This window comes from Bombus vancouverensis, chromosome 8 (genome assembly GCF_051014615.1).
Source record: "Bombus vancouverensis nearcticus chromosome 8, iyBomVanc1_principal, whole genome shotgun sequence".
NCBI lineage: Eukaryota > Metazoa > Arthropoda > Insecta > Hymenoptera > Apidae > Bombus > Bombus vancouverensis.
This window is the reverse complement of record NC_134918.1, coordinates 2,393,401-2,530,314: the sequence shown is the minus strand read 5'-3', so window position 1 is coordinate 2,530,314 and position 136,914 is coordinate 2,393,401. Positions and strand designations below refer to the sequence as shown.

The window sequence follows — 136,914 nt, the reverse complement described above, 5'->3', positions numbered from 1 at the left end:
GTGTGTACGAAGGATGAGGCCGTCGGCACACATGATGATGGGGATGTGGTATTTAACTCAAAGGTAGGAGACAACGTGTACTACCTAGAGACAATACCACCTGAGAGGCATGTAGCAAACGTTTCCATGGAGAACGATCAAGAAGAACCTGGAAATGATGACGACCACGCCGAGGTTATTGAAGCTAAGGCGTACAAAGGTATCGTGTCATGGCATGAGAGGTTAGGTCATCTACATGGGGACGCGATGAGAAAGATCCCTGTGAAGAACGTGAAGGAGGGCTCTAGGATACATGAGGAACCATGCGGGGTCTGCGTGAAAGGGAAAATGACAAAAGTACCATTTCCGAAGACAGCCCACCACATGTGTCAACGTCCTTTAGAAATAGTTCACAGCGATATTAGTGGCAGAACGCAATGCAAGTCGCTGGGCGGAGGTAATTATTTCGTAACGTTCATAGATGATTTTTCTCGTTTCATGCACGTCAGAATCATCAGTAGGAAGAATGAAGTACTCAAGTGCTTCAAGGAGTACCAGGCGGAGGTGGAGGCTTTACACCAATCCAAGATAAGTGCCCTTTAAACAGATAACGGGGGTGAGTACACAGGAGAAAACTTCGAGAACTACCTGAAGGAGAAAGGCATCTTACACAGGAAAACTGTTCCTAGAAACCCTGAACAAAATGGTGTCTCCGAACGAGCGAACAGAACCCTGGTCGAGATGTCCAGATGTTTACTCATCCAATCTGGACTCCCTGACTATCTGTGGGGGGAGGCTGTGAACACGACATGCCACATAAGAAACCTATGCCCATCCGCTGCCATCGGAGACAAGATCCCACTGGAATTATGGAAGGGTAAGGGATGTGACCTCCAAGGGGAGATAAACAGACTGAGAGTGTTTGGATGCAGAGTCTGGTATCTAAAGAGTCCAAGTGGAGGAAAATTCGAGAGCAGAGCGGATGAGGGGATATTTGTGGGATATGACAGACAGGTCAAAGATTATAGAATTTACCTACCGAAGATCCAAAAGGTGATAATATCCTGTCATGTCAGGTTCGAGGAGAACACGTTTCCCTACAAGAGCGCTAAGGCGGAAACGAACCATATAAAGGATAAGTCCTCGGAATGGATATGGGATGTAGAAACCTTTGAACATAGGGGAGAGAACATAGGGAGAAACTGACGTCGAGACACAGAGTGACGGAGAAAACGACGAAGGGGAAACCGACTACTTTATGGACAGTATAACGTGTGAGGACAATCCAGTGAACACTGTGAGTGTACCGTTTGTGCCGAGGAGGTCGTCAAGACTACACAAACCAAGAATATGTGATTGTTGTGCTCACACTGCGACTGTTTGTAAAGCTCAAAACGTGTGTGTACCTGTGAATGTGTATGAAGCCCTGAGGGGGCCAGACGCTCAAAAATGGACTGATGCAATAAGGAAGGAACTAGACAATCTAAAAAGTAAAGATGTGTGGGACATTGTGCAAAGACCCTTAAATAAAAACGTTATAGACTGTAAGTGGGTGCTTGTGATAAAGAGAGACCCTGATAGGTATAAGGCTAGGCTAGTAGCTCGGGGATTCTGGCAGAGGCCTGGAGTAGATTATTCAGAAACCTTTAGTCCAATAGTAAAACGCAGAACTCTAAGAATTCTGCTTGCTCTATGTGCGGAAAATGAGTGGGTTTACGAGCACATCGATGTGGAATGTGCGTATCTCAACAGCCGTCTGGATGAGGATATATACATGGAGCAACCAGAACTCTTTAGAGTTCCAAGTAAAGACCGAACTAAATTTGTGTGTAAGCTCAAAAAGAGCCTGTATGGACTGAAGCAAGCTGGAAGAATGTGGTTTAGACACATCAATAGCATTTTAAGAGGTATGAGTCTGAACCCATGCGTGAGTGGTCCATGTGTGTATGTGGATGCGTCTAAAAAATTTATTGTAGCTGTGTATGTGGACGACATCCTTGTGTTTGGGACGAATGAGTGGATTGAGATATTCAAAACTAGGATTAAGGACAAATTAGATGTTAGAATGCTAAGTGTAGACACTCAATTTCTGTCCATCCACCTGAGTAAGCCAAACAGCACCACTGTAGTATTCGATCAATCTGTACAGATAGGTCAAATGCTGGATCTGTTTGACATTACTCGTGAGGTTGGGGTGGTGGGAGTGTCGACACCGCTAGCTAGAGAATGTGAGGCTGGTTTTGATATTGAACGTGATGAGCCTTTCGACAGTAAATTATATGAACAAGCTGTGGGGCACATAATGTATGTAGCTACTGTAAGTCGTCCTGATGTTGCGTGTGCAATAGGGAAACTAAGCCAAAGATGCGCGAATCCGACTGTATCCGATTGGAAAGCAGTGAAGCGGGTATTCAGATATTTACTAAAGACCAAAGACTTGAAGTTAGTATACCAAAGGACCGGGCAACCTCTGAAGGTGTTTTGCGACCCGGATTTTGCGGGTTGTACGGTAGACAGGAAATCCAGGAGCGGGTATGTGTTCATACTCGCTGGTGGTGCGATATCCTGGCTATCCAAAAAACAACCGATTATAGCTCAATCGACGTGCGAAGCGGAATTTGTGGCAATGCAGGAAGCAGCAAGGGAAACAGTGTGGATTTCTTTACTGTTAAAGGAATTGGGTCGACTGTCATATTGCCCTCGCCCCTGCAAGATATTCTGCGATGATATCGGAGCTATTTCATGGTCAAAGGACGAAATAGTTGCTGAGAGTTCTAAGCACGTCCAAGTGCGTTACTTTTACGTTAAGAACTGCGTATCGAGGGGGATACTAGATTATACTTATGTACCTAGTCCTGAGAATGTGGCTGACATTCTCACCAAAGGCCTAAATAGGATTAAGACTCAGCAATTTACCAAAGCTATGGGGCTTGTAGAAACTAGCGATCAAAGGGGAGTGTTGAGAAATGTTAAGTTGGTACGATCGCTGCTTACTACAAGCTAAGTTGGTACGACTTCTAACGACGCTCTTTTGTCTTAGAAGTCGACCACGTTGTTCTATTGACTTGGAGATTACTGTGTGGTAAGACGTGTTATAAGACTGAAATATATTGGAGAAAACGAATCTAAGCGAATCGTTATTTTATAAACCCAAAACCTTATTAAATAACAATCAAAGCCATGTGTCCTGGGTTTTGGTTATGGTGTATGCAAATTCGTCGGGCGGTAAGTTTGCCTAGCTTAAAGCGTTCTCTATTAGTTTCTTCTGTGTGGTGTATCTTTGCGTCAGTGTATCATTGTATAATGTTTTCATTTCTCGAGTTTATCAGAAATAGGAATATCCTTTTATAGAAAAAGAAAATTTTATATTTATATATATTATATTTTTTTTCTTTCCTTTTTTTTCTTCTTTTTTTTCTTCTTCCCCTTTTTCTTTTTTTTTTTTGTTTTTTTTTATTGTTAAAACCTTTGTTTTATTTTAGGTTTTTCGTACTTGTTATCAGTGAAAATAAATATTATGAATACTACTTGGATTGGAATTATATACATATATGGGTACAAAATCCATTTCTACATGTTAGATATAATAATATAACAATACTACGTAGATTAATACATAATGAAATATCCTTTTACTCCGGTTATATTTATTACTAACTCTCAATTAATCTATCTTAATTATTTTCTAACCACTTTCTATATTTATCAGCTATTTTATTTCTTCTTGTTAATCTGCGAAATCCATGCATGTACACTTCCTTGTATGGTGATTGATTGTTCAAGAGGTAAGTTGCACTTTCACTGTTTTCGTTATTCGTTGAACTAACAAGTTTTACATTCAAACAGTAATTGGAACACTCGTAATAAACTTCTTTTCTTTTTCCAAGTTTCCGCTATTTGTGTCATTCGACGAACAGTGTCACGCCTCCACAGCACCGTTATAACATTTAGCGATGCTGCTCTTTGCATTAAGGCAATTGAAGTTAATTCGTTCGTTTATTTTCAGCTGGTACATGGTGTTCCGCGAGCAGGGAGCCATAACCTATTTTGCATGTAGACCTTCTTGTATGATGATTACTTGTTTACAAGGTAACTTTCACTTCCCCTCTTTTAATTATTTATTGAATCGACATGTTGTATATTCAAACAATAATTGGAGTACACATAATAATTTTCCCTTTTTCTTTTTAGGTTTTCGCTATCTGTATTATTCGACGAACAGTGTTACACCTCCTTTTGATTTATCCATAATATAGTTATAACATTTAGTAACCTTGTATTTTGCACCGAGACAATTGAAACTAATTTATTCACTTATTTTAGGTAGCTGTCATACATTGTGTTCCACGAACAACGATCCATAACCTATACTTGCACGTACACTTTCTTGTATGTTGATCACTTGTTCACAAGGTAACTTTCACTTTCACTAGTTAATTGTTCATTGAGTTAACACGTTTTATATTTAAGCAATAATTGAAACACGTATAATAATTTTCCTTTTTCCTTTTAGGTGTTCGATATCTGTATTATTCGACGAACAGCACTATAACATATACTACCGCACTACGTTGCCCACTGAAATCGCTTTATTCATTGCTTATTTCGATTATGCGCTAGTTTTAACTTGTTTAAATGCACCGTTCGCGGAATCCCTTTTACTTCGATCTTGACGTTTTGGTTCTGCAAGATTTCTAGCACTTTGTATGGTCCAGTATATTGATCGGAGAATTTTCCTTTACTGGGTTCTTTTAGTAAATATATCGAATCTCTTATTTTAAAATCTTGGGGGTTGATTCGTCGGTCGTAATATTCTTTTGATCTTAGTTTGGATTTTATCAAATTTTCTCTTGCCATTCGTTGTACGGTGTTAATTTTATCGAACAGATCTTCGAGATATTCTGCGTAAGTTGGTTCCATGTTCTCTTCGATTATTACTTCACCAGTAGGTTCTCTGGCTAGATGTCCAAAAACTAATTCGTGCGGGGAGAATTTCGTTCCTTCGTGTACAGAGGTATTATAGGAAAACATAGCTAATTCTACCCATTCGTCCCAATTTTTGGAATTTTCAATGTATAATTTGAGATATTCTATCAGCACGTGGTGAGATCTTTCGATTGAACCGTTACTTTGTGGATGATATGCCGTCGTGGTATATTGTTTGATGCGGAATCTCTTTGCTACTTTCTTCATTAGTGAGGATGTAAAGTTCGTTCCTTGATCAGTGAGAATAGCTCTCGGTGACCCGAAACGACAAATAAATCGCTTTACAAAAACGTCCGCTATCTCGGCTGAAGAGATTCCTCCTAGTGGAATCCCAATTGAGTATTTTGTTAATAAGTCTTGGATAGTTAATATATATTCGTTTCCCTTTTGGGTTTTTGGTAATGGACCTATAATATCCATACTAACCTTATCGAACGCTTTACCTGGTGTGTCTGTAAGTACCATTGGTTGCTTTGCTTTTATTCTTGTGAGTTTCTTCAATTGACATTCCTTACATGTTCTTACGTAATCTTGAATTTCCTTTTTCATATTTTCCCAATAGTAATGTTGTCGTATTCTTTGATAAGTTTTTGTTATTCCTTTGTGTCCTGCTACGCTTGATTCATGTTTTTCTCGTATTATGTTGTTCCGCGCTTCCACAGATGGGGTAATTACTTCCCCAGTGCAAATGGTGATGGTTAAGGTTTTTTCCATAAATATTTCCTTTAATTTTCTGATTGTATATCGCCAGGGTATTTCCTCCAAGTTTGCTTTGCTAATGCTGAACGAAGTTAACTGTTCTTCATTTACTGCGTCTAATAGAGATCTTAGCGAGTTTAATAAATTTTCTGGTGTTATTGGAATATTTCTATTTTCCTTTATCGGTAGGAATACAATGTATTTTCCAGAATCGTAATTCAATCTTGCTTTTTCTAACATTAAATCTTCATAACGAGGTAATTTTCCCGTTTCCTTCATTTCTAAGGCTCCTTTATCTATCGGATTGCCATGTATATCTATAAATACTACTTTATGGTCATTTACTCTCGCAATTGAGTCTCGGGTTTCTGAAATTCTTAGTTCCGCAATTATCGTAGGTCTCGTGTCCTTTTCTCGTTGTTGAATTAGTTCTGGAATTACAGTGGAGGTCTCTTTTTCGCTTGTTGTATCCGTGCCTTCTTTTTCTCGATTGGTTATTTCTCTATCTGTACTTACATCGATTTCTGCTAATGCTTGGTCTAAATATTTTATGGGGGTTTCTTCTATTGTAAAATGTTTTCGGGTAAAACCCTTTCCTTGATTTTTAGAATCACTGGATTGTGGCAAGACGTGTGGTTTAGCTTCGAATATGGGAGAGTCTTCGGTTGACGTATCTATTTCGAATCTTTTTGAGACAGGATAGCGAATCGGTGAGACTTCCTCTCTCTTTCTGATTGGTAAACAAACTTCCGGAGGGTTCCTAGATAATGCGTCTGCGTTTGCGTTCGCCCTGCCTTCTTTGTATACAATATCAAATTCGAAGTCCGATAACTTTAATTTCCATTTCCAAATTCTTGAAGTAGGATCTTTGATAGAATGCATCCACACTAAAGGTTTATGATCGGTTACGATGGTAAACTTTCTTCCGTAAAGATACGGTCGGAAGTGCATTGCGCTGTAAACAATTGCCGGACACTCCTTTTCTATGGCAGAGTAGTTTTGTTCGGCGGGATTTAATAGCCTCGAGGCATACGCAATCGGCAAATCCTTTCCGATTGGCCCTTGACTCAGTACACCGCTTATTGCATATCCTGATGTGTCTGTAGTAAGGTTAAAGGGTTTAGAAAAGTCTGGATATTGCAGGATGGGTTTCGTCACTAACGCTGTCTTTAAATTATTGAATGCGTTTTCTTGATTTTCTGTCCATTTAAAGGGAGTGTCTTTCTTTAATAGTTGTGTCAATGGTTTCGCGACCCTGGGGAAATCGGGGTATAAATCTTCTGTAATATCCTGCTAGTCCCAGAAATTGTTTGATATTTTTCGCCCTCTTTGGTCGTGGAAATTTTGATACGGCTTCGACTTTCTTTGGGTCGGGTTTCACGCCATCCTCACTAATTATATGTCCTAAATAATTCACCTCGTGTCGTAAAAATTCGCACTTATCAGGTTGCAGTCGTAATTTAGCTTTCCTCAGTCTTTCCATTAATTTATTAAATTTAATTTCGTGTTCTTGGAGAGACGTGGAATAAATCACTATGTCATCCAGATAGACGAATAGTTCTATTCCTTGCAGACCAGATAATATTGAATTCATCAAACGTTGAAATGTTGCTGGGGCATCTTTTAATCCAAAGGGCATTCTTTTGAATTGAAAATGCCCGTATGGTGTCGAAAATGCAGTTTTGTGGGCATCTTCCTGTGACATACGGATCTGGTGAAAGCCCGATGCCAAGTCAAACGTGGAAAAATATTTTGCACTTCCTAATTGATCCGATATTTCTGTAATGTTGGGTAGTGGGAAGGCATCGCCAATCGTTTTATCGTTCAATTTTCTATAATCGATGACTAATCTCCAGCGCTTATTTCCTTGCGAATCGGGTTTTTGGGCACAATCCATAACGGGGAGTTATATGGAGATATTGATGGTTCCACTACGTCGGTATCTAGTAGTTCTTGGACCTGTCGATTTATTTCTTCTCGATGTATTGGTGGATATCGATACTGTTTAGTATTGATGGGTATATTATCCGTTGTAATTATCCTATGTTCCAGAACTTCGGTTGCTTGCAATGTATCTCCTGGAATATGAAACCTATCTTGATTATTACGAATCAATTTTTTAGCATTTTCCTTTTCTTCTTCGTTCAAATGTTCGAGTCGTAGTAACTCATTTATTTTATCGTATCTACTTTCCTCCGATCTTAGAACTGTATTGCACGATGTCCTAGGAAGCGGGGGCGGGGGGGGGGGGGGGATTTTCAAATTCTTTAATTACCATCGTTGGCGTTGTAAATACGTAATCTCTCGAAGTAGTATTTATTGCTCTTATGTAACCTTTTACTTTATGATTCCTCACAACTGCATTACCAAAATAGATTCCCTTGTTCGGCTCGATTCTTGGAATAAATTCCTCTTTTATCTCTGGATTAGCGATATTAATCGAACACGTTATTGAACTTCGCTTCGGTATAATTATTTTTTCTTTAGTATTGAAGGGAATATAAATATTTCCCCATCTGATATGTTTTCCCTCATAATCTAAACGAGCCTTACAACCTGCAAAAAATTCGGATCCTAGGATTCCGTCTTGATCGATTAGCAATGAATCATCGACTACATGAAAAACAACCGGATGGCCCGCAACCTGTATTACCGTCTGCCCTAGGGAGACCAGGCTCGTTGCCGTAATTCCTCGCACTTCGATTGATTCCTTTTCGTCGATGATGGCTGAATCGAGTAAAGCAGGTTTCTTGATAATGTTGATTTCCGATCCAGAGTCTAATAATAAACTCGTCTTAGTCTTTAGTTCTGGGGAAACTATTCGTGCAGTTGGGGTCGTTGGGGAATCGTTAAATTTTATTGAAATAATTCGGAGAGGTCGCCTTCCGAATCTGAATTCAACTCCTGATGATTTTCCTTCGCCGGTTGCTTGTGCTTCACTCTTTTCCTTTTGCCTTGAGATTCTGGATTCTCTGTCTGTGACCTCGTTTGATTGTGGGATGACACCCCCACAATATTTAGTGGTTGTTCGTTCGATCTTATGGTCGGCATTGCGCTCGCTCTGTCTCTCGTTATGGGTGGTGGAGTCTATATCGCGGGGGTGGCTGTCCTTGTTGTGTTTGTTGCCGTCGGCGCCGGTCGCCTGGTTGCCGCCTGTACTCTTGGGCGATTCGGCGTATCGTTCCTTCGTGGCTCGCCCCATTCTCCCGAAGGACGTGTTTGGTTTCCCGATGGTCTCGAAGCATAGGGTACGATTAATCCGGCATCTACTCGGGCTTTAAATTTGTAACAGTCTTTCACTAGATGCCCGGGTTTTTTGCAATAGTTACACGTGATATTTTGTCTTGTAGAATTCAAAAAATTCTGCGATGGAGGTAGCGATCTTCGATCTTGGCGGTTGTTCCTGATATTGTTGTTAGTGTTCGAAGGATGTGCGTTGTCGCGTCTGTAATAGTTCGAGGGTGTCGGTCGTTGGGGTCGCGTTCTATCGGTTATTTGTTTCAATTCGTGTGTTGCTTTGACGGCTTGACGATACGCATCTTCTAAAGTATGGTACCCTGTTATTTTTACTCGCACATATACCTCGTTCGGAAGTCCTTTAACGAAAGCTTCTTTCGTTTCCCAATCTATAGTATCTTGGATATCGGGGGATATGATGCCGTAGTCGCCTCTTTCTCCGTCCATTATTGCCAATCTAAGATTTCTAACGCGATCCATATAATGTAATATGTCTCCCCGGGTCGTTGAAATATCGTTCCTAATTCCCCTTTATATTCGTTAAGAGATTTCTTTGGGCCGAATAGATCCTTTAATTTGTTTCCGAAATCGTTTAGACTCATTAATTCTGTGTCTTCGATGGCGAGGAGCGCGTGTCCACGGAGCTTATTTACTAACAATTTTACCAATTGAGGTTCTTGATATCTGGGAATCATATTTCGCGCGCGCTCACAAGCTCTTAAAAAGTGGAATACCGATGGTCGATATCCGTCAAACACTGGCACCGATTCGATCGCATCTTTTAGCTTAATTGGCTGGGTATGTCCACTCGGCTGGACCGTCTCTTGTTGCGTTGTCGGCGGCGATACGGGTGTTTTAGGTTCTTGTTTTGTTTTAAGTTCGAATAAGCCGCTTTGTAATTCGGCGAGTTTTGCACTCATATCGCGAAAGTTCGCATCCCATGCTTTAAGCTTTTCCGACAATGTCAAAACCATTTCTTCGTCCAACGATTCCACTACACTCGCCATTGTTTCTTAAATATTTGTTAAATATATATATTAATCGAGATAGACTAACTAAATATTAACGACAAGACATGACTGAACTCGGTGCAAAGGAATAAAGTTATGCTACACGAAATAATTGGTAACACAATACACAAAACATTAACTAAATTAAACGAGACTTACATAAATGCAAGTCACGTATAATCGAAACAATGACTATTGAAATTCGGTAACAATACAATCCATGCTATCGCATTAAAGTAGCACACGGTATTGACACACACAATATCATGAAACACAAAACAATATTACAAAACACTACTAAATAAAATTATAGTGATTAACAATTAATTAGTTATTTCAACAACACGTTACTGTTGACATTAAACCAACGCCATACCAAAGAGACACGCGAGCGACCATGTTGAAAAATTCGTCGCGCGCACATACAAATAACAGCCAATGCAATACAATACAGCATCATAATAGCAATGTTAGGTACTAATAAAAAAAAAAGAAAAAAAGAAAAAGGGGGAGAGAGTTAAGGAAAATATATATAATAAATAACAACTAACATAATTATAACATATTATATATATTATATTATATACAGGGATACAGTATTCGTACAAAGGAACAGATCCAAACGAAAATTATATATATAAAAAAAAAATAAATAATATATATATGTAATATCGTGATATAATATATTTACAAGGAATGGATGATACAGATGTTAATTGGACAGAAAAAGACGATTGTTGTTCAACCTGAACTATTCACACCAAACGTACAGAAAGCAGCACAACTAAATAATTAGATAACGACTCGACTTTCACAAAATGCAATCAACACTCTCTCGGCAACGCCACTCGCAAACTCTGTTTGTTGATTCCTTTTCTCCCGTCCCTTGGCAACCGCTCGTGGCCAAGATCACGTAGGTCTCCTCTTTCCAAAACTACGCGATCAAAAACAAACGCCTCGGCTCTCGCGACATTCCACGCGGTTCACCCGCCAACTCCCAGGCCTCTCACTCACGATACTACACTCGGCCATCCTGCAATAACATCTGCCCTCAGATGTTGCCTTCTATCTCGCTGTCATCAGATGCGTCACTTTCGGCGTTTATGACCCAAGGTTTCATAAAATCAGCAGTAGTTGATGACCGTTTTGGCCCCTCATGCTCTCCTACCTTCTCCACAATGTAGCGATCATTCCGCATTGCTCGCACTATCCGGTACGGACCCAAAAATCTTCCTCCCAGTTTTAATCCTGGGCCAAACTGCGTTCTCTTTATGGCCACCAACTCTCCACTTAGGTACTGTTTCGCACCTTTTCTTCTTTTGTTGTAGTGCCTCCGATTTTCCTCTTGAGTAGCAGCAATTTTCTTTTTCGCGTCCTCACGCAGTTCACGACGTTGCTCTTCGAATTCCACCACCCATTCTTCTTCAACCAATTTTCGGATCTGTGGGTATTCTTTAGTTTGCATCTCGACCCCGACAAGTAGCTGGAAAGGAGTTTTTCCCGTGCTCCTGTTTAATGTAAAATTCAGGTATTTCTGTACTTGGTCGACATGTTTATACCAATCATCGGGTTTAGGGGCAGTCAGTTTAGTTAGTAAAGGTATGAGTGTCCTGTTTACCCTCTCTACCTGCCCGTTCCCCCTCGGCGCCCCCGTCGTGACTAATAAATGCTTTATATTTTCTTCTTCGCAATACTCTTGGAACGCGTTGGATGTGAACGCTGTTCCCCGATCAGAGATAATTCGTCGTGGGTTCCCAAAAACAGCCGCTTGCTTCTTCAGTCGATCGATAACATCCGCGGTATCAGTAGATCTAGTAGGATAAAGCCACGTAAACTTCGTGAACGCATCCACTACTACAAAGATGTGTGCGTATCTTTTCTTTGTAGCTGTCATAGGGCCCACATGGTCAATATGGTAAGTGTCTAACGGTGTGTCACCTTTGTCTAACGGATTTAGATATCCCTCTTGCTTGCCCAATTTTCGTTCGGCTAGGATACAATCGAGACAGTTAGATACCACATGCTCGACCTTTTCACGTAGCCCCTTAAACCAAAAGTCCTTCTTGACTATAGCTTCTGTTTTGGTGACCCCAAAATGCCCACGCTCGTGCGCCTGCCTGACTACCTGAACCTGCATAGCCTTCGGTACTACTATTAACACATCATCCTTACACTCTTTATACAAAATATTGTTCCTTATTACATACCCATCGACCTGATTGCACGTTGCGGCGTCTAAAATCCTACGGACTTCAACGTCCTTGTTCTGTGCACTTCTCAACCGTGCAATCAGCCCGTCTTCACTTTCCGTTACATACATAGTGCTCGGCAGGGGGTTTCTACTCAGAGCATCCACATGCTGCATGCTTTTACCTGGCCTATGACACACCTGATACTTAAACTCGTCTAGTAACAAGGCCCATCTGGCTACACGCACACACAAATCTTTCTTTTTCATTGTCATAGCAAACGCTTGGCAATCCGTGACGATAGTAAACGGCATACCTAACAGATATATTCTAAACTTGTTCAACGCTTTTACAATTGCTAGTACTTCCAGTTCGTAACTGGTGTACTTTGCCTCGGCGGGAGTTGTTTTTCCGCTGGCAAAGTAGACCGGATGGAATTTTCCATCGTCCAGATCTAGTTGCATTAAAATTGCTCCGTAACCCTCTGCGGACGCGTCTGTATGCAACTCAGTCTCCGCGCCCATTCTATACAACTTTAACACTGGTTCGTTGACAAGCGCTGTTTTCAAGATTTCAAAGGCCTCTACTTCTCGATCGCCGAACTGAAATTTTACCTCCTTTTTCAACAAATCCGTCAAAGGCTTAGCAATCTTCGCGTATCCCCTAATAAATTTTCGAAAGTACCCCGTAAGTCCCAAAAAACTCTGAACCTTTTTAACAGATGTTGGCTTGGGAAAGTTTGCTACTGCCCTAGTTTTATGTGTAGACGGCCTTATGGTATTTTTTGAGACTATATACCCCAAATATTCAATTTCCTGCTGCAGAAAACGACATTTTCCCCAGTTTATAATTAGCCCATACTGCTCAGCTAACTCTATGACCATTTGCAAACGTTCCCACGCCTCCTCTAAATTCTTTGCAAGAATAATAATGTCATCCATATACACGATAACAATACCTTTACCTACTAGTTCCTTAAAGATCATCGAAATATACTTCTGAAACACAATGGGTGAAATCTTTAAACCAAACGGCAACTTCAAAAATTCATATTGCCCCGATGGCGTAACGAAAGATGTATATTTTCGGCTGTCTTTGTCTAAACACACGTGAAAAGAACCATTCTTTAAATCCAACGTTGTGAAAAACTGAGTACCTTGCAATGCATCTAAAATATCATCAATTAAAGGCAATGGGAAATGTGGACACTCAATAAGTTCATTAAGCTCGCGAAAATCAACACAGACTCTGATAGAACCATCTTTCTTTCTAACTACAACTATGGGACTTGCATATTCTGAGTTTGACGGTTTTATTGTGCCTTCATTTGTCCATAATTCCATCAACTCGTCCACCTCTTTTTTCTCCGAAGGCGCCAATCTTCGCGGCCTTCGAACCACAGGTTTGTCACTCTTTAAAGCGATTTATGCCGTTATCCCAACGTCCCGTTTTTTCTCCGGCCTATACCCCCTAACGATATCGCGAATCGCTTCACGATAATGCGGTTCCCGTACGTGTGTTAGGTCTGTTTCGTCGGTCTGTTCTACCACGTTAACTCTAAACACATCCGGCACGTCTTTGTTAGTCTGTTCGTCAAGCCGCAAGAAAGTCACTTCGCCTCGTTTAACCCGTAACTCTACCTGATCCAGAAAATCAGTGCCTAACAACAGGCCGTGCTTCGTCAATATTTTGTTTGAAACAACGTGCAAAGTGATTGGCAGTTTACACCCATCAACCGTCATTACCTTGGTGAATTCACCCCAGGTCTCATTGCCAGCGGAACCAACACCGTCGAACTTAAGCGTGCATTTACCTAGCGGTGGTGACCCTAACCTCGCATACTCGTCTGATCGAATGAACGTGAGATCACTACCCGTATCCACTAGTGCCACAAACCTACAATCATCTATCGCCACTTCCTTCACATACTTCCCCTTTTCGGACCTTGACACTACGCAAGTCTCTTTCGGTCGTGCCGCACACCTCGCTGCAATATGTCCAAATCCGCTGCACTCGGAACACCTAACACCTTCTCCCCTCTCCGGACACTTTACACTTAGATGATCCTCACTACCGCAAATGAAGCATCTTCTTTTCTTCATTGCATCTACAGATTGACTGGGCTTCCCGTTCTTCTGGGTTTTAGCCGGCTTCACAATCGACTTTACTCTGCGACTCTTCTGCTCTTCGTACATCACTAACCTCTTCCTCAACTCTTTGATTGACGTAGCGCCGTACAATATAGCATTATTGTTCTCGTCGTCTATTATTCCATACACTATGTATTCCACCTTTGCTTCCTCCTCTATGTCCACATGGTTGGCTATTTCGAGCATGCGGTACATGTAAGCCAAACATGCTTCATCACTCTCCTTTTTTGTTTCTTCAAGTTTCTGATGTACTTGCCTACTGTTGACTTTCCTCGAAAATTCTTTCACTAGCCCCCTCTTCAACTCATGCCAAGTCCTGGCATGACACTCGAAGCTCGCAAATATTTGCGCTGATCCCTTCAGCAGCTTCCTCGCGTAGACTGCCTTCTGCCCATCCGACCACATGCACGTATCAGCGACTTCCTCGAACGACTCGAACCATCGTTCGACATTTTCACCTCTGTTGCCACTAAACGACTCTAATGCATCTTCGACGTCTCTAAAACTCAGTGTCGAACCAACGCATGCCCTTCGACAACATTCGTCACGGTCCTGATACACCCTTCGCGTACCTCTCTTGTATCCTCTGGCGTTTTTTCTGTCATCTTCATCCTCACTTTCGTCGTCGCTTTCTTCTTCCGACGATATGTCATTACCATCCATGGCCACTCGTAGCCGTGCGCGTAATTCTACTTTTCTTCCCGTCGTTTTTAAACCCAAACTAGCGAGGCGCTCCTTCAACTCCTTCGTGTTCATTTTCTCAACATCTTCATCTTCGTTACAATCACGCTCAGCTCTCTGTACATTTTCTAAATCTCGTTGACCGGTTAGCTCTTCACCGCCCGTCGATCCCTTACGATACGATTGTCCAGCCCTACACGCCCGATTCAGCCTTGCAATCAGCACTGACCTCGCACCCGATATAGGGAGGTTCATTCGCGCGAGCTTACTCCTCAGCTCCTCCAGCGTCGAACCCTCTTCACCCGACAATCGTTCGTCCCCGACGTTGGCCATTTTTCACACTACACAAACTTAAACAGTCAACGATATCGTCTTTTACCGCACCGCGTACCGGTAAATTCACAACTAGCTCGAATAGCTCTGTTAAACCGTTTCGTTTTCTGTCTTGTCCAAACCCGGCTGAGCCCCCAAAAATATGTAATATCGTGATGTAATATGTTCACAAAGAGTGGACAATAGAGATGTTAATCAGACAGAAAAGACGATTGTGGCTTAACTTGAACTATTCATACCAAACGTACAGAACACAGCGCAATCCACACTCTCTCGGCAACGCCACTCGCAACCTCCGTCTCCGCTCAACTCGCACTCGGCTTCTCGACTCGCACTCTGCTTTTCGACTCGCGCTCTGTTTCTCGACTAACCCTCTCTGGCCGTTGTCGCATTCTGTTGCCCTTTTCCTAGGCTCACCGCACACGTGTTCTGCAGACGCTCGTGGCCAGGGGCACGTAGGTCTTTTCCACGAAACTATGCACTTGAAAAGACCGATGACACATTGATGGGCTCGACGGCGCCTCGGCTCTCGCGACACTGTTCATAGTTCGTCCGATATTTCCCAGGCCTTTCGTCCACGATACTACATTACTAAAGAAAGTTACTTTCCAGTTGTGTTACAAAGTAATCCACTTTGTACACAGGTATGTAATAAATTGCCAGAAACTTTGATGAGAACGAACTTTTTATTAAAAAAAGTGACATCTTTCATGTATGATTTCCTCTTCAATCTAATATTTGCTTGGTAGTAGTATATCAAATATTTTTGAGCTAAAAGTAAGTAATAAATATTCGGTAGGTTTATATGCGGAATGCATAAATAATTGTTATGAATATTGAAAGTATTACATTTTTCTGTCTAAATCGTTTCGATTCAATTTGGAAAATCTTATTCTGCGTGTGCAATTAATACCAGCAGCATGTCAACTCTAAAGTTTCATATCACGAAAAGAGTTTATGCAAAAGACGAGTAAGAGTTAAGTTTGACATCGAGTAAAGAAAACCCAATTTGAAATTGATCTAACAGTGTTTTTCTAAATTATTTCTACGTATTGTTCAATTTGTTCTTTTCTCAATATTGTTGGATTTAATTAACGCAGCGTCATATTTACGCTAATATCTGCTTGTTAAGCATAATTTTAATATATAATAACATGATCTATAACTCTTTACAATTTATATTTTATCATGGCATATGTTTTAGAATATTCTCCGGCTTCTTGTAATTTTTATTCATACCTATTCCACGTGTATCATGTTCTCTTTATTAACTTGAAACGTTTTACACGCACAGGTGTACGCGAGTACTATCAATTACACGTACATACAGAACTTCCTCAAGCTAATATTATCAACTCTAGAGCTATTAATAAATGTTCATAAAGGGGATACTTCTTCACGACATGTAGTTTAATAGTTTATTAACACATTGACTGCCACGCGTGTTTTCAAAAAAATCTGCGTCAGGCCACGCGTACAGCAGTACCAAGCGTTATCTGCTAGGTGCTCCTATCGATATTTTAGTAATGCGAATCGCTCAAGTGGTGGTCTCAAGAATGATCTTTCGTTTCGCTTGTTCGCTACATTAAAACCGCTAGCTGTTGTCGAATATAACGAAGGAAAGTGTGGTATAGATTATTCCGATCAAATGGTTTCTTATGCCACCATAATTAGAAAAGGAATCAAATGGTACAGAAAACTTGGCATTCAATTCCTTCTGGGAATTTCTGTTGTAAACGCTTTGACGGTTTACAAAATTGCAACAAGGAAAAATATAAATATTGGAATATTGTTATTCTATAAATTTATTATTATTATGTTATTTTTATTTATTATTATATTATTTTTTATTATTATTATATTATATTATTATTATTATTTATTATTATATACTGTTATTTTATAAATTCAGAAAGATAGTTATATTCACTGTATATACTACGTACATATATGTATAAAATATATGATTTTTTAGGAATATCTCTCTACTTTAAACTGTTGCTAGCAAAGATACTTTGCAAGTAGCATTCTTATATGTTGGATTACAAGCTATTTCAATTAGCCTTGCAGTGAATATACTGTACAATATTCGTAATTTTAGCGAATGTCGTGATATTGTTCTGTAGGAGTACCAAAACATAGTTATCTTCTATTAGCAAATAAAATTCTATTTTTGATGAAATTTAGTAAAAAATATTAAAGTATCCGAGGAACAATTTCTTTTGCCTGCAAAAGTCACTTTGAGCAGGTGAAATCGAATCCTCAAGATTTTGATTAACTTGTGATGATCCGAGATACAGTAAAACTTTGCATCGCTCTATTGAAAAATATTTGTGCGCTAGAAATAAATCTCGAGTAAATAATGAGTTTGCTATTTTAAAGATAAAACGTGTAACAGGCATTACATGTAAGAAATACAATGCGGGCAAAATAACAGCTCACTTAACATTTCTGTTAATTTCTAAATACATAGGATTTTTCACCAGATATTAGCGCTTTTATTGGAACAAACAAATGAAAATGAACAATTCCGTGTAACATATTTCGGAGCCATATTGATCTGATATGTCAAACATATACATTGATATTTCGAAAATTAAAAATTATTTTCTAGAGTTGACATGTTGTTTTTCAGGTAAGTAAAATTTTTTTTAATGTATACTATATCTAATTTATTAAGTGTAATTACCAGTTATTTGCCCCACTTTTATAATTTCCTTTGTATATTATATACATTATAATCTAAAACGTATTTGTTCAACGTATTTGTCGTCCAATACCGATGATTTAGTCATAGACCGAATTTCTTTTACCTGTAAGTTCAATATTTTGGCAACTGAGACTAAATTAGAAGGTGTCCGTTTAATTTTTCTTCTACCTTTTCCATAGAAAAATGTCTGAAAGTCCAAAACAGAAAAGAGAGAAATGGTCAGAGGAGAACATGAATGGGGCTTCGAAGCTACTCTTCAAAAATAAAATGGCCCAAAGACAGGTCACTGAAGCTTTCAATGTTTCAAAAACGACGAATGTGAAGTCTGGGCACACGTCGAATGCGCAGATCAAGAAAATATTAAGTATTTTCCATACGATATACATAAAAATCAAATTTGAATAAGATTATGTATACTGACATCTAGAGGACTTTTTAAAACATTATTAACCATTTAGAGCAAAAGATCAAATAATTAAATAATTGATCGGTACTGGACGACAATTTTTCGTTTCCTACAAATTCCGACATTACTATTCTTGCACATTGTTAATTCGTCAATTCGTATTATTGAATTTCATAAAATTAATTTTCCTACTTTTATCAAGTTCCATTTGTGCTATAAAGTCACTTTGTAAATTTTCATTTTTATCAACTCTAGCACAAGGTACTGTGCGACTCTCCCCTGCATCTTAATTTGTATGTGATTCGAAATCCAAATTATTCGATATTTTTCATACCAAACTACGATAAAGATTCTTAACAACTTCTGCAAGATTACCTATACTAGCATTTATGACGTTCCTGTCTCACAAGATCAATAACCAAGCCTTTTCCTCGATTCTTTTTCTCTGATGAAACGTTAAATAGTTTTCTTCCTTCTTTCTGTCCGGATGAATTTTATCTTTTTCGTAGGTCATTGATATCTGGTCGCTTTTTTAAATTACTTTTTCCGTAGTTTTCATGTCACAATAAAGAGATTAAAAAATGCTGGATCAAAATTCTTAATGCTTTTCTCACCCACTCCGTACTGTTATCTTTCTGTTCATGTTCAAAATAGCGAATAGAGGTACATATAGAGGCGAATACTTCTGTGTTTAGTCTATTGACACCCCCTCCCTCTCGCCCCTTGATGAGGTTGACTCGTGTTAGATTACAATATCAGTTTGCCTAACAATCAGAACTACATGGAATTTTGGGGATATACAGGCTGAGTCTTCAACAGCAAACCACCTGAATAATTCTTTCAATTTTTTGAGACGCAGGGAAATGTTTGAAACAAAAGTTGTTTGGTTTCGAGGAGGCTATTACGCGATGGAAAAAGTTTTTCTCAGATGGACGCGTTTACGAGTTTTAAAGAACACTTTAATAGGCTTCGTTTTTTTTTAAGTGTAGCCGTGTAGTTTTGAATACCTATTTGTCCCATTGTTGCTCTTTTGAAGACGGATTTAAATATCGCGGTCATTTAAGGTCACTCAAGGTCATAAAACGTAGTAAAATAGTCCAATCGAACGTAATGTTTCAATATTCCGAAACAAAGGAAAATGGATTTACCATTTTCAAGATAAGCGGCCCGTTTATAAAACACCATTAAACTAGGAGACGCAATCAATTGGAGAAAAGATAAATTTTCTGTGACTACTTATCGTACTCGAATTCGACTCTACATCTTCGTTACTTTGTCGAAATTGCTATGTATAATAATTATTAATTATGAATAACGAAAGAAATCCTTAACCGAAAAATACTTCGTTATTCAGCATTCGTTGTTTAATATAATTATAAAACACCAATCAATAATAACACAGCTACTTCACAGCGAGATATTTGAATTATTCATCTAATATAAAGAATAAGAATTTTGGAACAAAAAATTAAACGGTTAGTACAAACATTCGATAATTGCACGAAAAAGTCCTCTACGTAGTTACACAGCCATCGTGTCCACTTTGAGAAGGACAGATTTCCCTGAGGTATCGCGGAAATTTGGCGGTCCATTGCGATCGAGCAGTGTAACATGATCCAATATTATCAGTTATCGTTGAGACAATGTATCCGAGTAATCATTCAAAACTGAAAATTGCCTTATTTTAGGCTTTTTAAAATTAAATTTCCACTAACGCATTTGTAGGATTTCCCCGACTAAAATAAGATCAAACATGATATAATATGAATAATATTTAATTATCAATTATTAAGTAAGCAAATATGTTCCAAATTTTATCGTGTTTGGTGTCATTTTAACCAGTAAAACGCGAGAAACATATTAGCAAAAATTTCATTGATCAAAAATCGCAAATAAGAATCTTTCAACTTATCGCCAGCCTTTAACGAGGCTCTCTTTCTCTTTCATTCGCGTTGTCAATTTTGAGGAATAGAGTCGTTCCTACGTCTCCATAATTGTAACGTTTCAGTCCCGATTTTTGTGCAATTATCGAATGTAACTATTAAAATTGTATACACGACATATTACAAACATTGAATCGAATCTTCTTCTGCAAAACGTTATCGAACACGAAAAAACGAACACGAATAATCGAATCGAAAATGACTAAACGATCGGCTGTTGGATAAGTGTTTACTAAGAATCTGACTAAGTACACTCTCTTAAATGCAAATGACTCATTGAACTTTTTTGATATTAACTTTCTAATGAACGGCAATCCTCGAATAAAATCTTACTCAAACTGATAACATTAACAAAATATTTAAAAAATGTCAAAATCGGCGGTATCTCCTTTTTTTGTAAATATTTACCGGCTATTGAATCCATTGATTCTCGATTGCCTTATCTGTTTGCTTGTGTATATCTTTTATATATACATAGATGGATACACAAATAAGTTTCGTCTATGGCGAGATCAATTTAGCCACCTGAGTAACCAGCTATCTTTCGAATCAACAGATACAATACCGATACAATGATACGACATGCGATGTACATACTCGAAACGTTACAGATTGAATCAATGAATTAATGAATTAATGAAGAGTAGCTGCTAATCATTGGTAGGATACACGCTTGCTAAAGATCGAAGATGTCCCTGAATTAATTAGCTTTGAAATTAAAAGGTTAGGTATGTGGGAGATTTTGCGTTTGAGGAAAATTATTCGAAGATAGCAATATGGTTGATGATACGGAAGTGTAGGGGTAATAGGGTGAATGCAACGAGCAATGTATAATAAACAATTGATAATTGGTAATAATGTATAAATAATTCGTAACGATTAAGAATAGAAGCAGATAGTAATATTTAATTAGAACCCATGTTTTTTGTTTCAACTTCCAATTTATGTTCCTTTGATAGCAAAAACTAAAATAGAATTGATTATAATAAATTTTGAATATAGGAGATTGAAAATTGAAATGGTTTATCAATTGGGCTGATTTCAAACTAATCTCGTAAAAAAGTTGTAAAGAGGGGAAATATAGCTTTAAGAAATACGCAATTAGTCGAGTGTTTACGGTACGTGCCAATAACAAGACAAGCTTTTGACTTTTGGAGAAGTCGACTGTAACAAAAATATATTATATTATATTATATTATATATTATATTATATATTATAGCTATAATTTTAGCAGATACTGTTTATCTATTTCGTTTTGCGTGTATTAACGTCCTCATGGTGTATCGTATAGTAATTAATGCATCAGATTATATACATATCGGTGTTTGTAGGTAACACGTTATACAGAGTGGAGAAGCAGCATCAAATTGTCACGATTGCAAAATAAAATGAGTGAACGGCTGGTGAACGAGCAAAATACTCGTAGAATAACAAGTGAATGTAAAGGGAGCTCTAAATTCCAAGAAATTCCATTTTATCAGCCGAACAAAATGTATAATCTGATAACGTTTTGAGGATAGTAAGTTAGGCAGGCGAAAAAAATAGGTGTTAACGATCAAGTATAACAGATACAGTAGTAAATATTCAACAATTTTTCAACCGTAATGTATTTATACACAAATCTGCGTACTTTGTATCAAAGTTTCTGTTGAAAATGACAACGTGAGTTCGTGCTCGCCATCCATATGCAGATGCGTTAGTGATAAGAAATAGTAACTAGAGGATGATGCTAGTTACAATCGATAGATTTAATCGATAGGCTTAAGATGCTTTTTTGTTTTTATCCCTAGTTTTTGTAAGCGTGTGCAATAAAGGCTTTTTTGGCTCAGAACGGTGTAATAGATTTATCCATTCAATAAAATAATAACTACTCTGATCTTACCTTTGAGTATAGAAATAACAACAGTTTCGATACATATATTTTTATGTACAGCATGTATAAAAAGTGTCAGGGCTTATAAGTGTCCACTAGCGTGATTTCGGAGGATCGGAGCCTCTGGATCGATTGATTCATGCAAAATTTTGTAAAAATTGACGTTTGCTGGCACCGTATGCTACTTAGCACGAGGATCAAATGGAACTTTACTGGGAAAGTATATTTGGATACCATGATGTGCAAGATATTATTCTTGTATATGTAGGATTTGTATACATTTTAATCAATTTACTTTTTTTAATCAATTTAATCCTCATTTTATCAATAAATCCAATTATTTTGCCATCTATCTCTATTACCGACTATCGAATTGTTCGTTGTTCCAAAAATGTGTTGCGCGCAATACTGGGCACTATTAAATAAATTTTCATTTAAATAATTGTTTAAATGTTAAAAGACAGAAATAAATTATTTGCAATTTCAACAAGTTTAAATATATTATTTAAAATAATGAGATTAATTGTTATTTACAAATTTTATTTTCTATTTATTCTAAAAGAAAGCTAATAAAATCAGAATCTTTGTTTGAAAGTCTTTTTTCACACAGTAGATAATTCTGTAATAATGTGAAATCACGCTGATTGCTCCATTCTGTTTATCACGGGCTATCCCACCTGCTAACGAAAACTTGTTGTTTTCTCGTTAATGTCACATTGCTTACTTTCTACCTGACTGCGAAATATAAACTTATTGCGAATAATCTCGATGTAAGACCCAATGGAATTTCAACGTCATTTCTCCAGAAAAGGGTTCAATTGCGACTCATAGCTTATTTTGAAAAGTTGGCAAGTTGGTCCTCGCGATGAGTAGACGTTTGTAAAACTGTATCATCCAGAGTTGTAGAATTAGGGTGGTCCGGTCAAATAAGTGTATTTTTTATATACTCTGTACATATACAGGCTTTTCCAGAATAATTCCATACCGCCAGACAGGATAAGACGTCAAACAAGAAAAAAAACATTTTTCTTTTCTTCAGCTTATTTTTGCGCGTAAACTTTTTGTATTTAAAGCTAAAGTTTGAAATAGTTGTCGATACTCTGTCACACTGAACGTATTTCATTGTAAGCTAGCTCAAGCAGAAACAAAGCCTTATACAAGAAAACTTCATCCTCTTCCTTTGACTTACTTTTGCATACAGAAAAATCTGCAGTCTAAGTGTGCTATCCTGAGATTCCTTGATCATACATATCTTTTCTAAATTTTTCGTTTCTGTTAACAAAACTTCCATAAATGATATAGTGCAGGTATTCCTAAAGGAAAAAAATGTAAAGAAACTAAAATTAACACCCAAAATTTCAACATTAACCCGCCATATATATATTGTTAAATATGTAAATTCGCACGTTCGTGGGGAGACGCGATCTCGAGGAAGTGCGCCAACGGGAATCGTAAATTCCCGTTACGATTGACTAATCGACGCCACGAATCGTTCAATCCCTTATTTCTTTTTGGATAATGATGGTAGTTAACATGAAGAGAACGCTGCTATTAACAGATTATTATATATGTCGGAGATGAAAGGAAAACCGGAGCCTTCCCTTTGCAATTTTGAGGAAGCCTTCTAATGCTTTAGCCTAGATTTTATCATAACTGTAATTAAGCAATTGTCATTTGTAATTGTTTGACATTTGTGAAAGCCAAAGTGGGTTCGAGGTGACAACTGGTCGCCGAACGTAGCCACGGTCACGGGATAAACGTTTTGCCTGACGAAGGTGTGGATCGGTTGTATTGTTCTCCCTAGAAATCACATAGAATTGTACTTTAGAGATGCTGATATAATGGGACACACGTTGTATTAGGAATCAATCTCCAGATAGAAACAAGTCGTCCCATATAACGTAATACGTTATACCGTCATACCATATAACGTATTACGTTATAACGTTATAACGTTATACCATATAACGTAATACGTTATAACGTCATCCCATAAAACGTAATACGTTATAACGTCATACCATATAACGTAATACGTTATAAAGTTATATCATGTAAAGTAATACGTTATAACGTTATACCATATATCGTTACATATGTCACGACCGGCATACTTCAAATCCGACGGACTGACGATAGAGATAAAGCACTCGGCGACAATGTATATCGCTGAAGTGCCTAATGAACCATCAACATCCCAACGGTCCTTCCACCGAAGGTTCTAGAAGAAAGAGCACGTGGCAACGATCGCGGACGCCTAGCAAATGCATAGACGATGGGGATGTTGAGGGATGACAAAAGAAAGTAATCGGATCCGATCGAAAGTAAAATCATAAGAGTCAGTCTTAGAAAGTCACGCCTAGAGTTCGAAAGTAGATTGTAAAGTGTATTGATGTTAGAAAAAAAATAAAGTTTTCTTTCTTTATTTTTTACCTCAAATTCCTTTTTTATTTTGTTATTTTACGTGACACATACATCGACACTCTGTGTTACCACAGATTTTATACGAAATAGTGAAATTGGAAATTGAATACTGTATTCAGAGTTAAAATATAATGCTATATGGAAATGAAATAGCACTTCAAAGACTTGATAGATTTCGTTAATAAAATAAAGCAAAATAAATCTTTAATTCACTCACTACGAATTTATGGTATTGATTAAAATCAATGAATGTAGAGTTACTTCCGATTAAGGGTACAACTGTTATAAATTAAGAGCATAATTACATTGAATTAATGGGGAAATGTTGTTATAAATTATTGGTATAACTGTTAAGAATTAATGATGTAATTGTTTTAGATTAATGGCTTAAATGTTATAAATTAATGGCTTAGAAGTTATAAATGAATAGCTTAAATGTTATAAATTAATAGTTTAAATGTATAAAATAACAGTTTAAATGTTGTACATTATTGGCTTAGATGTTGAAAATTAATAGCTTAAATGTTATAAATTAATGGCTTAAGTGTTATAAATTAATAGTTTAAATGTTATAAATTAATGGCTTAAATGTATAAAATAATAGTTCAAATATTGTAAATTAATGGCTAAGATGTTGTAAATTAATAGCCTAAATGTTATAAATTAATAACTTAAATGTATAAAATAACAGTTCAAATGTTGTAAATTAATGGCTTAGATGTTGTAAATTAATAACTTAAATGTTATAAATTAATAGCACAAATGTTGTTGAGAATTGTGGATCTTTGAAGTCGAAATAATGTTATAAGAACACTAAATTTATACTGAGGATTAATTTTAAAATAGTAATATATTTATTTCATGGACGATTTCTTATATATTCATCGATACACACTTGCACGCTTCTCAGCACTTTCTTCTATACCCGACTGTTAACCGACTGAACAGTTTACATTCATCTGTTTTCGAGACGCCGCGCACACACATTCATCCACACGCTGATATTCACATACAAGTATCTCTACTACACATTTAACCCAGTCCAACACAGAAAATTATACATATCTCAACAAATGTTATAAATTAATAGTTTAGACGTTATAAATTAATTGCTTATATGTTATATATTAATGGCTTAAATGTTATAAATTAATAGCTTAAATATTATAAATTAATTTCTCAAGTATTGTAAATTAATGGCTTAGACGTTATAAATTACTAGTTACAATGTTGTTATTTGATATTTTTTTTTATTTACCTTATATTTAAATTCTTCTTGGATGTTCACTGTCCGGAATTTCAGGCACGAAAGAGCTCGCGCGCGACTTCCGCGTTCCTTATATATCTTGACAAGGTGTCGAGATGTCAATCAAACGTTAACGATCTCTTGACATAGCAAAGGACGGGTTTTCCATTATAACAAAATCAAATTGAACAATTTCTTAATTTTTATCGTAAATTGGCGCCTTCGACGATTTAATACGCTATCCATTTTTATCATTTTAATAGTTTCTACAAACTAAGACTAAATTCACACCTCCTTGATACTAGTTTTCGACTATCAATTAGTTTGAACAAAAAGGGAAAAGAGCCTAACGGCAGTCGATGACGTTACTGTGAAATATGTTATGGTATTTAAATAATCAGCCAGATAAAATTCATATTAATCATTATATTATATTATCGATATTCGTTCATTTACTCGTGCTAATTACAAAATAAAATGTTCTCTTTTCTTGAATAACACCTACATCACCGTCTGCGATATTTAAATTTCTTATTTAATGCTTATTTAAAAGTCAGGTACCTTTTTAATTCCTCTCAAGTTAAACGAGTAAATTTACTCGTTATAGTTGTAACATAAAATGGCTATTTTCTTCAATACCACTTGCATCGCTGTACGTGATACAAATATTAATTATGTATCGAATAATATGTACCAATTGGCTGTAATCGCGATTAGGTATTTCTTCGTTTAATCTATCAAGAGATCTATTAGGCTATTAGCGAAAGACTTATTGATTCCTCAAAGATGTATCTTAACTTAAATCTTAAAGATTAACTAAATGATTATATTTGATTAGTATTCGACAGTGTCTATCATATTCAGCCATCTTCTTTTATAATTGATACTGCTCGGATCAATTATTTTATAATAAATTGCAGATTATGCCACGGTATATTATAAGATATTTGTCTATAGCTCTTTTGTCTAATTCATTGATTTTATTATTAGTCTCGTTGGTTTTTCCTGTGAGTATCTGCTGTACGTACATTGGAAATACATAATGGATACGTACATTATATATATATTTTAAAATATAAAAATAAAAAATTAACAATACTATTATAAATATTGCTATTATAATTAATTAATAATAATTTAATTAGATAATTAAATTAAAATAATTTATAAATATTTAACGTAATAAAATAAAATTTTTTAATAAAATTGATAAAAATTGAATTATCTTGTATATAAGTATATATTAATATATAATTATTAATTTTAAATATATTAATTTTAAAATCTTTATACATATATTTAATTTTATAAAAAAATTAAAATATAAATATAAATATTTTAACTTTAAATTGAAAAAAATGTATTATATATAATTAAATATTTATATATAAAAATTAATATAAATTATAAATATTTTATTATCTTGAGATATATAATTAAACTATTATTAATAATAGGTAATATTAATTTATAATTATTTATTTATTTATATATATATATACCTCGGGTTTACATTAGAATTAGGGTTAGGGGCGTGAAACGAATCTTCGTTTGGGTTACACGTTGTCGTTATGCAATAGAGAAGACATTGACTAGTGCAAATACGATTACCATAGAACCGGACAAGTAACCGTGGTTATTAGATATTCGAGAGACTAATGACAATGATCCTAGGTTCAATAACGAATCCGCGGACAACGGGACGGTAGTCGTACGCACTCGCAAAAAATCTAAGTCGGATTCCTTGTTAATATTCGCTGACCGTAAGGAATTAATCCTTTTTTGTCGATGAGACTGCAAGAGAGAGAGACTTTCCGACCCGGTGATACCCCAGAGGAAAAATATGACGGGGTGTGTCTAAGGACACGAGATCATCGGATTCGTCGGGGACATCCTACGTTCGGAAAGTAAGGGAAATTGACGTTGCTGCTAATTGGCCAATCTCCATATCGGTAGTTAGAAAAGGATGCTAGCCGCCCTTGAGGGAGGGTTGCTAGTGGGAGACGTCGTTCGTGGAAAAATAGGTCTCTCCTGTCTTCCCGTAACTGGGACAAAGACTGTGTATCTGTTGAAGGATTTTAGGTAACTAGATATTAGTGTTTATGACGGTCCTCGGGCTAGCCGATCACGTACTGTGGAGACAGGTCGACATCTGGTAAACATCCTGCCCGGAGAATAGGATCTGCGTGTGGCGAGCTACGGGACAGAAACCGTTGGAATGTTTACTGCCATGTGCCGCTACAAATCTTTCTTTTAAGGAGAGCTATAGGATTACTTAATGCCTTTGTTAGATGGAGAGTTCGTCCCGTTGACCGTGTGACACCAATTACCTCTCAGAGAAAAGACATCGACTCCCGACTGTCGGACGCCAACGCCGCGACGCATCTTAGTCCCCGTCAGAGATAAGGCCCCAACCCCGACTTTCGGACTCCTTGGAATCCACACCAAACCCCCTAACATCCCCAAGCCAGGGTGTATATAAGCCGAGACTTCACCCAGCCCGGGGAGTTCTCGTTCTAGTTGCTGTTCTTGTACAACACCCCTTTCTCTGTTCAACGTTATTCTACTGTAAGTGCCAAAGTCATAATAAAGTTCGATAAAAGAGAATTAATAGTTGGGCTACGACTCAGCTTTCTTTTCTCTCGCAACCCAAGTATCCATTTTACGTGACATTTTGGCGAACCGTGCCAGGATCCATCAACTTCAAGAAAACGAAATTACGCATTTCGGATGCGATCGACTGCAGATCAGCTCACTTTGCGTGAAAACGACTTCTACGGAAAGCGGACTACGGTCATCACCAAAACTGAAACTGGTCACGAAAAGAAGAATATTCAGGTAAAGAACTGGATTCTTTTAAATATTATCGTCTCGTATTAAATATTAAATATTATTAAATATTGTACTCGTCACAATAGCTTCGCTAGTACAGACTCCAACAACAGTACAATAACCACTATGAGCAAAAAATCAGAAGACGCATCTTCTGTTAGCCCTATGGCTACTGGTGTGGATCCAAGTATTCGGGCCATATTAGACGCTATGCAGAAGCAGAACGAAATCAAGTTAAGAAAACTGTTAAAGGAGACTATTAAAGCAGCGACTAGTCGGAGTTATCAGGGTAGTTTAGTTTCTAATAATTTGAGCAAAAGCTTGGAGAAAACAGACGTTACTGTAGGAAATGAAGAAATGGTTTTGAAAGAATTTTCAAAAGAATTGCAGTCTAATGTAGAAAATTCTTATGAAAAGAAAGTATCAATTGACACCGCTTCACAGGATTATATTTTCATTAAAACAGACTTAAAGTTTGATGTCAATAGCTCAACAGAATACCAGAAAGAGTCTGTGAAACGAAGGAAAGAAGATATTGCAGTATTGTATAATGATTTGTCACCATCTTCGTCACAAGATACTCAAAATTTACAAGAATGGTTTGACAAAAAAAGTAAAAGTTTAGGAGAAGCAGAAAAAGATCATAACAAGAAGGATAATATTTCAATGAGAAATACTTTGGACGGCGATACAAATAAAGAAAACCAAATTGAAACGAAGGAATTAGAAGCAGTTAGTAAATCAACTGCTGAAAATGATACAAAATCAATAGACAACGTTGAACAAAATATATCATTAGAATCCATACAAAAAGCAAGAGATAATGCTTACAATAATGAACATTTGCTTATAGAAGAAGACCAAATGATGACAGCGAAAAATGCGTGTGACACTACAGAATCAAAAACTTCAGCAGATCTTATGTCGAGAAATTTAGATGCTAATACACAAGAGAAGTCTTTAGAGAATAAAGATGACAAGAATCCATCTCCATCTATGTTAGATAATAGTAAACGGAGCAGTCGTTATAATGTTGCTGCAAAGCCTGCTACTTCGCCAAAATTTGAAGAAATTGTTTATAATCAAACCAGACAATCAAACACAAATAAAATTTTGCGAAGCGCTTCAAAGACGAAATTAATCGAAGACAAGTCTGAAATAATTAATAAACAAAAGGCATCGGAAAATGTAGAAAATAAATTTGCCAAAGAAGAAAAAAGAGGTGTTAAACAAAAATCAATTTCAGATAGTGAAAACGAAACAACTGATACTCGTCAACGAAGGGAAGTTCTTTTAACGAACACAGCTAGTGATAGCGATAGGTATAAATCTGTAGAAAATGATAATGCAGTAACGGGTGTAATAGCAACTGATGAAGCGAAACATAGAGGCAGACCTAGGAGATCGGATAAAGTCGAAGTTAAAAAAGATGAAGATACAAGGAAGATCCTACAAAATGAGAAGGGTGGATTAGAAGAACAAAGAAAACTCGAAGAAGATACAAAAGAACAAACTGCAGAGACAGAAGTCAATTCAAAAGGTATATTAAATAATAAGTGCGATTTACTTGATACCGAAAGAGCTATTGAAATTAATGATACGGTTCAAGATATTAAATTTACTGAAGGTAAAAGCCGCACTCAAAATGATATGGAAGATGTAGTAGAAGATTCACAAGAATTATCTAATAAAACTAAGTTATCAGAAATAAGGATTGCACTTAACAAAATTGAATATACAAAAACTATTTTACGGAATAAAAAGAATTCATTAGAAAGAGAAAGAGGAGTAAGGAAAAAGAAGAAAATGTACAGACAGAAATTATTTCAAAAAATATATCAGATGATAAATGTGATTTGCTTTAGAAAAAAAAAATATTATCCACAAACTACATTAGGAATTTATCTATTTTAGTGAGGAGAAAGAGAAAGGATAGAGGAGTTGATCAATAGACTGTGGATTTTGAAGCGTTTATGAAAAACTTACAATTTTAATAAAATATTCAATGTAAAGTCTTTGTTATAATATTCAGATAGATAGATGAAAAAAAACTGAATTTGCATAATTACTCATGGCTTATTGATCAATCATGCGACTCGTTCAGAGGTAACTCGAGTTGTAAAGGCGACAATTTATTAAAAATGGTATATCTGACGTACGATGCATTTGCTCATGTTAAACTATTTAAATAAGTATAAAAATCACGCGAAAAAAAATCTACTGAGAATAATGTTGAACTAGTTAATAATAATAAATCATATAGTGAAACACAAACCTTAAATCAAGATTTTAAGTTCAAAAAAAAAAAAAGAAAAAAAAAGAAGAAAGAAGTTGATAAAATGACAGCAACATGTAGCAGCAGGCAAGAGAAAATAAGCCAAATTTCTAAAAGAAGAAACGATGCTCAAGAACTCGAAATTTCTCGAGTGGATATGCTAAACAACGAATTTAATGAACAGTTGAAAGAACGTGAAACAGCAATAGAAGACTTACATCAAATGTTAAAGCATCAATCGGAAATTCATAAAGTTACCTTAAATGAAGCAAGTTTGAAAATAGGAGAACTCTCTGATAAAATTAAATGTTTTAAAGGAAAAGATAGCCAGATACCGAAACGTAATGAATTACTCGAAGAAGAACAGAATAAATGGAGAAGTTTAGAAAAAATGATTACAGAAAAACTTGAAGAAGAAAAATCCCGTTAGGAAACAGCTGAAGACGAAGTGAGAAAGCTTTCCAAATATAACGAGCAACTTCTAAAAGATTATCAAGAAATCCATAAAAAAAAAAAAGGTAAAGAATTAAACATGTACCTCAACTGAAAGATAAAATCAATCGACAGGATTTATATGCGAAGAACATAAGAACACAATATATAGAACAGCACAAGATGATCGAAAAATTGAGAGCAAAAGGAAAACGTGTGCATAATAAAGGTAAAGAGAACACATAATGTATCTTCACCAGGGGCGCATGATCCAAAATTAAATAATAAAATAAAAGGTTTTGTTACTGAAAAGTTAGAGAGATTTCATGACAACAAAAGCATTGCCTGTGCAGAGTGCAGTGTATCAATGTGCACTAAAAATGCAAGCAACGTGACGATTACTTTTAGATCACCACAAGCACCACGAAAACACAATCAGACCAAACAAGATCAAGTTCAAAAGTGAAGTTACGTGAGCTTATTACTGCTAACGACCAAAAATTGAATTACGATCCCGAGCATCAACTCGCTGATCTTCAAGTAGAATGTTCCGACTAAGACAGGACGACACAAGAGCTCGAGAAGCACATAGAGGACATGAAGGAGGAAGTGCAAAAATTAGAATTGCAAAATTAGAATTACAAAAAAAAAAACACACACACACAGGCACGTAAAAAGAGTGCAATCTTTTGGAATACAAATTCAAGAACTAACAATAAAATTAGAAGAAATAACATAAGTCACAAATATGAAGTTGACTTGCTGGAACAAAAAAAAAGGCCAAACTTAATTCATGTGTTAGTAATTCAATGGAGGAACGTGAAGCTGGAGCTAAAGATGCAAAAGAGATAAAATGTAGTTCTTGAACCACAAGGACAAATAATCTGCCCTTCAGTGTGAACTAGACAAACTAAAGGGTGAATATGAAAAAGTGGGTGATTTTGGATATAAATATGAAGAAGAAACTAATAAATTGAAACTGAATTTTGAAAAATAAGAAAAATGATCCTTGTCAATGAAAATAAATTTGAAATATTGCGTAGGGTAGAAATTGAAGGTAAAGTAAAAGATATGAACGAACAAAATAATTTTCTTAGAAAAGAACTGGAAAACGTCCAAAAACTTTCCAAAGATGTTAATAATCGCTTACTCGAGGCGAACCAAGAATTAAAAGATGCATATAGAAAACACTCTTATTTGAAAATTGAAAAAAAGGAAAAAAACATCAGGAAGAATTAGGTGATATAATAAAACTTCACGATGAAGAAAAATATAAACTGATACAGCATTGGTGTTCTGTAGAATGTCAAACTGCCATAAAGGGTTACATTGATGGAAAAGTGCAGTAAATATTTAAATAACAATCCATGACTTCTTAAGTAATTGTAACAATCTTGATGTTTTACTATGGAACAACTAGATGAAGTGCACAGTGACATTAATAAAGTAGAATCATCGATAAAAGTAGATGTATCTTCTTCATTAATATCAGAATCAACCACTGATATTATAAAGAATGTGCATGATATTCCAGAAAATCAAAAAAAGAAAAAAAATAAGTCACAGGAATGTACAGATAATACAATTCAAGATGGTTTAGTAGTAAATAAATGTGATGTGACAGATTTAAATAAAAACAAAAAAAAATTTTTAAAGTAAGGAAAGTAGTGAGACAGAGAGCATAAAGAACGCTGCGATTAATGAAGTAGAACAAAAAATAATAAATAAGGACCCACAAATTGATGATCAATATAAAAAAAAAAAAAAAAAGATGAGAAATTTCAAGAAGAGCAAGCAGAGAATACAACTGAGATTGGAGATCATTCAAGATATGCAGGTGACACATCTTTAGATAAAGAAAGTACGAACGATGTTGAAATATTTAATACAAATGAGGGTGAACAAAACATTGAGAAACACAACGTTTGTACAGTGTTAAATATAGATACAGTTAGTGTTACTAATGCTCAGTGTCAAGCATTAATTAAAACACTTGGTGAAACTTTTGATGATAAAGCCCAAACATTGCATGTAACGGATACAGACACAGATTTGTCTAAACTAGTTGATAGTAGTTCAGAAGTAATGGTACTGACTGTAGAAACTACTATATATTAATGATATGAATGAAAGTACAGAAGAAAATATTGTTTTAACTGTACATGAAAAGGATGCTGTTGTAAATTCCAATGAAGAAAAAAAAATGTTTCTGCAGAACAAAAAGGAATGAAGAACGCTGAAATTGTAAATGAAGAATTTAATTCGATAGGTTAAGCACGAGAAAGTGATGGAACAATTATAGAAGTAATTTCAACAGAAATTGTGGCCCAAGAAGTTTCTGAAAATTGTAGCCAGAAATACAATTATGACATATTAAATCATACAAAGACAAGAAACGATTCTATAACTCCTATTACCTCAGGAGTAATTAGTGATCTAGAAACTGCAGATGACATTGATATTAAAGAAAAGAATAACAAGAAACAACAAATGGAAATGGCAAGATTGATCTTTTGATAGTTCACATAAAATTAATGTAGAAAAGAAAATTATTCATAATAAAATTGTCGTACTTATACATGTTGCTAATACAGAAGGAAGGAATAAATCTATAAGTGAAGCAGATAAAGTGCGCATAACTAACAAAAGAAGTGTCATTCAGGATATCTTTGATGATTGGGGCATTGAAAATGCAGAAGATGACAGTCAGTCGGTATCCAAAGCTCCAGATACTGTGGAAATTGAATTGAAAAGTTTACTAAATGACACAAAAACACGAACTATAGAGGAAAGCACAGTTGTACTGGTTGAAGAAGAAATTACATGCATGGAAAAAGAACCAGTTGTAGATGCTGAAAAGGCTTTAGAAGTTGCTAAACAAAACAAAGAAATGCAAGTATCAAAGGAACAACTGGATAACAATCAAACTATAAAGAAACAACAAGATAGTATAAAACCATTACTCAAAGACCACTAACTCATTCTATATCACAGGCTGTTAGAAAGTCTACGAAAGATTCAACACGTGATACTGCGGCATTTCGTCAAACTTAGCAAATTATCCCTATTAATCGTAGTCGAAATTTAACCAGCCAACAACCTTCACAGGTTGAAATAGCAGAAGCATATACCACGACGAAGAAGAACAAGTACAAGTCGAGTCAGTCAGAGTCCAATTCCATCGCTCCATACTGAGGAAACACTAAGATTTTGGAGGACCAAAATCAATCTAAAGAGGGGGGTATGTGACATCAATCACATCTCAACCTACATCAGTGATAATACATCGACGGTCGACTTTCGAACACTTTTGGACACATCACCACCTTATCATCATAGCATACACCAAGACTGTGACGCACCTTAGTCCACATCAGAGATAGGATATGGACCCCCGACCTTTGGACACTTTTGGATACATCACCACTTTATCATCATACCATACACCAAGGCTGTGATGCACCAAAGTCCACATCAGAGATAGGATATGGACCCCCGACCTTCGGACACTTTTCTACATCATAACCTACACCTATCCCCTCAACATCCTAAAACCAAAACGTATATAAACCGAGACTTCACCCAGCTCGGGCAGTTCTTGTTCCTCTTCTAGTTGCTGTACTCATACAACCCCTATTCTCCGGTTCGGTGTTATTTTGTAAGTGTTTATAATAAAGTTTTATAAAGGAAAATAAGTAGTTGGGTTACGACTCAGCCTTCTTACTACCACCCAAGTACCAACTTTACGTGACAGCAGCCGCCTCGTACCTAAGACTGATAATATAGGACTTGGGTTAAGTAGTAGAAAGGTAGTCGCGATACACTGTGTGGTTTTTAATAGTTCTTACACACGGTGTGTACGCGAACCTTTCCCACCAAACTAGATTAAGAGTGGGGCCGCTCCACTGGGATACGTCGCAAGAGAGGGTAGGAGATCAGACCGGCCTTGGATACAGTGTCCGGCCGTGGGAGGGAGGAATCCGTCTTCAATGTCTCTGCCATGTACATAGCTTTGTTTCCCCCTCCTTCCATTGTGTCTAAGGCATGAGCCTGCTAGGTAAGCCTTACTGATGAGTCCACCAGCAGGCTCTGGACGAAACACACTTTTTTTCTTCTTTTTCTCCGTCTTCCTTCATATATCCGTGATAATTGTAGCCTGCTGGCTGTAGGTGTCGCTTGCCGGGGTGTAGTACTGCTATATTTCCTTCTTATTTAGATGTCGTGGAAGAAAAATCGGACTTTGGAAGAGTACGAGGCGTCGGGATTTGAACCCGGGATCCGAACGTTTGTACTCTATGGCGCTAACCACTGCGCTGCCGTCGTCCGACACTAGTTGGTTTCGAGTGGTGGGATTTGCGTTCTCGTGTGCCGCCACGAGAGGAAATCTCAGTGTGGGTGTGCTTTCTGAACGAAGAACGCGGATTCGTTGTTCACACTTTTCGTTAGGAAAGTGAGGGTGCCCATTGATTATAGCCAACGTTAATGAATGAAGATAGGAGGAGGAAGCCTCCTACCAACGTGGCTCGTGGGTGACATTGTTTATTGGAAAAATAACTACCCGCTTTCTCCGTTATTTGTAAGAGTGCGCAATAAACCTAAGCATTGTTCAAAGGACCATCCATAAACCGAAAACACTTACAGGGTTAGAGATTCCTTCAAGCTATTAAGATTACGTCAAAGGATTCAGTTTATAGGATATAGTATGTAGTAGATCAGTATATAGTATAAAGTTTCAGACGGCGCACGGACCATCGTACGCGCCGTAACAGAGAGAGTTATAAGAATATACATAAAATGTAATTAAACATCGCAAAAGTAACTTAATTAGAAATGACTAGAATGTATGATGTATAATATAATGAATTCAAATAGTCTAAAAAATATTACAAATTTATAGAGATTTTACTATAAAATGTTTGTAACAGAAGCTGATACAGTTATATAGCATTTTCAAGCATTTACGAACATTAATGTACGAATTTGAAATTAGCAATATTGAAGCGCGGTACTCGGAAAGACGAATGTACATGGATAATTGTATGCACTAATCAACGATACGGTTATAATTGCATGCTTGATAGAAAAATATCATCGTAAAATTGATATGATTTCATGGAAACGCGTCTAACTTGGTATCTCGAAAGTATCTTAAGCAAACTAATTAGCGTGCCTGTTATGTCTTTTAAAATGTAAATTAACATGTAACAAAGAAACCTTCATCAATTTGATTCGCTTCAAACTGCGCAAATAAGTAGTATAAATAATATTTGTGATAGATTTGGCATCAATTCCATGTTTCCTTTAATATTTGCCTTTAGAAAGTCCAATTCGTTTCACGATTATACAAATTACTAAAAAAATGTCTATATTAGTAATTTATTTATTTTGCATTAATCGTGACATGTTAGTTGCATTATGTTATATGTAAACTACCACGGAGGAAAAATGATAATCTTTCAGTTATTAGTTTTCTGATTTTAATGTCATTTTATGAGTACTTTAACACGAGGTACTTGTAAATGAAAACAACCAATTAGGTCTAAAAACATAAGCCTGTTACCAAGACTCTTATTAAATTGAACAAGCTTTTCAAAAATCGAACGTGTATATTAACGCGAACTTATTATTTGACTGATTTGACTGACATCCGAAATTGGTGAGATCATATGAAATTTTGCTTTTCGCGGTTCGGTGTATAAGAACGCGTCACCGATTGCTCAACTTTCGATATAAAAAGCGGATCAAGTCTACCGGATTATCCTACAGACACGCATTAATTCGTAAGAGTTAGTCATCATCTGGATAATAATTATCTGAAGAAACTTTCAACGTGAAAATATAAAATTTTCATTGATTACATATTGCGTTCGCCATAATTGAAAAAATGGTAAACCTTCGATCTCATCTTTCTAATACACATTTTCTTTACCTCGTGATAAATAAATTCTTGGAAATTTAGGAAAATTTTCAGTGATCATTTTAAGGAATTTGACAAATTTCCAACGAGACTATGTGACACCGTTAGGTAAAAGTGATTCAAATGTAGTAGCGATATTAAACGAGAAATCTATAAAGGTGTCATTAGAAATTCTAAGAATGTCTCTGCATCTTCATCTTAGGTATTACGCCAATAGTTTTCACTACCGTGATGTAATATTTATCATGCTTATTTTGTACGTAAAACGAATCGTTGGAATATTCCCGAAGCTAACGAAGCATTTCCCAAAAGTTAAACCGAAGAAATTAACGCGAATAGTTAAGTGAAATTTTTCCATTAACTTGCTGACCAACCGGCAAATAAAAAATCATAAAAATTGTTTCAATGTGTTGAGGTCACGCATAACTTCTTTTTTCATTGACGATTACCAAACAGGTAAAATTTCGAAATTGTACGAAGGCCACGTGACCAGATCGTATTGGAATTTGAAGTGCATGGAAAAAGACAACTCGAAGTACAAACCTTGAGCTGTACTACTCGAAGTACAAACGTGAACTAATGGATGCAGAAAAGCAATTAACGCCAAACATCCGAACAGCATCTTGGAGCCCGTCATTGTTCTGAAATAAAAGAAGTGACGAATTAAAAAGACGCAGGACTAATAATAATAAAGGAAACTTAGTTCGTATTATAAATTGAATTTACATCAGAAAAGAAGCACGATCAAGCGAAACAGATCGTAGAAATGACAAATATCATCGATATACGTTTCAATGTAATTTCACTTTTGAAAATTATTTAGTTTAATACGATCGTATTCATCGCTCTGAAACTTTCATTGTGCTGCAATTTGTGCTGCGTCTTTTTAATTTCTCTATCTTTCTGTGTTTTCGGAAAAATTACTTGAAAGATTAAGAATTGCTTGCCTTATTTTATTTTCGATTAGTTAGGATTTGATTATTCCAGGTAAGCTTTATTATTTATAACAGGTTTTATCACTTGTTTATTATTTAGGAGTTTGTTATTTTAGGATTAGTACCTTTTAGGATTTCTTATCCTTCGAGTTTCTGTTTCAGATATCTAGGTCTATTTCAAGATGTTTTATTACATTAGGATTATTTATTCGATTAAGATAATTTAAGAGTTTCACAATGTACAAAGAAATAATCGCGTGAAATTTAGATTTATGCTTTAAACGTATTAAACACGCGGTAATTTCAATGTCTATAGCCTCGAACGTGTTCTGATTAGCTGTGTCATTGTCTGTGACATTGAAATCACAAAAATCCATTGCAAGTGTGCTGTCATGCAATGTGGATGTAATTGGGTTTTTTGGGTATTTCCTGTATCATCTGATTTGTACAGTACTATTTTAACGCAAGGACAGGAAAGTTATTATATATTTCCCGTCCATTATTTGAATCGTTGTGAAGTGTAACGAATTATATTCGATTCGAGGAGATGTTAATGAATTACCCATTTCATATGTAATTACATGGAAATAAAAATCATTGCAAAAATAATTGATCTAATGACAACGGAATTTCCAATATTTTTTTGTTTCGTCACGTCTTTTTCATAATATATCTTTTATAGGTACGTGATTTATTAATCGTTCGAATGGAAATAATTATTCGTATAATATTCAAATGATTCTAGCCATAAAATAAATTAAAACGATACCTGTAATGCAATCTGCGTATGACGTCAACCTCGATCTATGATTATACAAGAAATTTTATCAATCAATGACTAGATATACAATAATCAAATATTATAAAATTTCCTGAAAACCTTTAGGTGTTAATATCTTTAATATTTGCAAGTTATTGTTTAGCGCTAATTAGTTAGAATGTAACAAGTGGTGTACCAGAATTGAGATAATTAAGCCACACGAACAATCTTATTTAGATCTTTTTAATTTTTTAATTCTCTTTTGCTCTAATACTTCGTAAAATTAATCTTCATTAGCTACTACACTTCATAGAATAACAAGAGATAATTTTTCTTATATAACGTTTCATTCATAAAATCTATCATTAAAGTATATCTTCATAAAAATATCATTCCATACTAACGGTATATTTGGTGTCATACGAGATAACAGTTACCAGTGATGACATATGTAACTTTATAAAGATATCTCATTTTATTACATATTAAAAGAATGTACTCATTGCTGCTATATTTCAGATGAAAAAAAGGAGGCAATGATTTTACAGTAAAATCGTTCGTTTACAACTGATTCATTTACATTTCATGATAATACTGTGCATTCTGAATATGCTATGATTTGGTTTAAAATAATAAATAGTCCATTCTTGCATACTATTGCTCCAACTTTACTTGTATTTTCGATATTGGTATAAATAGAAAGACAATTAATGTCGTTCGAGTCTATTTTCGGATCATTTATATTACGTTTAATCCATATAGTTATTATATGAGACATAGTATCGTAAAATTTGGAAGAATAAAACGTTCGTACAGGATGTACATTTTATAAGAACTCCAACAAATCTGCGTGTACACCTAAAATACAAACTGATAGTGATTGTTCATAAGTTTATATACATTATCTAATGTCAATCGAAGGTATCAATTCTTTTTCTCCATAAGAGTACTTTTTCATTTATATGTGTTCAAAAATACACGTGTTCAACCGTGAAGCATATGTCACCTACAACGAAAAAGAGTTTTCCTATACTTAATATTTCCTTTATATACCTATGAAAGTCTATTCTTCGCGTAGTATGAAATTATGAATAAATCTGGAATATTGTTCAATCTGAAAAGAAAAATAACTTATTGACATCATTCATTGATACGAGATTCAGAATGTTTGTTTTGTCTTGCAGAAAAAGAAGGCAGCCCTCCCTTTCTTTTAATATGAAATAGAAAGCGAAAATTTGAAAACAGATTTTTTGGAAATTTACTTGCAAATATCGTTTTCAATATCGTGATTTTCTTCCCAATGGTACTGTACTTTCAAATTTTCCAGTATCCCTCTAAAAACAAAAAGTCGAACCTCGTTATTATTAACGTAGGCATTACAAGGAAGAGAAGTATTAGAAAGCAGCTCCTTTTTATTATGGATTTCTTTATAATCGTGTAAATAAGAAATTCCGGAAATTTTTTCCTCAAGAATTTAATTCTTGTGTTTTGATTGATAATTATTACACTGCATACTAACATTTCGCATACTGTTCGCGTCTAACAATTTCCTAATAATAACTACTTCAAAATTACATATGTTCTTGCACGAATTCAAAAGTACGTATGATACAATTACAATTGATTCTAAAATAATAATTATTTAAAGATATTAAGATACCAATTAAACGTTTCACTATATTTCAAAATCTGGAACAACAAATTTTTATTTATAAAAAATGAAACTGTGGTTATATATTCTTTGTCATGATGCTATTTCTTATTACCATGTCGACATTTTTTAAAATTCATTTTGTTATCTCTACGCAATATGAAAATTCATATACTGCTTAATATTTTTTCATATTATCCATCCACCGCATGATATCTCCTGAAAAATCAAAATATTAATGTTATATTATTACAATGCTTCTTAAATTTCAATTTTTGACAAATTTGAAAACCAATATATTTTGCACAATTATTATTTATCAAAAAATTCTAAGTTAGTAACTTTCTTTTCAAATGGCAAATAACATATACTTTGACTTACCTGTAAGTTTTTGTTCCTAATCATCATTTCCTCTTATAGAACATCATTATTGTTCTTATAATTACTACCAGTGTCATAGATATTGTAGTGGCTACAACTGAATTAATAGAAAATGACAAATAACTGTGTATAACACTAACACATAACTGTGTATAACAATGACACGTAACTTTTACTTACATATCAGTCGATAAGGGATTACTGTGATATCCTGTTGATGTTTCTTAAGGCACTTGATTAGGTGTGATACGGTATCATTCCTTACGGTATACTGTAGATAAGTATTTTAGAAAATGACAAGAATAAATCTAAATTATTCAGAGGTTCCAGTTTCGGCTTAGACATAAATACAGGACCATTTGCAAAGAAGAAAGGGTGCGTTTCTACAGCCTCGTTATAGTAACCATGAATACCAATCTCTGAATTACTGGTTACTAAACATAAATATCCTATAAAATTTAATATATTTCTTTAATTTTTAATACATACATGAGTTAGTAGTTCTAAATTATGAATCATCCTACCTGTGATATTACACTTTTCCTTATAATATCATCACTCAAGTGAACAACATTAAGATCATGTAAACCATGTCATCCTATCTTACTGTGAAGATACTTAGTTATGTTATCTAACATTATAAAAATATCATCAAATTCAAGTCCTTTTATTCACATCACATGGTCACCACGATCTGGTTCTTCGTTATATAATGTTCTAAAATTTGTCGTACATATAGGATGTACAAACCGTGATATCAAGGTATCAGTTCCTCCTTCCCAAGGGACAGTTTCATTAAAATTCTGATAGAATTAAAAATTAATTATTAATATTCTAACAATCATATATGTTAAATACATTATAGTCAACGATATATACCTGAGCGAATGTAGGGGTGATTCCTTGATAATTATAAATGTCATCAGCCCACATCATTGTGCCACTTCCTTGTACTCCAGCCTCTAGATTAACAGCCTAAACAAACATACAAAATTTTATAGAAGCTGTACAAAATATAGTATATATGCGCAATATTGAAGCGTTCAAGGGGATATAAAGGTAATGTACATCACATACACGTGTACTCTCATGCAACAAAATACAATTAGATTTAATAGTATAAGCTCTTTTATTCATCATAATAGATTGGAAATTTAAGTGTCTTACGAGGGTGAGTAGAAAGTTACCCGCTCTGTCGGTGTAGAATTTATTTTAAGCAATTGTCAAAAAAGACATACATCATTTTTTGACATAATCACTCAATTTCTGTATACACTTTGTCCATTTGCTGAAGGACCTTCGTATTTTCTCATTAAAAAATGTTTTGGGCTGAGCTGCGAACCACGAATGCATCGTCGTCTTCACCTTTTCATCAGCTTTTTCGGCATCCATCTCGCACAAACTTTTTAAAACCCAAATCTGTCGTGCGCTATTGCATAAGCAGAGCCGTGGCTGATTTGCAAATGATTTGCCACATTATCCAGCGTCACTCGTCTATTCCATAGAGCATAAGTTCATGAGCACGTTCAATGTTGTCATCGTGGATGTGGACGGGCGTCCAGCTGTTTTTTCATAACACTTGTGCGATCTTCTTTGAACTTTTGTGCCCATTCAAACACACTTCGTGACAAAACACTTTCTCCATAATGTGCATTAAATCTTTGATAAATATAGGCATCAATCATAACCTTCGACCACAAGAAACGAATCACAGCATCCTGCACTGTTTTCCTGCAAATCACCATTGCAAAGCGCCATTACTCGAGCAACGGTCACAAACGAATTGACGTAACATAATGAAACCTACGCAGCAGCACTGAACAGATATTGACGTCATACGAAGAGTGCAGATGGATCAATACGGTCGACAGAAGTTTTAACTATCTGGAGTGCGGATAAATTTTTACCGAGAGTCGTATAGGAATCTATAATCTGTAAGTACACCTTTGGCTGAATGGAAATTTCTCTTACATATAGTTAAAAATGCAGAAACAGTGTATTGAATTGGAAAGTGATAAAAAATAAGCGAAGTTTCGAGGTTGCATGTGATTGCATGAGTACACAGGACGTTTTTAGCGAATAAAAAATAATTTTGAAAGACACGAGACTTATCTTGTATTTTATGCACTCTCTGTGTCCGAATCTCCAGAAGCTCTCTATCTTATGAAGTGTTTTAGATTAGCCGGAAAATTTTGTATGTACATGCAAGAAGTATACGATCTAAGTGGAATATTCCATTATTCTCTTGATACAACAGAAACGAAATTTACAGAACTTCTCAGAAAGTTGGTTTATTATTACCAAATTAATAGAATTAATATACGTTTATCATCTTTACATACCTAAGTCGTGGAGGTTTATCGTGCGTAAAAAATTAGTGTCGTTTCAAAGTTACATTTCGTACATTTTAAGCCTATAATTTGTAACGTACAAAACAATGTAAATTTGAGCTGTTTCTTATCTCCACAATAAGAAAATCCAACTTTACGTTTTTTACACAATGATATTTATGGAACAGTAATATCATATTATTGCATCGCTTGGAGAATGAAGTCAAGGTACGATGTGACCCTAGTGTAAACGCTGGGATAGCCAGCTGTGCTGCACTTATAAGCGTAAGACATAATACCTATTAAATACGAGGTTAATTCATGTTGTATCAGCAGTGGTCCGCCGCGGTCAGCCTGAAAGGATCGTTAAATTTTTAATCAAAGATACTGAAATATATCGATCGAATTGTATTGAAATTATACTTATATACAGTAATAATCTTCTATTGATTTGTGTATAGAAATACTCCAATTTATAATGTACATGTTATATGTATTTTGAGCAAAACTAAGATTAGAAGGAAATTAGATTAAATACCATAATGAGGTGTGAGAAGTGGGCAAAACTATTAAATTGTGTTTATCTATTATTTCTAATGTTTAAGACGTCGATTTGATGTTAATTCGAATTGACGTGTCTTCAGATACCATATAGTTTGTAGTAACTCTGTAACTTAATTACCGTACAAGAATCCTCTCCACCCTGAGCATGTTCGGCGCATATTATACCATCAGTGATATCAGGTGCATTAGGAAATTTGGAATAAGCTATTTTGCATTCGGCGTTCTTAATCACTGGCATTTGTACTTCCATTAATGCATTACGTCGTGGTCGTCCTACGAAGAAGATAAGAAAGATATTTAAGACTGAAACTGTTTAATTTTATTATAAAATTGATATCACTTACTATATCTTAATGCTCCCTATGCAGCAACAAGGGGGTTATAGCCGACGAAGTTGCTCTTTCGTAGGGGCTCTTTCGTACAAATGGGATATACGTACCCTGAAAAATAAAAAAATAAATGAAAATGCCTGAAACGAATGACCAAAAGTATAAGAAAGAATTGTACACGCTTTATGACACAATATATGTGTACAGTAAGAAATTTCAGGATATGATACTTCAGTAATTCTCAATAGCATATATATATATTTGAGGACTTACTCGAAAATGGCACCTCCTCCATCAATGTAAGAATGGCAATATTATGATTGTGTATGTTTTCTATTCCATCCATATGTGCACAATGTGCTGCGGTCAAAACATGCCTAGCCGATATCAGGGAACCTCTGCACTTCCATAGTGGTTTGTCTGGGTTTCGGGGATTACGAAAACCTAATGCAGCGATCCATGGCCAAGCGCCTAAAATGCAATAGTCATAGTTGTTAATATACATAATTTTTTCTCACATAACGAGTATCAACGATTATTACCTATTCGATATTCGATCATACAACAGACGATAAGTACATACGTACAAATACTCTGAAATAGAGATTTGATAAAGACAGAAATTAAATTTTTATTCCAGTGGAATACAAATTATTAAATAATTCTATATAATTCCTATTTGAACTATACTGAACTATAAAGTTCAAACGTGTAATTTCTGCCCTAACAGTTTTTGATCTCTATCCATATTATTACTCCTATATCAATTTTTTATTTCAAGCAAAAAGATACTCTTCCTAACATGAAGTAAAAGAAAGAAATAATTCAAGTTAATAAGTAAAGTTACTACCGATAAAATCATAGCATTATTATTTAGTCTAATTGAAATGTACATTGATGTGCTGTTTAATGCCTTTAAAGTTCATTCTTTGCAGTAAATGGCTTATTATTAATCGGAAAGAAAGATATAAAACGCACCAAGTTCAGCTGGTTTACCATCGACCAGCCTGGTATGAGAGACGTTGCTAAAACCACAGTATGGTGGTCGCCAAGCCTTATACTTATACACAGTTTTTGTTAAAATTTCTCTCTTCTCTTTGTTTGGATCGTCCGGACAGGAAACGATCGTAACATTGCCCTGGTATCTGCACACTGATCGTCTATAAAAATCGGTGGCTGTACGGTACTGTATCTGCCATATTTCTTGCAGAGGTTTACATTTTCTGTAGTCAAGGCACCTGCCTTCTTGATTGTCCGGTGTGGTACATTCTGGATCAAACAATTTTAAAACATTTATACAGTTCAAAGATGCGTAAGAAAGCGACACCGATTACTCAACTTTCGAAGTAAAAAGCCGATCAAGTCCACCGGATTGCCCTACAGACACGTATTAATCCGTAAGAGTTAGTCATCATGTTGATAATAATTATCTAAAGGAACTCACGTGAAAATATAAAATTTTAATTGATTAGATATTGTGTTAGCCATACTTAAGAAAGAAAATGAAAATGAATGAAATGAAAGAAAAGGACTACCTTCAACCTCATTTTTTAAATAAACACTTTGTCAGTTTTGCGGTAAATAAATTCTTAGGAATTCAGGACAGTTTTTAGTGAATCATTTTGTTTCGACCGTTCGCGGAGAGACGCGATCGCGGGATAGCACGTCAACGAGAGTTGTAAGTTCCCGTTACGATTAAATAATCGACGCCACGAATTGATCGATCCCCTTATTTCGATTATGATAATAAGGGTAGTTCAATGAAATTCCACAGAATTAACACAAATAAATTAATGTTTATTTCAACAACTTATTAACTAGAAAGATATAAATGGAACAAAAAAAATGTAACTGCGTTTTGGTTGATAAGTAATGCGCGACATACCACATGTGTTGACGGTTCGACTTCTCGAAAAGTTCTGAACGCCTTTCGATTTTTTTCGTTTTTTCTGGAAGGCGACTCCCACTACGTTCGGATCACGCCACATTCTTTTACGCGAGGTAAAATACGGGCCACGAGTCGACGTTTCTGGAAGTCGCCCTGCTTAATGAACCATGCGCTTGCCACTACAATGTTTGTTTGCCGGGCAGACGCGACGATCCGTCTGCGACATTATAGTGCCGCGATCGATAGTTAAGAATATGACCTATGGTAAGCCGCATGGCGTAACATTCTCCCCCCGTTGAGAGGGTACCGATCAAACTAGCGAGGTGTGTTTGAAGTTCCCATCTTATTTCGTCTCGGTGGCTAGTTGTTCGGGTTTCTCGAGATCGGGTTGAATTGGCAGTGGGACAAGCCTTTTGACGCCCCGATCCAAAATGCTCTTTGCCGTCTGAACTGTAGCTGTCCGGATGACACCATCGGCGCCTGGATGAACCTTGATAACTCGACCCAGAGGCCAATGCATGGAGGGAACGTTGTCTTCTCTGAGGATGACGATTGTGCCCTTTTGGATGCTGTGTCCACCCTTGCTCCATTTATTGCGGTTGGTTAGCTCGTTCAAATACTCCTTATGCCAGCGGTTCCAAAAATGTTGTTTAAGCTGTTGGATATGCTGCCATTTGGAGAGTCGGTTCGATGGAATGTCCCTGAAATCTCGATCACGTAAGCACATTAATGAATCGCCAATGAGGAAATGTCCGGGAATGAGGGCTAGGAGATCATTTGGATCGGTGGAGATAGAAGTTAGCGGGCGGGAATTGAGGACTGCTTCTATTTCTATGATAAGAGTATTACGGTGTTAAGCTCATATGTTTCTGTTTCTCCACTCGCGCTGCGCCATAATATCCTTTGATATTTCCGATCCTCTGGTCGTACGAGGAATTGCCGATACATTTTCTCGATGTCGCCAGTGAGTACGTACTGATGAGCGCGGAATCTAATTAATATACAAAATAAATTGTGAATTGATTCGAGAATATAGGATTTCCCCATTTTCATGATTATCGTGATTTTTGTATAAATATATTTTTTAAGATACTAATAATTAGGTACTTATAAATTAGTATTATCAATTATTTTGCATTTATAATTCCGCCTCTAGTATAAGTGTTAATTGAAAACTAACTTTACGTTTCAAAAAGTACTAGCAAAGTCGTTGAGTAACAAGCCACTGATGCTAACACAAATAGCATTGTCGTAATTAAATATTTCTAAATATTCATTTTTCATTTTGAACCTGTAGAAACAATTTATTATATATACTATTAGCTAAGTAATTGCATATTTAATTAAGTCGAAATATAAAACTTAGTTATTTTAATAATTTAGAAAATAAAAAACTGACAAACATTTCAATTTAATTTATGGTTGGAACAAAAGACAGTTATTTTTCATTAATTGAAATATTGCAATGCAGAGTACTTTCCAAAATACGCCGAGAGTATTCCTGATGGTGAAACGAGCGTTGCTACATCGAACGCAGCTAAAGAAAACAACATCTATGTAGTTGGTGGTACGATGCCTGAAATAGAGGGCGATAAATTGTACAATACCTGTACTATTTGGGGTCCCGATGGAACTTTGATAGCAAGACACCAAAAGGTAAGTAATATATTCCTTTATGGCTTTGAATTTGAAAATATTGCGGTGAAGAAAGTGACTCTATCTAGGAATAATTTAGGAATATACATATGTACATACGTATACTATAACCAATTCAATAATTTACGGTTTATAAAATACGTTATGATACGGGAAACGCCCATTTTTGTTGTAATGTATAATATAAATTTTTCACATACGAAAATACTTATTTTTTCTCCTTTTTAAACATTATTAAATGTTAAGATTTTTTAATAAAAGAAAGTGATAAAAACGCTGTCAGTTATTAAATAAAAAATAATTAAAGTTTAGGAGTTGGTAACTTTGATATTAAATTACAAAAGTTGCAGCAATAGAATTAGCGACTACATTTTTATGTTATTAGGTATATCTATTCGACATCGACATTCCTAATAAGATTACTTTTCGAGAGAGTGATTCACTCAGTCCTGGTAACTCCCTCACGACGTTCGATGTGAAGGGCTGCAAAAAAGGTATTGGCATTTGCTATGATATTAGATTCGAGGAAATGGCACGCATTTATCGGAACAAAGGTACAGTAACTTAATCGATCAATACTTAACTAGCAAAAAATTAAATATCTTTCTTAAATATATTCTATATAAAATTAATATAATCTGTAACTCTGTATAAAAAGAAGCTTAATTTAAAAAACCAGTATATTTGCTGAAAATGAAACAAATAAAAGAATTAAAAGCACAATAAGAGGACTGTCCTCGCATATTCAGAAATGATGGAATGTGAACCGTGCAACTACGAAGTTAATTGGTATTCGGTGGCTTCATATTTCCTGCTTCTCTGGGTTAGGTAGCCAAATGCTGATATATCCAGCGGCATTCAATATGACCACTGGACCACTGCACTGGTCATTACTTCAGCGTTTCAGAGCGAATGATAATCAATTATACGTTGCCTGCATATCACCGGCTCGTGTTCCTTAAGCAAGTTACATCGCATGGGGACATACACAGTTGACCCATCCCTGGGGAAAGATTCTTTACGATTTGGAAACTCAAGAGAATATGGCAGTCACCGATATCAAAAAAAAAAAAAAAAAAAAAACTGGCGAACCGTGTGTTACCACAACGAGACCCGCGATGCTATTTGTCGCTTTAAATTGTGCCGCAACTCGTTTTTGAGATCTTTGCCAGGGGCGCGTTAAAATATACTGAAAATATATTTCTGGCTTTTCTGGGGTTTAACTGAAGTACGACAAATAACGTTGTAAAACATATGTACTTATGACTTACAGAGTAATTGAGTGTACAAAATATATAGTATACAAAATAGCCAGCGATTTAGGGCTTTAAAAGATCAAAAGAAAAGAAAAGAAAAGAAAAGAAGAAAGATAATATGTTGTGGCAGTCTAAGTCGATCTAAGAAAATAGATAAAGGGAGGGAGGGGCAAAGCTAGTTAATCTGGAAAGAATCCAAGCGTCAATTTCAAGCATTTACAGAGAATCAAGCGGGCTGGTTAAAGTCGTGAGTTGAGCAATTATCCCGCGTTAGGTTCAATCAGGTTAGTCCCACGCGAAATTGATCTAACCATGCGAAAACGAGTGTATTCTGATTTCTGTCGCAGATACTTCTGGCTAGTGCAGTACCTACACGGTGGTTGTTGAAATAGCCGCTTCTCATCTATTTTCCGCAGCGCGGACATCATCCTTTGATCCCTTACGACTAACGAAGTTTTCGAAGATGTACGGCAGTTTGAGATTCTACTTGAAAATGATCATGATTGCGGTCTGTGTGCCGTCTGCTCTTCTTTTTGTCCTTCCGTTAAAGACTGGTAAGTTGATACTGATTAATTATGCGATCGAAACCCTATATAATGGCTACAAAAATGCCGCTAATATAATATTCCTTCTTTCTTGTATCTGCCTGCCTCTCAGGTCGTTTTACTAATTACAATAAGTAATTTCGACATGATATATACATTACTACATAAGTTATATATAAAACATGTATATTATACCCTTGCCGACTGACTGATATGAATTTCTTTCGGTCTCGAATGCGTTAAAAGAGAGCGCAAAGAAGTCGAAATTACTTATTGTAATTAGTAAAACGACCTGAGAGGCAGACAGATACAAGAAAGAAGGAATATTATATTAGCGGCATTTTTGTAGCCATTATATATGGTTTCGATCGCATAATTAATCAGTATCAACTTACCAGTCTTTAACGGAAGGACAAAAAGAAGAGCAGACGGCACACAGACCGCAATCATGATCATTTTCAAGTAGAATCTCAAACTGCCGTACATCTTCGAAAACTTCGTTAGTCGTAAGGGATCAAAGGATGATGTCCGCGCTGCGGAAAATAGATGAGAAGCGGCTATTTCAACAACCACCGTGTAGGTACTGCACTAGCCAGAAGTATCTGCGACAGAAATCAGAATACACTCGTTTTCGCATGGTTGGATCAATTTCGCGTGGGACTAACCTGATTGAACCTAACGCGGGATAATTGCTCAACTCACGACTTTAACCAGCCCGCTTGATTCTCTGTAAATGCTTGAAATTGACGCTTGGATTCTTTCCAGATTAACTAGCTTTGCCCCTCCCTCCCTTTATCTATTTTCTTAGATCGACTTAGACTGCCACAACATATTATCTTTCTTCTTTTCTTTTCTTTTCTTTTGAACTTTTAAAGCCCTAAATCGCTGGCTATTTTGTATACTATATATTTTGTACACTCAATTACTCTGTAAGTCATAAGTACATATGTTTTACAACGTTATTTGTCATATTTCAGTTAAACCCCAGAAAAGCCAGAAATATATTTTCAGCATGTTTTAACGCGCCCCTGGCAAAGATCTCAAAAACGAGTTGCGGCACAATTTAAAGCGACAAGTAGCATCGCGTGTCTCGTTGTGGTAACACACGGTTCGCCAGCTTTTTAAAAGCGCTCTCCGACTGCTTTTTCCTCTCTTCCCTGTCTCTTCCTTTTTCCTTAACAAGCGAAATCATTTTCGCGAGGACGAGAGTACGGAAATGACGTACTGGCAATTTTGTTTTGTGATAATACAAGCAGCTCGGTTTCAGTGAATTAAACTTGGCCCCAAGCTTCTACTTATCTACCTTCCTTTCCTTTATTTTCCCTTCTATATCGGTTTTGCGGTTTTCCACATTTCCATCACAATAAACCATGTTTTTTCTAGATTTTACATGTTAGCCAATGATTCACGGCAAAAGCGTCGACTGTAAAAATATTTGTAGTTGCAATAGCAAGAAGTATGTTTTCTCAAATAGAAAATATTGGGAGCGTACACGCTGGCAAAACAATTCATGAATAGCTCGTCCTCTGCTTGTTATTTGTTTCGATACTGTTAGCAAACAAATTCATGAAACATACTGGTATAGCGTAAAATGAACATAAAAGTTTTGCGTACACTTGAGAGCTGAACTTTGGTTGTTATACGTATATTATACATATACGCACACAGTTATGTATATGTATATATATATAGAAAATTCCATAGAACTTTGAGCTTAATAACATATTAAAATCATTAACATTAAGGAGGTGAACTTTACTTACCAATTACCAAAGTTTCTTCCGCCAAATAATACATAAAAATTGAAAAAGATAATGTAACTAGTATTAACTTTTTTTTGTGTTATAATTTGAATCACTCGATTTATCCGACTGAGGATGGTCGATCGCAATCTCAATTTATACGTATTCTCATCGCATGAAATAGATCACATGAGGGATTTTCAAAAGTCGATGGAATATTAATCGCGATTAATTATTTGTAGGTGTATTCTGTGCGGCTAAAGCAGTCACCTAATGAATTATTGAGTACCAGGAATGTTAGCGGTAAACAGGATTGCGGCTATGAATGATTCTCTAATGTCTATATTAGAGATGAATTTGATAATTTATCCTCATAATATGCAATCCGCTTTTAAGTGGAAATCATAATTAACAATTTCTGTTTGATTAAATATGAAGAGCAGATAAATCGATACGCTTAAATCAATATTAGAATTTCTTAACATTTTTATCAAATATTTTAGCACTGTAAAAGCGTCGTAGTAGAGAAATATTAGGTTGTTCCAAAAGTTTCTTTCGTTTTATAAGAAAGTAATAGATGTACAACATTTTTCGTTTTATATTATTTTATTGAATTACGTGTGATCCACCTTTTTCCAATTTAATGTAAAATAATATAGAATAACATAAAACAAAATATGTTGTGCATCTGTCATTTCTTTATAAAACGAAAGAAACTTGGGACAACCTAATAGGAATTTACTTTTATTATCCATTATAAAAATGGATTGTTAATCCTCTAGGAGATACGAACAATATAATTACAATTAATAAGGAATAAGCTAGCATAACTTAAACCAGCTTTTGCAGAAAGCTATTAGCTAAAGATGTTTATTAAACAATGACAACATGAATTTTCTTAAGTACCCCATTTGGTACTTAATCTACTTCGTAAGTACCGTGTGTCCTAGCCTTCAAAGGATGCAATTTTAACCAGAATGTTTCACATTACTTACCCGTATTATTTCCTTGTAATATAATTTATATTTACATTATCTACGTTACGTAACATTCTACGCGTCAATGTAATGTGATTTTTATTTCTAATCGAAGTTATTCAAAATTTGTAGTATCTCAATAAAAAATTAACAGCCTGCAAAAACTTCACAGAAGCATTAGTATCTTCGAAACTATTGAATTCAAATGGCTAATATTCCTTAACAATATGCACTCGACGACGTTTATCGAGAGAAGTATGTGGCGTAATAGTTAAACTTTCAATTCATATACATATATCGTTTATGAAAAAGTAGTCATTCTGCTTTTGTGATCTGTGACACACTATAAATTCTCATAAGCTAACTAACGCCTAATCTTCTGTAACGTATTAATATAATATAGGTATGTATATCTCGACTTTGAGCAACCAATTGGTGCTAAATAAGCTTTAGTACATACTTCTTACACATAACAAAAGACCAGTTAACATCTCTGCTCTTAAAAGAAAAACGAAAGAAGCTCTGAAAAGCTGCAGAGTTCAGGTCGAATAACACCAGCTCAGATAAATGACCCTCTAACTTACCTTTGTCCTCATCGACGTCGGTGATTTTAAAGCTAGTTATAAAGTGCACTTCTCAGCCAGCGTCCACGGCAGTCAATATTATTTAACGGGTCTTAACGCGATGTAAAAAGGGAAAAAGGAGGAAAGAAAGAACAGGGAAGCAAAGAGAAGAAACGAATTTTTCATTTTCTCGAAACTGGATCAAGTTTCAGGCTGCTCGCCAAAGAGTCTGTAGCTAACGAGACAAGATTAGACAAACCACGCTTTAAAATTCCCACAGAACTATAATAATCCTCGAAATCAATACGATTCGTCGATCCATCGCCTGATTAAAAAATGAGATAGGATGAAGCTCACTAGTCGGCCTTTGAACTTTCAATAGCGCTTACGGCTCGTATACTCTAGTTTGAATGCTACAATGTAAGCCAAGTCAGCTGTAACTAGCGTTCGCGTGATTGTCGCTATCTATTATTCACGCGTTACACGTTCACCAGACAAACGCGTCTACCGGTTGACATTGTTTTCTGTCCTGAGTTTCAAAGCAATTATGTTGCTTCGTGTAATCAAATCTCGCCAAACTAACGATAAGTTCTTGTTTGATCTTACACAGTTATTAAAACTATACAAGTTAAACCAATCTAGCCTAAACAAGTAATGTCGTTATATATTCTTTTTTAAATCTATATATTGTTTAATAAATCGTGGTTAGGATATAGTAGCTGACAAAAATATTCGGACAAATATATTTGTAGAAACATTTTAAGAGTGTATTATGCATAGTGGCACTATTTAATACTGTACTGTGACTATCATGGTCGTGTTGGTATTATTCGAAACTAATCTGAAAATCTGTATGGAATTTGTAAGATATTTAGTACGAGTACTGTGCATTACTGATATGTACACAACCGAGACGAGATAACGAAGGTACTGCTCTCCATCGTTCATCGCTACGCGTTGCTAATAGCAACGTATAATGCATATATATCTCGCAAAAACCATAAAAGTACCCAATGGAACCACGTTTAATATTTGATAATAATGTCCCATTACAGTTTCGTCATTTTCAATTAATTAAACACGACCCTCTCTTTAAAAATTAGAAGATAAAATACGTAATACAAATCTACTCGAAATCTTTTAAACCTTACGGACGACTACTTATGGTCTTTAAAAGCAGCAGGGATTAGCAGAATATTAACTGCGGATTTTTCTTGGACCGCAGCATGCAATATGAAATATGGTTATTAAAATGTACACTGAAAATTTCATATCCATAATATACTCGTGCTTGTAGGACCTTGAAAATGAATTCTTAACCCAAATAGTCGACCGCGATATTCTAGAAATTTTGTGAAGCTGACGTCAATACCAATATGTACCGTCGTTGTGCTATTATTTCGTGATAAGCCGCATTGATTGCACTTCCATTTCACGGAATTAATTTTTCCACACAAAAAGTGATAACGATAATCGAAAAAAGAAAAATATACTACCACTTTTCGTATCAGCATACACAAGCGCACTCGATTTTACACGAGTATACAATTTGCAAATTCGACGGAAAGATCGGATTTAATTATTTTTTCGATATTTCAGGCATCAAGTTTTATTTACACATCGAACGTTGAAATACGGCGAAATACAAAATGTACAAACCACTCTGGACATTAATTAACTTTAAACGTTATTGATTAATTAAAGAAACCAACCATTGTGTTGATTTTTACATTTTGAAAAATTGTTATCCACTTTTGCTTTGTTTAAAAATTGAAAAAAAATACTTTTATTGTAAGTCACGAGTATTTCTTTTATTTATTTAAACTTTAGATCAAATATTACAATTTATAAATATATCATTTATTTAGATATACTTGTAATATCTGTTTTATAAGTTTGTACAACCATTTATCTATTTATCTATTTTATTTGCACATAATCTTTATAGACTGATTTTGTAAAGAATAAAAAATTGTGATTCTATTTAAAAACGATCGTGTCAGACTCAAGTGATAAGCGATATATATTTCAGCGATATATATATATATATTCAGATTTCACCATCACATAAACGGTGCTATTGGAAACGTTTCACAATAGACGTCTTATAAGCGCCTGCGATGTCCGTCATATGTAAAGCTATACCACTGAATCACGGCCGCCATTTAGTGATTAAGGTCGATCACTTAGAGTTGTTAATCCGACATAATGGCGAGCAATACATCGAAGACATTATTGGAAACACAGTTACAGTTTAATTTCATTGAGCTTATTTGCAAATAAATGTGTACAATATATTTTAGAGGTTTTAAATATTATTGCTGACTAAACGTCTCGTCTGCGCATCATCTTTCTTTAACTTTTTTTGCATTTTCTTATCGACGCATGAAGACGAAATGCGTAAATTTTATTATTTATTTAAACATTACTATATTGTGCTCAAAGTAGCGGAATATCGTCCTATTATCAATATATGAAGAACTAAAAGAATTAAAAAAGAATTAAAAAAATATGTAGTTCAATCAATACTTCGTGTATTTTTCTATCTCCACAAGACAATATCCGGACCAGTTACGCTTACAGTATCAACAAAGATTTGTCCAGCCATACGGAATAAGTCGTACTCAGTAGTTTAAAAGTATTAACCGCACGAACTCCAGAAACACTTTTGAAGTAACTTTCGAACCAATAAATCCCCGAACTAAGAACTGTCATATTTCGTCTCTATTTATCGAATATTGCGAGAAAATGCAAAAAAAAAGAAGTTAAATAGAAAAAGTACTTGGAAACTTAAAAGAAAAAATCTCGAAAAATCTCTTAATACTTTTTACTGTCGTCTTGAGACGCACCATATGTTAAGCTTCTTCGTAGTTACAACTTTTACCGCAGATGTAACGAACTGACAAATGCTTTGAATGGCGCGCGCGCGTCAACGCCTACACTTAAATTTTAAATAAATGTTTTTAAATAAATGTTTAAAATAATACATTAAATGTATTAACTTTCTTGCGCAATTTCATTTAATTTCTTACGATATGGAGGGTTTAATTACGTTTAAGATATCTATTTGAATCTTTTAAATTCGAAGTTTTTTAAAAAATTACCTTAAACTTTATAAAATTAAATCGTTTTTCCACTTTGTTGTATCATAAAATAGTTACTTAAATTCAAACCTTACCGTCGTCTTGAAATATTCTATATTTTCCTCGTCTTAAAAAATCTCCCTACAGAAAGAATAAAGAAGAATAAATTCCCATACGTTAAATTTCGCGTGATTGATGGAATACATAACGATAACGAGAACTAACTAGCGACAATAAGCAACCATTAGCAAGACAACTGGCGACTATAACTGTCGTCTCTATGATGTATGGCGACTAAGGAGAACAGCCAGCAACTACGGATTACATGTAACAACCAACTGCCCCACTTCTAAAAGGCAACTAACTTGCAAACCCTTTGATGGTTTCTGTAGCGTGATATACCCCTTGAACGTGGTTAAAGAATGTGGTCGCCGCTGGACGGCGGTTTGACAGCAGAGCGATCTCGCCAATTCAAAGCTTGACATTACAAACTACCGAGAATCATTAGGCTCGTTATCGAGCATCTAGCTTTCAGAAGGTGCTTTATCATATGATATGACTTCACGATATTTTTATAGCAAGAAGAATGGCCAACCTCTAACAAAACAAATTTTTACTAAGTGCTGCATGTGAGCTGCAGGCCGGCCTACTAGGGAAATTTGACGAATGAATAAACTAAAATATATACGAATATATTCGTTATATCATAAAATGCCCGCATTATGTTCTCTAACACCATAGAGGAAACTAAATTTATATATTAAAAAATTGGAATACCTGTTATAAGAGAGTTAATTAAATTCTAACCTATCGATGACTCCATAAAAACCTTTATTTCCTAAAAATGTATATCTTCCAAATTCTCCTTAGAAAGTCTCATAGAGAAAATATGAAACCTGAAAAGTACATCACGCTGATGCCTCGATCAACCCTCGTGCTTCGCAGTCCATGTGTCCGAGCGATGAATTCCCTCCAAACAAGGAAAAACCAAAGGGAGGTTAGGTCTTCTTCGAAGGACGTGAGAGGGTAAGGGAAGCAACGGGAACGATGATCACGCGATATACTGGCGGCGTACGTATAGAACGGCTGTTGCGAGAGAGTTCGCAAGAAACAAGAAGAAAAAAGGAATCGTAAGCCGACGCGACTATACGCTGTCGACGGACAAACAGCGACTGAGCCTAACTGAAACGAACTCTGTCGCAGTATGAGCACAGGCTACGTTCGCGGGTCGATCGAACACGTTCTGCGCCTTTCCTCGGCACCAGCGTCAAAACCACCCTCGACGAGCGCAACGCACTGGTGCACCTGCAATATTAACCACTGGTCTTTCCTTTTTCGCGCGATATTATATCAACACCTATGATACCATTTCAAAGACTGCAATCAAAACATTAAATACCGCATTAAAGCCATACAATAATTCGCAATATTCATTCGTAAACGTTATTGTATATGTGCTTAATTAATCGTTATTATGTTTCGAATGATTTACTACCTCATATTCCATAAGCAGATATATGGTTCATTTTCATCTCAAGTACGATATAATTTGTAACAAATATTTATAATTCACAATGTAAAATATTTATAATTCATTGGAAATATTATTCTATCACGGTATAGTGGTCAAATTTCACATAAATCACAAACATATGGTAGTCAAAAGCTATACTCACGACATGACAAATCATGATGATGTCATGAAAAATGGCGTCCGTCCATATATATTCAAACGCAACGAACAAGTTCGAACTTTTCGAGAATAAACGATTTGTTCGATAACATCTGTCGCGAGCTTCTCTTCCTTTAACGATAACAATTGACAACTAAAGCTCGAGAGGCTCGTAAGGATGAACAGCGACGAGTATCTAGAAGCTATGTACTCACCTGGGCAAGGAGACTCCAACACCAAGGACGTTGGAAGTTTCGAGAAGCGAAGATGGAAACTGAAGTAGCACGTCAGGTCAACTCTGGCAACGTCAACGCCGTTAGCCGCGCTGGAAACACTCGTTTCCGGCCGATCACGAAAGTTAAGCAGCAGCGGTCACGGAGCGGTCTAGGATGGGTGACCGCTCCGTGAGGCGTTGACGAAAGAAGGAAGGAGGCGCACCGAAGCCATTTTTCCGGGACCATCCAAGGAGCACGAGGCAGGCAGAAGCCCCCGAGACACAGGACTACCCTGGGAAAACACCGATGGATCTGATATTTCTTATAGTCGGGTGGCGGCTGGCCGGTGCCCGCGACACTAGCCAGTTCGCCGATCCGGTGCGGAAATTTCGGAGAAGTTGGTGGCCCCCACGGAGTCCTGTGAGCATCCCGACGGATCTGATATTCTCTCATAGACGGATGGCAGCTGGCGGTGTCCGCGGCACCTGCCAGTGCGCCGATCCGGTGCGGAGAATTTTCGGAGAAGTTAGTGGGCCCCACGCCTGCCAGGACCACGTCGAACCAGGAAGAGGCGTCAGGGGACGGGGTCCCAGGATGACGCAGCAGGAGCGAGGCGCTGGGGGGCGTGGTTCCCCCCCAGCGGTCCAAGAAGAGCAGGACGCCTCCCTTCGACAAAGAAGGAGAGATAGACGCCCGGGGGCAACCGGAGTAATTCGGGAGAGATCCCGGGTGCATCTCGACTCAGGCGTCAGGACAGGCCACCGTGGAGGTTTTAGCCGGTAAGAATCCGGCACTACCCAGCGCCCTCTCCCCGGAGGGGCGCGGGGTGCCTATGAAGGTTTCCTCCACGAAAAAAAAAAAAAAAAAAAAAAGGTCAACTCTGGCAAAAACTGCTAAAGAAAGAAAAATCCAACTAATTTGTTTCCAACAATAAAATGAAATTAATTTGTTTCACAAATTATTAACTGGATATTATTCAAAAATTATTCAAAATTCGCTTGATTGATTCACGGCCCGGACACTTGGGTCATACCATTTTGGTAATGGACGAAAATGGCAGAAGGAAGAACGACCGTTTTTTTCATATTTCTCTTTCCCCGGGAAACGAAAGAATGCCCGAGCACCTTGTTTCATTTCTTCTCGACATCAATTTCAATCTTTTTAAACGAAATATAATCTGAACGATGAAAAGTTCATTCAAATAATGCTCCGCGCCAGACACTCACGAAAATTAAGAAGAAACACGGAAAATTCGCGAATAAAACGGATTTCTTTGTCCCAGTGAGATAATAAATCTCGTACACGTATTGGTTTTTAAAATCAATATATCCACCAATGTGCACTCGTTTAACAAGGGTGATGGAACGTGCCAAAAATCTCTCAAGACGGTCTTGGCAACGGAAGAGTCGAAAATGTCACAATTATGAATGAAAAATTCGAATAGTTGCTGATTTTACAGTCGAAACCGATAAAGAACTCCAGATATTCCCCCAATTAATTTACAATAAATTCGCGAAAATGATCGATTGCTGACGTCATTGTATTCTAGAAAGATTGTAAAACGATAAGAATTTATTGAAAAAACTTATATTCGATGATAACACTTCTAATAAGAGTACTAAGAGGAGCGATTCTGTACTCACCTTCCTGCCTCGAAGTACCGAACGCAATTAACCGTCCGCCCAGGATGGAACCGTTCGGAACTTTTGTAAGTCACTGCACAGCCGCTGCTTATGGTGGAAATGTAATAGATATAAGTACAGAGCGCGTGAGCGAACTAAAAACGCGATAGAGAAGTAGAGAGAGGATGTTCCGTCCTTGTCTAATGACGCGCACTTGTACAGGAAATATGTAACAGCGGTATACGAGCAGCGTCAGTGTCCACTAGTGTGCATGCCTGATTAAACAAGGACAGGAAGTATCTATACATGGTGTTCTCTTTCTATTTCCATGTTGCATCCATCTTACTATACAGTACACACACTCAGCTATTCTGTCATTATATTTTTGCGTTGCTTATGTGTGAACCAAACATTTCCATGACAACAAATCGTTTGTCTCTTGTTTGATGCTCGGTTTTCAACGGAGTTGAAAGAATTTTTTAAGAGAAACGTAATGGACGGGTTGTTTTTAAAGTAATAAACGGAAATTCTCGTATCCATTGAGAAACGATAGGCGATTTGAAAGTGTCACTATGAACGGTGATTTATCGATGCAAGGTAGTATGAATAAGATATTTTATAATCTGCGAAAAAAGGTAAGGAATATTCTAGATTTTAGATTTTAGAATTTCCACGTCGCAGACGAGTGTGTTTTGTTATTTGATTTGTAATATTGCTGCAGTTCTCTTAATAGCTGTTCGTTTCATGCGATACTCGCACATAGTATCTATGACTTTTGCTTCTAACAATTTTTATAATTAGGCTGTATCAAATATTTTTAACGTTCGTGTTTCATGAAAAATCATGTGTAACTCGTTGAATTCGCAAATGTAACAAAAAATTACATGAAAAACCTTATATTATTGTAATGAAAAAATAATTATATTAGGAGGAGAGTCGTATTTCGGAACGTCATCGGAACATATTATACCTTGTATGCGATTATTTGGAACACAATGGGTGAGTATATTATAATTAAAATATATTCCTAGTTCCAATTCTTTTGAATAGTGTCAGTGACCAATCGAAATAGAAATCAGTGGACATTATGGAAAGAGAAGGCGAAACCAAATTTGAAAATTCGACATCGATAATTCAGTAGTTAAGAATAACTCAATCGATTATGTAGATTAACTAGTTATAAACAAATATATGAAGTATAAATTCAAATTATTCTTATCCATCTAAAAATTGGAAATTAAAAAGCAGAAGACAAGAAATTATCTTCGAGGATTTATATAGTAAATACATTCTTTTGCCTGTCTTACCTAGAGATAAAACAGTTGTTTGATGGTTATCTTATAGTGTTCAGTCATTGCGAAAAATATTTTTAATTAGTTAAAAACTATAATTAATTAAAAACTACATTTTTTTATGTATATAGACGTTAGCGATGTATTATTCCGGGAAGCTCGTCTATCTCCCGAACATCGGGTTTGCGACAACATCGATTTGGAAATTATCGTTGCAGAGTATGAAAATTATTACAAGATGAAATTTCAAAAATATCCCATATTGTGTAAGAAAATAACTGGAAGGGAAATGACGAGGGAAGTGACAAATGCAAGCAAAACGTAAGAATTTAAATTATTTAACGATATTAAACGGTATTCAACGTATTCAACGTATCGTATTCAACGTATCGTATTACAATATGATCCAGTGTTTGCAGAAGTATTGAGACAAAAGCCAAATCTGTTAGTAAACAAGCGAGAAGTGAGCCTGTGAAAGAGACGAATCTACAGCAGAAGATAACTGATGACAATACGAATCATATTAATCTCGCAATGACAGTGACGTCAATATTCCCCAATGAGAGTGATGGACGTTCATCAGAAGAGCTATTTAACGTCCCAATGGAACAATCCATGCAATCGAAGATATTGAAATGCATTGAAAAGCTTTATTCAGATAATCCGGAATTACGAAAGATTGCTGAGGACATCTCATGCGTAAGTTATTTTCGATTAATATACGTATCGTAAAGCTTTTAAACGATAAAATTCCCGTCGATAAACCGTCCAATGTATATCGACGATGACGTGATTTCAGTAACGCTTCAAATATCAAATTACGTAACACTTACTTAATATAGAGAAGACGCCATTTTATCTTTGTATCCTGACAGGAGATCATAGTAAACAAATTAAATGTACATTGGGATGACGTTATAGGCCTAGAGGAATGTAAAACCGCTGTTAAGGAGGCCGTTGTGTATCCCCTTAAGTATCATATCTTTTTTGATGGCCCGTTTTCCCCCTGGAAAGGTATTTTGCTGTACGGCCCACCTGGTACAGGTAAGATACTCGTATTCTTTTCATTTCTGTATAGTTCATAAATATACAAAACAGGGAAAACGAAGTTAGCGAAGGCAGTCGCGACAGAATGCCATTGCACCTTTTTTAACATAACTGCCAGCTCATTGGTCAGCAAATGGAGAGGCGATTCCGAGAAGTATATACGTGTAAGTTGCTTTGTCTATGTAAGTTTCTTTGTTCCTTTGTCTATGAAGGAGAGATTCTAGGTATAAAAAGATTTGATTTTATTTTTCGTCATTTATATATAAATAGAATAGTTGTTTGGAAAACGAAATGATATCATATTCTTGATGAGGCAATGAATTTAAGGAATTTCGAATATAATATTTAATGAATAATACATTTGTTAAACTGAACAGGTTTTATTTGAACTTGCCTATAGTCATTCGCCTACAATTATTTTTATCGACGAGATTGACTGGATCGCCACAAATAAAGGAGACTGTATATTGTCTGAACCTGCAAAGAGATTCAGATCAGAACTTCTTTCTAGATTGGATGGATTAGTGTCTAATGAGAATTCTAATGTAGTTCTTCTGGCTACAACTAATTCCCCTTGGTACGTATATCACGTTATTTCAATGTTTTCTAAGTAGAAAATATCGTAATATTTCTCCAAATTCCAAATATGTTATTGTGTTGTTTGAAGTATTCCTTCATTATTATTAGTATAATAGAACGATAATATTTATTGTAAATATGTTATTAGGGGCATTGATGCAGCTTTACTCAGGCGTCTCGAAAAGCAAATATACGTATCATTACCCAATGAAGTTGCTCGACTTGGTATATTCAAATTATACCTTAGCAACCACTTATTAGAAAATACAGATATTGTAAACCACATAGTAAAATGTACGGAAAGATATTCTTGTGCAGATATAAAATTGCTTTGTAAGCAAGCGTGGCTACTAGAAATAAGCCCGATATGGAGGAGACTTGAAAAGAAAGAAACACCTGTTACCACTTTGAAATATGAATTAAAAAGTTATGAAATATTAGCAAAATTGTTAAAAAAAATGTCACCTACAGTTATGCAAATAGATAAATATGATACGTGGAACAAATAAATACGCAATCGTAAGGACAGATATTGAAAAATATAAATAAATGGATTATCGTTCGAGAAATCATTCGCATGTGTGTGCATGTGTGTATGCGCGCATGTGTGTGCGCGCATGTGTGTCATGTGTGTCATGTGTGTGCGTGTGTGTGCGCGCACGCGCTATAGGCTAAGTTTAAAATGTTCGGTTGTATTATATCCTTGTATTATATATGTCGGAGATGAAAGGAAAACCGGAGCGTTCCCTTTGCAATTTTGAGGAAGCCTTCTAATGCTTTAGCCTAGATTTTATCATAACTGTAATTAAGCAATTGTCATTTGTAATTGTTTGATATTTGTGAAAGCGAAAGTGGGTTCGAGGTGACAACTGGTCGCCGAACGTAGCCACGGTCACGGGATAAACGTTTTGCCTGACGAAGGTGTGGATCGGTTGTATTGTTCTCCCTAGAAATCACATAGAATTGTACTTTAGAGACGTCGATATAATGGGACACACGTTGTATTAGGAATCAATCTCCAGACAGAAACTGCCTAGTAACGGCGTTTGAATCTTTCTCGATGTTTCCAAAGAGTATACAACAAACTTTTGACAGAAATTGCCTAGCAACAACGATTGGAACCTTCTCGATGTTTCCAGCGAGCATATAACAAACAAATGCAGTCGTATAGCGAAAAAGATTTTCATCAGATATTCATTCGTGTGATCGCCTTGGAAAGTGATACATCGAGCAATTTACCGAGTGTCTCAGCAATTGTATTTTGTGTTTAAAATTATTCGACACATAGTAAAGAGTTATCCCGTTGACCGTGGATTCGTTTGAACCCCGGAACATTGTTAATAGCGTTAATTAAATTCATTATTCGTGAAACCTATCAATCGTTAATCTCATTATACGTTAAATTCATTATTCGTAAGACATATTATTCGTTCCTCTTATTGTTCGTTAAACTTATTAATCTTTAATCTAATTATTAGTTAAACTTATCGTTTGTTAATCTTATTATTTATTAAACTCATTATTCATAATATTTCGTAAAATCTTTTTTATTCGCGTAAATATATTCTGTTTCGTAAAACAATGGCTAATTCAAACGAAGGATCATTACGCGCCTTAAATCCTAATGATAACCCGACATATATATGTGAGTGTATTTTATCAAAAATATGTTTTTTATGTTTTCTTATCTTAGTAATTATTTTTAAAAAAGTCTTAAAGTCTTATATGAAAATAAAGCTGTTCTTTATTTCAAATAATTGAAGTAAATAAATACAATGAGTTTTATATTTTATTATATCTTATATTATTGTTATATTGTTATTGAAAAAATTGATATAATCAACAGTTCTTCCTGTTCTCTTGATTGTTTCTTGCTTGTTTCAAACCATAATAATAACCTACAAAAGAAATAACATAATCCATTGAAAATTTAATATACAATAAAATACTTATATGAAATAATTACCTGTGTAATATACCATGTAACCACTAATATACCATGACATCAACATACTTGAAAGTGCGTCTGTATCATTATCTGGTAATCTAGTACATTTTATTAAAATTTCGTATTTTTTTTCCAAATAAAATGTTAAACTTATTCCAAATTACTTATTAATATTAGAAGTATTCAGCATTCCATTAGAATTTTTAAATTGTACTTACTTGGCCATTAATTGTGGTGGCAAAGGAGGTGCAGGTGGCATTATATCAGTCATCGAATTGAAAGATGGTCCCGGTATGAAGTGATGTTTATACGCATTTGCTTCTTCAGAGTCACAATCCATTTTTTCTACATTATATTTTTTCGAATTTACATTTGTAGAAAAATTAGTCTCACAAGTCTCATCGTTCTCTTCATTGAATTTCTCTTCCAAAGCTTTCTTTTGTTGTGCTATTTGACTTTGCAAACCTTCTGATTCTAAAAGAGAACTCAACTCGACTTTCTCTGTATTACCATAGCCTAAACACAGAGTAAAAGAAATTTTTGTCATTTAATAGAATGACTGAGTGCCATTCAGTTACTGTCCTTACAGGCAATGTATTAGAATTTCCCGTGCATAAATGTATATGTATAAATGTTTGCCTTGATATATGTAGTAATAATCACTCGTCTAATGAGGAGAATTATATTCCAAGCAGCTAATAATGAACAATAAGTAACATGCATGTTTATGGTTCATGACCCTATATCCCACGGGTCTCCCCATAGACATTGACAGGTACTCCTGCCCAGTTAAGGACCTGCTGAATGACACTGTGATAGATTATGCGAAAGCCTTTACTTCATATATATATGTATTTTTAGTACATTTCTTAATTGACATAACCATCATGCTAAAGGTATTACCTACAAATTTTACAACACACGTGCCATTGTTTTCGTAAATTTTTGATATTATAGCTTCATAAATTTCTCCATCCACTGAGTATATTGCACGATAAGGTGCTCCTATGATCCATTTCTATAGAGAAAAGATGTGTATACAAATAAATATAAGTAAATAGCAAAATAAAATAATTTGCTTCTTAATCAATATATTTAATAATATTCTGTATCAAATTTGTAATATTCTATCAAAATCACAACCTTGTGTAATTTACTTGCGTGTTTAGGCTGCTTAAGATTTTGTAGGTTTTCTTTCGGTTGAGAATTTCCAACATCCATTCCCATTCGCTTGATAACTTCTTCTTTTGCTAAATTTATTGCTTTATCATATGCTTCTATTAATGCACTATCATCCCAAACATTATCATTGGCTGTGTCTGTATCCTTTTGAGATAGCAAATTATACGTTATTAATATTGATACAAGTATTTTATTATCAAACTATTGCAAATTATCATATATGTCATTTTTCAAAAATTGACTAAAAGGTAGTGGATACTGTTAATTACTATTATGCTAAGATCTTGTACTAAAATAATGTTAAAACCATTACGTTTCCATTACCATACATACGTTTCCATTTCCTCGTATAAAAAGAACATTCATATCATCTGCCATTTTAAAATAACATCATTTAAATATTGAATTTGCTTCTCAAATATTAATTTGTCTCATTTCTTTAACTCTAACACATTGTAAACAATGATGACATTATACCAACTATAATACTAAAAATCTATTCCCCATTCATTCGAAAGATTATTTTTTGAAGCAAGGTTAACATTGAATGTTCCCAAACTTCAATAACTGTATTTTACTTTCTTTACAATATCTAACAATATATTAGAATACTATAAAAAAATATTGTATGCACAAGAAACTGTTTATAGCGAAATAGCAAAAGAATTAATCACATATTATGACTGAAACGAGATTGTTAAGTAGATTATATTATACTGCATATGCGTTAGTGTTCCAGCTGGTAAATATAGTTTTTATATCTGAAGATAAATAAGATTTAATTCTATAAAATTGCATAATGAATTATACATCTATCTATTACTATTCGTATTTCCCCTTAGTTGTATGTTGTCAATAGCATCAATCACGAACATATAAATAAATATAGAAGAAACCGTTCGGAAATGGAAAGGGAAAAATGAACATGGAAGACAAGAAAGTTTTCTTCAGGTTTAGCGTATGCGTGATACGCTTTGAATGTCTCAGATAAAGATAAAGATACTCTGCTCATTTCTATTTGTTCCGCAGAACGAGAAATTTGTTGTCTTTCATATTGGTTTTTACGATTCAATTTTTGGGCAGTTTTCCCTAGCGAGTGTCGGTCCCTGTTTGATATAACCAGACCGTAATTTATACAGATATGTATTATAGATATATATTTGTAAAACTGAAATCAGATGAAATAAATGTTGCCTGAGGTTTTAAACGTTTAATAAAAACAATATTTCATTTGGAAAAAATGTAAGATACGTAAAATTACACATTGATCATTTTGCTGGTCTTGTATCATAAAACGTGTGGCCCGAAGAGCATGTCACGACCGGCATACTTCAAATTCGACAGACTGACGATAGAGATAAAGATGTGGCGGCACTCGGCGCCATGTATATCGCTGAACCATCATGAATGAACCATCAACATCCCAACGGTCCTTCCACCGAAGGTTCTAGAAGAAAGAGCACGTGGCAACGATCGCGGACGCCTAGCAAATGCATGCACGGTGGGATGACAAAAGAAAGTAATCGGATCCGATCGAAAGTAAAATCATAAGAGTCAGTCTTAGAAAGTCACGCCTAGAGTTCGGAAGTAGATTGTAAAGTGTATTGATGTTAGAAAAAAATAAAGTTTTCTTTTTTTATTTTTTTACCTCAAATTCCTTTTTTATTTTGTTATTTTACGTGACATTTTGGCGATCCTGCCAGGATAGTGAAAAGTGTTTGTTCGGAAACCAAAAGACATTCATCATCTACGGAAGATCGAATTATTTGGGACTACGCTCATCCGCAACAACAAAGTAACTATCGCGAACCAAGTGAAGTAACAATAAAAGGTAAACTGAATTCCTTTGTACGTTACCGTGAAAGAAAATTTAGCTTCAGTAGCCAAGACTCGTCTTCGGCTGAAAATTATAAATCAGCGCAATAATATCTAAGGCAAACGAATCTCAAACTTCAACCTCAACTGACCCAATGTTGCGAGCAATATGGGACAGTATTCAAAAACAGAACGAGAACATTGCCCTTTTACGAGAGGAAATGTTACGTTTGTCTATGCAAAATGACGAAGAGAACAGACACAGGGCAGCAGAAATCGAGAATCTCGGAAAAACCGTCGCAGCGCTACGGACTGGGTTCGGATCCCCTGCGACCGATGAATTTGCTTCCATTATCACCGAAGACAATGAAAGTGCGTCGACAGCAATCAATCGCACCGTGAATATGGCAAAAGCACGCAAACTGTCAGGGTTAGCAGCTCCAGACACCCCACCTGTCCACCTCGACATCGAACAACCCGAGGTGGAAGAAAGAGGCTATTTTCCGCCCGCTCCTCCCACTCTACGAGCTAAGGATGCAATACGCTACATCCCAACGCTCAACGGAGATGATGATGTAGGAGTTGAAGACTTCATCAAAGAAGTGAGAAGTATGAAGGATCGCTGTATGGAGCAAGATCTATTGCTAAAAGCAATAAAAGTGAAAAAAAATCGTGGGGAAAGCAGCCCAAAGTATTCGCAACATTCCTATTGAGTGTTACAGTGATCTGTACGACGCACTGAGAAATAACTTAGCAGCACAAGTGACTTCGGATGAGTACCAAGAACAATTACGAGAGTTGAGACAGGGACGCGAGGAATCAGTGCAAAGTTTTAATATTCGGTTTAGAAGAATACCTTAGGCCATGTAGTTTCATCCGAAGGAGTCAAACCAAACCCCAAGAAATTAGACGCTGTAAAAAACTTTCGATTACCCCGCAATGCCACGGACGTGAAATCATTCTTAGGTTTAGCAGGTTATTACCGCAAATTTATTCGAAACTTTTCCGAAATCGCGAAAAGCCTTACAGACTTAACAAAAAAGGACACACCATTCCATTGGACTGACAAACACCAGATTAGCTTTGATACTTTAAAAGACAAACTCTGTAATTTCCCAATATTAGCTTATCCAGACTTATCAAAACCTTTACCTTAACTACCGACGCAAGTAACGAAGGACTAGGAACAATACTGTCGCAAGACGGTCATCCTTGTTGTTACATTTCAAGAACACTGAATCCACCCGAACGAAACTATACCACGACAGAAAAGGAACTCTTAGCCATCGTATGGGCCGTGAAAAGATTAAGACAATATTTGTTAGGACGACGCTTCATTATTCGAACCGACCACCAAGCTCTTAAGTGGCTACACAATTGCAAAGACCCTTCTAGCAGACTGATTCGTTGGAGACTTAGACTCGAAGAATATGACTATGAAATCGAATATACAAAGGGTAAAGATAACACAGCTGCAGACGCTTTATCTAGAGTTCACGCAGTAACTCGCGACGAAGTAGTTAACCTCGCCCTAGTAATTGATCACACTAATTCATTCAACGCATGGAAAGACAACAACGAGAATCCGAAACTCTTAGAAATTAAACCAAATGACCAAACATTTTACCAGTTAACTCGAAACGACTTAGGAGAATACGACGAGACACTTTGGATCAGAAGACTTTACAAAATTCTTAAAGATACAACAAAAATCGGCATAGGAAATAACGATTTCACTGAATTAGAGAAAACACAGATTAAACTCATGCTAATATATTTTAACGACACGTACAAGAAAATTACTTATGCACCTAATCCCATCTTAAAACTAGACGAAAACGAAATAATACAAGCAATAAAGGAAAACCATAACGACACCGTAGGACATTTAGGGATACAGAAAACGTATCAACGGATCAAGAATAAATTCAAAATTTCCGGACTTTTAGAAAGAGTAGAAAACTTTGTGAAAACATGCGACACATGTCAAAAGGAGAAACTAACACGTATCAGACCCAAAGAATCCCCACAAATCTCAGACACGCCACTTAACTCTAACGACAAAATCGCTATGGACATCATAGGACCGATGACGAAAACCAAACGTGGGAACCAATACATACTTTCAATACACGATGAACTTACGAAATATCTGATACTAGTTCCCCTTAAAACGCAACGAACTGAATCCATAATTAACGCGCTCATTGAACACTATATTTACATGTTTTCGGCACCAAAAACGATCCTAACAGATCAGGGACAAAATTTTGTTAGTGATTTAATGACGAAATTTGAAGAAGCTTTTAAAATCAAACACATCAAAACAACTTCATTTCACCCACAAAGTAACGGATCCCTCGAAAGAACGCATGCCTCAGTTAAAGATTTAATTCGTACTGCATTACACGACAATGACAAAGAATGGGATGAAGTACTTAATTTCATTTGTTTAGGGTACAACACCGCGAAACATGAGGGAACAGGATTCTCTCCCTTTGAATTGACCTTTGGGCGAAAAGCTAACTTACCTTCCGCAATATCCAAATTTCCCACACTTACCTATGATGATATGTACTTACTTTGGCAAAAACAGTTGAATAAATATTGGGAAACAGCTCACAAAACACTTATTCAGAATAAGCAACGATACAAGCGAGACCAAGAAAGAAAGATTGTTAAAACTCAGACTGTGTTTAGGAAAGGAGACTTTGTTTTAATTCACAACGACCATAAAAGAGATAAGTTGGACATTGAATGGTTAGGACCCTACAGGATTAATGATGTGAAAACTCCTTATTACATTATTTCTATCGACAATGCTAAGAAAAAGATACATGGTAACCGATTGAAAGCGTACTTTTTTCAGGATAATGCTGACCCTAGCACTAGCAACAATACCCTTAATTAGTTGCCTTAAATTCACGGGATAGGAATTACGCTTTGTAAACAAACCCAACCAATTCACGATCGAAAACTACAACATGATTCCGCCTCTGAAATTATTAGCTTCTCGAACACTAACAAATATTGTAAAATTGCTATATTTAAGATTAACGAAATAACTTTTGTACCATCACATGCAGAAAATCAATTCATAGCGATCCCTGAAAAAAAAAGCGTAAACATATCCTTTGATCTACATTTAAATAATTCCATTCTACTACGATCTTAGAGGACCAAGATCAATCTAACCAGGGGGGTATGTCACGACCGGCATACTTCAAATTCGACGGACTGACGATAGAGATAAAGCACTCGGCGACAATGTATATCGCTGAAGTGCCTAATGAACCATCAACATCCCAACGGTCCTTCCACCGAAGGTTCTAGAAGAAAGAGCACGTGGCAACGATCGCGGACGCCTAGCAAATGCATGGACGGTGGGGATGTTGAGGGATGACAAAAAAAAGTAATCGGATCCGATCGAAAGTAAAATCATAAGAGTCAGTCTTAGAAAGTCACGCCTAGAGTTCGGAAGTAGATTGTAAAGTGTATTGATGTTAGAAAAAAAATAAAGTTTTCTTTTTTTTATTTTTTACCTCAAATTCCTTTTTTATTTTGTTATTATTACGTGACAACACCATCGGCGCCTGGATGAACCTTGATAACTCGGCCCAGAGGCCAATGCATGGAGGGAACGTTGTCCTCTCTGAGGATGACGATTGTGCCCTTTTGGATGCTGTGTCCACCCTTGCTCCATTTATTGGGGTTGGTTAGCTCGTTCAAATACTCCTTATGCCAGCGGTTCCAAAAATGTTGTTTAAGCTGTTGGATATGCTGCCATTTGGAGAGTCGGTTCGATGGAATGTCCCTGAAATCTCCATCACGTAAGCACATTAATGAATCGCCAATGAGGAAATGTCCGGGAGTGAGGGCTAGGAGATCATTTGGATCGGTGGAGATAGAAGTTAGCGGGCGGGAATTGAGGACTGCTTCTATTTCTATGATAAGAGTATTACGGTGTTAAGCTCATATGTTCCTGTTTCTCCACTCGCGCTGGGCCATAATATCCTTTGATATTTCCGATCCTCTGGTCGTACGAGGAATTGCCGATACATTTTCTCGATGTCGCCAGTGAGTACGTACTGATGAGCGCGGAATCTAATTAATATACAAAATAAATTGTGAATTGATTCGAGAATATAGGATTTCCCCATTTTCATGATTATCGTGATTTTTGTATAAATATATTTTTTAAGATACTAATAATTAGGTACTTATAAATTAGTATTATCAATTATTTTGCATTTATAATTCCGCCTCTAGTATAAGTGTTAATTGAAAACTAACTTTACGTTTCAAAAAGTACTAGCAAAGTCGTTGAGTAACAAGCCACTGATGCTAACACAAATAGCATTGTCGTAATTAAATATTTCTAAATATTCATTTTTCATTTTGAACCTGTAGAAACAATTTATTATATATACTATTAGCTAAGTAATTGCATATTTAATTAAGTCGAAATATAAAACTTAGTTATTTTCATAATTTAGAAAATAAAAAACTGACAAACATTTCAATTTAATTTATGGTTGGAACAAAAGACAGTTATTTTTCATTAATTGAAATATCGCAATGCAGAGTACTTTCCAAAATACGCCGAGAGTATTCCTGATGGTGAAACGAGCGTTGCTTCATCGAACGCAACTAAAGAAAACAACATCTATGTAGTTGGTGGTACGATGCCTGAAATAGAGGGCGATAAATTGTACAATACCTGTACTATTTGGAGTCCCGATGGAACTTTGATAGCAAGACACCGAAAGGTAAGTAATATATTCCTTTATGGCTTTGAATTTGAAAATATTGGGGTGAAGAAAGTGACTCTATCTAGGAATAATTTAGGAATATACATATGTACATACGTATACTATAACCAATTCAATAATTTACGGTTTATAAAATACGTTATGATACGGGAAACGCCCATTTCTGTTGTAATGTGTAATATAAATTTTTCACATACGAAAATACTTATTTTTTCTCCTTTTTAAACATTATTAAATGTTAAGATTTTTTAATAAAAGAAAGTGATAAAAACGCTGTCAGTTATTAAATAAAAAATAATTAAAGTTTAGGAGTTGGTAACTTTGATATTAAATTACAAAAGTTGCAGCAATAGAATTAGCGACTACATTTTTATGTTATTAGGTACATCTATTCGACATCGACATTCCTAATAAGATTACTTTTCGAGAGTGATTCACTCAGTCCTGGTAACTCCCTAACGACGTTCGATGTGAAGGGCTGCAAAAAAGGTGTTGGCATTTGCTATGATATTAGATTCGAGGAAATGGCACGCATTTATCGGAACAAAGGTACAGTAACTTAATCGATCAATACTTAACTAGCAAAAAATTAAATATCTTTCTTAAATATATTCTATATAAAATTAATATAATCTGTAACTCTGTATAAAAAGAAGCTTAATTTAAAAAACCAGTATATTTGCTGAAAATGAAACAAATAAAAGAATTAAAAGCACAATAAGAGGACTGTCCTCGCATATTTAGAAATGATGGAATGTGAACCGTGCAACTACGAAGTTAATTGGTATTCGGTGGCTTCATATTTCCTGCTTCTCTGGGTTAGGTAGCCAAATGCTGATATATCCAGCGGCATTCAATATGACCACTGGACCACTGCACTGGTCATTACTTCAGCGTTTCAGAGCGAATGATAATCAATTATACGTTGCCTGCATATCACCGGCTCGTGTTCCTTAAGCAAGTTACGTCGCATGGGGACATACACAGTTGACCCATCCCTGGGGAAAGATTCTTTACGATTTGGAAACTCAAGAGAATATGGCAGTCACCGATATCAAAAAAAAAAAAAAAAAACTGGCGAACCGTGTGTTACCACAACGAGACACGCGATGCTACTTGTCGCTTTAAATTGTGCCGCAACTCGTTTTTGAGATCTTTGCCAAGGGCGCGTTAAAACATGCTGAAAATATATTTCTGGCTTTTCTGGGGTTTAACTGAAATATGACAAATAACGTTGTAAAACATATGTACTTATGACTTACAGAGTAATTGAGTGTACAAAATATATAGTATACAAAATAGCCAGCGATTTAGGGCTTTAAAAGTTCAAAAGAAAAGAAAAGAAAAGAAGAAAGATAATATGTTGTGGCAGTCTAAGTCGATCTAAGAAAATAGATAAAGGGAGGGAGGGGCAAAGCTAGTTAATCTGGAAAGAATCCAAGCGTCAATTTCAAGCATTTACAGAGAAACAAACGGGCTGGTTAAAGTCGTGAGTTGAGCAATTATCCCGTGTTAGGTTCAATCAGGTTAGTCCCACGCGAAATTGATCCAACCATGCGAAAACGAGTGTATTCTGATTTCTGTCGCAGATACTTCTGGCTAGTGCAGTACCTACACGGTGGTTGTTGAAATAGCCGCTTCTCATCTATTTTCCGCAGCGCGGACATCATCCTTTGATCCCTTACGACTAACGAAGTTTTCGAAGATGTACGGCAGTTTGAGATTCTACTTGAAAATGATCATGATTGCGGTCTGTGTGCCGTCTGCTCTTCTTTTTGTCCTTCCGTTAAAGACTGGTAAGTTGATACTGATTAATTATGCGATCGAAACCCTATATAATGGCTACAAAAATGCCGCTAATATAATATTCCTTCTTTCTTGTATCTGTCTGCCTCTCAGGTCGTTTTACTAATTACAATAAGTAATTTCGACTTCTTTGCGCTCTCTTTTAACGCATTCGAGACCGAAAGAAATTCATATCAGTCAGTAGGTAAGGGTATAATATACATGTTTTATATATAACTTATGTAGTAATGTATATATCATGTTAATTTCATATTTTTTTCAATATAGAATTATTATATATGTCGGGTTTACATTAGAATTAGGGTTAGGGGCGTGAAACGAATCTTCGTTTGGGTTACACGTTGTCGTTATGCAATAGAGAAGACATTGACTAGTGCAAATACGATTATTACAGAACCGGACAAGTAACCGTGGTAGTTAGGTACTCGAGAAACTGATGACAATGATCCTAGGTTCAATAACGAATCCGCGGTCGACGGGATGATAGATGAACGTACTCACAAAATCAAAGTCGGACGCGTAATATTCACTGATCGTAAATAGTTACTCCTTTCATCAATGAGATCGCGAGCGAGAATGCCTTTCCCGTCCCGATGATGCCACAGAGGAAAACTATAATGGGGTGTGTCTAAGGATACGAGATCATCGGGTTCGTCGAGAAAAGCCTTCGTTCAGAAAGTAAGGGAAATTGGCGTTGCTGCTAATTGGTCAATCTGCATATCGGTGGTTAGAAAAAGATGCTAGCCGCCCTCGAGGGAAAGTTGCTAGTGGGAGACGCCGCTCGTTGAAAAATATGTCTCCCCTATCTTCCCGTAGTTGGGACAAAGACTGTTTGTCTGTTTGAAGGACTTTAGTTAACTAAACCTTAAGATTTATTACGGGCCCTCGGGCTAGCCGAACATGTACTGCGGAGACGCATCGACATCTGGTAATCATCTTACTCGAAGAATAGGGTCTGCGTGTGGCGAGCCACGGGACAGAAACCGTTGGAATGTTTACTGTCGCGTGTCGCCACGAATATTTCTTTTAAGGAGAGCTATAGAATTATTCCATATGTTTGTTGGGCAAAGCGTTCATCCCTTGACCGCGGCTACGTTGGGCGACAGACTGTCGCCTCGAGCCAAAGCTCACCGTCACTAATCTCGAACAATTACAATCGGATTGAATAACTACAATAGTTTAGTTACAGTTATAGTAGACTTTAGATTGCAATGTTGCGGGGCTATCCGAAGGTTCCGGTGTCCTTTCATCTCCGACATATATATATATACGTATTCATATGCATATTTCTCCTGGCAGTGTAGTATTCATACGAAATGAAATGTCAATTATTTATTTATCCTTTACCGGAATGTAGGCTAGTTTTAAGTATGTATCTTAGATTATCGGTTTGATAGAATTCGCACACTTATATATATTTCTGACAATGTAACCTTCATTTCTTTAATAATACAATATTGTATGTTTTATGTATTCGTTAAACTATTAGTTTTTGGCTTCATGTATACTTATATTTCATAAATTGATAATATTGTATTTATTGCATAGTATTGGAAGCACTGTCTCTAATATTTACTAGGTTATTACATGTTCGGCATATATGTTTATACTTATATGTAACTCTCCAAATTGATTGATTGAAATATATTTATATATATATATATATATATATATTCCTGGCGTTTCAATTATTTTCCCCTTTTGTAGTTATTCTTATTTCCTGGTTTATTTAGAATTGTGTGTATATGTATTTTGTTTATTGGTTGGATCCGTTAATCGCCCTCGTTTTGTTAATCCTTCCTTTCGTTTCGTAGTGCCGTGTGTTCGTTTGTGCATTCAAATCCTTATTCGCGTGTTTTGTATAGAATGGTTTTCTTGTTCTTGTTACGGCGCGTGCGGAGCGCGGGACGTGACATCCCCGCCCTTGGAGTTCAAATTTCCAAAGGAAATTTGACTGATGGTATCTCTGAGTTCGCTCAAGGCGGACGTAGATGTCGTTGGTAGTTGAGTGACTACCGGTGTTATCGATATCCCTTGAGGTTGTGCTGTTTGATCATCGATATTTCGTCTTCTTTTGAGGTATAGTAGCGGGTGGGTGACTGAGCCGCATATTGCTCCTAATAGGGCGATTCCGCATTCGTAAGTTTCACGTAACTGGTATCCGTGTGCGGCTATATATATTATTGTCTTGATTAGTTTAAATATTGCCAGTATTCCAAATATTGCTGCACTGACAGTTCCAAATTCCATAAAACCAGTCCATAAGCTTGATACGGTATTTTTCGCTATTATCGTTAATGTGTTTTGTCCATCATTCCCAGGATGTTTACTGTTCCAGGGACGATTGTTTTTCCTGTTGCTCCTCTGGCCAATGCGTTCAAGACTGCAGATTTTCTGCCGGGAACATGACGTGGTCCCGTAGTGCATCGAGGTCTTTTGGGTATACATTCCGCTCGTGGCCAACGACGATGGTGCTGAATATCGCCACGTTTGGCGCACGTCCGGGCGGAGTTCCTGTGGTGCGATTCCTTTGCCAAACGGGTAGTTCCGAGTAGCATTTTGTTGTATGTCGTACCTTTACTTGTACCGGAATGCATTTGACTATATGGACCGCTTCTCCTGCGATCAATGTTGAGAAATGTTAAGTTGGTATGATCGCTGCTTACTACAAGCTAAGCTGGTACGACTTCTAACGACGCTCTTTTGTCTTAGAAGTCGACCACGTTGTTCTATTGACTTGGAGATTCCTGTGTGGTAAGACGTGTTATAAGACTGAAATATATTGGAGAAAACGAATCTAAGTGAATCGTTATTTTATAAACCCAAAACCTTATTAAATAACAGGTTATGGGCCCAGAGCAGTAAACTGCGGGGAAAAACGGTATTATTTTTTTGAGTTTTTTGTGTTTTCTAAGACAATCCGAGAAGAGACCACGCCATGGCCGATCACGACAAAGTAAGTGATGTGGACAGCGATATGAAGCCGGTCCTAAGAAAGGAGAATTACGAGTATTGGAAGACAATGACGGAAGCCTCGCTAATTTTCCTGGGTTGCTGGGAGGCAATAGAACCAGGATTTACGGAAGCGCAAAGGCTGGACCCAGAATGCATGAGGAAGGATAACATGGCACTTGCATATCTTTTCCGACATATTCGCCCCGAATATATCGGAGAAATTAAATCCTTGAAGACAGCGAGGGATTGTTGGAAGGCGCTAGAGGACGTCCATGGAAGGTCCACGTCGATGGACACTGTCCTATGCATACGGGAACTGGGTACCATAGAAAAAACCCCGATATGGACGTCGCAAAATACTGCGGAAAGATATACGATCTGTGCGAAAAAATTTCCAACGCAGGTTTAAGAATCGAAGACCACATGATGGCGTGTTTCATCTTAGCCGGCCTCGTGGCGGACCCAAACTACACGACATATCTTAGGACGGTAAGACTCGATAAGAATCTAACCTCGAGGGTCGTGAAATCCGATCTCCTACTTGAGGAAAGGAGAATGGAAGCGGCCATGGGTCCCTCCGAGAAGAACAGTGCAATGGCGACTTGCAAACAATCGAAGATCAAGCCCCAACAAAATCAAGATGGCGCTAAGAAAAAGCACAAAAACCCAAAGGATAAAAAATGCTATAAATGTGGAAAACGAGACCACATATCGCACAACTGCCATGAGGGAAAAGAAGACAAGGAAGAGAAAGACCCAGAAAACAAAGTGGAGAAAGGATCGGAAGATAAACCGAGATCCAAGGGACTTATCTCCACACTGGCTTTATCATCTATCAACCACGTGGAAAGGGACAGGATCAGCTATCTTGACTCGGAAGCCTCAAACCATATGACCCCGGATAGGTATCGGTTCGTAGACTTCGTGCCTGCGACTGGACAGATCCGGATTGGTAAGGGGTACCTGGAAGTCAAGGGAAAAGGCACGATCGTCGTGAAGATGACCAAAGCCTGTGGCGGGTGGAGTCTATCCTTGTCGAACGCCCTGTGGGTGCCTGAATTAAATGTAAATCTAATCTCGATCAGGCAATTGGCAGTGAAAGGCGTCACCACAGTGTGTACGAAGGATGAGGCCGTCGGCACACATGATGATGGGGATGTGGTATTTAACTCAAAGGTAGGAGACAACGTGTACTACCTAGAGACAATACCACCTGAGAGGCATGTAGCAAACGTTTCCATGGAGAACGATCAAGAAGAACCTGGAAATGATGACGACCACGCCAAGGTTGTTGAAGCTAAGGCGTACAAAGGTATCGTGTCATGGCATGAGAGGTTAGGTCATCTACATGGGGACGCGATGAGAAAGATCCCCGTGAAGAACGTGAAGGAGGGCTCTAGGATACATGAGGAACCATGCGGGGTCTGCGTGAAAGGGAAAATGACAAAAGTACCATTTCCGAAGACAGCCCACCACATGTGTCAACGTCCTTTAGAAATAGTTCACAGCGATATTAGTGGCAGAACGCAATGCAAGTCGCTGGGCGGAGGTAATTATTTCGTAACGTTCATAGATGATTTTTCTCGTTTCATGCACGTCAGAATCATCAGTAGGAAGAATGAAGTACTCAAGTGCTTCAAGGAGTACCAGGCGGAGATGGAGGCTTTACACCAATCCAAGATAAGTGCCCTTCAAACAGATAACGGGGGTGAGTACACAGGAGAAAACTTCGAGAACTACCTGAAGGAGAAAGGCATCTTACACAGGAAAACTGTTCCTAGAAACCCTGAACAAAATGGTGTCTCCGAACGAGCGAACAGAACCCTGGTCGAGATGTCCAGATGTTTACTCATCCAATCTGGACTCCCTGACTATCTGTGGGGGGAGGCTGTGAACACGACATGCCACATAAGAAACCTATGCCCATCCGCTGCCATCGGAGACAAGATCCCACTGGAATTATGGAAGGGTAAGGGATGTGACCTCCAAGGGGAGATAAACAGACTGAGAGTGTTTGGATGCAGAGTCTGGTATCTAAAGAGTCCAAGTGGAGGAAAATTCGAGAGCAGAGCGGATGAGGGGATATTTGTGGGATATGACAGACAGGTCAAAGGTTATAGAATTTACCTACCGAAGATCCAAAAGGTGATAATATCCTGTCATGTCAGGTTCGAGGAGAACACGTTTCCCTACAAGAGCGCTAAGGCGGAAACGAACCATATAAAGGATAAGTCCTCGGAATGGATATGGGATGTAGAAACCTTTGAACATAGGGGAGAGAACATAGGGAGAAACTGACGTCGAGACACAGAGTGACGGAGAAAACGACGAAGGGGAAACCGACTACTTTATGGACAGTTTAACGTGTGAGGACAATCCAGTGAATACTGTGAGTGTACCGTTTGTGCCGAGGAGGTCGTCAAGACTACACAAACCAAGAATATGTGATTGTTGTGCTCACACTGCGACTGTTTGTAAAGCTCAAAACGTGTGTGTACCTGTGAATGTGTATGAAGCCCTGAGGGGGCCAGACGCTCAAAAATGGACTGATGCAATAAGGAAGGAACTAGACAATCTAAAAAGTAAAGATGTGTGGGACATTGTGCAAAGACCCTTAAATAAAAACGTTATAGACTGTAAGTGGGTGCTTGTGATAAAGAGAGACCCTGATAGGTATAAGGCTAGACTAGTAGCTCGGGGATTCTGGCAGAGGCCTGGAGTAGATTATTCAGAAACCTTTAGTCCAATAGTAAAACGCAGAACTCTAAGAATTCTGCTTGCTCTATGTGCGGAAAATGAGTGGGTTTACGAGCACATCGATGTGGAATGTGCGTATCTCAACAGCCCTCTGGATGAGGATATATACATGGAGCAACCAGAACTCTTTAGAGTTCCAGGTAAAGACAGAACTAAATTTGTGTGTAAGCTCAAAAAGAGCCTGTATGGACTGAAGCAAGCTGGAAGAATGTGGTTTAGACACATCAATAGCATTTTAAGAGGTATGAGTCTGAACCCATGCGTGAGTGGTCCATGTGTGTATGTGGATGCGTCTAAAAAATTTATTGTAGCTGTGTATGTGGACGACATCCTTGTGTTTGGGACGAATGAGTGGATTGAGATATTCAAAACTAGGATTAAGGACAAATTAGATGTTAGAATGCTAGGTGTAGACACTCAATTTCTGTCCATCCACCTGAGTAAGCCAAACAGCACCACTGTAGTATTCGATCAATCTGTACAGATAGGTCAAATGCTGGATCTGTTTGACATTACTCGTGAGGTTGGGGTGGTGGGAGTGTCGACACCGCTAGCTAGAGAATGTGAGGCTGGTTTTGATATTGAACGTGATGAGCCTTTCGACAGTAAATTATATGAACAAGCTGTGGGGCACATAATGTATGTAGCTACTGTAAGTCGTCCTGATGTTGCGTGTGCAATAGGGAAACTAAGCCAAAGATGCGCGAATCCGACTGTATCCGATTGGAAAGCAGTGAAGCGGGTATTCAGATATTTACTAAAGACCAAAGACTTGAAGTTAGTATACCAAAGGACCGGGCAACCTCTGAAGGTGTTTTGCGACTCGGATTTTGCGGGTTGTACGGTAGACAGGAAATCCAGGAGCGGGTATGTGTTCATACTCGCTGGTGGTGCGATATCCTGGCTATCCAAAAAACAACCGATTATAGCTCAATCGACGTGCGAAGCGGAATTTGTGGCAATGCAGGAAGCAGCAAGGGATTTCTTTACTGTTAAAGGAATTGGGTCAACTGTCATATTGCCCTCGCCCCTGCAAGATATTCTGCGATAATATCGGAGCTATTTCATGGTCAAAGGACGAAATAGTTGCTGAGAGTTCTAAGCACGTCCAAGTGCGTTACTTTTACGTTAAGAACTGCGTATCGAGGGGGATACTAGATTATATTTATGTACCTAGTCCTGAGAATGTGGCTGACATTCTCACCAAAGGCCTAAATAGGATTAAGACTCAGCAATTTACCAAAGCTATGGGGCTTGTAGAAACTAGCGATCAAAGAGTGTTGAGAAATGTTAAGTTGGTACGATCGCTGCTTACTACAAGCTAAGTTGGTACGACTTCTAACGACGCTCTTTTGTCTTAGAAGTCGACCACGTTGTTCTATTAACTTGGAGATTCCTGTGTGGTAAGACGTGTTATAAGACTGAAATATATTGGAGAAAACGAATCTAAGCGAATCGTTATTTTATAAACCCAAAACCTTATTAAATAACAATCAAAGCCATGTGTCCTGGGTTTTGGTTATGGTGTATGCAAATTCGTCGGGCGGTAAGTTTGCCAAGGATAAGGATAATGAAATATCCTTTTACTCCGGTTATATTTATTACTAACTCTCAATTAATCTATCTGAATTATTTTCTAACCACTTTCTATATTTATCAGCTATTTTATTTCTTCTTGTTAATCTGCGAAATCCATGCATGTACACTTCCTTGTATGGTGATTGATTGTTCAAGAGGTAAGTTGCACTTTCACTGTTTTCGTTATTCGTTGAACTAACATGTTTTACATTCAAACAGTAATTGGAACACTCGTAATAAACTTCTTTCCTTTTTCCAAGTTTCCGCTATCTGTGTCATTCGACGAACAGTGTCACGCCTCCACAGCACCGTTATAACATTTAGCGATGCTGCTCTTTGCATTAAGGCAATTGAAGTTAATTCGTTCGTTTATTTTCAGCTGGTACATGGTGATCCGCAAGCAGGGAGCCATAACCTATTTTGCATGTAGACCTTCTTGTATGATGATTACTTGTTTACAAGGTAACTTTCACTTCCCCTCTTTTAATTATTTATTGAATCGACATGTTGTATATTCAAACAATAATTGGAGTACACATAATAATTTTCCCTTTTTCTTTTTAGGTTTTCGCTATCTGTATTATTCGACGAACAGTGTTACACCTCCTTTTGATTTATCCATAATATAGTTATAACATTTAGTAACCTTGTATTTTGCACCGAGACAATTGAAACTAATTTATTCACTTATTTTAGGTAGCTGTCATACATTGTGTTCCACGAACAACGATCCATAACCTATACTTGCACGTACACTTTCTTGTATGTTGATCACTTGTTCACAAGGTAACTTTCACTTTCACTAGTTAATTGTTCATTGAGTTAACACGTTTTATATTTAAGCAATAATTGAAACACGTATAATAATTTTCCTTTTTCCTTTTAGGTGTTCGATATCTGTATTATTCGACGAACAGCACTATAACATATACTACCGCACTACGTTGCCCACTGAAATCGCTTTATTCATTGCTTATTTCGATTATGCGCTAGTTTTAACTTGTTTAAATGCACCGTTCGCGGAATCCCTTTTACTTCGATCTTGACGTTTTGGTTCTGCAAGATTTCTAGCACTTTGTATGGTCCAGTATATTGATCGGAGAATTTTCCTTTACTGGGTTCTTTTAGTAAATATATCGAATCTCTTATTTTAAAATCTTGGGGGTTGATTCGTCGGTCGTAATATTCTTTTGATCTTAGTTTGGATTTTATCAAATTTTCTCTTGCCATTCGTTGTACGGTGTTAATTTTATCGAACAGATCTTCGAGATATTCTGCGTAAGTTGGTTCCATGTTCTCTTCGATTATTACTTCACCAGTAGGTTCTCTGGCTAGATGTCCAAAAACTAATTCGTGCGGGGAGAATTTCGTTCCTTCGTGTACAGAGGTATTATAGGAAAACATAGCTAATTCTACCCATTCGTCCCAATTTTTGGAATTTTCAATGTATAATTTGAGATATTCTATCAGCACGTGGTGAGATCTTTCGATTGAACCGTTACTTTGTGGATGATATGCCGTCGTGGTATATTGTTTGATGCGGAATCTCTTTGCTACTTTCTTCATTAGTGAGGATGTAAAGTTCGTTCCTTGATCAGTGAGAATAGCTCTCGGTGACCCGAAACGACAAATAAATCGCTTTACAAAAACGTCCGCTATCTCGGCTGAAGAGATTCCTCCTAGTGGAATCCCAATTGAGTATTTTGTTAATAAGTCTTGGATAGTTAATATATATTCGTTTCCCTTTTGGGTTTTTGGTAATGGACCTATAATATCCATACTAACCTTATCGAACGCTTTACCTGGTGTGTCTGTAAGTACCATTGGTTGCTTTGCTTTTATTCTTGTGAGTTTCTTCAATTGACATTCCTTACATGTTCTTACGTAATCTTGAATTTCCTTTTTCATATTTTCCCAATAGTAATGTTGTCGTATTCTTTGATAAGTTTTTGTTATTCCTTTGTGTCCTGCTACGCTTGATTCATGTTTTTCTCGTATTATGTTGTTCCGCGCTTCCACAGATGGGGTAATTATTTCCCCAGTGCAAATAGTGATGGTTAAGGTTTTTTCCATAAATATTTCCTTTAATTTTCTGATTGTATATCGCCAGGGTATTTCCTCCAAGTTTCCTTTGCTAATGCTGAACGAAGTTAACTGTTTTTCATTTACTGCGTCTAATAGAGATCTTAGCGAGTTTAATAAATTTTCTGGTGTTATTGGAATATTTCTATTTTCCTTTATCGGTAGGAATACAATGTATTTTCCAGAATCGTAATTCAATCTTGCTTTTTCTAACATTAAATCTTCATAACGAGGTAATTTTCCCGTTTCCTTCATTTCTAAGGCTCCTTTATCTATCGGATTGCCATGTATATCTATAAATACTACTTTATGGTCATTTACTCTCGCAATTGAGTCTCGGGTTTCTGAAATTCCTAGTTCCGCAATTATCGTAGGTCTCGTGTCCTTTTCTCGTTGTTGAATTAGTTCTGGAATTACAGTGGAGGTCTCTTTTTCGCTTGTTGTATCCGTGCCTTCTTTTTCTCGATTGGTTATTTCTCTATCTGTACTTACATCGATTTCTGCTAATGCTTGGTCTAAATATTTTATGGGGGTTTCTTCTATTGTAAAATGTTTTCGGGTAAAACCCTTTCCTTGATTTTTAGAATCACTGGATTGAGGCAAGACGTGTGGTTTAGCTTCGAATATGGGAGAGTCTTCGGTTGACGTATCTATTTCTAATCTTTTTGAGACAGGATAGCGAATCGGTGAGACTTCCTCTCTCTTTCTGATCGGTAAACAAACTTCCGGAGGGTTCCTAGATAATGCGTCTGCGTTTGCGTTCGCCCTGCCTTCTTTGTATACAATATCAAATTCGAAGTCCGATAACTTTAATTTCCATTTCCAAATTCTTGAAGTAGGATCTTTGATAGAATGCATCCACACTAAAGGTTTATGATCGGTTACGATGGTAAACTTTCTTCCGTAAAGATACGGTCGGAAGTGCATTGCGCTGTAAACAATTGCCAGACACTCCTTTTCTATGGCAGAGTAGTTTTGTTCGGCGGGATTTAATAGCCTCGAGGCATACGCAATCGGCAAATCCTTTCCGATTGGCCCTTGACTCAGTACACCGCTTATTGCATATCCTGATGCGTCTGTAGTACGGTTAAAGGGTTTAGAAAAGTCTGGATATTGCAGGATGGGTTTCGTCACTAACGCTGTCTTTAAATTATTGAATGCGTTTTCTTGATTTTCTGTCCATTTAAAGGGAGTGTCTTTCTTTAATAGTTGTGTCAATGGTTTCGCGACCTTGGGGAAATCGGGGTATAAATCTTCTGTAATATCCTGCTAGTCCCAGAAATTGTTTGATATTTTTCGCCCTCTTTGGTCGTGGAAATTTTGATACGGCTTCGGCTTTCTTTGGGTCGGGTTTCACGCCATCCTCACTAATTATATGTCCTAAATAATTCACCTCGTGTCGTAAAAATTCGCACTTATCAGGTTGTAGTCGTAATTTAGCTTTCCTCAGTCTTTCCATTAATTTATTAAATTTAATTTCGTGTTCTTGGAGAGACGTGGAATAAATCACTAAGTCATCCAGATAGACGAATAGTTCTATTCCTTGCAGACCAGATAATATTGAATTCATCAAACGTTGAAATGTTGCTGGGGCATCTTTTAATCCAAAGGGCATTCTTTCGAATTGAAAATGCCCGTATGGTGTCGAAAATGCAGTTTTGTGGGCATCTTCCTGTGACATACGGATCTGGTGAAAGCCCGATGCCAAGTCAAACGTGGAAAAATATTTTGCACTTCCTAATTGATCCGATATTTCTGTAATGTTGGGTAGTGGGAAGGCATCGCCAATCGTTTTATCGTTCAATTTTCTATAATCGATGACTAATCTCCAGCGCTTATTTCCTTGCGAATCGGGTTTTTGGGCACAATCCATAACGGGGAGTTATATGGAGATATTGATGGTTCCACTACGTCCGTATCTAGTAGTTCTTGGACCTGTCGATTTATTTCTTCTCGATGTATTGGTGGATATCGATACTGTTTAGTATTGATGGGTATATTATCCGTTGTAATTATCCTATGTTCCAGAACTTCGGTTGCTTCCAATGTATCTCCTGGAATATGAAACCTATCTTGATTATTACGAATCAATTTTTTAGCATTTTCCTTTGCTTCTTCGTTCAAATGTTCGAGTCGTAGTAACTCATTTATTTTATCGTATCTACTTTCCTCCGATCTTAGAACTGTATTGCACGCTGTCCTAGGAAGCGGGGGGGGGGGATTTTCAAATTCTTTAATTACCATCGTTGGTGTTGTAAATACGTAATCTCTCGAAGTAGTATTTATTACTCTTATGTAACCTTTTCCTTTATGATTCCTCACAACTGCATTACCAAAATAGATTCCCTTGTTCGGCTCGATTCTTGGAATAAATCCCTCTTTTATCTCTGGATTAGCGATATTAATCGAACACGTTATTGAACTTCGCTTCGGTATAATTATTTTTTCTTTAGTATCGAAGGGAATATAAATATTTCCCCATCTGATATGTTTTCCCTCATAATCTAAACGAGCCTTACAACCTGCAAAAAATTCGGATCCTATGATTCCGTCTTGATCGATTAGCAATGAATCATCGACTACATGAAAAACAACCGGATGGCCCGCAACCTGTATTACCGTCTGCCCTAAGAAGACCAGGCTCGTTGCCGTAATTCCTCGCACTTCGATTGATTCCTTTTCGTCGATGATGGCTGAATCGAGTATAGCAGGTTTCTTGATAATGTTGATTTCCGATCCAGAGTCTAATAATAAACTCGTCTTAGTCTTTAGATCTGGGGAAACTATTCGTGCAGTTGGGGTCGTTGGGGAATCGTTAAATTTTATTGAAATAATTCGGAGAGGTCGCCTTCCGAATCTGAATTCAACTCCTGATGATTTTCCTTCGCCGGTTGCTTGTGCTTCACTCTTTTCCTTTTGCCTTGAGATTCTGGATTCTCTGTCTGTGACCTCGTTTGGTTGTGGGATGACTCCCCCACAATATTTAGTGGTTGTTCGTTCGATCTTATGGTCGGCATTGCGTTCGCTCAGTCTCTCGTTATGGGTGGTGGAGTCGATCACGCGGGGGTGGCTGTCCTTGTTCTGTTTGTTGCCGTCGGCGCCGGTCGCCTGGTTCGATGGTCTCGAAGCATAGGTTACGATTAATGCGGCATCTACTCGGGCTTTAAATTTGTAACAGTCTTTCACTAGATGCCCGGGTTTTTTGCAATAGTTACACGTGATATTTTGTCTTGTAGAATTCAAAAAATTCTGCGATGGAGGTAGCGATCTTCGATCTTGGCGGTTGTTCCTGATATTGTTGTTAGTGTTCAAAGGATGTGCGTTGTCGCGTCTGTAATAGTTCGAGGGTGTCGGTCGTTGGGGTCGCGTTCTATCGGTTATTTGTTTCAATTCGTGTGTTGCTTTGACGGCTTGACGATACGCATCTTCTAAAGTATGGTACCCTGCTATTTTTACTCGCACATATACCTCGTTCGGAAGTCCTTTAACGAAAGCTTCTTTCGTTTCCCAATCTATAGTATCTTGGATATCGGGGGATATGATGCCGTAGTCGCCTCTTTCTCCGTCCATTATTGCCAATCTAAGATTTCTAACGCGATCCATATAATGTAATATGTCTTCCCCGGGTCGTTGAAATATCGTTCCTAATTCCCCTTTATATTCGTTAAGAGATTTCTTTGGGCCGAATAGATCCTTTAATTTGTTTCCGAAATCGTTTAGACTCATTAATTCTGTGTCTTCGATGGCGAGGAGCGCGTGTCCACGGAGCTTATTTACTAACAATTTTACCAATTGAGGTTCTTGATATCTGGGAATCATATTTCGCGCGCGCTCACAAGCTCTTAAAAAGTGGAATACCGATGGTCGATATCCGTCAAACACTGGCACCGATTCGATCGCATCTTTTAGCTTAATTGGCTGGGTATGTCCACTCGGCTGGACCGTCTCTTGTTGCGTTGTCGGCGGCGATACGGGTGTTTTAGGTTCTTGTTTTGTTTTAAGTTCGAATAAGCCGCTTTGTAATTCGGCGAGTTTTGCACTCATATCGCGAAAGTTCGCATCCCATGCTTTAAGCTTTTCCGACAATGTCAAAACCATTTCTTCGTCCAACGATTCCACTACACTCGCCATTGTTTCTTAAATATTTGTTAAATATATATATTAATCGAGATAGACTAACTAAATATTAACGACAAGACATGACTGAACTCGGTGCAAAGGAATAAAGTTATGCTACACGAAATAACTGGTAACAAAATACACAAAACATTAACTAAATTAAACGAGACTTACATAAATGCAAGTCACGTATAATCGAAACAATGACTATTGAAATTCGGTAACAATACAATCCATGCTATCGCATTAAAGTAGCACACGGTATTGACACACACAATATCATGAAACACAAAACAATATTACAAAACACTACTAAATAAAATTATAGTGATTAACAATTAATTAGTTATTTCAATAACACGTTACTGTTGACATTAAACCAACGCCATACCAAAGAGACACGCGAGCGACCATGTTGAAAAATTCGTCGCGCGCACATACAAATAACAGCCAATGCAATACAATACAGCATCATAATAGCAATGTTAGGTACCAATAAAAAAAAAAAAACAAGGAAAAGGGGGAGAGAGTTAAGGAAAATATATATAATAAATAACAACTAACATAATTATAACATATTATATATATTATATTATATACAGGGATACAGTATTCGTACAAAGGAACAGATCCAAACGAAAATTATATATATAAAAAAAAATAAATAATATATATATGTAATATCGTGATATAATATATTTACAAGGAATGGATGATACAGATGTTAATCGGACAGAAAAAGACGATTGTTGTTCAACCTGAACTATTCACACCAAACGTACAGAAAACAGCACAACTAAATAATTAGATAACGACTCGACTTTCACAAAATGCAATCAACACTCTCTCGGCAACGCCACTCGCAAACTCTGTTTGTTGATTCCTTTTCTCCCGTCCCTTGGCAACCGCTCGTGGCCAAGATCACGTAGGTCTCCTCTTTCCAAAACTACGCGATCAAAAACAAACGCCTCGGCTCTCGCGACATTCCACGCGGTTCACCCGCCAACTCCCAGGCCTCTCACTCACGATACTACACTCGGCCATCCTGCAATAACATCTGCCCTCAGATATTGCCTTCTATCTCGCTGTCATCAGATGCGTCACTTTCGGCGTTTATGACCCAAGGTTTCATAAAATCAGCAGTAGTTGATGACCGTTTTGGCCCCTCATGCTCTCCTACCTTCTCCACAATGTGGCGATCATTCCGCATTGCTCGCACTATCCGGTACGGACCCAAAAATCTTCCTCCCAGTTTTAATCCTGGGCCAAACTGCGTTCTCTTTATGGCCACCAACTCTCCACTTAGGTACTGTTTCGCACCTTTTCTTCTTTTGTTGTAGTGCCTCCGATTTTCCTCTTGAGTAGCAGCAATTTTCTTTTTCGCGTCCTCACGCAGTTCACGACGTTGCTCTTCGAATTCCACCACCCATTCTTCTTCAACCAATTTTCGGATCTGTGGGTATTCTTTAGTTTGCATCTCGACCCCGACAAGTAGCTGGAAAGGAGTTTTTCCCGTGCTCCTGTTTAATGTAAAATTCAGGTATTTCTGTACTTGGTCGACATGTTTATACCAATCATCGGGTTTAGGGGCAGTCAGTTTAGTTAGTAAAGGTATGAGTGTCCTGTTTACCCTCTCTACCTGCCCGTTCCCCCTCGGCGCCCCCGTCGTGACTAATAAATGCTTTATATTTTCTTCTTCGCAATACTCTTGGAACGCGTTGGATGTGAACGCTGTTCCCCGATCAGAGATAATTCGTCGTGGGTTCCCAAAAACAGCCGCTTGCTTCTTCAGTCGATCGATAACATCCGCGGTATCAGTAGATCTAGTAGGATAAAGCCACGTAAACTTCGTGAACGCATCCACTACTACAAAGATGTGTGCGTATCTTTTCTTTCTAGCTGTCATAGGGCCCACATGGTCAATATGGTAAGTGTCTAACGGTGTGTCACCTTTGTCTAACGGATTTAGATATCCCTCTTGCTTGCCCAATTTTCGTTCGGCTAGGATACAATCGAGACAGTTAGATACCACATGCTCGACCTTTTCACGTAGCCCCTTAAACCAAAGGTCCTTCTTGACTATAGCTTCTGTTTTGGTGACCCCAAAATGCCCACGCTCGTGCGCCTGCCTGACTACCTGAACCTGCATAGCCTTCGGTACTACTATTAACACATCATCCTTACACTCTTTATACAAAATATTGTTCCTTATTACATACCCATCGACCTGATTGCACGTTGCGGCGTCTAAAATCCTACGGACTTCAACGTCCTTGTTCTGTGCACTTCTCAACCGTGCAATCAGCCCGTCTTCACTTTCCGTTACATACATAGTGCTCGGCAGGGGGTTTCTACTCAGAGCATCCACATGCTGCATGCTTTTACCTGGCCTATGACACACCTGATACTTAAACTCGTCTAGTAACAAGGCCCATCTGGCTACACGCACACACAAATCTTTCTTTTTCATTGTCATAGCAAACACTTGGCAATCCGTGACGATAGTAAACGGCATACCTAACAGATATATTCTAAACTTGTTCAACGCTTTTACAATTGCTAGTACTTCCAGTTCGTAACTGGTGTACTTTGCCTCGGCGGGAGTTGTTTTTCCGCTGGCAAAGTAGACCGGATGGAATTTTCCATCGTCCAGATCTAGTTGCATTAAAATTGCTCCGTAACCCTCTGCGGACGCGTCTGTATGCAACTCAGTCTCCGCGCCCATTCTATACAACTTTAACACTGGTTCGTTGACAAGCGCTGTTTTCAAGATTTCAAAGGCCTCTACTTCTCGATCGCCGAACTGAAATTTTACCTCCTTTTTCAACAAATCCGTCAAAGGCTTAGCAATCTTCGCGTATCCCCTAATAAATTTTCGAAAGTACCCCGTAAGTCCCAAAAAACTCTGAACCTTTTTAACAGATGTTGGCTTGGGAAAGTTTGCTACTGCCCTAGTTTTATGTGTAGACGGCCTTATGGTATTTTTTGAGACTATATACCCCAAATATTCAATTTCCTGCTGCAGAAAACGACATTTTCCCCAGTTTATAATTAGCCCATACTGCTCAGCTAACTCTACGACCATTTGCAAACGTTCCCACGCCTCCTCTAAATTCTTTGCAAGAATAATAATGTCATCCATATACACGATAACAATACCTTTACCTACTAGTTCCTTAAAGATCATCGAAATATACTTCTGAAACACAATGGGTGAAATCTTTAAACCAAACGGCAACTTCAAAAATTCATATTGCCCCGATGGCGTAACGAAAGATGTATATTTTCGGCTGTCTTTGTCCCTAACACACGTGAAAAGAACCATTCTTTAAATCCAACGTTGTGAAAAACTGAGTACCTTGCAATGCATCTAAAATATCATCAATTAAAGGCAATGGGAAATGTGGACACTCAATAAGTTCATTAAGCTCGCGAAAATCAACACAGACTCTGATAGAACCATCTTTCTTTCTAACTACAACTATGGGACTTGCATATTCTGAGTTTGACGGTTTTATTGTGCCTTCATTTGTCCATAATTCCATCAACTCGTCCACCTCTTTTTTCTCCGAAGGCGCCAATCTTCGCGGCCTTCGAACCACAGGTTTGTCACTCTTTAAAGCGATTTTTGCCGTTATCCCAACGTCCCGTTTTTTCTCCGGCCTATACCCCCTAACGATATCGCGAATCGCTTCACGATAATGCGGTTCCCGTACGTGTGTTAGGTCTGTTTCGTCGGTCTGTTCTACCACGTTAACTCTAAACACATCCGGCACGTCTTTGTTAGTCTGTTCGTCAAGCCGCAAGAAAGTCACTTCGCCTCGTTTAACCCGTAACTCTACCTGATCCAGAAAATCAGTGCCTAACAACAGGCCGTGCTTCGTCAATATTTTGTTTGAAACAACGTGCAAAGTGATTGGCAGTTTACACCCATCAACCGTCATTACCTTGGTGAATTCACCCCAGGTCTCATTGCCAGCGGAACCAACACCGTCGAACTTAAGCGTGCATTTACCTAGCGGTGGTGACCCTAACCTCGCATACTCGTCTGATCGAATGAACGTGAGATCACTACCCGTATCCACTAGTGCCACAAACCTACAGTCATCTATCGCCACTTCCTTCACATACTTCCCCTTTTCGGACCTTGACACTACGCAAGTCTCTTTCGGTCGTGCCGTACACCTCGCTGCAATATGTCCAAATCCGCTGCACTCGGAACACCTAACACCTTCTCCCCTCTCCGGACACTTAACACTTAGATGATCCTCACTACCGCAAATGAAGCATCTTCTTTTCTTCATTGCATCTACAGATTGACTGGGCTTCCCGTTCTTCTGGGTTTTAGCCGGCTTCACAATCGACTTTACTCTGCGTCTCTTCTGCTCTTCGTACATCACTAACCTCTTCCTCAACTCTTTGATTGACGTAGCGCCGTACAATATAGCATTATTGTTCTCGTCGTCTATTATTCCATACACTATGTATTCCACCTTTGCTTCCTCCTCTATGTCCACATGGTTGGCTATTTCGAGCATGCGGTACATGTAAGCCAAACATGCTTCATCACTCTCCTTTTTTGTTTCTTCAAGTTTCTGATGTACTTGCCTACTGTTGACTTTCCTCGAAAATTCTTTCACTAGCCCCCTCTTCAACTCATGCCAAGTCCTGGCATGACACTCGAAGCTCGCAAATATTTTCGCTGATCCCTTCAGCAGCTTCCTCGCGTAGACTGCCTTCTGCCCATCCGACCACATGCACGTATCAGCGACTTCCTCGAACGACTCGAACCATCGTTCGACATTTTCACCTTTGTTGCCACTAAACGACTCTAATGCATCTTCGACGTCTCTAAAACTCAGTGTCGAACCAACACATGCCCTTCGACAATATTCATCACGGTCCTGATACACCCTTCGCGTACCTCTCTTGTATCCTCTTGCGTTTTTTTTGTCATCTTCATACTCACTTTCGTCGTCGCTTTCTTCTTCCGACGATATGTCATTACCATCCATGGCCGCTTGTAGCCGTGCGCGTAATTCTACTTTTCTTCCCGTCGTTTTTAAACCCAAACTAGCGAGGCGCTCCTTCAACTCCTTCGTATTTATTTTCTCAAAATTTTCATCTTCGTTACAATCACGCTCAGCTCTCTGTACATTTCCTAAATCTCGTTGACCGGTTAGCTCTTCACCGCCCGTCGATCCCTTAGGATACGATTGTCCAGCCCTACACGCCCGATTCAGCCTTGCAATCAGCACTGACCTCGCACCAGATATAGGGAGGTTCATTCGCGCGAGCTTACTCCTGAGCTCCTCCAGCGTCGAACCCTCTTCACCCGACAATCGTTCGTCCCCAATGTTTGCCATTTTTCACACTACACAAACTTAAACAGTCAACGATATCGTCTTTTATCGCACCGCGTACCGGTAAATTCACAACTAGCTCGAATAGCTCTGTTAAACCGTTTCGTTTTCTGTCTTGTCCAATCCCGGACGAGCCCCCAAAAATGTAATATCGTGATATAATATATTTACAAGGAATGGATGATACAGATGTTAATCGGACAGAAAAAGACGATTGTTGTTCAACCTGAGCTATTCACACCAAACGTACAGAAAACAGCACAACTAAATAATTAGATAACGACTCGACTTTCACAAAATGCAATCAACACTCTCTCGGCAACGCCACTCGCAAACTCTGTTTGTTGATTCCTTTTTTCCCGTCCCTTGGCAACCGCTCGTGGCCAAGATCACGTAGGTCTCCTCTTTCCAAAACTACGCGATCAAAAACAAACGCCTCGGCTCTCGCGACATTCCACGCGGTTCACCCGCCAACTCCCAGGCCTCTCACTCACGATACTACATATATACATTAACTATTTTTATATGTGTGTACAGAACTGATGGCGAACTCATCAACCATTTTCTGAACGACGGATGGAAGAACATGAATAGCAATCCACACAGTGGAACTGTAAAGTATTTGTACGCCACTCACGAAACCAAACACTGATGCTATCCACCTGTAAACAAACAACATTTATAACTATGCATATAATTTTCACTTATGTTCACCACTATATATATATACACGCATGTTGTAAAGTAGGCGATATTTATAACATTCACTTCCATTGATAATGCAAGTGACTCATAAAAATAAGCCGTCATATTTACCATTGCACGCACATATATATATATATATATACTCGAAAACAAGGTACATCTGTGATATTTATTCCTATTGATGATATATACTTATATATTTATAACAATAAAACAAATCTCATTTATAATACTTACCAATACGTACGCATATATGTATATAATTACAATCCAAGTAGTATTCATAATATTTATTTTCACTGATAACAAGTACGTAAAACCGAAAATAAAACAAAGGTTTTAACAATAAAAAAAAAACAAAAAAAAAAGAAAAAGGGGAAGAAGAAAAAAAGGAAAGAAAAAAAATATAACATTGTTAGGGAAGTGATACATTTACACTGTACATGAGAGTGTGTGTGTAAGGGCCAGAGGGCGTCAAGGTTTTAGTGGAGACAAAAGACAGTTGCCAGATGTTAGAAGAATCTAGGATAGTCGGTTGGCGACCAGCGTGCGTGCAAGACGTTCTTCAGAGAGTAATATAGATGTATAACTGTTGTGTGGGAAATGTAGGCAATAATTTGTATTCCCATATCCTCGAATTTCCTTAACAAATATATATAAATATAAAATTTTCTTTTTCTATAAAAGGTTATTCCTATTTCTGATAAACTCGAGAAATGAAAACATTATACAATGATACACTGACACAAAGATACACCACACAGAAGAAACTAATAGAGAACGCTTTAAGCTTGGCAAACTTACCGCCCGACGAATTTGCATACACCATAACCAAAACCCAGGACACATGGCTTTGATCGCAGGAGAAGCGGTCCATATAGTCAAATGCATTCCGGTACAAGTAAAGGTACGACATACAACAAAATGCTACTCGGAACTACCCGTTTGGCAAAGGAATCGCACCACAGGAACTCCGCCCGGACGTGCGCCAAACGTGGCGATATTCAGCACCATCGTCGTTGGCCACGAGCGGAATGTATACCCAAAAGACCTCGATGCACTACGGGACCACGTCATGTTCCCGGCAGAAAATCTGCAGTCTTGAACGCATTGGCCAGAGGAGCAACAGGAAAAACAATCGTCCCTGGAACAGTAAACATCCTGGGAATGATGGACAAAACACATTAACGACAATAGCGAAAAATACCGTATCAAGCTTATGGACTGGTTTTATGGAATTTGGAACTGTCAGTGCAGCAATATTTGGAATACTGGCAATATTTAAACTAATCAAGACAATAATATATATAGCCGCACACGGATACCAGTTACGTGAAACTTACGAATGCGGAATCGCCCTATTAGGAGCAATATGCGGCTCAGTCACCCACCCGCTACTATACCTCAAAAGAAGACGAAATATCGATGATCAAACAGCACAACCTCAAGGGATATCGATAACACCGGTAGTCACTCAACTACCAACGACATCTACGTCCGCCTTGAGCGAACTCAGAGATACCATCAGTCAAATTTCCTTTGGAAATTTGAACTCCAAGGGCGGGGATGTCACGTCCCGCGCTCCGCACGCGCCGTAACAAGAACAAGAAAACCATTCTATACAAAACACGCGAATAAGGATTTGAATGCACAAACGAACACACGGCACTACGAAACGAAAGGAAGGATTAACAAAACGAGGGCGATTAACGGATCCAACCAATAAACAAAATACATATACACACAATTCTAAATAAACCAGGAAATAAGAATAACTACAAAAGGGGAAAATAATTGAAACGCCAGGAATATATTTCAATCAATCAATTTGGAGAGTTACATATAAGTATAAACATATATGCCGAACATGTAATAACCTAGTAAATATTAGAGACAGTGCTTCCAATACTATGCAATAAATACAATATTATCAATTTATGAAATATAAGTATACATGAAGTCAAAAACTAATAGTTTAACGAATACATAAAACATACAATATTGTATTATTAAAGAAATGAAGGTTACATTGTCAGAAATATATATAAGTGTGCGAATTCTATCAAACCGATAATCTAAGATACATACTTAAAACTAGCCTACATTCCGGTAAAGGATAAATAAATAATCGTGTATTGAAAGTATGTATTGGTTCCCGCGTTTGGTTTTCGTCATCGGTCCTATGATGTCCATAGCGATTTTGTCGTTAGGGTTAAGTGGCGTGTCTGAGATTTGTGGGGATTCTTTGGGTCTGATACGTGTTAGTTTCTCCTTTTGACATGTGTCGCATGTTTTCACAAAGTTTTCTACTCTTTCTAAAAGTCCGGAAATTTTGAATTTATCCTTGATCCGTTGATACGTTTTCTGTATCCCTAAATGTCCTACGGTGTCGTTATGGTTTTCCTTTATTGCTTGTATTATTTCGTTTTCGTCTAGTTTTAAGATGGGATTAGGTGCATAAGTAATTTTCTTGTACGTGTCGTTAAAATATATTAGCATGAGTTTAATCTGTGTTTTCTCTAATTCAGTGAAATCGTTATTTCCTATGCCGATTTTTGTTGTATCTTTAAGAATTTTGTAAAGTCTTCTGATCCAAAGTGTCTCGTCGTATTCTCCTAAGTCGTTTCGAGTTAACTGGTAAAATGTTTGGTCATTTGGTTTAATTTCTAAGAGTTTCGGATTCTCGTTGTTGTCTTTCCATGCGTTGAATGAATTAGTGTGATCAATTACTAGGTCGAGGTTAACTACTTCGTCGCGAGTTACTGCGTGAACTCTAGATAAAGCGTCTGCAGCTGTGTTATCTTTACCCTTTGTATATTCGATTTCATAGTCATATTCTTCGAGTCTAAGTCTCCAACGAATCAGTCTGCTAGAAGGGTCTTTGCAATTGTGTAGCCACTTAAGAGCTTGGTGGTCGGTTCGAATAATGAAGCGTCGTCCTAACAAATATTGTCTTAATCTTTTCACGGCCCATACGATGGCTAAGAGTTCCTTTTCTGTCGTGGTATAGTTTCGTTCGGGTGGATTCAGTGTTCTTGAAATGTAACAACAAGGATGACCGTCTTGCGACAGTATTGCTCCTAGTCCTTCGTTACTTGCGTCGGTAGTTAAGGTAAAGGTTTTGATAAGTCTGGATAAGCTAATATTGGGAAATTACAGAGTTTGTCTTTTAAAGTATCAAAGCTAATCTGGTGTTTGTCAGTCCAATGGAATGGTGTGTCCTTTTTTGTTAAGTCTGTAAGGCTTTTCGCGATTTTGGAAAAGTTTCGAATAAATTTGCGGTAATAACCTGCTAAACCTAAGAATGATTTCACGTCCGTGGCATTGCGGGGTAATCGAAAGTTTTTTACAGCGTCTAATTTCTTGGGGTTTGGTTTGACTCCTTCGGATGAAACTACATGGCCTAAGTATTCTAATTCCGGTTTTACGAATTCTCATTTGTCCGGTTGCAATTTAAGTCCTAATTCTCTGAGTCTCTGAAATACTATCGTGAGGTTTTCGTTATGTTCTTGAATCGTTTTTCCGAATATCACTATGTCATCCAAATAAACAAAGCAGTATTTTCCTACAAGTCCAGCTAAGGCTCTGTCCATTAATCTTTGAAAGGTAGCGGGTGCGTTTTTAAGTCCGAATGGCATTCGATTGAAATGAAAATGCCCTTGCGGTGTCGAAAAAGCGGTATATTTTTTAGATTTCTCGTTCATTGGAATTTGATGGAATCCTGAGGATAAATCAAGTGCCGAAAAGAATTTTGCGTTTCCTAGTTGTGCTAAAATGTCGTCTATATCAGGTAAAGGGTAAGCGTCTTGTTCTGTGAGTTCATTTAGTTTCCTGAAATCGATAACTATCCTCCATTTCTGTTTTCCTGAGGCGTCTAATTTTTTCGGAACTACCCATACCGGAGAGTTATAAGGGGATTCGGATTCTTCTATAATATTTTTCTTCAACATGTCTCCTATTTGTCGCGAAATCTCGTCACGGTGACATTCCGGTGGTCTATACGATCGTGTGTTAATAATTTTGTCTTTAGTTAACGAAATTGTGTGCTGAGTTAAATTAGTACAGGGTAAAAGATCGGTTTCTAAATTAAAGATGTCAATATAATGGAGGATAATCTTTTCGATGGATTCACGGATTGGTTTTTCAATGTGATCTGTTCTCACTAGGCTTTTTAGTTTTGATACGTTGGAAAAGTCATGAGAATTTTGAATATTGCTAGAAATTTCAATGTTTTGCTCACCAGTGTTGATAAAACATACTTTAGTTGGTTTACCTTCCAAATAGATTGTTTGAACTCTGTTTTCTCCAGAAGTCAAATGTATTGGTTTCTGAAATAAAATGGTTTTGTCGTTTAATCGGATTTTGTCATTGGATATTGAATAGTTATACTTCTCTAAACATGGTAGCCCAATGATTCCGTCTTCGATAATAGGGAAATTGTTCGGTATTATGTGAAAAATGTGATTTTGTCCAAAAATTCGTTTCGTTACGTATTCGTTAGTTTCGTATTTGTCTCGTCCCATAGAAAATTTTTGTTTAGGCCCTATTTGTATCGCGTTGACAGTTTTGTTACGTTTCACCAGGTTTATCCCTGCTCCTGTGTCGACCAGAAATACTCGCTCTTCGGTTCGGGTTGACAAAGGTATTGCGAGTAGTCTTCCCGTGGCGATGTTGACTCGTATGTCTCGTACGGTTCGTCCATCTCTTGGTTCGATGTTGTTTCTTGTATTTCGTCCCATTCCTGGACTGCCTGAATCCTTGCGGGTGGTTGATCGCGCTGGATCGGTGGTAGAAAATTTTGACACTTGTTGGCAATGTGTCCCAGCTTTCCGCACTTGAAGCACTTCATCTGCGCGCGTTCAGCAGGTGATCTATTTTCTACTTGGTTAAACGTAGCAGGTTTCTGAGCTACTGGCGTGTTAGGCGATCTTGATGGTACATTAGATCGTCTTACCTGCATATGCTGGTTGTCGGGGCGATTACTAACCGAAGGTAAGCGATTACATGACCAATTAGGTTGTCGTTCTTCTCGCAAGTAGCGTTCTACATCGGCTGCCTTTTTTTCAGCTTCCGGAAGATTCAAGGGTTCACTGCTTAATAGTATTCGTCCTATGTCGCGTCTGAATCCCTTTAGGTATACACGAACAGTCTTCTTCGTGATTTCTTCAGTCATAATTTTACGTGTTAGTGGTTGTGGGTACTCATTGGTTACTGCGTACAGCAAACGGTTGAGTATTCTTCTAAACCGAATATTAAAACTTTGCACTGATTCCTCGCGTCCCTGTCTCAACTCTCGTAATTGTTCTTGGTACTCATCCGAAGTCACTTGTGCTGCTAAGTTATTTCTCAGTGCGTCGTACAGATCACTGTAACAGTCAATAGGAATGTTGCGAATACTTTGGGCTGCTTTCCCCACGATTTTTTTTCACTTTTATTGCTTTTAGCAATAGATCTTGCTCCATACAGCGATCCTTCATACTTCCCACTTCTTTGATGAAGTCTTCAACTCCTACATCATCATCTCCGTTGAGCGTTGCGATGTAGCGTATTGCATCCTTAGCGCGTAGAGTGGGAGGAGCGGGCGGAAAATAGCCTCTTTCTTCCACCTCGGGTTGTTCGATGTCGAGGTGGACAGGTGGGGTGTCTGGAGCTGCTAACCCTGACAGTTTGCGTGCTTTTGCCATATTCACGGTGCGATTGATTGCTGTCGACGCACTTTCATTGTCTTCGGTGATAATGGAAGCAAATTCATCGGTCGCAGGGGATCCGAACACAGTCCGTAGCGCTGCGACGGTTTTTCCGAGATTCTCGATTTCTGCTGCCCTGTGTCTGTTCTCTTCGTCATTTTGCATAGACAAACGTAACATTTCCTCTCGTAAAAGGGCAATGTTCTCGTTCTGTTTTTGAATACTGTCCCATATTGCTCGCAACATTGGGTCAGTTGAGGTTGAAGTTTGAAATTCGTTTGCCTTAGACATTATTGCGCTGATTTATAATTTTCAGCCGAAGACGAGTCTTGGCTACTGAAGCTAAATTTTCTTTCACGGTAACGTACAAAGGAATTCAGTTTACCTTTTATTGTTACTTCACTTGGTTCGCGATAGTTACTTTGTTGTTGCGGATGACCGTAGTCCCAAATAATTCGATCTTCCGTAGATGATGAATGTCTTTTGGTTTCCGAACAAACATTTTTCACTATCCTGGCAGGATCACCAAAATGTCACGTAAAATAACAAAATAAAAAAGGAATTTGAGGTAAAAAAATAAAAAAAGGAAACTTTATTTTTTTCTAACATCAATACACTTTACAATCTACTTCCGAACTCTAGGCGTGACTTTCTAAGACTGACTCTTATGATTTTACTTTCGATCGGATCCGATTACTTTCTTTTGTCATCCCACCGTGCATGCATTTGCTAGGCGTCCGCGATCGTTGCCACGTGCTCTTTCTTCTAGAACCTTCGGTGGAAGGACCGTTGGGATGTTGATGGTTCATTCATGATGGTTCAGCGATATACATGGCGCCGAGTGCCGCCACATCTTTATCTCTATCGTCAGTCTGTCAGATTTGAAGTATGCCGGTCGTGACATGCTCTTCGGGCCACACGTTTTATGATACAAGACCAGCAAAATGATCAATGTGTAATTTTACGTATCTTACATTTTTTCCAAATGAAATATTGTTTTTATTAAACGTTTAAAACCTCAGGCAACATTTATTTCATCTGATTTCAGTTTTACAAATATATATCTATAATACATATCTGTATAAATTACGGTCTGGTTATATCAAACAGGGACCGACACTCGCTAGGGAAAACTGCCCAAAAATTGAATCGTAAAAACCAATATGAAAGACAACAAATTTCTCGTTCTGCGGAACAAATAGAAATGAGCAGAGTATCTTTATCTTTATCTGAGACATTCAAAGCGTATCACGCATACGCTAAACCTGAAGAAAACTTTTCTTGTCTTCCATGTTCATTTTTCCCTTTCCATTTCCGAACGGTTTCTTCTATATTTATTTATATGTTCGTGATTGATGCTATTGACAACATACAACTAAGGGGAAATACGAATAGTAATAGATAGATGTATAATTCATTATGCAATTTTATAGAATTAAATCTTATTTATCTTCAGATATAAAAACTATATTTACCAGCTGGAACACTAACGCATATGCAGTATAATATAATCTACTTAACAATCTCGTTTTAGTTATAATATGTGATTAATTCTTTTGCTATTTCGCTATAAACAGTTTCTTGTGCATACAATATTTTTTTATAGTATTCTAATATATTGTTAGATATTGTAAAGAAAGTAAAATACAGTTATTGAAGTTTGGGAACATTCAATGTTAACCTTGCTTCAAAAAATAATCTTTCGAATGAATGGGGAATAGATTTTTAGTATTATAGTTGGTATAATGTCATCATTGTTTACAATGTGTTAGAGTTAAAGAAATGAGACAAATTAATATTTCAGAAGCAAATTCAATATTTAAATGATGTTATTTTAAAATGGCAGATGATATGAATGTTCTTTTTATACGAGGAAATGGAAACGTATGTATGGTAATGGAAACGTAATGGTTTTAACATTATTTTAGTACAAGATTTTAGCATAATAGTAATTAACAGTATCCACTACCTTTTAGTCAATTTTTGAAAAATGACATATATGATAATTTGCAATAGTTTGATAATAAAATACTTGTATCAATATTAATAACGTATAATTTGCTATCTCAAAAGGATACAGACACAGCCAATGATAATGTTTGGGATGATAGTGCATTAATAGAAGCATATGATAAAGCAATAAATTTAGCAAAAGAAGAAGTTATCAAGCGAATGGGAATGGATGTTGGAAATTCTCAACCGAAAGAAAACCTACAAAATCTTAAGCAGCCTAAACACGCAAGTAAATTACACAAGGTTGTGATTTTGATAGAATATTACAAATTTGATACAGAATATTATTAAATATATTGATTAAGAAGCAAATTATTTTATTTTGCTATTTACTTATATTTATTTGTATACACATCTTTTCTCTATAGAAATGGATCATAGGAGCACCTTATCGTGCAATATACTCAGAGGATGGAGAAATTTGTGAAGCTATAATATCAAAAATTTACGAAAACAATGGCACGTGTTGAAGTGGTTACCACTTCTAAGAAAACTCTACATCTGGTCTTTTTTTAGTTTTCTCAAGCACTGAAGCCATCGACAGCGTGTAGACAAAAGACTGCGACGAAGTCAGGCCATAAACAGTAGACAGGCGACGTTGGCTTCGGGGTTTTTCAGTTATTAGGTAACACAGCTAGCGTGCGGATCTGGACCAGCTCAAATTGTATTTTTACTTATTACACTTCTATTTAAATATATTTTCTACCTTACAATTTATCCACGTGTTTTCTCTGTTTACACACCGAATAACCTCAACAGGTTATGGGCCCAGGGCTGTAAATTGCAAGGTAGCAACGTGAAGTGAATGAACTGTTAAAGTGTTGTGCTTAGTAAAATAAGGGATAGTGCTAAAATGGAATCAGCAAGTGCGAAGGTCGAGATGTTACGCGGCGAAGAAAATTGGCTCCAGTGGCGTTTTGTTATGCGTACACTTTTGGAGGAAGATGACGACCTGATCAACGTGTGTGAAGGGAATTTGTGTCATCCAGGTAACAGCGCGGAGAAAGAAATCGCTCGTGGAAGATTTTTGAAAGCAGATCGATTAGCGAGAAAATTAATCGTGACCTCAGTAGAAAAGAAACCGTTGGATCTTCTTTTATGTTGCACGACAGCACATGAAATGTGGAAAAAGCTGAATACAGTATATGACATGAAGTCGGATGAGAATTTAAATATGGTCCAGAAGCAGTTCTTCGATTTTAAATGGGAAGAATCTGAAAATGTCTCTTACAACCTATCAAAGTTGGAACTCATAGCGGCGAAGATGAAAGTCCTTGGGAGTGAAATTGGCGAGAAAATGCTGATAACACGCATTTTATCGGTGTTACCAAACAAATTCGATCATTTTCACAGTGCGTGGGATTCCGTGGAAGAAGAAAAGAAGACCTTAGACAGGCTTAGTACCAGGCTGATGACGGAAGAAATTAGATGGAAGGAAGACGACCAGGAAACATCGGTGACACTGGTAACAAAAAGTAATAATTATGAAAGGGAACAGCAGAAGCAGTCAAGTAAACGTGAATACGAGAAACAAGGACCAAGTTGCTTTAACTGTGGAAAAGTTGGCCATCTGAAGAAGGATTGCTTTAGATGCTTTATATGCAAAAGGAAAGGCCACACCAGCAAAAACTGTTTTAAAAATAACAAAAGAAGCAACAGTAGAGACAACCAGGAACCTAGAAACCAAAATCGGGATCACAGCGGAATTGGTCTATTAGGAAGTACCTCAGCGATACAAACGGCAAACCCTGATGTTTGGATAATCGACTCAGGAGCTACGGATCACATGACAGGACGACGGGAATGGTTCAGCGTTTTCGAAGAATTCGATAACACGGTGAAGATAGAGATCGGCGATGGTACGTTCATGGATGCGTGCGGCAAAGGAAAAATCAGAGTAGAGACTTTTGTGGGCGGCAAATGTGTAACATGTACAATGAACGATGTTCTATACGTACCAGGTATGAAAAGAAATCTGTTTTCGATTAGATCTGTCGCAAGAAGGGGCATAGATTTTTGTATTTCAAAGGAAGGGACCAATTGCATATTTCTACAAAATCAGAAAATAATAGCAAGAGGTTCTGTTATCGGAAATTTGTATAAAGTAGATATGCGAGTTATCATACCGTCAGTTTGTAATTTTAGCAATAGAGCGGAGTCAAACGCGGACACATTGCAGTTATGGCACGAACGGCTATGTCATCAGAACATCAGACATGTTAAAGAATTCTTAAAGAATTCAAATATGAAAGTTGTAGAGGATAATAACTTTTTCTGTGAAGGTTGCGCGTACGGGAAACAGCATAGATCGAGTTTTCACGAGAAAATCAATCGAGCGACTAAACCTCGCGAAATTATTTATACGGATGTATGTGGACCTATGGAAGTCGAGTCATTAGGCAAGAAACTGTATTTTCTGACATTTAAAGATGATTTTTCAAAATTCACAAAGATTTACTTCTTACGACGTAAGTCAGAAGTAATTGAAAAACTAAAAACCTTTTGCCTAGAAGTTGAAAATCAATTTAAGGATAAAATTAAAGAAATTCATAGTGATGGAGGGAAAGAATTCCAAAATAAAGAAGTCAAAGAATTTTTAAGAAGTCAGGGAATTAGGCACACGATTAACGTCCAATACACTCCTGAACAGAATGGTGTCGCAAAAAGGGAAAATAGAACAATAGTAGAAGCAGGTCGGTCGATGCTATATTCGAAACCAAATCTACCGCTGTTCTTATGGGCCGAAGCCATGAACACAGCAGTACATGTCATAAATAAGACGGGGCCGACAAGACAAGATAAGAAAACACCATATGAACTGTGGTACGGGAAACCGCCGAATTTAGAAAAGTTTAGGGTTTTCGGTACTGAGTGCTTTGCTCACATACCTGCGGAGAAAAGGACAAAACTTGACAAAAAGGCTAACAAAGGATATTTGGTAGGCTATTTAGATGACGGACGAGGGTATCGAGTGTACGTGCCAACAGTAAAAAATGTAATATTAAGCCGTGACGTAATATTTAAGCCTGAACTAGAAAATGCGAAATTCGTAAAATTAAGTTTACCGAAAATTGTCGAGCGCGAAGATGTGAGTGCGTAGAGCGATAGAGCATGTACGTATGAAAGTGCAGAGAGTGAACATGAAAAACAACCTCATGGAACTAGCGACAATGTGAGACAATTGAGAGATAGAGATAAAATCAAACGAACCGATTTTTATGGTAACCCAGTAACGTACGCAGCGGAAAAATTACCGGTGGATTTTAACGAAGCGATGAGACCCGAAAAGAAAGAGTTATGGGAAACAGCTATGAATGATGAAATGAAATCGCACGATGAAAATAAGACGTGGATACTTGTAGAAAAACCTAAAGATCAGAAGGTACTTAGCAATAGGTGGGTTTTAACGATAAAGCTAAATCCGGACAACTCGGAACGATACAAAGCGCGACTTGTAATAAAAGGGTGTTCACAGAAAGAAGGCATAGATTATAAGGAAACATATAGTCCCGTTGCTCGGTTTGACACAATTAGATTAATGCTCAGTATTGGAGCCAAAAATAATTTACACCTCGGACAGTTCGACATTAAAACCGCATTCTTATATGGAAGTCTGAAAGAAGATATTTATATGAAACAACCTAAAGGTTATGATGATGGTACAAATCGGGTTTGTAAATTGCTAAAAAGCCTATATGGCTTAAAGCAGTCTCCAAGATGTTGGACGGAACGTTTCACAAAATTTATGTCGAACTTAAAATTTTATCAGAGTAACGCAGATCCTTGTTTTTATATTTATACAGAAGACGACAAATTAATGTTGATGACCATATACGTAGACGATGGACTGGTAGCAGCTTCAGACGAATCTTTAATTGATAAATTCTTCGATGATTTAAATAAAGAATTCAAAATTACGAGTTCGAAAGAAGTAAAGAGTTTTCTTGGACTTGAAATTAATAGATTAGAAGATGGTTCAATATTCATTCATCAGAGTAGGTATATCGAAAACATATTGGAAAAATTTAATATGAATGAGGCAAACAGTGTTTCTACACCTATCGAGACTAATTGGAACGAAAGTAACATAGGCGATAATGATTGTAACGCACCATACAGAGAAGCCGTAGGGAACTTAATATTTTTACAAACCGTAAGTAGGCCAGATATTAGTTTTGCAATAAATATAGCGGCGAGACACTTAGAGAATCCAAACCAGTATCAATGGAAATTAGTCAAACGAATTTTGCGCTACATAAAAGGGACCGCAGACATGGGACTCTTATATACAAAAGCAGTCTCGAAACCTTTAGCGACGCTGACTATGCAGGCGACAAAGAAACAAGAAAGTCGACATCAGGCGTTGTATGTAAGTATGCGAATGCGGCCATCACATGGCAATGTAAGCGACAACAATGTATAGCTCTATCTACGACCGAAGCTGAATATGTCAGTGCAGCCTCAGGAGCGAAAGAAATTATGTGGCTAAAGAAAATATTTCTTGAATGTAAATTAGAGATCCTTAAGTATATGCTATGTGTAGACAATACTAGTGCCGTGAAATTAATTAAGAATCCAGAATTCCATCAAAGAAGTAAGCATATTGACGTAAGATATCATTTCTTGCGAGATTTATACAATAGAGGCGAAATTGATATAACGTATGTAACAAGCGAAGAGCAATTGGCAGATATATGTACAAAGGCGTTGCCAAAACCGAGATTTGAATATTTAAGGAAAAAGTTAGGTTTGAAAAGTAAAAAAGATATTAAGAGGTAATTGTTTGTAAACATGTAGAGTTTTTAGGGAGGGTGTCGAAGTGATTATTACTTCTCAAAAAAAAGAGGAAAAACTCTACATGATCTGTTTAGTCTTCTAATTTTTTTTTGTGTAATAAATTAATTTGTATGGAAAAGAGAAAGGCGGCTGGCAAATGTACTTGAGAAGGCATTGACAAATTAATTTTCAGATATTTACGACAAGAGTTAGAAAATATTAAGAGATAATTTGTAAATTTGAGATAATTGTTTGTAGGGATGTAGAGTTTTAGGGAGGGTGTTGAAGTGGTTACCACTTCTAAGAAAACTCTACATCTGGTCTTTTTTAGTTTTCTCAAGCACTGAAGCCATCGACAACGTGTAGACAAAAGACTGCGACGAAGTCAGGCCATAAACAGTAGACAGGCGACGTTGGCTTCGGGGTTTTTCAGTTATTAGGTAACACAGCTAGCGTGCGGATCTGGACCAGCTCAAATTGTATTTTTACTTATTACACTTCTATTTAAATATATTTTCTACCTTACAATTTATCCACGTGTTTTCTCTGTTTACACACCGAATAACCTCAACAGCACGTGTGTTGTAAAATTTGTAGGTAATACCTTTAGCATGATGGTTATGTCAATTAAGAAATGTAGTAAAAATACATATATATATGAAGTAAAGGCTTTCGCATAATCTATCACAGTGTCATTCAGCAGGTCCTTAACTGGGCAGGAGTACCTGTCAATGTCTATGGGGAGACCCGTGGGATATAGGGTCATGAACCATAAACATGCATGTTACTTATTGTTCATTATTAGCTGCTTGGAATATAATTCTCCTCATTAGACGAGTGATTATTACTACATATATCAAGGCAAACATTTATACATATACATTTATGCACGGGAAATTCTAATACATTGCCTGTAAGGACAGTAACTGAATGGCACTCAGTCATTCTATTAAATGACAAAAATTTCTTTTACTCTGTGTTTAGGCTATGGTAATACAGAGAAAGTCGAGTTGAGTTCTCTTTTAGAATCAGAAGGTTTGCAAAGTCAAATAGCACAACAAAAGAAAGCTTTGGAAGAGAAATTCAATGAAGAGAACGATGAGACTTGTGAGACTAATTTTTCTACAAATGTAAATTCGAAAAAATATAATGTAGAAAAAATGGATTGTGACTCTGAAGAAGCAAATGCGTATAAACATCACTTCATACCGGGACCATCTTTCAATTCGATGACTGATATAATGCCACCTGCACCTCCTTTGCCACCACAATTAATGGCCAAGTAAGTACAATTTAAAAATTCTAATGGAATGCTGAATACTTCTAATATTAATAAGTAATTTGGAATAAGTTTAACATTTTATTTGGAAAAAAAATACGAAATTTTAATAAAATGTACTAGATTACCAGATAATGATACAGACGCACTTTCAAGTATGTTGATGTCATGGTATATTAGTGGTTACATGGTATATTACACAGGTAATTATTTCATATAAGTATTTTATTGTATATTAAATTTTCAATGGATTATGTTATTTCTTTTGTAGGGTATTATTATGGTTTGAAACAAGCAAGAAACAATCAAGAGAACAGGAAGAACTGTTGATTATATCAATTTTTTCAATAACAATATAACAATAATATAAGATATAATAAAATATAAAACTCATTGTATTTATTTACTTCAATTATTTGAAATAAAGAACAGCTTTATTTTCATATAAGACTTTAAGACTTTTTTAAAAATAATTACTAAGATAAGAAAACATAAAAAACATATTTTTGATAAAATACACTCACATATATATGTCGGGTTATCATTAGGATTTAAGGCGCGTAATGATCCTTCGTTTGAATTAGCCATTGTTTTACGAAACAGAATATATTTACGCGAATAAAAAAGATTTTACGAAATATTATGAATAATGAGTTTAATAAATAATAAGATTAACAAACGATAAGTTTAACTAATAATTAGATTAAAGATTAATAAGTTTAACGAACAATAAGAGGAACGAATAATATGTCTTACGAATAATGAATTTAACGTATAATGAGATTAACGATTGATAGGTTTCACGAATAATGAATTTAATTAACGCTATTAACAATGTTCCGGGGTTCAAACGAATCCACGGTCAACGGGATAACTCTTTACTATGTGTCGAATAATTTTAAACACAAAATACAATTGCTGAGACACTCGGTAAATTGCTCGATGTATCACTTTCCAAGGCGATCACACGAATGAATATCTGATGAAAATCTTTTTCGCTATACGACTGCATTTGTTTGTTATATGCTCGCTGGAAACATCGAGAAGGTTCCAATCGTTGTTGCTAGGCAATTTCTGTCAAAAGTTTGTTGTATACTCTTTGGAAACATCGAGAAAGATTCAAACGCCGTTACTAGGCAGTTTCTGTCTGGAGATTGATTCCTAATACAACGTGTGTCCCATTATATCGACGTCTCTAAAGTACAATTCTATGTGATTTCTAGGGAGAACAATACAACCGATCCACACCTTCGTCAGGCAAAACGTTTATCCCGTGACCGTGGCTACGTTCGGCGACCAGTTGTCACCTCGAACCCACTTTCGCTTTCACAAATATCAAACAATTACAAATGACAATTGCTTAATTACAGTTATGATAAAATCTAGGCTAAAGCATTAGAAGGCTTCCTCAAAATTGCAAAGGGAACGCTCCGGTTTTCCTTTCATCTCCGACATATATAATACAAGGATATAATACAACCGAACATTTTAAACTTAGCCTATAGCGCGTGCGCGCACACACACGCACACACACGCACACACATGACACACATGACACACATGCGCGCACACACATGCGCGCATACACACATGCACACACATGCGAATGATTTCTCGAACGATAATCCATTTATTTATATTTTTCAATATCTGTCCTTACGATTGCGTATTTATTTGTTCCACGTATCATATTTATCTATTTGCATAACTGTAGGTGACATTTTTTTTAACAATTTTGCTAATATTTCATAACTTTTTAATTCATATTTCAAAGTGGTAACAGGTGTTTCTTTCTCTTCAAGTCTCCTCCATATCGGGCTTATTTCTAGTAGCCACGCTTGCTTACAAAGCAATTTTATATCTGCACAAGAATATCTTTCAGTACATTTTACTATGTGGTTTACAATATCTGTATTTTCTAATAAGTGGTTGCTAAGGTATAATTTGAATATACCAAGTCGAGCAACTTCATTGGGTAATGATACGTATATTTGCTTTTCAAGACGCCTGAGTAAAGCTGCATCAATGCCCCTAATAACATGTTTACAATAAATATTATCGTTCTATTATACTAATAATAATGAAGGAATACTTCAAACAACACAATAACATATTTGGAATTTGGAGAAATATTACGATATTTTCTACTTAGAAAACATTGAAATAACGTGATATACGTACCAAGGGGAATTAGTTGTAGCCAGAAGAACTACATTAGAATTCTCATTAGACACTAATCCATCCAATCTAGAAAGAAGTTCTGATCTGAATCTCTTTGCAGGTTCAGACAATATACAGTCTCCTTTATTTGTGGCGATCCAGTCAATCTCGTCGATAAAAATAATTGTAGGCGAATGACTATAGGCAAGTTCAAATAAAACCTGTTCAGTTTAACAAATGTATTATTCATTAAATATTATATTCGAAATTCCTTAAATTCATTGCCTCATCAAGAATATGATATCATTTCGTTTTCCAAACAACTATTCTACTTATATATAAATGACGAAAAATAAAATCAAATCTTTTTATACCTAGAATCTCTCCTTCATAGACAAAGGAACAAAGAAACTTACATAGACAAAGCAACTTACACGTATATACTTCTCGGAATCGCCTCTCCATTTGCTGACCAATGAGCTGGCAGTTATGTTAAAAAAGGTGCAATGGCATTCTGTCGCGACTGCCTTCGCTAACTTCGTTTTCCCTGTTTTGTATATTTATGAACTATACAGAAATGAAAAGAATACGAGTATCTTACCTGTACCAGGTGGGCCGTACAGCAAAATACCTTTCCAGGGGGAAAACGGGCCATCAAAAAAGATATGATACTTAAGGGGATACACAACGGCCTCCTTAACAGCGGTTTTACATTCCTCTAGGCCTATAACGTCATCCCAATGTACATTTAATTTGTTTACTATGATCTCCTGTCAGGATACAAAGATAAAATGGCGTCTTCTCTATATTAAGTAAGTGTTACGTAATTTGATATTTGAAGCGTTACTGAAATCACGTCATCGTCGATATACATTGGACGGTTTATCGACGGGAATTTTATCGTTTAAAAGCTTTACGATACGTATATTAATCGAAAATAACTTACGCATGAGATGTCCTCAGCAATCTTTCGTAATTCCGGATTATCTGAATAAAGCTTTTCAATGCATTTCAATATCTTCGATTGCATGGATTGTTCCATTGGGACGTTAAATAGCTCTTCTGATGAACGTCCATCACTCTCATTGGGGAATATTGACGTCACTGTCATTGCGAGATTAATATGATTCGTATTGTCATCAGTTATCTTCTGCTGTAGATTCGTCTCTTTCACAGGCTCACTTCTCGCTTGTTTACTAACAGATTTGGCTTTTGTCTCAATACTTCTGCAAACACTGGATCATATTGTAATACGATACGTTGAATACGATACGTTGAATACGTTGAATACCGTTTAATATCGTTAAATAATTTAAATTCTTACGTTTTGCTTGCATTTGTCACTTCCCTCGTCATTTCCCTTCCAGTTATTTTCTTACACAATATGGGATATTTTTGAAATTTCATCTTGTAATAATTTTCATACTCTGCAACGATAATTTCCAAATCGATGTTGTCGCAAACCCGATGTTCGGGAGATAGACGAGCTTCCCGGAATAATACATCGCTAACGTCTATATACATAAAAAAATGTAGTTTTTAATTAATTATAGTTTTTAACTAATTAAAAATATTTTTCGCAATGACTGAACACTATAAGATAACCATCAAACAACTGTTTTATCTCTAGGTAAGACAGGCAAAAGAATGTATTTACTATATAAATCCTCGAAGATAATTTCTTGTCTTCTGCTTTTTAATTTCCAATTTTTAGATGGATAAGAATAATTTGAATTTATACTTCATATATTTGTTTATAACTAGTTAATCTACATAATCGATTGAGTTATTCTTAACTACTGAATTATCGATGTCGAATTTTCAAATTTGGTTTCGCCTTCTCTTTCCATAATGTCCACTGATTTCTATTTCGATTGGTCACTGACACTATTCAAAAGAATTGGAACTAGGAATATATTTTAATTATAATATACTCACCCATTGTGTTCCAAATAATCGCATACAAGGTATAATATGTTCCGATGACGTTCCGAAATACGACTCTCCTCCTAATATAATTATTTTTTCATTACAATAATATAAGGTTTTTCATGTAATTTTTTGTTACATTTGCGAATTCAACGAGTTACACATGATTTTTCATGAAACACGAACGTTAAAAATATTTGATACAGCCTAATTATAAAAATTGTTAGAAGCAAAAGTCATAGATACTATGTGCGAGTATCGCATGAAACGAACAGCTATTAAGAGAACTGCAGCAATATTACAAATCAAATAACAAAACACACTCGTCTGCGACGTGGAAATTCTAAAATCTAAAATCTAGAATATTCCTTACCTTTTTTCGCAGATTATAAAATATCTTATTCATACTACCTTGCATCGATAAATCACCGTTCATAGTGACACTTTCAAATCGCCTATCGTTTCTCAATGGATACGAGAATTTCCGTTTATTACTTTAAAAACAACCCGTCCATTACGTTTCTCTTAAAAAATTCTTTCAACTCCGTTGAAAACCGAGCATCAAACAAGAGACAAACGATTTGTTGTCATGGAAATGTTTGGTTCACACATAAGCAACGCAAAAATATAATGACAGAATAGCTGAGTGTGTGTACTGTATAGTAAGATGGATGCAACATGGAAATAGAAAGAGAACACCATGTATAGATACTTCCTGTCCTTGTTTAATCAGGCATGCACACTAGTGGACACTGACGCTGCTCGTATACCGCTGTTACATATTTCCTGTACAAGTGCGCGTCATTAGACAAGGACGGAACATCCTCTCTCTACTTCTCTATCGCGTTTTTAGTTCGCTCACGCGCTCTGTACTTATATCTATTACATTTCCACCATAAGCAGCGGCCGTGCAGTGACTTACAAAAGTTCCGAACGGTTCCATCCTGGGCGGACGGTTAATTGCGTTCGGTACTTCGAGGCAGGAAGGTGAGTACAGAATCGCTCCTCTTAGTACTCTTATTAGAAGTGTTATCATCGAATATAAGTTTTTTCAATAAATTCTTATCGTTTTACAATCTTTCTAGAATACAATGACGTCAGCAATCGATCATTTTCGCGAATTTATTGTAAATTAATTGGGGGAATATCTGGAGTTCTTTATCGGTTTCGACTGTAAAATCAGCAACTATTCGAATTTTTCATTCATAATTGTGACATTTTCGACTCTTCCGTTGCCAAGACCGTCTTGAGAGATTTTTGGCACGTTCCATCACCCTTGTTAAACGAGTGCACATTGGTGGATATATTGATTTTAAAAACCAATACGTGTACGAGATTTATTATCTCACTGGGACAAAGAAATCCGTTTTATTCGCGAATTTTCCGTGTTTCTTCTTAATTTTCGTGAGTGTCTGGCGCGGAGCATTATTTGAATGAACTTTTCATCGTTCAGATTATATTTCGTTTAAAAAGATTGAAATTGATGTCGAGAAGAAATGAAACAAGGTGCTCGGGCATTCTTTCGTTTCCCGGGGAAAGAGAAATATGAAAAAAACGGTCGTTCTTCCTTCTGCCATTTTCGTCCATTACCAAAATGGTATGACCCAAGTGTCCGGGCCGTGAATCAATCAAGCGAATTTTGAATAATTTTTGAATAATATCCAGTTAATAATTTGTGAAACAAATTAATTTCATTTTATTGTTGGAAACAAATTAGTTGGATTTTTCTTTCTTTAGCAGTTTTTGCCAGAGTTGACCTTTTTTTTTTTTTTTTTTTTTCGTGGAGGAAACCTTCATAGGCACCCCGCGCCCCTCCGGGGAGAGGGCGCTGGGTAGTGCCGGATTCTTACCGGCTAAAACCTCCACGGTGGCCTGTCCTGACGCCTGAGTCGAGATGCACCCGGGATCTCTCCCGAATTACTCCGGTTGCCCCCGGGCGTCTATCTCTCCTTCTTTGTCGAAGGGAGGCGTCCTGCTCTTCTTGGACCGCTGGGGGGGAACCACGCCCCCCAGCGCCTCGCTCCTGCTGCGTCATCCTGGGACCCCGTCCCCTGACGCCTCTTCCTGGTTCGACGTGGTCCTGGCAGGCGTGGGGCCCACTAACTTCTCCGAAAATTCTCCGCACCGGATCGGCGCACTGGCAGGTGCCGCGGACACCGCCAGCTGCCATCCGTCTATGAGAGAATATCAGCTCCGTCGGGATGCTCACAGGACTCCGTGGGGGCCACCAACTTCTCCGAAATTTCCGCACCGGATCGGCGAACTGGCTAGTGTCGCGGGCACCGGCCAGCCGCCACCCGACTATAAGAAATATCAGATCCATCGGTGTTTTCCCAGGGTAGTCCTGTGTCTCGGGGGCTTCTGCCTGCCTCGTGCTCCTTGGATGGTCCCGGAAAAATGGCTTCGGTGCGCCTCCTTCCTTCTTTCGTCAACGCCTCACGGAGCGGTCACCCATCCTAGACCGCTCCGTGACCGCTGCTGCTTAACTTTCGTGATCGGCCGGAAACGAGTGTTTCCAGCGCGGCTAACGGCGTTGACGTTGCCAGAGTTGACCTGACGTGCTACTTCAGTTTCCATCTTCGCTTCTCGAAACTTCCAACGTCCTTGGTGTTGGAGTCTCCTTGCCCAGGTGAGTACATAGCTTCTAGATACTCGTCGCTGTTCATCCTTACGAGCCTCTCGAGCTTTAGTTGTCAATTGTTATCGTTAAAGGAAGAGAAGCTCGCGACAGATGTTATCGAACAAATCGTTTATTCTCGAAAAGTTCGAACTTGTTCGTTGCGTTTGAATATATATGGACGGACGCCATTTTTCATGACATCATCATGATTTGTCATGTCGTGAGTATAGCTTTTGACTACCATATGTTTGTGATTTATGTGAAATTTGACCACTATACCGTGATAGAATAATATTTCCAATGAATTATAAATATTTTACATTGTGAATTATAAATATTTGTTACAAATTATATCGTACTTGAGATGAAAATGAACCATATATCTGCTTATGGAATATGAGGTAGTAAATCATTCGAAACATAATAACGATTAATTAAGCACATATACAATAACGTTTACGAATGAATATTGCGAATTATTGTATGGCTTTAATGCGGTATTTAATGTTTTGATTGCAGTCTTTGAAATGGTATCATAGGTGTTGATATAATATCGCGCGAAAAAGGAAAGACCAGTGGTTAATATTGCAGGTGCACCAGTGCGTTGCGCTCGTCGAGGGTGGTTTTGACGCTGGTGCCGAGGAAAGGCGCAGAACGTGTTCGATCGACCCGCGAACGTAGCCTGTGCTCATACTGCGACAGAGTTCGTTTCAGTTAGGCTCAGTCGCTGTTTGTCCGTCGACAGCGTATAGTCGCGTCGGCTTACGATTCCTTTTTTCTTCTTGTTTCTTGCGAACTCTCTCGCAACAGCCGTTCTATACGTACGCCGCCAGTATATCGCGTGATCATCGTTCCCGTTGCTTCCCTTACCCTCTCACGTCCTTCGAAGAAGACCTAACCTCCCTTTGGTTTTTCCTTGTTTGGAGGGAATTCATCGCTCGGACACATGGACTGCGAAGCACGAGGGTTGATCGAGGCATCAGCGTGATGTACTTTTCAGGTTTCATATTTTCTCTATGAGACTTTCTAAGGAGAATTTGGAAGATATACATTTTTAGGAAATAAAGGTTTTTATGGAGTCATCGATAGGTTAGAATTTAATTAACTCTCTTATAACAGGTATTCCAATTTTTTAATATATAAATTTAGTTTCCTCTATGGTGTTAGAGAACATAATGCGGGCATTTTATGATATAACGAATATATTCGTATATATTTTAGTTTATTCATTCGTCAAATTTCCCTAGTAGGCCGGCCTGCAGCTCACATGCAGCACTTAGTAAAAATTTGTTTTGTTAGAGGTTGGCCATTCTTCTTGCTATAAAAATATCGTGAAGTCATATCATATGATAAAGCACCTTCTGAAAGCTAGATGCTCGATAACGAGCCTAATGATTCTCGGTAGTTTGTAATGTCAAGCTTTGAATTGGCGAGATCGCTCTGCTGTCAAACCGCCGTCCAGCGGCGACCACATTCTTTAACCACGTTCAAGGGGTATATCACGCTACAGAAACCATCAAAGGGTTTGCAAGTTAGTTGCCTTTTAGAAGTGGGGCAGTTGGTTGTTACATGTAATCCGTAGTTGCTGGCTGTTCTCCTTAGTCGCCATACATCATAGAGACGACAGTTATAGTCGCCAGTTGTCTTGCTAATGGTTGCTTATTGTCGCTAGTTAGTTCTCGTTATCGTTATGTATTCCATCAATCACGCGAAATTTAACGTATGGGAATTTATTCTTCTTTATTCTTTCTGTAGGGAGATTTTTTAAGACGAGGAAAATATAGAATATTTCAAGACGACGGTAAGGTTTGAATTTAAGTAACTATTTTATGATACAACAAAGTGGAAAAACGATTTAATTTTATAAAGTTTAAGGTAATTTTTTAAAAAACTTCGAATTTAAAAGATTCAAATAGATATCTTAAACGTAATTAAACCCTCCATATCGTAAGAAATTAAATGAAATTGCGCAAGAAAGTTAATACATTTAATGTATTATTTTAAACATTTATTTAAAAACATTTATTTAAAATTTAAGTGTAGGCGTTGACGCGCGCGCGCCATTCAAAGCATTTGTCAGTTCGTTACATCTGCGGTAAAAGTTGTAACTACGAAGAAGCTTAACATATGGTGCGTCTCAAGACGACAGTAAAAAGTATTAAGAGATTTTTCGAGATTTTTTCTTTTAAGTTTCCAAGTACTTTTTCTATTTAACTTCTTTTTTTTTGCATTTTCTCGCAATATTCGATAAATAGAGACGAAATATGACAGTTCTTAGTTCGGGGATTTATTGGTTCGAAAGTTACTTCAAAAGTGTTTCTGGAGTTCGTGCGGTTAATACTTTTAAACTACTGAGTACGACTTATTCCGTATGGCTGGACAAATCTTTGTTGATACTGTAAGCGTAACTGGTCCGGATATTGTCTTGTGGAGATAGAAAAATACACGAAGTATTGATTGAACTACATATTTTTTTAATTCTTTTTTAATTCTTTTAGTTCTTCATATATTGATAATAGGACGATATTCCGCTACTTTGAGCACAATATAGTAATGTTTAAATAAATAATAAAATTTACGCATTTCGTCTTCATGCGTCGATAAGAAAATGCAAAAAAAGTTAAAGAAAGATGATGCGCAGACGAGACGTTTAGTCAGCAATAATATTTAAAACCTCTAAAATATATTGTACACATTTATTTGCAAATAAGCTCAATGAAATTAAACTGTAACTGTGTTTCCAATAATGTCTTCGATGTATTGCTCGCCATTATGTCGGATTAACAACTCTAAGTGATCGACCTTAATCACTAAATGGCGGCCGTGATTCAGTGGTATAGCTTTACATATGACGGACATCGCAGGCGCTTATAAGACGTCTATTGTGAAACGTTTCCAATAGCACCGTTTATGTGATGGTGAAATCTGAATATATATATATATATCGCTGAAATATATATCGCTTATCACTTGAGTCTGACACGATCGTTTTTAAATAGAATCACAATTTTTTATTCTTTACAAAATCAGTCTATAAAGATTATGTGCAAATAAAATAGATAAATAGATAAATGGTTGTACAAACTTATAAAACAGATATTACAAGTATATCTAAATAAATGATATATTTATAAATTGTAATATTTGATCTAAAGTTTAAATAAATAAAAGAAATACTCGTGACTTACAATAAAAGTATTTTTTTTCAATTTTTAAACAAAGCAAAAGTGGATAACAATTTTTCAAAATGTAAAAATCAACACAATGGTTGGTTTCTTTAATTAATCAATAACGTTTAAAGTTAATTAATGTCCAGAGTGGTTTGTACATTTTGTATTTCGCCGTATTTCAACGTTCGATGTGTAAATAAAACTTGATGCCTGAAATATCGAAAAAATAATTAAATCCGATCGTTCCGTCGAATTTGCAAATTGTATACTCGTGTAAAATCGAGTGCGCTTGTGTATGCTGATACGAAAAGTGGTAGTATATTTTTCTTTTTTCGATTATCGTTATCACTTTTTGTGTGGAAAAATTAATTCCGTGAAATGGAAGTGCAATCAATGCGGCTTATCACGAAATAATAGCACAACGACGGTACATATTGGTATTGACGTCAGCTTCACAAAATTTCTAGAATATCGCGGTCGACTATTTGGGTTAAGAATTCATTTTCAAGGTCCTACAAGCACGAGTATATTATGGATATGAAATTTTCAGTGTACATTTTAATAACCATATTTCATATTGCATGCTGCGGTCCAAGAAAAATCCGCAGTTAATATTCTGCTAATCCCTGCTGCTTTTAAAGACCATAAGTAGTCGTCCGTAAGGTTTAAAAGATTTCGAGTAGATTTGTATTACGTATTTTATCTTCTAATTTTTAAAGAGAGGGTCGTGTTTAATTAATTGAAAATGACGAAACTGTAATGGGACATTATTATCAAATATTAAACGTGGTTCCATTGGGTACTTTTATGGTTTTTGCGAGATATATATGCATTATACGTTGCTATTAGCAACGCGTAGCGATGAACGATGGAGAGCAGTACCTTCGTTATCTCGTCTCGGTTGTGTACATATCAGTAATGCACAGTACTCGTACTAAATATCTTACAAATTCCATACAGATTTTCAGATTAGTTTCGAATAATACCAACACGACCATGATAGTCACAGTACAGTATTAAATAGTGCCACTATGCATAATACACTCTTAAAATGTTTCTACAAATATATTTGTCCGAATATTTTTGTCAGCTACTATATCCTAACCACGATTTATTAAACAATATATAGATTTAAAAAAGAATATATAACGACATTACTTGTTTAGGCTAGATTGGTTTAACTTGTATAGTTTTAATAACTGTGTAAGATCAAACAAGAACTTATCGTTAGTTTGGCGAGATTTGATTACACGAAGCAACATAATTGCTTTGAAACTCAGGACAGAAAACAATGTCAACCGGTAGACGCGTTTGTCTGGTGAACGTGTAACGCGTGAATAATAGATAGCGACAATCACGCGAACGCTAGTTACAGCTGACTTGGCTTACATTGTAGCATTCAAACTAGAGTATACGAGCCGTAAGCGCTATTGAAAGTTCAAAGGCCGACTAGTGAGCTTCATCCTATCTCATTTTTTAATCAGGCGATGGATCGACGAATCGTATTGATTTCGAGGATTATTATAGTTCTGTGGGAATTTTAAAGCGTGGTTTGTCTAATCTTGTCTCGTTAGCTACAGACTCTTTGGCGAGCAGCCTGAAACTTGATCCAGTTTCGAGAAAATGAAAAATTCGTTTCTTCTCTTTGCTTCCCTGTTCTTTCTTTCCTCCTTTTTCCCTTTTTACATCGCGTTAAGACCCGTTAAATAATATTGACTGCCGTGGACGCTGGCTGAGAAGTGCACTTTATAACTAGCTTTAAAATCACCGACGTCGATGAGGACAAAGGTAAGTTAGAGGGTCATTTATCTGAGCTGGTGTTATTCGACCTGAACTCTGCAGCTTTTCAGAGCTTCTTTCGTTTTTCTTTTAAGAGCAGAGATGTTAACTGGTCTTTTGTTATGTGTAAGAAGTATGTACTAAAGCTTATTTAGCACCAATTGGTTGCTCAAAGTCGAGATATACATACCTATATTATATTAATACGTTACAGAAGATTAGGCGTTAGTTAGCTTATGAGAATTTATAGTGTGTCACAGATCACAAAAGCAGAATGACTACTTTTTCATAAACGATATATGTATATGAATTGAAAGTTTAACTATTACGCCACATACTTCTCTCGATAAACGTCGTCGAGTGCATATTGTTAAGGAATATTAGCCATTTGAATTCAATAGTTTCGAAGATACTAATGCTTCTGTGAAGTTTTTGCAGGCTGTTAATTTTTTATTGAGATACTACAAATTTTGAATAACTTCGATTAGAAATAAAAATCACATTACATTGACGCGTAGAATGTTACGTAACGTAGATAATGTAAATATAAATTATATTACAAGGAAATAATACGGGTAAGTAATGTGAAACATTCTGGTTAAAATTGCATCCTTTGAAGGCTAGGACACACGGTACTTACGAAGTAGATTAAGTACCAAATGGGGTACTTAAGAAAATTCATGTTGTCATTGTTTAATAAACATCTTTAGCTAATAGCTTTCTGCAAAAGCTGGTTTAAGTTATGCTAGCTTATTCCTTATTAATTGTAATTATATTGTTCGTATCTCCTAGAGGATTAACAATCCATTTTTATAATGGATAATAAAAGTAAATTCCTATTAGGTTGTCCCAAGTTTCTTTCGTTTTATAAAGAAATGACAGATGCACAACATATTTTGTTTTATGTTATTCTATATTATTTTACATTAAATTGGAAAAAGGTGGATCACACGTAATTCAATAAAATAATATAAAACGAAAAATGTTGTACATCTATTACTTTCTTATAAAACGAAAGAAACTTTTGGAACAACCTAATATTTCTCTACTACGACGCTTTTACAGTGCTAAAATATTTGATAAAAATGTTAAGAAATTCTAATATTGATTTAAGCGTATCGATTTATCTGCTCTTCATATTTAATCAAACAGAAATTGTTAATTATGATTTCCACTTAAAAGCGGATTGCATATTATGAGGATAAATTATCAAATTCATCTCTAATATAGACATTAGAGAATCATTCATAGCCGCAATCCTGTTTACCGCTAACATTCCTGGTACTCAATAATTCATTAGGTGACTGCTTTAGCCGCACAGAATACACCTACAAATAATTAATCGCGATTAATATTCCATCGACTTTTGAAAATCCCTCATGTGATCTATTTCATGCGATGAGAATACGTATAAATTGAGATTGCGATCGACCATCCTCAGTCGGATAAATCGAGTGATTCAAATTATAACACAAAAAAAAGTTAATACTAGTTACATTATCTTTTTCAATTTTTATGTATTATTTGGCGGAAGAAACTTTGATAATTGGTAAGTAAAGTTCACCTCCTTAATGTTAATGATTTTAATATGTTATTAAGCTCAAAGTTCTATGGAATTTTCTATATATATATACATATACATAACTGTGTGCGTATATGTATAATATACGTATAACAACCAAAGTTCAGCTCTCAAGTGTACGCAAAACTTTTATGTTCATTTTACGCTATACCAGTATGTTTCATGAATTTGTTTGCTAACAGTATCGAAACAAATAACAAGCAGAGGACGAGCTATTCATGAATTGTTTTGCCAGCGTGTACGCTCCCAATATTTTCTATTTGAGAAAACATACTTCTTGCTATTGCAACTACAAATATTTTTACAGTCGACGCTTTTGCCGTGAATCATTGGCTAACATGTAAAATCTAGAAAAAACATGGTTTATTGTGATGGAAATGTGGAAAACCGCAAAACCGATATAGAAGGGAAAATAAAGGAAAGGAAGGTAGATAAGTAGAAGCTTGGGGCCAAGTTTAATTCACTGAAACCGAGCTGCTTGTATTATCACAAAACAAAATTGCCAGTACGTCATTTCCGTACTCTCGTCCTCGCGAAAATGATTTCGCTTGTTAAGGAAAAAGGAAGAGACAGGGAAGAGAGGAAAAAGCAGTCGGAGAGCGCTTTTAAAAAGCTGGCGAACCGTGTGTTACCACAACGAGACACGCGATGCTACTTGTCGCTTTAAATTGTGCCGCAACTCGTTTTTGAGATCTTTGCCAGGGGCGCGTTAAAACATGCTGAAAATATATTTCTGGCTTTTCTGGGGTTTAACTGAAATATGACAAATAACGTTGTAAAACATATGTACTTATGACTTACAGAGTAATTGAGTGTACAAAATATATAGTATACAAAATAGCCAGCGATTTAGGGCTTTAAAAGTTCAAAAGAAAAGAAAAGAAAAGAAGAAAGATAATATGTTGTGGCAGTCTAAGTCGATCTAAGAAAATAGATAAAGGGAGGGAGGGGCAAAGCTAGTTAATCTGGAAAGAATCCAAGCGTCAATTTCAAGCATTTACAGAGAATCAAGCGGGCTGGTTAAAGTCGTGAGTTGAGCAATTATCCCGCGTTAGGTTCAATCAGGTTAGTCCCACGCGAAATTGATCCAACCATGCGAAAACGAGTGTATTCTGATTTCTGTCGCAGATACTTCTGGCTAGTGCAGTACCTACACGGTGGTTGTTGAAATAGCCGCTTCTCATCTATTTTCCGCAGCGCGGACATCATCCTTTGATCCCTTACGACTAACGAAGTTTTCGAAGATGTACGGCAGTTTGAGATTCTACTTGAAAATGATCATGATTGCGATCTGTGTGCCGTCTGCTCTTCTTTTTGTCCTTCCGTTAAAGACTGGTAAGTTGATACTGATTAATTATGCGATCGAAACCATATATAATGGCTACAAAAATGCCGCTAATATAATATTCCTTCTTTCTTGTATCTGTCTGCCTCTCAGGTCGTTTTACTAATTACAATAAGTAATTTCGACTTCTTTGCGCTCTCTTTTAACGCATTCGAGACCGAAAGAAATTCATATCAGTCAGTAGGCAAGTGTATAATATACATGTTTTATATATAACTTATGTAGTAATGTATATATCATGTCGAAATTACTTATTGTAATTAGTAAAACGACCTGAGAGGCAGGCAGATACAAGAAAGAAGGAATATTATATTAGCGGCATTTTTGTAGCCATTATATAGGGTTTCGATCGCATAATTAATCAGTATCAACTTACCAGTCTTTAACGGAAGGACAAAAAGAAGAGCAGACGGCACACAGACCGCAATCATGATCATTTTCAAGTAGAATCTCAAACTGCCGTACATCTTCGAAAACTTCGTTAGTCGTAAGGGATCAAAGGATGATGTCCGCGCTGCGGAAAATAGATGAGAAGCGGCTATTTCAACAACCACCGTGTAGGTACTGCACTAGCCAGAAGTATCTGCGACAGAAATCAGAATACACTCGTTTTCGCATGGTTGGATCAATTTCGCGTGGGACTAACCTGATTGAACCTAACGCGGGATAATTGCTCAACTCACGACTTTAACCAGCCCGCTTGATTCTCTGTAAATGCTTGAAATTGACGCTTGGATTCTTTCCAGATTAACTAGCTTTGCCCCTCCCTCCCTTTATCTATTTTCTTAGATCGACTTAGACTGCCACAATATATTATCTTTCTTCTTTTCTTTTCTTTTCTTTTCTTTTCTTTTCTTTTCTTTTGATCTTTTAAAGCCCTAAATCGCTGGCTATTTTGTATACTATATATTTTGTACACTCAATTACTCTGTAAGTCATAAGTACATATGTTTTACAACGTTATTTGTCATACTTCAGTTAAACCCCAGAAAAGCCAGAAATATATTTTCAGCATGTTTTAACGCGCCCCTGGCAAAGATCTCAAAAACGAGTTGCGGCACAATTTAAAGCGACAAGTAGCATCGTGTGTCTCGTTGTGGTAACACACGGTTCGCCAGTTTTTTTTTTTTTTTTTTTTTTTGATATCGGTGACTGCCATATTCTCTTGAGTTTCCAAATCGTAAAGAATCTTTCCCCAGGGATGGGCCAACTGTGTATGTCCCCATGCGACGTAACTTGCTTAAGGAACACGAGCCGGTGATATGCAGGCAACGTATAATTGATTGTCATTCGCTCTGAAACGCTGAAGTAATGACCAGTGCAGTGGTCCAGTGGTCATATTGAATGCCGCTGGATATATCAGCATTTGGCTACCTAACCCAGAGAAGCAGGAAATATGAAGCCACCGAATACCAATTAACTTCGTAGTTGCACGGTTCACATTCCATCATTTCTGAATATGCGAGGACAGTCCTCTTATTGTGCTTTTAATTCTTTTATTTGTTTCATTTTCAGCAAATATACTGGTTTTTTAAATTAAGCTTCTTTTTATACAGAGTTACAGATTATATTAATTTTATATAGAATATATTTAAGAAAGATATTTAATTTTTTGCTAGTTAAGTATTGATCGATTAAGTTACTGTACCTTTGTTCCGATAAATGCGTGCCATTTCCTCGAATCTAATATCATAGCAAATGCCAACACCTTTTTTGCAGCCCTTCACATCGAACGTCGTTAGGGAGTTACCAGGACTGAGTGAATCACTCTCGAAAAGTAATCTTATTAGGAATGTCGATGTCGAATAGATGTACCTAATAACATAAAAATGTAGTCGCTAATTCTATTGCTGCAACTTTTGTAATTTAATATCAAAGTTACCAACTCCTAAACTTTAATTATTTTTTATTTAATAACTGACAGCGTTTTTATCACTTTCTTTTATTAAAAAATCTTAACATTTAATAATGTTTAAAAAGGAGAAAAAATAAGTATTTTCGTATGTGAAAAATTTATATTACACATTACAACAGAAATGGGCGTTTCCCGTATCATAACGTATTTTATAAACCGTAAATTATTGAATTGGTTATAGTATACGTATGTACATATGTATATTCCTAAATTATTCCTAGATAGAGTCACTTTCTTCACCCCAATATTTTCAAATTCAAAGCCATAAATGAATATATTACTTACCTTTCGGTGTCTTGCTATCAAAGTTCCATCGGGACTCCAAATAGTACAGGTATTGTACAATTTATCGCCCTCTATTTCAGGCATCGTACCACCAACTACATAGATGTTGTTTTCTTTAGTTGCGTTCGATGAAGCAACGCTCGTTTCACCATCAGGAATACTCTCGGCGTATTTTGGAAAGTACTCTGCATTGCGATATTTCAATTAATGAAAAATAACTGTCTTTTGTTCCAACCATAAATTAAATTGAAATGTTTGTCAGTTTTTTATTTTCTAAATTATTAAAATAACTAAGTTTTATATTTCGACTTAATTAAATATGCAATTACTTAGCTAATAGTATATATAATAAATTGTTTCTACAGGTTCAAAATGAAAAATGAATATTTAGAAATATTTAATTACGACAATGCTATTTGTGTTAGCATCAGTGGCTTGTTACTCAACGACTTTGCTAGTACTTTTTGAAACGTAAAGTTAGTTTTCAATTAACACTTATACTAGAGGTGGAATTATAAATGCAAAATAATTGATAATACTAATTTATAAGTACCTAATTATTAGTATCTTAAAAAATATATTTATACAAAAATCACGATAATCATGAAAATGGGGAAATCCTATATTCTCGAATCAATTCACAATTTATTTTGTATATTAATTAGATTCCGCGCTCATCAGTACGTACTCACTGGCGACATCGAGAAAATGTATCGGCAATTCCTCGTACGACCAGAGGATCGGAAATATCAAAGGATATTATGGCGCAGCGCGAGTGGAGAAACAGAAACATATGAGCTTAACACCGTAATACTCTTATCATAGAAATAGAAGCAGTCCTCAATTCCCGCCCGCTAACTTCTATCTCCACCGATCCAAATGATCTCCTAGCCCTCATTCCCGGACATTTCCTCATTGGCGATTCATTAATGTGCTTACGTGATCGAGATTTCAGGGACATTCCATCGAACCGACTCTACAAATGGCAGCATATCCAACAGCTTAAACAACATTTTTGGAACCGCTGGCATAAGGAGTATTTGAACGAGCTAACCAACCGCAATAAATGGAGCAAGGGTGGACACAGCATCCAAAAGGGCACAATCGTCATCCTCAGAGAAGACAACGTTCCCTCCATGCATTGGCCTCTGGGTCGAGTTATCAAGGTTCATCCAGGCGCCGATGGTGTCATCCGGACAGCTACAGTTCAGACGGCAAAGAGCATTTTGGATCGGGGCGTCAAAAGGCTTGTCCCACTGCCAATTCAACCCGATCTCGAGAAACCCGAACAACTAGCCACCGAGACGAAATAAGATGGGAACTTCAAACACACCTCGCTAGTTTGATCGGTACCCTCTCAACGGGGGGAGAATGTTACGCCATGCGGCTTACCATAGGTCATATTCTTAACTATCGATCGCGGCACTATAATGTCGCAGACGGATCGTCGCGTCTGCCCGGCAAACAAACATTGTAGTGGCAAGCGCATGGTTCATTAAGCAGGGCGACTTCCAGAAACGTCGACTCGTGGCCCGTATTTTACCTCGCGTAAAAGAATGTGGCGTGATCCGAACGTAGTGGGAGTCGCCTTCCAGAAAAAACGAAAAAAATCGAAAGGCGTTCAGAACTTTTCGAGAAGTCGAACCGTCAACACATGTGGTATGTCGCGCATTACTTATCAACCAAAACGCAGTTACATTTTTTTTGTTCCATTTATATCTTTCTAGTTAATAAGTTGTTGAAATAAACATTAATTTATTTGTGTTAATTCTGTGGAATTTCATTGAACTACCCTTATTATCATAATCGAAATAAGGGGATCGATCAATTCGTGGCGTCGATTATTTAATCGTAACGGGAACTTACAACTCTCGTTGACGTGCTATCCCGCGATCGCGTCTCTCCGCGAACGGTCGAAACAAAATGATTCACTAAAAACTGTCCTGAATTCCTAAGAATTTATTTACCGCAAAACTGACAAAGTGTTTATTTAAAAAATGAGGTTGAAGGTAGTCCTTTTCTTTCATTTCATTCATTTTCATTTTCTTTCTTAAGTATGGCTAACACAATATCTAATCAATTAAAATTTTATATTTTCACGTGAGTTCCTTTAGATAATTATTATCAACATGATGACTAACTCTTACGGATTAATACGTGTCTGTAGGGCAATCCGGTGGACTTGATCGGCTTTTTACTTCGAAAGCTGAGTAATCGGTGTCGCTTTCTTACGCATCTTTGAACTGTATAAATGTTTTAAAATTGTTTGATCCAGAATGTACCACACCGGACAATCAAGAAGGCAGGTGCCTTGACTACAGAAAATGTAAACCTCTGCAAGAAATATGGCAGATACAGTACCGTACAGCCACCGATTTTTATAGACGATCAGTGTGCAGATACCAGGGCAATGTTACGATCGTTTCCTGTTCGGACGATCCAAACAAAGAGAAGAGAGAAATTTTAACAAAAACTGTGTATAAGTATAAGGCTTGGCGACCACCATACTGTGGTTTTAGCAACGTCTCTCATACCAGGCTGGTCGATGGTAAACCAGCTGAACTTGGTGCGTTTTATATCTTTCTTTCCGATTAATAATAAGCCATTTACTGCAAAGAATGAACTTTAAAGGCATTAAACAGCACATCAATGTACATTTCAATTAGACTAAATAATAATGCTATGATTTTATCGGTAGTAACTTTACTTATTAACTTAAATAATTTCTTTCTTTTACTTCATGTTAGGAAGAGTATCTTTTTGCTTGAAATAAAAAATTGATATAGGAGTAATAATATGGATAGAGATCAAAAACTGTTAGGGCAGAAATTACACGTTTGAACTTTATAGTTCAGTATAGTTCAAATAGGAATTATATAGAATTATTTAATAATTTGTATTCCACTGGAATAAAAATTTAATTTCTGTCTTTATCAAATCTCTATTTCAGAGTATTTGTACGTATGTACTTATCGTCTGTTGTATGATCGAATATCGAATAGGTAATAATCGTTGATACTCGTTATGTGAGAAAAAATTATGTATATTAACAACTATGACTATTGCATTTTAGGCGCTTGGCCATGGATCGCTGCATTAGGTTTTCGTAATCCCCGAAACCCAGACAAACCACTATGGAAGTGCAGAGGTTCCCTGATATCGGCTAGGCATGTTTTGACCGCAGCACATTGTGCACATATGGATGGAATAGAAAACATACACAATCATAATATTGCCATTCTTACATTGATGGAGGAGGTGCCATTTTCGAGTAAGTCCTCAAATATATATATATGCTATTGAGAATTACTGAAGTATCATATCCTGAAATTTCTTACTGTACACATATATTGTGTCATAAAGCGTGTACAATTCTTTCTGATACTTTTGGTCATTCGTTTCAGGCATTTTCATTTATTTTTTTATTTTTCAGGGTACGTATATCCCATTTGTACGAAAGAGCCCCTACGAAAGAGCAACTTCGTCGGCTATAACCCCCTTGTTGCTGCATAGGGAGCATTAAGATATAGTAAGTGATATCAATTTTATAATAAAATTAAACAGTTTCAGTCTTAAATATCTTTCTTATCTTCTTCGTAGGACGACCACGACGTAATGCATTAATGGAAGTACAAATGCCAGTGATTAAGAACGCCGAATGCAAAATAGCTTATTCCAAATTTCCTAATGCACCTGATATCACTGATGGTATAATATGCGCCGAACATGCTCAGGGTGGAGATTCTTGTACGGTAATTAAGTTACAGAGTTACTACAAACTATACGGTATCTGAAGACACGTCAATTCGAATTAACATCAAATCGACGTCTTAAGCATTAGAAATAATAGATAAACACAATTCCATAGTTTTTCCCACTTCTCACACCTCATTATGGTATTTAATCTAATTTCCTTCTAATCTTAGTTTTGCTCAAAATACATATAACATGTACATTATAAATTGGAGTATTTCAATACACAAATCAATAGAAGATTATTACTGTATACAAGTATAATTTCAATACAATTCGATCGATATATTTCAGTATCTTTGATTAAAAATTTAACGATCCTTTCAGGCTGACCGCGGTGGACCACTGCTGATACAACATGAATTAACCTCGTATTTAATAGGTATTGTGTCTTACGCTTATAAGTGCGGCACAGCTGGCTATCCCAGCGTTTACACTAGGATCACATCGTACCTTGACTTCATTCTCCAAGCGATGCAATAATATGATATTACTGTTCCATAAATATCATTGTGTAAAAAACGTAAAGTTGGATTTTCTTATTGTGGAGATAAGAAACAGCTCAAACTTACATTGTTTTGTACGTTACAAATTATAGGCTTAAAATGTACGAAATGTAACTTTGAAACGACACTAATTTTTTACGCACGATAAACCTCCACGACTTAGGTATGTAAAGATGATAAACGTATATTAATTCTATTAATTTGGTAATAATAAACCAACTTTCTGAGAAGTTCTGTAAATTTCGTTTCTGTTGTATCAAGAGAATAATGGAATATTCCACTTAGATCGTATACTTCTTGCATGTACATACAAAATTTTCCGGCTAATCTAAAACACTTCATAAGATAGAGAGCTTCTGGAGATTCGGACACAGAGAGTGCATAAAATACAAGATAAGTCTCGTGTCTTTCAAAATTATTTTTTATTCGCTAAAAACGTCCTGTGTACTCATGCAATCACATGCAACCTCGAAACTTCGCTTATTTTTTATCACTTTCCAATTCAATACACTGTTTCTGCATTTTTAACAATATGTAAGAGAAATTTCCATTCAGCCAAAGGTGTACTTACAGATTATAGATTCCTATACGACTCTCGGTAAAAATTTATCCGCACTCCAGATAGTTAAAACTTCTGTCGACCGTATTGATCCATCTGCACTCTTCGTATGACGTCAATATCTGTTCAGTGCTGCTGCGTAGGTTTCATTGTGTTACGTCAATTCGTTTGTGACCGTTGCTGGAGTAATGGCGCTTTGCAATGGTGATTTGCAGGAAAACAGTGTAGGATGCTGTGATTCGTTTCTTGTGGTCGAAGGTTATGATTGATGCCTATATTTATCAAAGATTTAATGCACATTATGGAGAAAGTGTTTTGTCACGAAGTGTGTTTGAATGGGCACAAAAGTTCAAAGAAGATCGCACAAGTGTTATGAAAAAACAGCTGGACGCCCGTCCACATCCACGATGACAACATTGAACGTGCTCATGAACTTATGCTCTATGGAATAGACGAGTGACGCTGGATAATGTGGCAAATCATTTGCAAATCAGCCACGGCTCTGCTTATGCAATAGCGCACGACAGATTTGGGTTTTAAAAAGTTTGTGCGAGATGGATGCCGAGAAAGCTGATGAAAAGGTGAAGACGACGATGCATTCGTGGTTCGCAGCTCAGCCCAAAACATTTTTTAACGAGAAAATACGAAGGTCCTTCAGCAAATGGACAAAGTGTATACAGAAATTGAGTGATTATGTCAAAAAATGATGTATGTCTTTTTTGACAATTGCTTAAAATAAATTCTACACCGACAGAGCGGGTAACTTTTTACTCACCCTCGTAAGACACTTAAATTTCCAATCTATTATGATGAATAAAAGAGCTTATACTATTAAATCTAATTGTATTTTGTTGCATGAGAGTACACGTGTATGTGATGTACATTACCTTTATATCCCCTTGAACGCTTCAATATTGCGCATATATACTATATTTTGTACAGCTTCTATAAAATTTTGTATGTTTGTTTAGGCTGTTAATCTAGAGGCTGGAGTACAAAGAAGTGGCACAATGATGTGGGCTGATGACATTTATAATTATCAAGGAATCACCCCTACATTCGCTCAGGTATATATCGTTGACTATAATGTATTTAACATATATGATTGTTAGAATATTAATAATTAATTTTTAATTCTATCAGAATTTTAATGAAACTGTCCCTTGGGAAGGAAGAACTGATACCTTGATATCACGGTTTGTACATCCTATATGTACGACAAATTTTAGAACATTATATAACGAAGAACCAGATCGTCGTGACCATGTGATGTGAATAAAAGGACTTGAATTTGATGATATTTTTATAATGTTAGATAACATAACTAAGTATCTTCACAGTAAGATAGGATGACATGGTTTACATGATCTTAATGTTGTTCACTTGAGTGATGATATTATAAGGAAAAGTGTAATATCACAGGTAGGATGATTCATAATTTAGAACTACTAACTCATGTATGTATTAAAAATTAAAGAAATATATTAAATTTTATAGGATATTTATGTTTAGTAACCAGTAATTCAGAGATTGGTATTCATGGTTACTATAACGAGGCTGTAGAAACGCACCCTTTCTTCTTTGCAAATGGTCCTGTATTTATGTCTAAGCCGAAACTGGAACCTCTGAATAATTTAGATTTATTCTTGTCATTTTCTAAAATACTTATCTACAGTATACCGTAAGGAATGATACCGTATCACACCTAATCAAGTGCCTTAAGAAACATCAACAGGATATCACAGTAATCCCTTATCGACTGATATGTAAGTAAAAGTTACGTGTCATTGTTATACACAGTTATGTGTTAGTGTTATACACAGTTATTTGTCATTTTCTATTAATTCAGTTGTAGCCACTACAATATCTATGACACTGGTAGTAATTATAAGAACAATAATGATGTTCTATAAGAGGAAATGATGATTAGGAACAAAAACTTACAGGTAAGTCAAAGTATATGTTATTTGCCATTTGAAAAGAAAGTTACTAACTTAGAATTTTTTGATAAATAATAATTGTGCAAAATATATTGGATTTCAAATTTGTCAAAAATTGAAATTTAAGAAGCATTGTAATAATATAACATTAATATTTTGATTTTTCAGGAGATATCATGCGGTGGATGGATAATATGAAAAAATATTAAGCAGTATATGAATTTTCATATTGCGTAGAGATAACAAAATGAATTTTAAAAAATGTCGACATGGTAATAAGAAATAGCATCATGACAAAGAATATATAACCACAGTTTCATTTTTTATAAATAAAAATTTGTTGTTCCAGATTTTGAAATATAGTGAAACGTTTAATTGGTATCTTAATATCTTTAAATAATTATTATTTTAGAATCAATTGTAATTGTATCATACGTACTTTTGAATTCGTGCAAGAACATATGTAATTTTGAAGTAGTTATTATTAGGAAATTGTTAGACGCGAACAGTATGCGAAAAGTTAGTATGCAGTGTAATAATTATCAATCAAAACACAAGAATTAAATTCTTGAGGAAAAAATTTCCGGAATTTCTTATTTACACGATTATAAAGAAATCCATAATAAAAAGGAGCTGCTTTCTAATACTTCTCTTCCTTGTAATGCCTATGTTAATGATAACGAGGTTCGACTTTTTGTTTTTAGAGGGATACTGGAAAATTTGAAAGTACAGTACCATTGGGAAGAAAATCACGATATTGAAAACGATATTTGCAAGTAAATTTCCAAAAAATCTGTTTTCAAATTTTCGCTTTCTATTTCACATTAAAAGAAAGGGCTGCCTTCTTTCTCTGCAAGACAAAACAAACATTCTGAATCTCGTATCAATGAATGATGTCAATAAGTTATTTTTCTTTTCAGATTGAACAATATTCCAGATTTATTCATAATTTCATACTACGCGAAGAATAGACTTTCATAGGTATACAAAGGAAATATTAAGTATAGGAAAACTCTTTTTCGTTGTAGGTGACATATGCTTCACGGTTGAACACGTGTATTTTTGAACACATATAAATGAAAAAGTACTCTTATGGAGAAAAAGAATTGATACCTTCGATTGACATTAGATAATGTATATAAACTTATGAACAATCACTATCGGTTTGTATTTTAGGTGCACACGCAGATTTGTTGGAGTTCTTATAAAATGTACATCCTGTACGAACGTTTTATTCTTCCAAATTTTACGATACTATGTCTCATATAATAACTATATGGATTAAACGTAATATAAATGATCCGAAAATAGACTCGAACGACATTAATTGTCTTTCTATTTATACCAATATCGAAAATACAAGTAAAGCCGGAGCAATAGTATGCAAGAATGGACTATTTATTATTTTAAACCAAATCATAGCATATTCAGAATGCACAGTATTATCATGAAATGTAAATGAATCAGTTGTAAACGAACGATTTTACTGTAAAATCGTTGCCTCCTTTTTTTCATCTGAAATATAGCAGCAATGAGTACATTCTTTTAATATATAATAAAACGAGATATCTTTATAAAGTTACATATGTCATCACTGGTAACTGTTATCTCGTATGACACCAAATATACCGTTAGTATGGAATGATATTTTTATGAAGATATACTTTAATGATAGATTTTATGAATGAAACGTTATATAAGAAAAATTATCTCTTGTCATTCTATGAAGTGTAGTAGCTAACGAAGATTAATTTTACGAAGTATTGGAGCAAAAGAGAATTAAAAAATTAAAAAGATCTAAATAAGATTGTTCGTGTGGCTTAATTATCTCAATTCTGGTACACCACTTGTTACATTCTAACTAATTAGCGCTAAACAATAACTTGCAAATATTAAAGATATTAACACCTAAAGGTTTTCAGGAAATTTTATAATATTTGATTATTGTATATCTAGTCATTGATTGATAAAATTTCTTGTATAAGCATAGATCGAGGTTGACGTCATACGCAGATTGCATTACAGGTATCGTTTTAATTTATTTTATGGCTAGAATCATTTGAATATTATACGAATAATTATTTCCATTCGAACGATTAATAAATCACGTACCTATAAAAGATATATTATGAAAAAGACGTGACGAAACAAAAAAATATTGGAAATTCCGTTGTCATTAGATCAATTATTTTTGCAATGATTTTTATTTCCATGTAATTACATATGAAATGGGTAATTCATTAACATCTCCTCGAATCGAATATAATTCGTTACACTTCACAACGATTCAAATAATGGATGGGAAATATATAATAACTTTCCTGTCCTTGCGTTAAAATAGTACTGTACAAATCAGATGATACAGGAAATACCCAAAAAACCCAATTACATCCACATTGCATGACAGCACACTTGCAATGGATTTTTGTGATTTCAATGTCACAGACAATGACACAGCTAATCAGAACACGTTCGAGGCTATAGACATTGAAATTACCGCGTGTTTAATACGTTTAAAGCATAAATCTAAATTTCACGCGATTATTTCTTTGTACATTGTGAAACTCTTAAATTATCTTAATCGAATAAATAATCCTAATGTAATAAAACATCTTGAAATAGACCTAGATATCTGAAACAGAAACTCGAAGGATAAGAAATCCTAAAAGGTACTAATCCTAAAATAACAAACTCCTAAATAATAAACAAGTGATAAAACCTGTTATAAATAATAAAGCTTACCTGGAATAATCAAATCCTAACTAATCGAAAATAAAATAAGGCAAGCAATTCTTAATCTTTCAAGTAATTTTTCCGAAAACACAGAAAGATAGAGAAATTAAAAAGACGCAGCACAAATTGCAGCACAATGAAAGTTTCAGAGCGATGAATACGATCGTATTAAACTAAATAATTTTCAAAAGTGAAATTACACTGAAACGTATATCGATGATATTTGTCATTTCTACGATCTGTTTCGCTTGATCGTGCTTCTTTTCTGATGTAAATTCAATTTATAATACGAACTAAGTTTCCTTTATTATTATTAGTCCTGCGTCTTTTTAATTCGTCACTTCTTTTATTTCAGAACAATGACGGGCTCCAAGATGCTGTTCGGATGTTTGGCGTTAATTGCTTTTCTGCATCCATTAGTTCACGTTTGTACTTCGAGTAGTACAGCTCAAGGTTTGTACTTCGAGTTGTCTTTTTCCATGCACTTCAAATTCCAATACGATCTGGTCACGTGGCCTTCGTACAATTTCGAAATTTTACCTGTTTGGTAATCGTCAATGAAAAAAGAAGTTATGCGTGACCTCAACACATTGAAACAATTTTTATGATTTTTTATTTGCCGGTTGGTCAGCAAGTTAATGGAAAAATTTCACTTAACTATTCGCGTTAATTTCTTCGGTTTAACTTTTGGGAAATGCTTCGTTAGCTTCGGGAATATTCCAACGATTCGTTTTACGTACAAAATAAGCATGATAAATATTACATCACGGTAATGAAAACTATTGGCGTAATACCTAAGATGAAGATGCAGAGACATTCTTAGAATTTCTAATGACACCTTTATAGATTTCTCGTTTAATATCGCTACTACATTTGAATCACTTTTACCTAACGGTGTCACATAGTCTCGTTGGAAATTTGTCAAATTCCTTAAAATGATCACTGAAAATTTTCCTAAATTTCCAAGAATTTATTTATCACGAGGTAAAGAAAATGTGTATTAGAAAGATGAGATCGAAGGTTTACCATTTTTTCAATTATGGCGAACGCAATATGTAATCAATGAAAATTTTATATTTTCACGTTGAAAGTTTCTTCAGATAATTATTATCCAGATGATGACTAACTCTTACGAATTAATGCGTGTCTGTAGGATAATCCGGTAGACTTGATCCGCTTTTTATATCGAAAGTTGAGCAATCGGTGACGCGTTCTTATACACCGAACCGCGAAAAGCAAAATTTCATATGATCTCACCAATTTCGGATGTCAGTCAAATCAGTCAAATAATAAGTTCGCGTTAATATACACGTTCGATTTTTGAAAAGCTTGTTCAATTTAATAAGAGTCTTGGTAACAGGCTTATGTTTTTAGACCTAATTGGTTGTTTTCATTTACAAGTACCTCGTGTTAAAGTACTCATAAAATGACATTAAAATCAGAAAACTAATAACTGAAAGATTATCATTTTTCCTCCGTGGTAGTTTACATATAACATAATGCAACTAACATGTCACGATTAATGCAAAATAAATAAATTACTAATATAGACATTTTTTTAGTAATTTGTATAATCGTGAAACGAATTGGACTTTCTAAAGGCAAATATTAAAGGAAACATGGAATTGATGCCAAATCTATCACAAATATTATTTATACTACTTATTTGCGCAGTTTGAAGCGAATCAAATTGATGAAGGTTTCTTTGTTACATGTTAATTTACATTTTAAAAGACATAACAGGCACGCTAATTAGTTTGCTTAAGATACTTTCGAGATACCAAGTTAGACGCGTTTCCATGAAATCATATCAATTTTACGATGATATTTTTCTATCAAGCATGCAATTATAACCGTATCGTTGATTAGTGCATACAATTATCCATGTACATTCGTCTTTCCGAGTACCGCGCTTCAATATTGCTAATTTCAAATTCGTACATTAATGTTCGTAAATGCTTGAAAATGCTATATAACTGTATCAGCTTCTGTTACAAACATTTTATAGTAAAATCTCTATAAATTTGTAATATTTTTTAGACAATTTGAATTCATTATATTATACATCATACATTCTAGTCATTTCTAATTAAGTTACTTTTGCGATGTTTAATTACATTTTATGTATATTCTTATAACTCTCTCTGTTACGGCGCGTACGATGGTCCGTGCGCCGTCTGAAACTTTATACTATATACTGATCTACTACATACTATATCCTATAAACTGAATCCTTTGACGTAATCTTAATAGCTTGAAGGAATCTCTAAACCTGTAAGTGTTTTCGGTTTATGGATGGTCCTTAGAACAATGCTTAGGTTTATTGCGCACTCTTACAAATAACGGAGAAAGCGGGTAGTTATTTTTCCAATAAACAATGTCACCCACGAGCCACGTTGGTAGGAGGCTTCCTCCTCCTATCTTCATTCATTAACGTTGGCTATAATCAATGGGCACCCTCACTTTCCTAACGAAAAGTGTAAACAACGAATCCGCGTTCTTCGTTCAGAAAGCACACCCACACTGAGATTTCCTCTCGTGGCGGCACACGAGAACGCAAATCCCACCACTCGAAACCAACTAGTGTCGGACGACGGCAGCGCAGTGGTTAGCGCCATAGAGTACAAACGTTCGGATCCCGGGTTCAAATCCCGACGCCTCGTACTCTTCCAAAGTCCGATTTTTCTTCCACGACATCTAAATAAGAAGGAAATATAGCAGTACTACACCCCGGCAAGCGACACCTACAGCCAGCAGGCTACAATTATCACGGATATATGAAGGAAGACGGAGAAAAAGAAGAAAAAAAGTGTGTTTCGTCCAGAGCCTGCTGGTGGACTCATCAGTAAGGCTTACCTAGCAGGCTCATGCCTTAGACACAATGGAAGGAGGGGGAAACAAAGCTATGTACATGGCAGAGACATTGAAGACGGATTCCTTCCTCCCACGGCCGGACACTGTATCCAAGGCCGGTCTGATCTCCTACCCTCTCTTGCGACGTATCCCAGTGGAGCGGCCCCACTCTTAATCTAGTTTGGTGGGAAAGGTTCGCGTACACACCGTGTGTAAGAACTATTAAAAACCACACAGTGTATCGCGACTACCTTTCTACTACTTAACCCAAGTCCTATATTATCAGTCTTAGGTACGAGGCGGCTCCTGTCACGTAAAGTTGGTACTTGGGTGGTAGTAAGAAGGCTGAGTCGTAACCCAACTACTTATTTTCCTTTATAAAACTTTATTATAAACACTTACAAAATAACACCGAACCGGAGAATAGGGGTTGTATGAGTACAGCAACTAGAAGAGGAACAAGAACTGCCCGAGCTGGGTGAAGTCTCGGTTTATATACGTTTTGGTTTTAGGATGTTGAGGGGATAGGTGTAGGTTA

The 136,914-nt window shown here is 36.6% G+C and overlaps 8 protein-coding genes and 3 long non-coding RNA genes across 45 annotated transcripts; 8 read left to right on the top strand and 3 right to left on the bottom strand.

The window, feature by feature from the left end:
- Positions 1 to 2,815: 2,815 nt before the first annotated feature.
- LOC143302982 (uncharacterized) lies at positions 2,816 to 4,679 on the top strand. The gene is made up of 4 exons (XR_013058903.1): positions 2,816 to 3,204; positions 3,986 to 4,068; positions 4,303 to 4,392; positions 4,493 to 4,679. It is a non-coding gene; the product is annotated as an uncharacterized LOC143302982 (long non-coding RNA).
- Positions 4,680 to 39,729: 35,050 nt separating this feature from the next.
- On the bottom strand, positions 39,730 to 44,881 carry LOC143302976 (venom serine protease Bi-VSP-like). Of its 9 annotated transcripts, none has more exons than XM_076620420.1 (10): positions 44,547 to 44,881; positions 44,289 to 44,384; positions 44,063 to 44,217; positions 42,858 to 43,734; positions 42,238 to 42,781; positions 41,930 to 42,025; positions 41,575 to 41,853; positions 41,231 to 41,499; positions 41,051 to 41,147; positions 40,413 to 40,888 (listed from the first exon to the last, which is right to left on the bottom strand). In XM_076620420.1, exons 1-2 carry the CDS (start codon positions 44,776 to 44,778, stop codon positions 44,305 to 44,307), a joined length of 312 nt encoding a protein of 103 aa, XP_076476535.1. In that variant the 5' UTR covers positions 44,779 to 44,881; the 3' UTR covers positions 40,413 to 40,888; positions 41,051 to 41,147; positions 41,231 to 41,499; positions 41,575 to 41,853; positions 41,930 to 42,025; positions 42,238 to 42,781; positions 42,858 to 43,734; positions 44,063 to 44,217; positions 44,289 to 44,304. The 9 variants fall into 8 exon arrangements, with proteins under 9 accessions (XP_076476536.1, XP_076476538.1, XP_076476537.1 ...); XM_076620421.1 differs by adding an exon at positions 39,730 to 40,132 and having other exon boundaries at positions 40,281 to 40,888; positions 44,063 to 44,384; XM_076620423.1 differs by adding an exon at positions 39,730 to 40,132 and having other exon boundaries at positions 40,785 to 40,888; positions 44,063 to 44,384.
- LOC143302974 (omega-amidase NIT2-A-like) lies at positions 42,855 to 55,886 on the top strand. 3 transcript variants are annotated; one of them, XM_076620413.1, is made up of 4 exons: positions 42,855 to 42,984; positions 47,633 to 47,817; positions 48,203 to 48,371; positions 54,500 to 55,886. In XM_076620413.1, the coding sequence occupies exons 2-4, from the start codon at positions 47,734 to 47,736 to the stop codon at positions 54,529 to 54,531; spliced, it is 285 nt and encodes a 94-aa protein (XP_076476528.1). In that variant the 5' UTR covers positions 42,855 to 42,984; positions 47,633 to 47,733; the 3' UTR covers positions 54,532 to 55,886. The 3 variants fall into 3 exon arrangements, with proteins under 3 accessions (XP_076476528.1, XP_076476527.1, XP_076476526.1); XM_076620412.1 differs by having other exon boundaries at positions 51,603 to 55,886; XM_076620411.1 differs by lacking the exon at positions 54,500 to 55,886 and adding an exon at positions 48,646 to 49,005.
- Positions 55,887 to 58,009: 2,123 nt separating this feature from the next.
- LOC143302963 (katanin p60 ATPase-containing subunit A-like 2) lies at positions 58,010 to 63,785 on the top strand. Of its 5 annotated transcripts, none has more exons than XM_076620356.1 (8): positions 58,010 to 58,649; positions 60,421 to 60,491; positions 60,916 to 61,105; positions 61,195 to 61,483; positions 61,735 to 61,828; positions 61,883 to 61,995; positions 62,209 to 62,408; positions 62,559 to 63,785. In XM_076620356.1, the coding sequence occupies exons 1-8, from the start codon at positions 58,177 to 58,179 to the stop codon at positions 62,917 to 62,919; spliced, it is 1,791 nt and encodes a 596-aa protein (XP_076476471.1). In that variant the 5' UTR covers positions 58,010 to 58,176; the 3' UTR covers positions 62,920 to 63,785. The 5 variants fall into 5 exon arrangements, with proteins under 5 accessions (XP_076476471.1, XP_076476470.1, XP_076476469.1 ...); XM_076620355.1 differs by having other exon boundaries at positions 58,011 to 58,649; positions 61,207 to 61,483; positions 61,660 to 61,828; XM_076620354.1 differs by having other exon boundaries at positions 58,011 to 58,649; positions 61,204 to 61,483; positions 61,660 to 61,828.
- Positions 63,786 to 64,344: 559 nt separating this feature from the next.
- Positions 64,345 to 66,847, bottom strand: LOC117162145 (survival motor neuron protein-like). Of its 4 annotated transcripts, none has more exons than XM_033344001.2 (6): positions 66,022 to 66,171; positions 65,865 to 65,953; positions 65,502 to 65,684; positions 65,262 to 65,376; positions 64,577 to 64,874; positions 64,345 to 64,456 (listed from the first exon to the last, which is right to left on the bottom strand). In XM_033344001.2, the coding sequence occupies exons 2-6, from the start codon at positions 65,916 to 65,918 to the stop codon at positions 64,360 to 64,362; spliced, it is 747 nt and encodes a 248-aa protein (XP_033199892.1). In that variant the 5' UTR covers positions 65,919 to 65,953; positions 66,022 to 66,171; the 3' UTR covers positions 64,345 to 64,359. The 4 variants fall into 4 exon arrangements, with proteins under 4 accessions (XP_033199892.1, XP_033199893.1, XP_076476501.1 ...); XM_033344002.2 differs by having other exon boundaries at positions 65,874 to 65,953; positions 66,022 to 66,169; XM_076620386.1 differs by lacking the exons at positions 65,865 to 65,953; positions 66,022 to 66,171 and adding an exon at positions 66,802 to 66,847.
- A 5,096-nt stretch (positions 66,848 to 71,943) lies between these two features.
- Positions 71,944 to 73,612, top strand: LOC143302983 (uncharacterized). The gene is made up of 3 exons (XR_013058904.1): positions 71,944 to 72,124; positions 72,510 to 72,676; positions 72,951 to 73,612. It is a non-coding gene; the product is annotated as an uncharacterized LOC143302983 (long non-coding RNA).
- Positions 73,613 to 81,495: 7,883 nt separating this feature from the next.
- On the top strand, positions 81,496 to 95,615 carry LOC143302984 (uncharacterized). Its single transcript, XR_013058905.1, has 4 exons — positions 81,496 to 81,685; positions 81,920 to 82,009; positions 93,325 to 94,097; positions 94,180 to 95,615. It is a non-coding gene; the product is annotated as an uncharacterized LOC143302984 (long non-coding RNA).
- A 4,473-nt stretch (positions 95,616 to 100,088) lies between these two features.
- On the top strand, positions 100,089 to 101,909 carry LOC117165404 (survival motor neuron protein-like). 5 transcript variants are annotated; one of them, XM_076620417.1, is made up of 3 exons: positions 100,089 to 100,134; positions 101,253 to 101,435; positions 101,561 to 101,909. In XM_076620417.1, exons 1-3 carry the CDS (start codon positions 100,105 to 100,107, stop codon positions 101,660 to 101,662), a joined length of 315 nt encoding a protein of 104 aa, XP_076476532.1. In that variant the 5' UTR covers positions 100,089 to 100,104; the 3' UTR covers positions 101,663 to 101,909. The 5 variants fall into 5 exon arrangements, with proteins under 5 accessions (XP_076476532.1, XP_076476534.1, XP_076476530.1 ...); XM_076620419.1 differs by lacking the exon at positions 100,089 to 100,134 and adding an exon at positions 100,667 to 101,072 and having other exon boundaries at positions 101,253 to 101,421; XM_076620415.1 differs by lacking the exon at positions 100,089 to 100,134 and adding an exon at positions 100,676 to 101,072.
- A 4,746-nt stretch (positions 101,910 to 106,655) lies between these two features.
- Positions 106,656 to 107,493, top strand: LOC143302973 (uncharacterized). Of its 2 annotated transcripts, XM_076620410.1 has the most exons (3): positions 106,656 to 106,881; positions 106,953 to 107,250; positions 107,371 to 107,493. In XM_076620410.1, the coding sequence occupies exons 2-3, from the start codon at positions 107,129 to 107,131 to the stop codon at positions 107,465 to 107,467; spliced, it is 219 nt and encodes a 72-aa protein (XP_076476525.1). In that variant the 5' UTR covers positions 106,656 to 106,881; positions 106,953 to 107,128; the 3' UTR covers positions 107,468 to 107,493. The 2 variants fall into 2 exon arrangements, with proteins under 2 accessions (XP_076476525.1, XP_076476524.1); XM_076620409.1 differs by having other exon boundaries at positions 106,656 to 107,250; positions 107,371 to 107,484.
- Positions 107,494 to 108,041: 548 nt separating this feature from the next.
- On the bottom strand, positions 108,042 to 128,936 carry LOC117165401 (katanin p60 ATPase-containing subunit A-like 2). Of its 6 annotated transcripts, none has more exons than XM_076620370.1 (8): positions 128,863 to 128,936; positions 111,346 to 111,416; positions 110,732 to 110,921; positions 110,354 to 110,642; positions 110,009 to 110,177; positions 109,842 to 109,954; positions 109,429 to 109,628; positions 108,042 to 109,278 (listed from the first exon to the last, which is right to left on the bottom strand). In XM_076620370.1, the coding sequence occupies exons 2-8, from the start codon at positions 111,347 to 111,349 to the stop codon at positions 108,918 to 108,920; spliced, it is 1,326 nt and encodes a 441-aa protein (XP_076476485.1). In that variant the 5' UTR covers positions 111,350 to 111,416; positions 128,863 to 128,936; the 3' UTR covers positions 108,042 to 108,917. The 6 variants fall into 6 exon arrangements, with proteins under 6 accessions (XP_076476485.1, XP_076476480.1, XP_076476483.1 ...); XM_076620365.1 differs by lacking the exon at positions 128,863 to 128,936 and adding an exon at positions 113,187 to 113,521; XM_076620368.1 differs by lacking the exon at positions 128,863 to 128,936 and adding an exon at positions 113,187 to 113,521 and having other exon boundaries at positions 110,009 to 110,102.
- On the top strand, positions 126,969 to 132,597 carry LOC143302977 (venom serine protease Bi-VSP-like). 8 transcript variants are annotated; one of them, XM_076620430.1, is made up of 11 exons: positions 126,969 to 127,303; positions 127,466 to 127,561; positions 127,633 to 127,784; positions 128,113 to 128,167; positions 128,865 to 129,609; positions 129,822 to 129,917; positions 129,994 to 130,272; positions 130,348 to 130,616; positions 130,700 to 130,796; positions 130,959 to 131,566; positions 131,711 to 132,597. In XM_076620430.1, the coding sequence occupies exons 1-2, from the start codon at positions 127,072 to 127,074 to the stop codon at positions 127,543 to 127,545; spliced, it is 312 nt and encodes a 103-aa protein (XP_076476545.1). In that variant the 5' UTR covers positions 126,969 to 127,071; the 3' UTR covers positions 127,546 to 127,561; positions 127,633 to 127,784; positions 128,113 to 128,167; positions 128,865 to 129,609; positions 129,822 to 129,917; positions 129,994 to 130,272; positions 130,348 to 130,616; positions 130,700 to 130,796; positions 130,959 to 131,566; positions 131,711 to 132,597. The 8 variants fall into 7 exon arrangements, with proteins under 8 accessions (XP_076476545.1, XP_076476548.1, XP_076476544.1 ...); XM_076620433.1 differs by having other exon boundaries at positions 127,466 to 127,784; positions 130,959 to 131,062; positions 131,140 to 131,566; XM_076620435.1 differs by having other exon boundaries at positions 126,988 to 127,034; positions 127,106 to 127,303; positions 127,466 to 127,784.
- Positions 132,598 to 136,914: the final 4,317 nt, after the last annotated feature.

Excerpts from the sequence above, each read along its gene's own strand:
- LOC117165404 (XM_076620415.1), top strand. The coding sequence starts at position 101,019 with ATGGCAGATGATATGAATGTTCTTTTTATACGAGGAAATGGAAACGTA. Across the intron at positions 101,073-101,252 it reads GAAATGGAAACGTATGTATG|GATACAGACACAGCCAATGA; the intron begins GTAATGGAAACG and ends CTATCTCAAAAG. Across the intron at positions 101,436-101,560 it reads ACGCAAGTAAATTACACAAG|AAATGGATCATAGGAGCACC; the intron begins GTTGTGATTTTG and ends TTTTCTCTATAG.
- LOC143302973 (XM_076620409.1), top strand. The coding sequence starts at position 106,922 with ATGACAAAAATTTCTTTTACTCTGTGTTTAGGCTATGGTAATACAGAG. Across the intron at positions 107,251-107,370 it reads CCACCACAATTAATGGCCAA|ATTACCAGATAATGATACAG; the intron begins GTAAGTACAATT and ends AAAATGTACTAG.
- LOC117162145 (XM_033344001.2), bottom strand. The coding sequence starts at position 65,918 with ATGGCAGATGATATGAATGTTCTTTTTATACGAGGAAATGGAAACGTA. Across the intron at positions 65,685-65,864 it reads GAAATGGAAACGTATGTATG|GATACAGACACAGCCAATGA; the intron begins GTAATGGAAACG and ends CTATCTCAAAAG. Across the intron at positions 64,457-64,576 it reads CCACCACAATTAATGGCCAA|ATTACCAGATAATGATACAG; the intron begins GTAAGTACAATT and ends AAAATGTACTAG.
- LOC117165401 (XM_076620365.1), bottom strand. The coding sequence starts at position 113,506 with ATGGCAGCTGGCGGTGTCCGCGGCACCTGCCAGTGCGCCGATCCGGTG. Across the intron at positions 110,178-110,353 it reads TTGCTGAGGACATCTCATGC|GAGATCATAGTAAACAAATT; the intron begins GTAAGTTATTTT and ends GTATCCTGACAG. Across the intron at positions 109,629-109,841 it reads ATTCCGAGAAGTATATACGT|GTTTTATTTGAACTTGCCTA; the intron begins GTAAGTTGCTTT and ends TAAACTGAACAG.
- LOC143302977 (XM_076620430.1), top strand. The coding sequence starts at position 127,072 with ATGTATATTAACAACTATGACTATTGCATTTTAGGCGCTTGGCCATGG. Across the intron at positions 127,304-127,465 it reads GGAGGAGGTGCCATTTTCGA|GGTACGTATATCCCATTTGT; the intron begins GTAAGTCCTCAA and ends TTTATTTTTCAG.
- LOC143302963 (XM_076620353.1), top strand. The coding sequence starts at position 58,177 with ATGGATCTGATATTTCTTATAGTCGGGTGGCGGCTGGCCGGTGCCCGC. Across the intron at positions 58,650-60,420 it reads CACCGTGGAGGTTTTAGCCG|GAGGAGAGTCGTATTTCGGA; the intron begins GTAAGAATCCGG and ends TAATTATATTAG. Across the intron at positions 61,106-61,194 it reads GTGACAAATGCAAGCAAAAC|TGTTTGCAGAAGTATTGAGA; the intron begins GTAAGAATTTAA and ends AATATGATCCAG.
- LOC143302974 (XM_076620411.1), top strand. The coding sequence starts at position 47,734 with ATGCCTGAAATAGAGGGCGATAAATTGTACAATACCTGTACTATTTGG. Across the intron at positions 47,818-48,202 it reads TGATAGCAAGACACCAAAAG|GTATATCTATTCGACATCGA; the intron begins GTAAGTAATATA and ends TTATGTTATTAG. Across the intron at positions 48,372-48,645 it reads ACGCATTTATCGGAACAAAG|GTAGCCAAATGCTGATATAT; the intron begins GTACAGTAACTT and ends TCTCTGGGTTAG.
- LOC143302976 (XM_076620421.1), bottom strand. The coding sequence starts at position 44,778 with ATGTATATTAACAACTATGACTATTGCATTTTAGGCGCTTGGCCATGG. Across the intron at positions 44,385-44,546 it reads GGAGGAGGTGCCATTTTCGA|GGTACGTATATCCCATTTGT; the intron begins GTAAGTCCTCAA and ends TTTATTTTTCAG.